This window comes from Sardina pilchardus, chromosome 20 (assembly GCF_963854185.1).
Source record: "Sardina pilchardus chromosome 20, fSarPil1.1, whole genome shotgun sequence".
In the NCBI taxonomy this organism is placed as follows: domain Eukaryota; kingdom Metazoa; phylum Chordata; class Actinopteri; order Clupeiformes; family Clupeidae; genus Sardina; species Sardina pilchardus.
The window spans coordinates 12443103-12587281 of NC_085013.1; the positions used below are offsets into that span (position 1 = coordinate 12443103).

General features: G+C 46.0%; 1 protein-coding gene and 2 long non-coding RNA genes across 7 annotated transcripts in view; all 3 read right to left on the bottom strand.

The window, feature by feature from the left end:
• Positions 1-30690: 30690 nt before the first annotated feature.
• On the bottom strand, positions 30691-98103 carry LOC134067816 (uncharacterized). Of its 2 annotated transcripts, none has more exons than XR_009936566.1 (3): positions 97923-98103; positions 60866-60970; positions 30691-31478 (listed from the first exon to the last, which is right to left on the bottom strand). It is a non-coding gene; the product is annotated as an uncharacterized LOC134067816 (long non-coding RNA). The 2 variants fall into 2 exon arrangements; XR_009936567.1 differs by lacking the exon at positions 30691-31478 and adding an exon at positions 59861-60205.
• On the bottom strand, positions 42722-49518 carry LOC134067817 (uncharacterized). The gene is made up of 3 exons (XR_009936568.1): positions 49382-49518; positions 43315-43384; positions 42722-42806 (listed from the first exon to the last, which is right to left on the bottom strand). It is a non-coding gene; the product is annotated as an uncharacterized LOC134067817 (long non-coding RNA).
• Positions 98104-126460: 28357 nt separating the features above from the next.
• The window catches only part of rnf144aa (ring finger protein 144aa), a 33728-nt gene continuing 16009 nt past the window's right edge, over positions 126461-144179 (bottom strand). For all 4 annotated transcript variants that reach the window (XM_062522385.1, XM_062522386.1, XM_062522383.1 and 1 more), the window contains 5 exons: positions 138941-139001; positions 135959-136169; positions 133055-133202; positions 132485-132574; positions 126461-129997 (listed from right to left, as the gene is read on the bottom strand). In XM_062522385.1, coding sequence (XP_062378369.1) covers positions 129866-129997; positions 132485-132574; positions 133055-133202; positions 135959-136169; positions 138941-139001 — 642 coding nt within the window. In that variant the 3' untranslated portion in view covers positions 126461-129865. The remainder of the gene's footprint in view (positions 129998-132484; positions 132575-133054; positions 133203-135958; positions 136170-138940; positions 139002-144179) is intronic.

Consider the following 144179-nt stretch of genomic DNA (forward strand, 5'->3'; position numbering starts at 1 on the left):
GAGAGAGAGAGAGAGAGAGAGGGAGTGAGTGAGCGAGTGAGTGAGCGAGCGGGTGGGCGTGAGTGAATCTGTCAGCTGTGCTTGGCTCCTTCCCCCCCCCCCTGCTCGCCGCTCTGGCCCGGCGCAGGTTTCCAAACAAACTTGCTGAAACATGTTGCCTGCTCGGCCCCCCCGTGCCGCCAAACCCCCCCTCCACCCACCCCCACCCCCCTCCCTCCCTCTCCTCCATCCCCTCCTGCTGAGCACCAAAGCTGCGGGCCACAATGAAAGCAGGTGGCAGAGACGGCGGGGCCCAAAAAGAATGGGCAGGGAGAGTGGGCGTCAGGCGACAAACAATCCCAAAAATCCCCACTGACCCCCCAGCCTTGGCTCCGCTCACTGCAGAGAGAGAGAGAGACAGAGAGGGAGAGAGAGAGAGAGAGAGAGATGGACAGAGAGAGAAACAGACAGAGGGAGAGAGATGGGCAGACAGAGAGGGGGAGATAAAGAAATCGTTACCACCACACAGCTTTGTTAGCTTTTGGTTGTCGTTTCGCTAGTTGCTAAGAGAGGGAAAAGAATAGACAGCAAGTGTGTAGGGGGGAGGGGTGTGAGTGTGTTTGTGCCTATGTGTATATAATGTGTGTGAGTGTGTGTGTGTGTATCTATCAAAGAGAGCAAGTAATAGTAATCTGTGGAACAGGTCTAGTTGAGCGGTGGAAAGCTGGGTAGTTTTTCCTTCGCTGGTAGAGGGACACCTGTAGCCTCAGGGGCCACTGGCCTCCATCAGATGTTAACGAGTGGAACAGCAACAGCAGAGAGAGAGAGAGAGAGAGAGAGAGAGAGAGAGAAAGAGAGAGTCTCTGATGAGGCTCACAGCTCTGTTAACTGATTTTCACCTCGCCGCTGCAGCAGCAGGTGCAGCACTGCTCTGAGTTAAGGAGACGCAGGGCGAGATGGAGAGAGAGAGAGAGAGAGAGAGAGAGAGAGAGAGAGAGAGAGAGAGAGTAAAGCAGAGAGTGAACGAGGCAGAGCCTGAGCGCCTGGCAGTTGGTCTATCAGAGCAGGTGAATTCCACTCTTTGAACAACACTCAGTCTAATCTTGATATTCTTCTGATGATATATGCTATGACGACAGTTTCGTTCTCAGTCAGCCGGTATGAGAAGTGCAGCTAATACCATGATTGATCAATCTCGCCTCGTACGCACACACAGACGTGTGGAAACGCCTTGCCACAGACCCGCCTGAGAACACCTGCTCCTCTCGCCCCAACCGTTTACCGTTTCGCTGACGGACAGACAGGCAACCCCTCATGCCAACAACAAACAAACAAAACTAGCAAACAAAAAAAAAAAAAAACGTCAAAGGCCGGCAGGTGCCAGCGTTCAGTTTTAACCGCGCTGGCCACTTGAGGATCACTGAGCTACTTGGCAACCGTGAGCAGGGAACAATTTCAGCCACCTTAACCCCCATTTCCACCAGTACGCTCACAAAGCCAAGTGTCCCACCATTTTTGGACATTGTTCTCTAATGTATATGGAGGAGAGGAAATAGCAGGAGAGATATGGAGAGAGGGAGGCCCAAAGAGAGATGTGATTTTCCACAGAGAAGGATGGATAGAGAGAGAGAAAAAGAGAGAGGGAGAGAGAGAGAGAATTTCGACGGCCGCTGGTCGGGTCCAAAAATAACAAAGAACAAAGAGGAATAAATGAGTGCGTTTTGAACACAGGCTACTGGTTTGGCAGCGGCAGGCGGGAGCGGGAGCGGGCGGCGGAGCTGGGAGCCGAGCGGCCGTCCACACATCTGTCCGCGCAGCACGGGGTTCCAGAGACACCCACGGAAGCGGGCTTAACCTTCTCTCTCCCCCCAGCACCTGTTCATTAGCATGGCCCCCCCTGCTGAGACGCAGCCATTCGTACTCCCTCTCTCTCTCTTTTCCCACCTCCTCTCTCTCTTTCTCTCTCTCATCCATCTCTCATCTTGCTTAGTTTATATCTTCCTCTCTCTCACTCTCTCTCTCTGACTGTTTAACTGTCATGTTTCATATATTTTTCGCTCCATCCATCTCCTCCTGTCTTTTGTACTGTTACTTTTACTTTCTTTCCCTCTATTTCCCTTTCTCTTTCTCTCTCTCTCTGTCCCCCGCAGTACACACACACACACACACACACACAGGCAGCAAGCCTTTGGGAGCGTCCTCTTCAGTGGAATCTAATCTAGCATCTGATTCAGGCCACGTTGACTGGGACGCTAGCGCCACTGAGACACGCGGCCAACTCAGTTGGAGGGGGAAGAAACGGGATTGATGAATTGTATCTATAATAGTGCACTGCTTCCCCTAGTGATTCTTGATTTCCGAGCGGCGGCGGCGGCACTTTTTTTATTTATTTCTTTCTTTTTTTGGTCTTCCACCGCATGTCGTTTGAAACTTGAAATTTGCCATCAGAGCTGTCTATATCAATCAGAGCTGGCCTCCTTTCCAATGGCACACTCGTTTATTAGACAACAAGAACAAAAAAAAGGGAAAGTGAAAAAGATGTGTATTAATCTTACTGCGCTGTGCCAGGCGGTGTCCTTGAAAACTGGCATAAAGCAGTAACTCATAAAGGCGCTCTCGCCGGCTCATTTCTGTTCTTCTCCACAAAGGGCTCTGGTGAATGTTATCCATACTTTTGTGGCATCTCTTTTGAAGGTTGTTTCTCATATTATGCTTAAATGGGCCTACAAGTCATTTATATATTCTTAGTGATGAAGCGAACCGTCCTCCATCATTCACAGGGGCGTTTAATTAAGAGCAATTTCAACGAGCGCCAAAACATGTGGAGGGCTAATTTCCCTCAGTCTCTCGTTCTGGGGGGCCTCGGCTTTCCCCGAGTCTCTCATAATCCCAGTGCCCTTGTTGACTTGCATTCTGCACTCTTGGATCCAGCAGAAAAGCTTTGCCATCCTCCCCTCCACTCCTTTAATTGCTTTTCCTCCGCGCCCAGATGATGGCGGGGACGACTCCGAGACAACATCTCAATTCCTGCCCGCGCGCACTGAGGGCTTTCTATTTCAATTACACACATCGCTTTCCCCCCTCCTCTTTGCTATTTTTTCTCTCTCTCACTCCCTCTCTGCATGTCTGTCTTTCTTTTCTCTCTCTCTCTTTCTCTCCCTGCCTCTCTCCCATTTCATACAGTCTATGGTTATTGATATCAAATTCATTTCCTGTACGACTGCCAAGTGCTGTATCTGATGCCGTCTCGCATGAATTTCCATGTGTGGCATCACAGCAGTGCAAGTGTTTCTTGGGAAGAGCATTTGCTTCTGTAAACATAATGTGCATGACAATACATCACATTCACAGGGATGTTTGCTTCTCTTTGGAGACCTTTTGTCTTCCACTCCAGACCTTATGTTGTTTGACCCCAGGAACTCCAAGTACAAAGTGTTCAGTGTCAGTGTCATGTCATAACTGAAGAAGTTATTCACTTCCTGGGAACCATTGCAATGTGGGTGGTACGGATGTTTTCTATTCTCGACATTGCGGCCACTTCCGGATTAGGACAACTCGGTGAGAGAAAACACGTGGACAGCTGAAGTGAATATACATTTTTTTAGTCATTTTTCTGTGAGCCAACTGGTTGTTTGTAGGCACTCATCCAATCCAGCTGCAGTCAACGTCAGACAGTAAGGCCACAAGCTTTTGCCATTCCATCTATAGTTCTATATATTTTCAATGAACAAATACAGCCACATGACTTTGTTATCACTGAGTGCAACCCATAGACTTTACTTTATGTGAAGAGGAAATAACAGCCATGATGTCAGGAAAATGTGTGTTGTTTTTCTACTGCCATTAAGCATTATATGATACCAACTGCTTAGATTCAGATGTTTTTGATCTTCTTCCTGGACATTAGCTTGACCTCAGTGCTGGTGATTTGATTTGTTCTGTGTTGTGAGGGCTGAGGTGACACAATGGTTAGGGTTCATGTAGTCCAAGAGAGGGAAAAAAAGCAACAAACTCTATAACCCTGAGCCTCCAGAAACCCTCACTCCTAGCAGACAAAGCCCAACACACATTCACACAATCACTCCGGCCTGTCTTACATCAGCCCCGCTTTTAGAGGGAGGCTAGCATGCGCCGGGAGTTCTCCATACCATGATATCATTTGAAATGTTTATACCGCCCCGCTTTAATTTGTGGGGGGAAAAACAGTCGGGACCGGGAGGGAATTTCTCTTGTCTGAGGGCACTGGCAGTCTCGGAGCTCAGAGCAGGGGCCAAAGAGTTTCTCACGTGAACCTGAGTACGGTCGCGCGCGCTACGCTGTGAGAAAAGTTAGCCTGGGCAAACAGTGGTGTGACGTTTGAGGCGCAATCTTTAAGTAAAAGTAACAGCGGGGGTGTCTGCGCCTTTTAATCCTCGCTCGGCGTAAACACACAAACCCACGCCAAATTTACAGCCCCCCTGGACACACAACAATGATCACATAAACCTTTGAAATACATGGCAGGCCAGATAAGATAGGCCCGTTTATTGGATGTTATTCTAGATGGTTCCCACAGCCACCAGCGTTCAAAGGTCCTCATCACAAACATGCAGGTTCATAAAAGGCGCTCGACTGCCGAGTATGTGGACACAGATATGTGTACAGAGGTGCTACCGGGACTGTCGCCATGCCCACTGCGGCCACCTTCTGCCTTTGGTCTTCATATGTTTCCCATCATCCTCTCTCTGAGGCTACTATGTGGTTGCAAGCGTATACAGGCCGTTGGGGAGGGTGGCAACGTGCTCTGACAACGCCGTCATTTCCCTCTGGCTCCATTTGTCAATAGGCCGCTTCACAGCACACGTGTCCCTTCAAATCATGGGTCAGGGAAATTCTGTCTGAAATTCAGGGAAATTCTGTCTGAAATTCAGGGAAATTCTGCCTGAATTGAAATCCTCTCTTAGACTGAAGTGTTCACATCTTCCAACTGAAAAAAACACAAAAGCTAAACTTTTGTGGGTCTGTTGTGAAAATTCTTTAAGTATCCTTTTAGAGAGTCCCAGTCCCAGTTTAGAGCTCAGAAAAAAACACTTACAGAGTGAGTCTTGTTTCACCCCTACGCACAATTCAAGCTGTGGATATATATAAAAAAGAGAACATAACAGAGGGCTAGAGTTCTCATCAGCTCTGAGTGAGTGAGTGAGTTAGAGCCTCATCTCCCCAGTATCAGAGTGGGTTTGATCCCTGTGACACAGCATGCCTCCGCTGCCCTCACGCCTTCCTCTGTAGGCATGCAGATAACGGTCCAGGGCCCGGGCTGTAAACAGGCGGGGTGAGCCCTTTCATGTGGAGACTTTATGCCACCACGGCCATATCTTAGTGTTTGCCTGCGCCTCCGCCAACCAGCTATCGGCCTCCGAGGAGGGCAATCAATACAGGCCACAGATAAAGATGAAAGCAGTGCAGGACGGACATTTTCTCCAACGCGAGTGACTCACCACATCAAGCTGACTGATAGAGTTCTGTGTCATCCTAGTTATTATCGGTTTCTAAATTGTGCTCGGCGCAGTACGATAAATGGGCGCGTTTTTTTTTCAGCTATTCGTCACACGAATAGCTGTTATAAAGTCATTGACAATGAACTCTAATCTAGTGTTGGGGGATGGAACGTGTTGTTTGAGAAATTCTTTCTGTGGGTGTCATGTGGTTATAAATGTGGTTTAGATATGTATTGCAAGGTGTGTCTTATGTGTATGGGTGTGTTGTGTATTGTTTAATGTTTAGTAGACTTTGTAATGGGTCATCCGATTGGACTGTGTGTGTGTGTGTGTGTGTGTGCGTGTGCGTATGTCGTTTACCATTACTCTACTATACTCTCATCCCACCTCATATTCCACAGTGCTCATGAGAAGGGGTGTCTGTGTATTGTTCATGTGTGTTTGTGTGTTTGTTTGTTTGTTTGTGCGCTGGCTGTTTACTCCAGTCCTCCCGCTCGCTCCTGCTCTGCGTAATTTAATTTCACCCTGCCTGACTCACACCAATTTCTTTATTATGGCGCCCGTCGAAACACAACAATTTATTAATTACCAGTTCAGTTGTCTTTTAATTACACACGGATCTCATTAGTCTCCTCAGCCGTCATCCAAAGCCATCCCCAGTCCCCCTTTTTTCCCACGCAAAAAAAAAGAGCTTTCATAAGGGCTCTCCCCGAGAGAGACCTTTACACCCCCACCTGCACATTAGAACTCTGATAAACCTGTTATCAGCCCAGCAAAAGTGATGGCAAACAGGTGACTGCGGTTCCTGATAAGTCAGCAGCCAAGATGGGGGTGATTCCTCCCCGAGTTCAGTGGCACACTGCGAGTCTCTGCTCTGTGGAGAGAGGGAGAGAGGGAGAGAGAGAGAGAGGAAGCGTCAGCCGGCATTTTTTTTTTACTGCACTCCAAAATCATTATTGGCAATTAGCATTCGTCAGGGAAGACAGCAGCTGGATGTAATTACAGGTAGCCCCTCATTATGCTGCGGTGAAGGGAGAGAGAGAGGGAGAGAGAGAGAGAAAGAGGCAAAGGGAGAGAGAGAAAGATAGAGAGAGAGAGAGAGAGAGAGAGAGAAGCTGCTGTTGTTTATTCTTATTTATTTATTTTCCCATGCTTGAATGTTGTGCCACACACATCCATCATGAGCAGGATTATCCCAGGTGCGACATGCACAGCAATAATAACTATCTAACTAAATAAATAGACTCAGGTTGGTGAAAAGAAATTCTATAATTGGTTGCTATGTTTAGAGCTGTGTGCAGGTCTGGCGTTTAAGCTCTGCCCTTGTATCAGATCTGAGGTGAAGACCGTGAACACTGACCCTACCGACCTTGGACTGAGAGCTCAGGTTGTTTTGACCCTCGTTCTGTTCCCAAAACATCGGCCCGTGCCAGGGCAGCAGAGCTAGGAATGGTTCAGCGCAGGGCGTTTTATGGGGTGTACTGTATATCTCACCAAAACAGTGCACTTAAACCAGTCCCGGGCGCTGGGCATTCCTGTGTAATCGGCGCGTTAGAGTGGTTTTGGCGCGCGCGTGTCGGCAGTGCCGGCGCCACGGTGGAGCCGTGTGTTGTGATCTCAAGGTGATCCAGCTCATTAAGCCGACCCAGAGAGAACGGCCGCGCCGCGCCGCACTCGCACCACTTCAGCTCCAAAATCCCCATCAAAGCCATCCGCTTTTTACTCTCTCTCCCATGCTATCATAGGTTTTTTTTCCCCCACAATTTTCCAGTTCCCTTTTATAGGTTCTGGGGAAATATCATTCTTCTATGAAATATCAAAGCCTGACACTGGCATGCGTCAGGTGTTGGACGTTCGTTTCTAACAAGTCCCGTAGAACTTATAATAAATTCTTTTCATGTGACTGCTTTTATGGGGAGGTGATGTTTCTATTCTGTCAGACACCTCACTTGCTTGATGCCAATGTAATGGTTTTTCATCAGGTTTTCATCTGCGCGCCTCGTTATGTCAAATAGTTCCTCAATGACATCAAAGGTAAGGCGAATGCTGATTGTGAGAGGCCATCTTATCACAGAGCCCTCCCTTCCTCCCTGGTGGTGGTGGACACTGACATAATAACTGGCCTCCTCATGGCTAATTAATAACATCTGAGCAATGCATGGGCCGAGCAACCGGGGGCGGGGAGGGCTGGGGGAGGGTTACTGACATTGCCCTCGGCCGCAACATAATGAATTGACCCGCAGAGTTAAAGCAAAAGCAGCAATTTAGCCAGCTCGTAATGTGGACCATGCTTACCCCCCAACACTTTTACTTTCAAGGGGATGGTGGGGGGGTTGAAATGTGTGCGGGGAAGGCTGGGAGGTGATGAGGTCAGGGTGTCATATTCTCAACACCAAGGTCGGACGTTTAGCTAACAAGGCCCCCACCCAGTCTGCCCTGTGTTAGTGTGCCGGGGCATATGCTAATGCTAACCTTGGGATTAGCCTCTTAGCCCCTCAGCCCTGACTTCATCAAACAGGCCATGGCTGGCGGCTCTCCCTGGGAAAGCAGGGGTGGTCATAGCCTACTGGCTAGCTTGGCTCTCACTGGTCTGCAGAATGCTGACACAATATAGCTTTTATATTTATTTAATAAAAAAAATATATTTTAATACATGAATTGCTATTGATACGCTATTTTTAATTTTTTAAATTTTTCTCTGAAAACCAGGCAGCGGCCAATTTCTCTGGTTGTGTCCACACACTAGAACACACTATCAGGAGCATTGGCTTCCTGCTAAAGTAAAATCTTACTAATCTAATCTATCTAAAAAAAAAAAACAGCATTTGGCATTTTTTAAATGTAAGCTCATTACACACATCACTTAATTTTTTTTTTTTTTTTTTAAACCATGTATCCCACCAATTATTATTGTTTTGTAATCCAGTGACCACACTGAGTGCTATTTAGCCAACCCGCCGTGATGAGCTAACAAAGTATCTTCTGGGTTGAACAGATTAATTTAGAGTTTGGGAAGTGTCCTGTAGACATTATATCTCTCTCCTTCCCTGGTGAATTGACAGTCTCTGGCCATTCCAAAGCCCCTGATGTTTCCTCACCAAAAAAAAAAACCCAGTCCTCTATAAGCATTCTGAAAAAATGCGACAGCCTGGCTGCGAAATAGTTTTTGTTGCATTTCCATCGCATTTCTCCGTTTCCACTGTACTCCATCCAATGTAAACACAAAGGACAACTGTCATGTTAAAATGAAAAAAAAAAAAAAAAATAGACTGGAGGACTTTCTGATTCAACTCGTCTGCCCTGCTTTCCTTTTTATACCCTGCCATGAAATCCTGGAACTGAATAAGAAAGGGAGCTTTAGTGAAAAGATCAAGTGTGTAACGATTTAACAGATGGAATGCTGACTAAATGAGCAGCCAATGGATGGATATTATTAATACATTACCAGCAGCAAGTTGAAGATGGGAATATTTTGCGAAAGGAAAATAAAATAAAATCATTCTTAAAAATTATGATACTTAAATGTGTACATTCCTTCATACTGTAACATATGACGTATCAGTTCTTATATGCTGATAATCTCATTTTAGTTGAAATGTTGAAGAAAAAAGCAATAATGCCTAGTACAAAAACACACATGCACACAAAACACACACACAAAACTACTTCTCAGACGAACATAGCTCAGGTGAGATTTACAGTAGCTTGCGGCTATTCCTCACGACTGCTTTTGCACAGCAGAAGTCTGCAGTGTGGCAGTATATAGTAGCAGGAAGTCTGGAGGTTATATATGGTCGAAATGCTCTGTTACATGATTGATACTTGCAGTTTATGTTCCAGAAACTCAGAGCGCTGGCTTGAGTTATGTCAGTGTTTCATCTTATCAGGCATGCCTGTCAGAGGAGGGCCATAAATAATGGTGAAAAATGGTGGCGTAGGTTGAACCCTGCTCTTGAATACAACCTACCAGTGCTGCCACTGCAGAGGGACAGAATCAGGTGAGCTTTCATGTACAGAACAGGGAACACTACATGTGTGCACATGCATGTAAACTTCTGACTGGGAACTCAGAAAAGAAACAGTCATGATATGTGTGAGCGGGTATGTCATGATTTTGTGAGGGCATTTGCATGAGTGTCTGTATGCATCTAGGAAACTGAGCCTCTTGCATCCAAGTGTGTGTGTGTGTGTGTGCCCGTGTGATAAAAAGCTCTTTTTGTGTGCTTGTGTGTTTGTGTGTGTGTGTGTGTGTGTGTGTGTTTTTGTGCTCCTGTCATGATTTATTCTCCGAGCTCTCCCATTCAGCGAGCGTTCCATGGAGTCAGCAGGCATAATATTAGCCACCGCCGCCGCCGCCGCTTTTCGCTAAAGACCTCACCTTTATCTGAGCGAGCACCTGTGCAGCTGCGCCCGTCTGGTGCCGGCCCCGGCGACGGCGCCGAGCGCGACACACAGGTGCGCCGGAGAGATGCGGCCCGCCGCCACCGACTCTCCCACTCTCCAGGCCAGCAGGAGGGGGGAGAGAGGGGAGAGGAGGGAGGAGAGAGGAGGCGCAGAGGAGGAGGTGCTGCAGGGGGCTGGATGGGCTCATCCCCCCAAATGTTTTCGGACGCCCCTGGAGGTGGAGGGGCTTAAGCCGCTTTAGGGGGGAGGGCGTGAGAAGAAGGCGTATGAGGGCTGGAGAGGAGAGAGAGAAAGAGAGAGAGAGAGGAAAAAAGGAGGGCAGAGGAAGTACAACAACAACAAGAAAAATGAAATGCAGTGAAAGAAACGTAGAGGAGAGAGACACCAGGGGGGTGACAAGAGAGCTACGGAGAGGGAGTGCGAGAGGAGGAGCGAGATGGAGAGACACTTTGAGAGGAAAGCAAAACAGAGGAGGCGCAGGGAGAGAGATAGAACGAGACAGGGAGGAGAGTCAGAGAGGGAGAGAAGGAGAAGAGGAAGAAGAAGAACAGAGGAAGGGATGGAGAGAGAGGGAGAGAGCGCCGTGGCTGGATCTCAATGGGAGGTAAAGCCCAATCATTTATAAAAGGTAAATGCTGTCAGGATGCGGGGAGTTTAAATGCGCCGCGCCGCAGGTGTGATTTATGGACGGGCTGCGGGGTGATAAATCACACGCCTTTGTTTCCAGGGCCTGGCAGTCGCGTCAAGCCCAGCCTAGCTCTCTCTCCCTCCGTCTCTCTCTCTCTCCCTCCATCCCTCCCTCCCTCTCTCTCTCTCCCTCTCTCTCTCCCTCCCTCTCTCTCCTCTCTCTGCCCCGTGCTCACAGGCCTTGGGCGCTGCAGCACCATACCGACAGTCAGTGCGTTACAATAGAGAAGTGTACTGATCCAGGACTGGAGCATCCCTGATGGATGGCAGCGCGGAGAGAGAGAAAGACCTTGTTGAGGGTTATGGTGCAGTGCACTGACCTGCTCTCAAGTCAGCAGGTTCCGCCATCCGTGGTCAGACACAGACCCCTCGGTCACTTGACACGTGTGCAGTGCACCAAACTCAAACAGCGTCTCGGCCCAGCCCTCTTCAGGCACACGTAACGGTAGCAGATCCATTGTCTCTCCTAAAATGTAAAAATCCAATAAAAACAAATAACCATTTCTATTTAAAAGGGCAGAACAGGAATATGAATATGAATGTGAATAAGAATTAGGGTTACATACTCGTTGTGGATTGCAGGACAGCATAATGGCTATGATCATTGTGAAGAAGGGGCCGCATTTTTCCTCAGCAGTTTGTAATTTTATATCAAAGCCCATTGTGTGTGTGTGTGAATGCTGGCTGGCCAAATCCTTCTGCAGGACTCGCCTACTTGATTCACAATGTGGATGACGCAAAAGCTCCAGTGTCGCTCGAAACGCTCGACCACAGAATCATTGACTCACTTAAGTGACATAATCAGCTCCCCTCTGGCAGGACCTTCTGTCTCCGCGTCGTTCCTCCTCGGCCGCTGCCCGCCCGCCCGCCCGGCCACGTCACTCTCCCGCGGTGCCTAACGAGCCTCGGCGAGACACTGGCCCGCGTTTGAGGGGCGGCCGGAGCAATGCGCGCGTGTGTGGGTGGACGTGCGTCAGCGCTGGGTCACGCATCCCTTGTCATGCATATGACGGACACATCGCTGGCATTCTCCGCGTGGCGCCGGAAAAGAAGGGGGCCCTTCTCTTCTCCTCGCCGCTCTTCTTATTCTATTCTTCCTCCCTTTTGTGTGTGTGTGTGTGTGTGTGTGTGTGTGTGTGTGTTTTTTTCGCTCTCCGGGCTCCGCAATTCCGCTCCGTCCAGCGTCTCGAGCTGATGCAGGACGCTGCCTGTGTTCCAGGACCCCCCGACTACGCGCCGGCCATTCATGGGCGCCCGCTCCGCTGTGAGTGAGGGTGTGAGAGGTCCTTCAGGGTGAGAGCGGCCGCGCGGGCCGGACACACTCGGCCCTTTGTTCGGCCCCTGCTAATGGAACACAGAGCTCCTGGCCTGCGCTGGACCGGACTGGGCTCGGCTCTCGGCCGCTCGCGGAGCTCAACCTGATGGCCGTGGCCCTCAGTTCACCCCTCGTCAGGCAAAGCACTCATCTTTTCACTCGTGCTTTTCTAAAGGCAGCCATTCATGACACATCCCCCCCAGTCCACTGAATGGGATGACCCTGTGAAATCCTTCAATCACACACACACACATGGGATCCACATTGTGCAGCATAGAAAGTATGGGTAAATACAGTATACGTACAGATACCTGAATAACAGCGGTCGCATGTATGGGGCTGTGCATCTGCCCTCAGCCTTTCTCTCCTAACAGTTGAGGAATACATTCATCAAACAGACTATAAAAGGGGACAACGAGGACCATGTGAATTCCTCCAACAAACATATGGAATACACATTCTGTGTACCATGTGCTGTATACTGTACATATTGTATGCATACAGCACAGTTGTGAATGTATGCATCTTGAATACCTACAGTATGAATATATACTTGCATGGGGCTTTATGCGTGCATTTAAAGCAACAACAAAATAGATGTCCAATATGATATACTGTATACAGTAGTGATACATACTGTATCTGTACTTGTAAATCCAGATCTGCTCAGTGACATCTGTGGCCATCAGTGTGGTATGAGCTGCCTGTGAGAGGTGATGGAAGCCAGACGGAGAGAGCTGTGGTGAAGAGGGCTCACTCACGAAACCACAGACACCGCTCTCCTCTCAGCGCCGCCCGCCATCCAGACGGCGTCCATGTTGTAATCGCGTCTTATCTCTGATAGTGGTTTTAACACTCACCTCCCTCCCCGAACATCTCAGACATACTCATGACCAGGGGCACAGAGGGAGGACGTGTGTGTGTGTGTGTGTGTGTGTGTCTGGGGTGAGGGCACAGGCGGAGGAGGATGTGTGTGTGTGTGTGTGTTTTTGTGTGTCTGGGGTGAGGGAGAGAGGCGAGACCTCGATAAGCCAGCAGCCGCCCTCTCCTGTCTTCCCCTCTTGTCTGTAGTGTGTGTCGTCTCTCACATGCCTGCCTTAATGAGGCTGCCTCTCTCTCTCTCCCCCTCATCCCTCCCTCTCTCTCTCTCTCTCTCCATCTTGTTCTCTGTCTCCCCCCCCTCTCTCTCTCTCTCTCCGTCTAGTTCTCTCTCTCCCCCTCTCCATCTCTCCAGCCGTGGCGCCTCCTCTGATGTCCCTAATCCCATCAGTGCTCCGCTCCTCTAGATGAGATGCGCCTTTCAAGTGCCGCTCAAGGTCGCCCGGCGCCCGGGGTCCAGGGGTCATGCGGCCCCGGTGACCTGGATGCACGCGGCCCGGGGGGGGCCACTGGAAAAGGTCCGGACCTCTGCTGAGGGGTGTCACATGCTCATTTGTCCCCGCTGACGGCCACCGACGGGGGGTGGACTGACCCCGGCCCTGCTGCCCCGTCCGTCCACCCCTCTACTGTTGGTGCAGTGCGCCGTGCTAAATGTGTACACGGCAACAAAAAGCACAGTGCATCTTTTTTTTTCGGAACGGCGAATTGCGAAATGTAACGCTTTGTAAAAATTACATCAGCGCTCGATTTCCTTTCTTTTTTTTTTTTTTTGTCACCATAGGTGTCACACGAGGTTTTTTTTGGTGATGCAAGAATGCGAGGCTTGTGAAGTGCGGCCCCAGACATGTTGGGGGATTTATGCTCTTGTGTAAACACAATCTACCACACAGGCCCCCCCCCCCCCACCTCCCGGACTCCGGCATTTTTATTCATGGTAAACAGCGGGAGAGCAGCCGGCCGGAGCTCGCACGTGGGCCCGGTGAAAATGGAGCTGTAACAGCGCCGGCGACTCGATTGGCTGACGACGGTCTGATTTCCCAGCGGGCCTCAACTCTGCCCCCCGCAACAGTGTTTGAAATTCCGCCGAGGGGCCATTAATGCATGGGTTGGCGCACTGATCCATATGTATGGTCAATGTTCCCTCCTGGGTGGAAATTACAACCCCCTTCCCCCCCTTTTTTCTCCTTTTTCTCTCTTTTCCTCTTCTTATTCCTCCGTTTCTGTCAACAAAGATGGCCGGGGCGGAGGAATAATAAGAAACTACATCTTCGGACACGAACCTGCTGGGAGAGAAGTGCCGACGCAGCGCGGGCACAATTACCCGCACGTGGCATCTCTTCCCCCGCGGTCGTCGCAGGGCGAGTTTTGCTATTGGACGTGTCGCCGCACCTTCAGAACGAGAGCCGAGCTCGGCTCACTCACATCACACGGCCCCGCTGTGGGATCCTCTTCCTCCTCGCCCCCCTCCACACACACACACACACACACACACACACACACACACACACACACACACCTCCTGTGCTCCTCTCACCGCTGTGTCGTGTCTTGAGTCGTGTCTCCCTCTCTGCCGCTGTCAAGGCTTCCTGTCACAGAGGCGGGAAATGAGCGTTTGACGTGACAAGCCTGTGGATGTCTCCCTACCCCCCGCACACACACACCTCTCTCTCCCTTCCTGTCTTCCTGCCTATCCCTACCGCCTATCTTCCTGCCTGCCTGTCTGCTCGTCTGTCTGTCTGTTCGTCCGTCCGTCTGTCTGTCAGGTAGCGGCGCGGCGGAGAACAGACTCGCCGCTGTGGCGGCTGCAGGCTCTCGCTGCGGCATAATGACGGCTTCGTGTTCGAGCCGCGCGGTCTCTAATTGGCGCCTCGTATTAGCGGGCTGAACGGTGTCTAGACAGTGTAATTAAGGAACAATCTCCGAAATGGGCATAAATACTATTAACCCCAGATACTGAAGCGGGACACTGCTGCCGGGGTCGGGAGAGAGAGAGGGAGAGAGGGATCCGCGCGCTGTCATCTCCCCCGTCCCGGGGTCTAGACTAAGACTAGCCCTCAGCATTCATTTGCTAAAGATGACCTCAGGTTTTTTTTTTCTTTTTTTTTCCGGCAGCCATTTTATCTCTTGACTAGAGTGTGCATGTGTGTACGTGTGCCGTGTGTATGTGTGTGTGTGTGTGTGTTTTTGTCCTTCTGGTGAAATCCCGGCATTCATGGCTCCACACACTCCCCTCCCCTTTGCCTCCACGCGTGTGAAGCCACGGCACTTGTTTTATGTGCTGTGGCGCCCGACTCATGTGCCGAGCCAGCAGGGCATCTTTCATCAGCACCACTTATTTAGAGCAATTTTTGGGGGCCCCGGCTAATATTAAAAATTCATGCGTTCGTGGGAGATAAAGTGGAACAGGAGACACACAGAGAGGGAAAAAGAGCAAAAAAAGAGAGAGAGAGACAAAAACAGAGAGAGAGAGTGAGCGTTCCTGTCTGTGCGAGATAGCAGCCCTTTTTCTTTTGCTGGAGTCTAGGCCCCCTCATTGTTTCGATTTAGCCCCGCGCATGACGCTAAGTCATTTTCTGGAACAAATTATGTATCTAACTCATGTCACAATATATCAGTCACATTACGGCACATGATGAGGCCGGGCCACTCCGGGAGGAGGAGACCGACGGGAGTCAGGTCAGCGCCTCTCATCCTGAAACCAAGCAGAAAATTTAATTATTGCCTTAGCTTAGGGAAGGTGGCTTGGGGGGGGGGCTGTGTAGGACTGAGAAGGGAGGGAGGGAGCGAGGGAGTGAGGGATGGAGGGAGGAAGGGTGTAAGGGGGTTGACGGAACGCACCCTCTCATTTTAAAAAGACGTCCCTGCCTCCAGTCATGCCATCCTGACTGCATTGCGACAGAGAGGAAGCTTCTTCGTCTTCTCTCTCTCTGTCTCTGTCTCTGTCTCTCTCTCTCTCCTCAGAGCCTCGGGGAAAGTGCAGAGATATATTTCCCCACCGTGACCACTGAAATGCCCGATAGCGCGTTTTTGATCGACGCGGAGAAATCTTGCTCGGTCTCGTTCAAAAAAAAAAAAAGGATTGCGCATTTTGTTTGATTTCACACCAAAAACAACCTCACACGGCGTCTATTCTGTGCGAACAAAAACAAGCCTAATCAAACGATGACGCTGACTTGTATCCACACTTTGTTATTTCTGACAAGTATTTGTTTTTATTTTCCTTTCAATTCTATGGGGGGGGAAAAACTACCTCGCTTTGAACTCACAAGTGGGTATGTGTGTGCTTTGAAGAGTCTAAGCAGGGAAGGGAATCAATAGAGACACCGTGGGCTGAACAGAAATTAATGACTTCAAAAAGTCTTTTGAGACAAAGTGAGTAGATAAAATCAATTTCAGATTTGAATCCGCACTTTTGAAAGACACGTGCAGTGTCACATCAGTATGCAGGCTCCTGTGAAGAGACACTTTGTGTGGCGCCACAAGCCGAACGCCATCACTCTAGGTGCCTTCCGCAGAGAGAATGACAATGGGGGAAATGTTGGAGATGTTCGAGATGAGGTCAGCTGATTGCGGAATAGCCATTTAAAAAGCACTGGAGAAAAGCTCCTCTTATCACTTATGGCAATCAGGTGACAACTAGCTCCCTGTGCAAAAATATTACATCTCTAGAAAGCCTTGATAGTATCTACTCAAATCAAATCTAATCAATGCATGTTTATATTATGCTGACTGTGAATCTGACAACCCATACACGTATGGACATATATGGACTGATAATACATATATGGGATGAGCATGGATGAAGCACTTTGATCAAGAAAAGCATCTCTACATACTAGAAATGAGATCAGCAAACCATGTTGTTGCACAGCGTTGCAGCTGAAAATACATTCATTAAAATGTGTTTTCTTCCAGATATAGTGTCTCTGGGCTCACAGCTTCCATGGAGAGCAGATGTTTTACCTGTTTATTTCTGAAGGACAAATCTGAGGAGAAGACAAGAACAAAACAATGGATATTATGCATCACCTATAGTTAACGCATCAAAAATGACATGGCGACTACTGTGGAACTTTTATTGCAAATAATATAGCAGACTGCTCTCTCTCCCCTGAACACAAACGACCCGTCAATACAAATAATAAAAAAAATCTCCTAATCTACCAAATACCCCTAAGCCATTTTAGCTCTTCAATGCTCATTCATCCGAGCCTGAACACATTTTGGTTGAGAGTGGGGCTTATTGTGTCGGTGAGTCCTGAGCATGCATGGTGTCCGTGTCCCGGTGAATCAGACCTTTTGTCTGGTGCTGCCCGGTGGCTGTGTGGAATGTGGGGGGCTCAGACGTTGACATTCATCTCCCCCAGACGCCGGCGCGGCGGGCCTAATCAAGTCTGATTAGTCTGGAACGCTCGCGATATCACGGCCCGACTCCTTCAGATGCCTTCAAAAGCCGTCATTAGCTTGGTGAGCACATCTAATGTTGCTTCATTTAATTAGAATTTAAATGACTGAATGCCACATTGGAGATATTGCTTTTGTCTCCTTTCACCTCCTCTTAATCTCAGCCATTTCTCTCCTAATAGCTATACAAGGATATTCATATATTGAGGCCATATATAACACAAACAGCTATATAGTCCAGCTAATCTGTGGACATACAGGGTATTAAAGGCATGTTTATGTATAACAATTACTGCATACAATTGATACTGAGTAATCTGTTTCTGTAAAAGAAAATGTAAATATGTTTGCCTTATATTTTTAACCCTGCATTTTGTGAAAGTTAAAAGTGAATTTGAGAAAGTGAAAAAGATAACTTCAAACTTCGGCAAAAAATAATTGGCTTTTTTTCTGTGTCAGCCGGAGTGAAGTCAGCTGTTCCTGCAGCGTGTCAGTGGGAAACCCTGATAGCATCTCAGCGAGATGGGGAATGGTGCACTGAGATCTCCCCTCGTCCTCCCGCTTGAAGTCTCCAGTGGTGGACGGCTCTGACGGGTTCGGTATTAATAATATCCATCAGGCTCGGAGAGGGCGGACGGACGGCCGCTCTGGCCGGTCACTCGCGTCTGTCTCCCTCTCGCCCCCCCCTCTCGACCGCCTCCCTAAACTGCCCCTTAAAGCGCACCGGCGGCACACAGGGAGCCATCACCTCCACTTAAAACAAAGGATATTCATCAGGGCTGTCTGCCGGAGCGCCACTGAAGGATTCTGGGAGAGCAAATTACGCCCTGAGTGCATGGCTGGAGGTGAGCAAAATAAATGGGTCTGGATGTAATGGTGAGTGCCCCCTGGGTGCCGCTCCTGTGGGACGAGGAGAGGAAGATGGGAGCGAGAGAAAAAGGTTACGGTGAATATGTCTGCGCTCGTGGAGCGATTTCACCTCCCTCTAATGGATCCTTTTTTCCTTTATTTTTTATATCTCTACTGCCGCTCCTATTTTGGACATCTATCATTCTGCCTCGTCTTCCTCTCTCTCTCTTTTTTTCTGTCTCTCTCTTTATCTCACTTTCGCTCTCTCCCTCTGTCCCTCGCTCTCTCTTTCCTCACGTCTCAACCTTACACCTACACGGTGCAGATGGTTTCATTTTATAAGAGATAAAACCACATTTGGTTGGAACTGATTAAACAGCGAACAACATCCCCATCTGCCATTTACTCCCATATAAAATTGCTTGGGCAGATGCTGACATCTTTGGAGATGATTGATTCACCTCTGACTGGCTGCAGGGATCCAGCTGCCCACTGCTGCCGAGAAAAGCCGGCCCGCTTTTTTTACAAGGGCCGACCGCAATCAGCGCCGGCCTTGATTGGACTCCGGCAGGTGAGCGCCGAACACTTTAATCATGATCACAAGGCTGGGCCTTGATAATACGCTTTTGTGTGTGTCTGTGCGTGTGCGTGCATGTGTGTGTGTCAGAGCGTGTCTCTCTGTGTGTGTGTGTGTGTGTGTGACTGCTGTCACTGCTCCAGACAGGGTCAACAGATAACGATGACCCTGAGGTCCACAGCCCCTGGAGACATCAGATAGATCTGTGTTTGTCCATCAGCATTAGAATTGCCCCCTTCTCTGACTTTCAAGCAGCTCGTGTCGGAGAACAGAAAAGAAGGAGGGAGGGAGGGAGGGAGGAGGAGGGGGGAGGGGTGTCTGGGTGCTGTGGGTAAACAACATGTTTATGATCTGCTCTCCCACTTTATGCGCAAGAAATAATTTGGTCTCTTCACTTCTTATTGTTGTGCGTGATAAGCTACCTCAAGGATTTGGTCAACGAGCACCCGAATTGTCTTCCCTAAATTCCAATGACGCCCTCAAGATTTTATTGTCATTCTGACACTCATTTACCCAGAGTTTTATAGCGCTCTGTCGGAGGAAGGACTGTCTCCTCCAGTAAACGTACTCTGAATCATGACTTGTAAACACTCAAGCGTTTTAAAGATCCTCTCCTTAAACGCATGAATACCAATCAAAGGCGGAGGACGGGCAAGAGTAGAGGAGGCAGAGTGTTTGAGCACAAATATCGTAAAACTGCTGAGTTGGTCTCTTCTAAGCAATCAGTAATCGGTCTCAGCTCATATACCCGTTCTGATGAAAGCAGGAGCCTGAAGTGGTGAAAGACTGACAAAGAGCGAGAGGGAGAGGAAGAGAGCGAGGGAAAGAGAGAAGGGAGAGGAAGAGAGATGCTGAGGGGAAGGGGAGGGGGAGGAGAAGAGGAGGGGACACTGTGAGATGTAGTGAGAGTGTAGTTGTGTATGAGAGAGAGAGCGAATAAAACGAGAGAGAATGAAAGAGATGGATTTCACCTTGAAACCTGTGTGTGTGTGTGTGTGTGTGTGTAAGAGAGACTGGAGGAGGCGGAGAGGCAGAGATCGGGCCGTGGAGGTTTGCTCTCACGAGTGGCGTCTCCGGCAGCCTTGCGTGGGACTCAACATGATCCTCCTGCCAGGCTTCACTTTTAATGGCAGTGGAGGAAGAGGAAGAAAAATCCCCCCGCCAGCCTCCCAGACAACCTCAACCTAGATTCCATATTCTGACGAGCGGAACAGGCCAGAAAAACCCCATCTGAGCTCGAGAACACGAGACTTGTCCCCAGCGTTTTTTTTTTTTTTTTTTGTCGACGCCAACCTTCAAGTCGAGCTCGGGGTGTGTGAGGTGTGTTCCCACTCACTGGCACGGTTGTGACCGATGAAGCTAACAATGCCTCTCAAGTGCTTGTCAGTCAAGGCTTCGCCCTCACCGAGCTCACGTTAACTAAAACAACCAAAACAACCTTATCTTCTGCCGAGGTTATTTGTTAAGGCACCCTATCAAGTCAACTTAAATTTGCATATTAATTGGATTTGCATCCGCTCCTCTAAGGTGTCGCTTTGTGCCTGTGCGTTAGTGTGTCGAGTGTGTACATCTTTTGTAAGTGTGTATATACTGTATGTGTGTGTGTGTGTGTTTAAAAAAAAGCTAAATGTCCGCAGGGAGCTCACCTGCACTGAGAGAACAGAGATCTGATTTTGGCAGGGAAATTGCTTTAAGTTGAGGAATAATCGCATGAGAAGCCCACGCGTATCGGCCCACACATCTCCCTGCCTGAGGTGCCGCGGGGCACCGCCGAGCGCCACACAAACCCACCGTGCCTCTGCCGCCGCATACGTGGAGGCTTACACATTCACACACACACACACACACACACGTATGCGAGGGGAGCACATACACACTCACGCACGCACACTGAGTTGAAACTCCCACTATCAATATATACTAGATTGTTTCCTTGTCCTCTTCCTCTTTCCGCCTTGACTATAGTAGCCTGCGTCACTTTGGTCCATTACACAAACACTGACATTATGTCCCTTATATGTGGCTCAGTAGAGTCTGTGATTGTCTTGATGTCGCTGATAAAAACCACTATCCCATTTCTGTGTGAAATGTCATCTTATACCATCTCAGGTAAAAAAAAAAAAAGTAATTTCGTGGTGGAAATTACTAGTGATGGTGAATCGACTGAGGGGACCTGATTTTTTTTTTTTTTTTTTTGCTATGGCGTTCTTTTCTATGGGTTTTGAGCTTTTATGTGTAAACAGGGAGAAATCGATTTCATACCTCACCCTTGCTGTACGGTCGCTCGTTTTCACAGAGTGTTATCTCATCGAGATGCCGTTCTTGATATAAGCCCTGTGTTTACCCGATCCCTAATAGAATGCTATCTTATCGCTGCTTGATTTATGGGACTGTGACGCTCATTGTGTCAGCATGTAATTCCTGAATATTAGTTGGAGCAGATATGACATGCGGTCTGTAAAGAGAGGGGAGAAGAAGAAGAAGAAGACAAGGAGCACAGAGACGGAAAAAAAATGGAGAAAAAAAAAAATCTAGGACGCGTTTGAAGGCGTTTCTTTTTTTCTTCTTCTCCAGTGCCGCCCTGGCACCCGTCACGGCGAGAAGATCCCCAGTGTCCTCGGCGTCTCAGACAGCAGTGCATTTTTAGACTCCCTCCGCCGGCAGGTACTTTTAATTGGTCCAGGCACCTCCAACACGTCTCCCTCTCTCCCCCCACCACTCCCCGCCCCCGCCACACCCTCCTCCGCCACGGGCTGCTTCGGCAGGCAGATGAGGTGGGTGCGATGGCTGCTTTTTCTTGGGTGGCAGGGCCTCATCCGGCCTTGCGTTGATTGACCAGCGATGTCTCACCCTCTCCACACACACACACACACACACACACACACACACACACACTTACACACACACCCTCAATGCCATAATAACCCCCTTCTCCATTATGCTTGGATAATAAGTGAGAAGAGGCCAGGAATAGCTCGGAATGGTTTCTCATTACTGCTCTGTGAGATGCAGAGGACTGAGGCTAACCGCACCCCCCTCATCTCCCCTCACCCCAGCACCAGCACCACCACCCACCTTCACACACATCCTCTCCACAAAGCCACCCCAGGGACTATGGCCCCATCCTATCAGAATAACCCTCGCACTCATTCTCTTTCTCTGCCTCCGCGACCCGTCATTCTTTCACACGTCTTAAGAGCCTAGCACCAGGAGACTGCTCTGGAGGTGATGAGGGAGGTGGTGGATGTGTGTGGGGGGGAGGAGGAGGAGGAGGAGGAAGTCCTAGCTGGAGCTCAGGGAGGAGAGTGGAGGAGGGGGAGGAGGAATTGCCACGTGACCAAACGCAGGGAGAACGCTCTCCTGCAGATGCAATTAAGTTAAATGGGATTAAGCCTATCACATTTCAGCCAGCACGGGCCCCACTGCCACCTGGGAGCGGGGGGGTGGGGCCTGTGTTGCCGTGGAGCTATAGGCAGAGGCGGGGTGAGACACCACCAGCATGGCCTGCCATAAATCGCCTCCAACTCCCCACCCACCTACCCCCCCAAGTCCCTTAATACAGCCGCACTCCATAGAATGGGTCAATGCAACAAAAATACATTTCTTAAGCTTCGCTACTGGAGAATGGTACTACCAACAAGGTCAGGGGGGCAGTCTTCAGTGCAGTACCACGGCTAACAATTGCATGCCTCCACTGTCAGGCTCTGGTGCTGGATAAAAGCGTTTGCTAAATTTATACATCACTGTAAAATTGGGTCCACTGCTTAGGTGTCGTCACTGTTGATTTAGGTCCAGTAAGAGATTAATATCAGCAGGGCTCCGCCACTGATAAGTGCTGACATTTCCTGATGTTGTCTTGGGACGCCGCTGATTGGAAGGTATGCGGCGGCTGCTTCCTGCCGTAAATGTCAACATAAACAAAAGCAGAGGCGGCTGACATTTTCACACCATGTGATTTCCAGTGTGCGGCGGAGGTGCGCGCGTCGCTCCTCTCTCCCCTCTCTCCCCCGTGGCCACGGATGGAGCGAGAGGAGAGAGGGAAAAGAGCCGAGGAGGAGAGCGATGCAGTGGCGTCGAGTCTGATGGAACAGAACTAATGGTGTTCTGGAATGGCCTTTTCTGAAATGAGGGAGCGCCCAGCTGAGATAATCCATCAGCGCGACGCATTCTTCCATACATCTGCGTCAGCGTCGGTGTCTCATTGCCTTTGCAATTTTCTCGTGGCCGCGATGGGAGACCCCCAGGCCACAATGAAGTCGTATAAATAATTCAAATGCCAACAATGGCAGATAATGAAGAGTTCTGTATCCTAAATTTTGCATTGAATGTTAAAGCAGCGCTCGTGTGTATATTGAGATTATTGCTTTGACGGACGTGCGAAAAAAAGCACAGGGAGGCGCACTGTGCATATCAAGCACAGAACACAGGAATAAGGAATATGTTTAAAAGCATCACAGCATAAGTGAGTCCATAAACATTCAAAGCACCGGAGGTCAGAGCTCTTATCAGGAACACCCAGAGTATTTTGTATGTACATAATTTACCCCTCAGTGTTCCTTTCAGTCATTCGATTGCATTGTCCTTTTTCATTACTCAAGGCTAGGCTGAGATGCTACGTTCGCTAAAAGCTTTGGAGTGGTGTTTATGTAGCAACAGCAGCTTAGCAGGCGTGCCTTATTAGCATTAACATCTGAATTGCTAACTAGCCAGTTTGCTAATCTGACATTTTAATGGTGAAATTTGTGGGCCCTTTTCTTATTAATCTAATTGGATTTACCTATTCCCCGCTTCTGTCGAATGTTATGAAATTTGAGATAGATGCCATATATCAGCAGCGGGCTGTGGAGAAGCAAACATTACCGTAACTCATCTTAATTGCATTAAGGAAATGCGCATTGCTGACAAACCGGACCACAGTAATGCAATTAGAGCAGCCTTTTGCAAAAAAAAAAAAAAAATTAAGAAGAGAAATGCGGCAGTGTGCATTTAGCCTCACGCCAGTGTGTTTTGAGGACATGAAAAGTACGGATTCCTTCTCCCAGTGTCCAGTGCGTGTGGACGGCGTCCGGATGCTCCCACGCTCATGCGTCCATTCATCACATGGAGAACTCTCCTCTCTCTCTCTCTCTCTCTCTCTCTCTTTCTTTCTCTTTCCCTGGCTCACCTCTGTCGTTTCTGGTGCCAGCTGTGTTGGGACAGGACGGTCTGGTTCCCACACTGGGGCCACTGTCATTGTTTCCGTCCCGGAGTAAACACAGCCGCCCCTCTCTCTTCTCCTCTCCTCTCCTTGTCTACAGCTGTTCAAATGCTGCAGCGTTTCCCCTCAACACATCTCCTCATGACTCCCATTCACCTCCTGCTTCACTCGCGCGACTCTTAATAAGGCACTGGCCATGGGAACAGGAGCACCATCTTTGATGTAGCATGTGTGTGTGTTTGTGTGTGTTTATGTGAGTATAGTAATACAAAGATTCTATATGTTTATATTTACGGTGCTTCATGAACTAGAGTTTTTTTTTTTAATGTGTGTGTGTTTATGTGAGTATAGTAATACAAAGATTCTATATGTTTATATTTACGGTGCTTCATGAACTAGAGTTTTTTTTTTTAATGTGTGTGTGTTTGTGTGTGTTTATGTGAGTATAGTAGTACAGAGATTCGATATGTTTATATTTTCGGTGCATGATGAACTAGAGTTTTTTTAATGTGTGTGTGTGTGTGTGTGTGTCCATATGCAGTATTCAATGTTAGACTCTGTGTGTGGTGGTGCATGCATATGCTGTGTAGGGACACATGCAGGCCTGCTGTTAAGTGCATCTGGGCATTCCCCATGCGCTGGGCCCCCTGAAACCCAGAAAATGCAACTTTTACTGAATAATTATCTGTACTGTGGCACTGAGGATGACAAAATTGTTATGGTATGTTGGTCTCAAGGGCCAGCATCAACTTAATTTGTGATGAGTGCATAAATACAGTATAATAAATAGTTATTAATGAAGTATTCTACCTTCCTGTTTGAGACAAAGTCGAGTAAGCTACTTCTTGCATATTGTACCTACCCTTTCCGTCCGATTCTGCTGTTTGTTAATGTGTATCAAACTTGTAAAAGTGTTAGCGCGTGGTAAAAGTGTTCATAGGGTTGTACATTTGTTTAAGATTGTAATTCTCTTTTATGACAAGTTAAGTAATTGTGTGCTTGTACTTTGTAAATGCGCACCCGCGCAATTGTTTTCCATTATTGTGATCTTCCTAATCACAATAATATCAGCTGCACAAACGCACAGGCACGCACACACACACACACACACACACACACAAATGCACACACAGACACACACACACACACACACATATAAACACACCCACACACACATACATGCAGGCAAAGTAGGCACATGCACACACACACACACACACACACACACACACCATTACCCATGCACACTCACAAGCAAACACACACACACACAGAAGCACACGTATACACAAAAACAAACACACACTATGCACACACTCATTTACATACACAAAAGTTGCAAGAGTAGGGAGATGGAGACCAATTGACAAGCATGATCTATTTTTGGAATGTGCAGGACTGAACAGGGATCATATTTTGTACGACTTTATGGTACATCTATTTGATTGATATATTTATGAATTTATATACTGTATGTCTGTGTGTGTATTCAATTATTTTGAGTGTGTGTGTGTGTGTGTGTAAGAGAGATGTGGAGACACATAGGGTATGCATTAGCTTATTTGTGTGCATGTCATTGTGTGTGTATGGACACTGCAGTAAGTTAGGACTGTGTGTGTGTGTGTGTGTGTGTGTGTGTGTGTGTGTGTGTGTGTGCGTGCATGTGTGAGTCAGTGCTGCATGAACAAAGATTATTTCCTTTTCTTTGCAGGCACATCTCATTAAATAATGTGGAAAGAACAAAGGCCCCGGTTCCCTCATGCATTATTTATTTATCTATGTATTTGTGTGGATCCATATACAGTATAGTGCTGTGCTTTTAGTGTGTGCCTGTGTGAATGTGCATGTATGTATTGGTGTAGTCTATGTGTTCGTACGTGTGTGTGTGTGTGTGTGTGTGTGTGTGTGCATTAGAGCACAGATAGCATTGTCAGTGCTGCATGAGCAAAGATTATTTTCTTTCCTGAGCAGGCACATCTCATTAAGGAGTGTGGAGAACAAAGGCTCTGCATTTGTTACTGCTATTCACTCACAGTGTGAATCCTGATATGCTGCTCTTAAGGCTGTCTCTCTGTGTGTCTGTGTGTGTGTGTTTGTACCATTATATCTGTGTGGGAGTCTGTTCGTTTAATATTTTTTTAATTATCTTTTTTCAAACTGTACACGCAGGTAATTGTTTTGTTTTTTTCTTTTACAAATTTTAAAAAAGAGCTGCCACTCTTGGGGACAGACCATTTAAAATAGCCCAGGGATGTGAAAATGTGTACGTGTGTGTGCATGCGTGCTTGTGTGTGTGTGTGCTCAGAGGCGGAGGTGGTAGTAGCGATGGTTGCGGTGTGTGTGTGTGTGTGTGTGTGGTAGGGGGCGGTGATGGAGGAGGGTGATAGTTTGTCATTGCAGGCAAATGAACGTCTTAGTGCGACTGGATGTCTCTTAATGATGAGGAATTAAAAACCTGGTGAGGGCCGCAGCGAGGGGACAATATGCCTCCGACGGCGAGGCCACAGGCCCGGGAGCGCACAGAGCTGCGATACGATACGGGCCATTAATTATTGAATCTGCTGACGCCCAGACAAATGGCATTGTCCTAGGCCCTCATCTCACCCAGTGACTTCCACACACATGGGCAGTCCAGACACTCAGCACATCAGAGCCAGAGAGAGAGAGAAAAAAAACTGCATCAGCCAGGCTTCAAATATGCTGTTCTGTACAACATATGGATATGGAGCTGCCCCTTTACGGTTTCAGTCAGGTATATTGGATGGGAATAAATGGCACTGGTTTTGAATGTTAAATATATTTGGTCTTTATACTGTTTCACAAAATGCATTTTCAGTCTGTAAAGAGTCGTGTTAATAATGCTCAAGTTAAGCCTTTGCTGTAGACGTAGTTTGGTATTACGAGGATAAGTTTTTCTCTTTCATGAATTAATTGTGTGTATACAGAAAATATCCCCTGATATTATTTTTCCTGGAGTAACCCCCCCCCCCCCCTCCCTTTAATCCAGAGGTGTCCATCATAGGAAGGTGGAGCAGCTCATGGAGGGGTGTGGTAATGTGGTAACATCAGCTACTCCTCAGTGTTCACACATTTCTGTTTTTTTTTGTCTTCTCTGTTTTGCTCAGGAGCAGCTGGCGGGTTTGCAGACGGGTGGCATGAGAAGAAAGACGGAGAGAGCACTTTTTTTCGTGCGGCTGGACAGCGCACAATCTGGGATGTTTTTTTCCCCTTCCTCGTGATGGTCAGGCGGGCGCGGTGCGGTGCAGTGCGCCTGCTCCGTGCCCCCCGGAACACCTGCACATTCTCATCGGCGCCGTCAAGAGCGGAGCCAGGATGCACGCCGGGCCCCGGCGCTCCGAAATTGTTTCATGCCTCCCACCAGCTAAATCATCAAAATATTTACGACAGGTTTCTTAAAATACTCTCCGGTTAGGCCTACCACCCCCCCCTATCCCCCCTTCCGCTAGCCCCTAGGTGTTCCTAAAGAAGGGTGCAGTTTGACTGTATGGGGTTAGGCTTAGAACTACTCCCCAACACACACTCTCACATGTACACACATACTGTACACACACACACAAAAAGAATGGTAATTCTATTTAATGAAATGCAGTCATATTTTATTTATTGCTATCCACCATCATTTATTTAGCCAATATGTGTTTTAAGGATGGCCTGGTTATGCTTTTGCTTCGTTTAACACTGCGTCAAATCTTTAACACGTTATTCCACAGGGCGAGAGGACATTCTAAATTCAGGAGATGCATAAAAAAAAGAAGCGATCTCCATCTATGGCAATGTTTTCCTTTCGAGAGGGAGAGCAGCCTGCATACATGGTTTTGGTTTAGTCCATATAAATGTTCATGCTTAATAGGGATTTGGATGTGAAACAGTTGAGGGAGCTGACTTAATTATGGTGAGTGTACATAAACAGACCTCGGAGCCCTCTCCAGCGCTAAATACTTCAGGACATCTTAAAAGCCTTATTCTGTACTCCTGCTTATTCTGGCCATTCCCCTGGAATGCAGAGCCAGTAGGTAGAGAGGTGAGGCTGGATCTGCCTGGCTTATATTAAATCGGGACTGTCCAAGTCTGCGGGGACTAAGTCCAATGACTTAATGACCGGTGGAGTGGCCTTTTCATTTTTCACCTTTACGGCATGTGTCGGGTCAGCAGGTTCATCTCCTAATGGTAATGATCGTAAGTCAAAGTGCACGGCTCCTTGCACAAGTGGTCAATACAGAGTTATTAGGCTTCTCCTATTTGTGTCTTATAGCCCTTTTGCTTTAATTGCTTTGCTTCCAATAAGATTCCATGCATGGTCTTTCATAACTCACCGCAGTAAACGATGGGGGTGGTAAAAAACAATGGCACGTCTGCGTGCGGACGGCTTTGCTAATTAAAATGAGGAATATTATTTGTTTTCGCCCGACAAATGAGTCGTCTCCCAAGGCCCGTGGAAGGTGAAGAGTGCACAGCGAGAGGGTGCTTTTTTTCTCTCTCTTTCACTTCCATTTCTCAAACTCATTCCACCTCCATTCACGGACCCCCACACTGAATAAATGTCCCCTTTTTAAAAGTCAAACGGAAGGTTGCGAGTCAATGGAGTAGTTTCTTAATGGATCTCACCTCCTGCTCCCTCCCCCCCTCCTCCTCCCCTCGACTTGTGCGAGGCGGCCTGTAGCCGGTGACTGTGAAGGAGTAGGGGCAATGCTTCATTTTGAGGTAATGACAGTCCCTGCAGATCTATGCAAATGCCAGCTGCTGCATTGGCTGCCGCTGTAAAAGATGGTAGCAATTAGACCTTGCACTTAAAACAAGGTGAGTCAGGACCTTTTAATGGCGCGCTGTTCCTCAGCCCCGCGCGGGCGCACGTGGCGGCTCATATTTTAGCTGGAGAACCGCCCGGCGTGCGGCGCGCATGGAAAACCTCCTCGGGCTCCGCGCGCTGACATTCGGTGCCTTTGTCTAATGAAGCGAAAGCTTTTTTTTTATTATTTTATTATTATTCGTTTGTTTTTCTTATGGGTATTATACTAACACTAAAAGAAAAATGATTACAGCAAATTAGTAATGGCTAGTCAAATGGAAGGTCTGCAGAGATTTTGGATGTTTTTATGCTGAAAAACATTAATGCTTTTGAACTGAAACCCCTACAGTCAATCTACAAAGCTTTCATTCAATTTAACAACCCCAGTTATATGAAAATAATATTCGTATACAGCAACTGCTTGAATGTGCACAAAATAATTGTGCATTCAAGTATATGCACAAATGCTCATTGGAAAAAATAAAATGACAAAGGGCAGATCAAACAGACTTCATTAAAAGTGAACCTTACAGCAATCGATTGGCGCGCCGGGTCTCCACACAGCTGAGTGCACCATCCATCATGACGGAGTAGACCTCCTCTCCTCCACCTAAACAAACCAACCCCCACCAGCCTGCTCGCAGCCTCTCCCATTCCCCCGCTATAGCACACCGCACAAAGGCCTGCAGATGCCAAGGTTATCGGTCTTCTGATGTGTGTGTGTGTGTGTGTGTGTGTGTGTGTGTGTGTGTGTGTGTGTGTTTGTTTGTCTGTCATCTCAGGCCTTGGTGGTCACTGGGACAAACAGACAATGTTTGGACTGCAGCACTAGTGCTCTGGGACCTTGCACTGACAGCCTTGAGGATAGGGCTGGCCCTGTCCCCCCCTCCCCATCCTCCTAGCCCTGGCCTATCACCACCACCAACCCCCCCACCACCACCACCCAGAGGTCGGGGTGCAGTAAGAGTTGACCCTGACTAAAGGTCACGGAGGTTCAGAGGCCATGGCGGAGCTCGCAGACACGTGGAAAGCAATTAGAAAAGCGCTCCTGAAAATAGCCGGGGCCCTGGTGATGTGCCCAAGGAGGGGCTGCTTCCTCTCTTACGCCGGCGCTGTATTTATACGGCCAGAGAGCTGTTATTCAAAGTAAAGGTAACACAGACCAGTGCACACACACACACACACTCTCGCTCTAATAATTCCCTCAGTCATACTCCGTTTTGAATATGTGGCTGTCCCCTGTCTGTGGGCAGAACGTTGGCATCTATTTCGGTCAGGATTTTCATACACACCTGCTCGAGCTGCCGGACAGTCAAACCAAAGCTGATATTGTCTGTCTCATTTCTTTTTTTTTTTCTTTTTCAAAAAACCTTAGCCAACCATTTCCCTTCTGACACAAAGAAGGGTTTATATTTTTCACTTTCCCCTCTCGTTCCCTCTCTCTCTCTCTCTCTCCCATGCACAGAGGATTCACTCAGGCGCTCCGGTGGCAGATGTGGAGGTCGCTGGTTTTGGGCCTGCTTGTCGTTGGGTCCGGCGTTGCAGCTGCGGCGCGGTGATATTTTCATGATAAATGACATCCTTTCACCTGGCCAAGGCAAATAGATTATCTTGGCGCTTTTGCGTGCGTAATGTACGGGCCGCTCGCCCTCTTAATGAGCTGGAGTAAGTGAGCAGTCACCTGCAATATTCTGCCCATTCTGCTGGTAATTCTAGTGAAGTGGACATGTTTACACAATGTCCAACAACACGCTAAATAAACGTCTGCGTCAGCTCTTTTGCTGCTTTTCTGCAGAAGTAGTTCATCGTCTCTCTCTCTCTCTCTCTCTCTCTCTCTCTCTCTTCTCTCTCTCTCTCTCTCTCGTCATTTCCACACTGCTAACATTAGTGCTTTACAGTACATGACCACCCACAGCTCTCACACATAACCCTCCCATTGTGGCGGTGAAGTAACACTGAAAAATATATACGTTTATACTTCTATAGTAAAAAAACGTTCATATCCATTCCCATCCTTACAGTACCGGTATGTACTGAAGCCACAGAACAACATGGCAGTAGGTAGAAATGATTGATTAAACCGCGTTTATTTTCTCTGTGTTGCTGGTGGGAAGGAATAAATCAGCGAGAACAGCCATTGAATTGTGAGAAGACAAGCCATCTTCTATTATAAAAAATAAAAAAAATCCCCACCTTCCCCTGAAAGTCTGTCTTCTCTTGAACCTGAGCACTTCATAGACAGCAAAACACGGTTGCCACATCCTCTTGACTTTTATGAAAACACCATAAAAGGTAGCAGCCCTCCTTCATGGCATCAGTTTCTGTTTAGCTCTGTTCAGTAAATATTGTTGGTCTCTGTGTGGCCTTCGCTCCTCGAGCAGCTTGTCCGTCAGGGGAGGTGAGCGCGTGCCCCATACTTTGAGATCTCTCCGCCTGGCGATCATGGATCCGTGCCTGCGCGGTTATCGGCACTTGCCATGTAACTCAGTCGGTGGGCATTCGCCCAGGGCTAGTGCCAGCTTCTGGTGGTGTTCTCCTCATGCCCTTGTGCCCAGGTCAGCTGAGATGGCACTGGCATTGTGCGCTAATCAAGCCCTGGGTCGTCTGTTAGCGAGGATTTGGGAGCACGGTGGAAGGTGTGGGCTGGGCAGCACACATGACTGAACATTGGGGTGTGAGCAGCAGAGAAGAAGAGATGAGGGGAGGAGGGGAGAGGAGGGGGGGCAGGGCAGTCCTGGGCCTTCATGCTGACTGACATGCCTCCACTGGCAGCCTGGCAGATCGCTGCGGTGAGCGCCGTCTATCAGGTGAGAGGAGGAGGGTAGGAGTCCCCCAGAACAAACACGGCCCCTCTTTACTGCCCACGGAGACGCGGGGCCCCGAGCCCGAGACCGAGCCGCGCGCTGAAATAAATACAGAAAAAAGAAAAAAATAAGATGTGCATTTATTTGTTCTGCTCGGCTGAATTAAAGGGAGCCGTCATGCGTCAAACGCAAAAGGTCATCATGTGGCCGTATCGGCGGGGGGAAATCTCCTGGAGACGATCCAGATCCCTTATTTGAATAAGCAACGGCGCAGGATTACAGGCTCCAGCCTTCGGGGGCTGGTGCGCCTGCGGTGAGCTGCTTTGGCAACTCTCGATCTCTCAGCTGGGGAAATCCGAGCGCGTCGCGAGTGCATCTGAACATGAATGCATTATATCTCCCCTCCCATTAGGATGCGTGCGCGTATGGATAATGCATATGAAACACGCACGCGTGCACGCAAACCCCCCGTTTCATTTCCCTCCTCCTATGCATCCTTCAGATTCAATGCATCCTCTTATTTTAGATTGCTCCCTCTCTCTTTTTTTTCTCCGCCTCTAGAATTTTGTTTGCCAGTGAATTTCGAACGCGAGTGCCTGTGGTATGTGAAGTGTGATGCTGCGATAAGAAACAATAGGCAGACGGTCGGGGGGAGGTGTGTGCTGGTGCAGTGGGGGGATAAACCTGGAGCCTGACACATACGTGAGAGGCAGCAGCAGTGGCAGTGGAGGAGGAGGAGGAGGAGGAGGAGGAAGCAGCGCGGCTCTCACAGCAGTGGTGCGACAGCAGGGCCATGTGGCAGCACAGGGGTCCTTCAGGGCAGGGTGACCTTGCCGAACGCCTGCTCGGCCGGCCAGCCAGCCAACCGCCCGCCCGCCATCACCGCACGCGACAACAGGCTGTCGCGGGCAAAAAACGGTACGCCCGTCGGCTAGATGCGTCGGCCAAAAAAAAAAACACTCCGGATTCGCCATCCCCGGCTCCTCGCTCCCCTCCGTTCTGCGGACACGCTGATAGGTGTGAGCCAGGTCGAGTGGCCTCGCATTGGCCTTGCCACTTTGTTTGCCCTCCCAGACTGAGCGTTAGCACGTGCGGCGTATAGATTAAGCCGGGAGCTGTCAGAACTAATTGAAAGTAATAGGGGTAGGCGTTATTGGATTAGTGCACAAGACATTGATACTGTAAGGGAGGAACAGTTGGCCAGCGACTGAGGAATATTAAAATTGGCAGTGCCTGCTTCCAAAAATGGACCGTGAAAGTCTTAGGGTGTATTAGCGAATGGGGAAGACAATTCGTTGCAGATTGTTTAGGCCTACTTTGATCATCACTGCCTGCTCAAGCACGATACAAATGCTTGAAAATTATGATATAATGGTGAATTATGATAAAATTCACCTCCAGCACAAACACGTCAAATATCTTGGATTTTCAGAATCTGGTATTCTACTGCAGTTTCACAAAATAACTTTTTAGAAATGCAATATAAAAGTATTACTTTTCAAATCTGTAATGGATGTTTCATTATTTTCATCCCAAAATGTAAAAATAAAATCTGACACACATAATTTGGTTTAAAAATTGTGTGTGGCTCGGACTGTGGTAACCTAAACCTAAAACACAGTGCAGTATGCATTTGAGAAACGTTGATTTAAACCTACATGCTACATGCTACGAGCTATTTCCCCCTCCCTCCACTGTCACCGGTTGGCCAGCAGTCCACTGCATCACTGCACAGTGACAGGTGGAGGCCAACCTAAGAACCTCTAAGAGATGTCAAGGGTGGACAGAGGTTGGGAGAGATCCTCCTTCAGCACAGTCGCACACAACTATCACTGGTCCTCCCACTGGTGAATCAAGCGCCGAGACGAAGGATAGAAAAAAAATATGGTCACATTTGAAAAGATCATAAAACAAGCGTCATAAACATGGTCCCAGCCATTCTAATCAGCTGCATCAGTGATTTATGCCAGAGGAAAAAGGAACTCATCCAAATAGTCAGAGTTACAGAAATCTCTTCTCTTCACAGAGAAGGCAAATGGGATTCATTTCTATCACCATGGCTACCAACATATTTAAACTCACCTTGGGGACACAGGAGTTGAGAGCGTAATGTGGTTAGGCCCCCAACAGGTTGAGGGTGATATAAGTCCTCTAATGTCTCTTATTGAAAACAGGTGAGATACAATATATTTCCCCCTTTCCAAGACAGCACATTAAAGGTAAATTGTTAGTAGATAATAGTCTGTGTTCAATCTTGTTGTTCTCTGTATTAGAAAAATGACCCTTCTGCCTTTGAAAGAAAAAAATGCGACTGGAGGGCAGATTGTGCACAATAACAAAATCTAAAGTCTGTGTGTGTGTGTATGGGGGCTGGGGGTGCAATTTGGATGGAGTACAGTAATAACATGATAAATTATGGCACATTTTCTTCAGGGGACATTGCTTGAGGAAATGTACTAAAACGCCCAGGGGAACTGGAAGTCATCAATCATGGCGCCGCGCCGCTGCTATTGTGGTGGCCCTGAGGAACTGGCTTTGCACAGCAGCCAGCGTCTAATAGTGACATAGAATGCAGGCCCCCCCTCGGGGAGAGACCAGCCACTCGCCTGCTAAGAAAACAGAGCAGGAGAGGGGATCAAGGTTTGTTTTCCCTCTCCGCTTCGCCTTTCTGGGTCATTATGTATCGCGGCCCGGACGGGTGAAATATCAACGTCCTTGGCTACGGGATCTCCGTCCCCCTCCCCGAAAATGACAGATCTCATTATAAGATAAAAGTGACAAAGATAGCTCATAATGCTTCAGAGAAATGTAAAACCATTAGCAGGTCATTGTCATAGTTCTAATGTGTCCCTTTAAGCGGCTTAGTGAACTGGTGGTGAAGAGTGATATAAGGATTAACCTATAAGGGAGTTTACTGAGCAGTTGAGCTGGCATTGATGAAATTTCGATGTGTAGCGGTATCTTTCAAGGCACCAAAGAGGCGCAACATAGCACTAGAGGCCTTGGCAAAAAAAAAAGAGGGGTGCGGGTGGGGGTGGGGACAGGGGGGGTCAGGGAGTTGGCCGTAAATCTGCCACCATGCATGTGAAGGATGACACAAAGTGAAATTGGGTGCTTCGGGAATTTCCGAAAGCGGTTTGATGTCCTTTAAAGCTACTTTTTTTTGTTGTTGAGGGGCACACAAACTTAATGGGGGAAGCAACTCCAGTAGAGACTCATTGCTCATGGCTGGCGACAACACTAGGGAATTGTCTGCCATTAGTCTGAACATTACATTTACATTACGTGGAATTTATGGTAGTCGACATCGCGTTAATTTTGTACCATTTGTGCACGTAATTAAGTTCTGACCTACGAAGCAAACAGTTTGCCTTTGCGTAGATGATAGTGCCCAGTCAATTACGAGTTGGCAGCGGCTCTGGTTCGAATGGTAGAGAACGACTGCAGCGTCCCACTGACAGCACATGAAGCCTGTAACGTGGTTATTTATGGACTCTTTGTTTTATCAGAGCAGAGAGGGAGAAGCTCGGCAGTCATTAATATAGATTTGCCTTTGCTCTCTGCTTTTCGGGTGCCTGCGTTTTAAACACTGCTGATGATTAATTACCCAACCATATCAATCATTATATTAACTCTGACTGTGTCTTTAACACATTAGAAAACGCTGCTCATTAGCAAGGGGGAAATTAGCTGTTGTGAAGACCCATTCATGCGTGCGTGCGTGCGTGCGTGCGTGCGCGTGTGTGTGTTTTTCTCTGCACAAAGTTGTCAGGTTTGGGGTTGCTTGAAGAGGACTGGCATCTTCAGAAGTGTGCTCATCACTATTTTTCATCTCTTGAGGAAACATTGGCTTGAGATTTAATCATGCGATTTTCGCACCTTCCGCGCGCATCAACTGCCTCCAAAATAACCGACGCTGGCCAAATGGCAACGCCATGGCAAGCTGCGAGCAAACCAAAGCATACTGCTAAGTTTGTGAACGCAAGTGTAAACTCATCTAGAGCCATCTTGGTGTAGAACTGTTTCAATAACATACACACAAAATACAGTGCTGGTGTCATAATGATAAAACCCCTTTTAGTACATCCGCCATGATTAGCTTGGCAGTAATGACACATCTCAGAGTCTATAGACGGTTGCTGTCGCGATAGCAATCAACCACGTTAGACCTAAATATTCCCAAGGTGGCAGGCATATTAGTGTGTCTCTGTTGCGTTTATGTTGTCATGCCTCAGCAGGTATTATCAAAGCCCCTTTGATTACATTTTCATATGACCTTGACCTTACAGGGTGTTGCAATCAATACAATGGCTATTAGCATCCAAGTAATTGCCACAGAAATAATTATTTCACAGCCTTTGCATCTTTTCACCCATTTATTTCTCTGGCAGATGGAGGAACTAAAGAGCTTGTAGAGAAGATGGATTTGATGAATTAAAACCCAAGATGCAAATGTAGATTTCTGTAATTACATTTTCTGATCATAATGGTTTTTCCACCCAATAAAGCTGCCACCTTTCCTTTAGCGGCATTTTGATGATGGATATGTGACAAAATAAATGGAGAAAGACATTTTTTCCTTTAAAGATCACCTTGATACTGAAATACAGAGAGCAAGAAAACTGGGGATAAAGTACTTTGAATAACAAACCATTATAAAAGTCCTCATAACATAACAGCGAGATGGCAAAAACAGTTTGATGATGAAGAATGCTCATTATATTGTGGGGACACATGAAACATTCCTTCATTCCAAAACCTGGCTCAAGACCATTTTAATAGGTCCTTGTATTTGCCTCGCAGACTGCAGCTTGACTTTGTATTGTTCTAGTTAAGATTGTGAGATGTGAATTGCTATTGTGCCATATCATTTATAGCATTAAAATTCTTCCGTTTATCTTCTCCTATTAACTCTGTAAAAAAAAAAAAATACAGATTTGATTATGCTAATAAACCATCTTTCCAGGCATGGTAATAGGAACAGTTCAAAGTCATTAGTGGTATGAAAAATATCCATTTGCACCCGCGCACACATGCAAACGCAGGCAAAGTGCACATTGTTTAATGGTATTGATCAAGGTCTGGTGAGCTCCAGGGTTCGTTCTCATTATGGGCGTCTTATTCATGGTTTCTTGGGTAATGATGCCCACAAAGCAATTACCCACAGTCCCATTTGTGTGATCCAAAGGAAGGCAAAACACAATGAGAAGATGTTGTAGACCAGAGAGAAATGTGATGTTGTGTTCCTTTCCTGGGCACTTCTGCAGAGGTACATGTCCAAAGTGCATCATCATCAATGATACAAAATGATACTGGTTTCGAGAAGAAATGAGCGTCATTAAAATCGGTCGCTTTGATAAGATCATTTAATAATATATAGAGAGGGTTGCTTTGGTTGCATAGATTTAACACGGTATTATGATACATTCTAACAGTGCATCTCTAGCATTTGTTCAGCTTTTTCTTCTTTTTTTGATTCCCTACCTCGGCAGCCACTCAGACACACATCCCTGGCCTGTGTGAGAATGGCCTACGTGCTTCATCGAGCGCCTCAAGATTTGTTCCCCGCTACAAATGTGCAACAGCTGGAGTGCCGCAGAATGCATGTAAACTTTGTATATATAATTTGGTGACAAGTCAGGCTTAATCATGCTCCACTCTGCCTGAACAGAGGAGGAGGAGGAGGAGGATGGGGGGAGTAGATAGAGACAGAGAGAGAGAGAGAAGCAGAGGAAGGTGGCATATGGGGGCTGAACGGGGGAACAGGCAGCGGGCAGACTTCGCTCGCTCGCTACTGTTGACGAGGATTAACATGCAGGCAGCAGACAGCGGCACAGCCCCTCGCGCACCCCAGCAAACAAGCCGAGCAGAGGCAGCGGGGCTGCCAGCCTGACGGCAGTGCCAGTCATCCTCTGAGCCACACTCATCCTGTTAGCACGACGCCACGTCCAGCTTCCCTAGCGACCGCCGGTGGATCCCATGTGCTATTTGTTTAGGTCTTTTTTTTGTGTTGGTTCATACTGGAAGAGCTTAGGCATGAGCGATAAGGACTAAGCTACTCAGCTACAAGTGTCCTGACTATTTGCCAGGCGTCCCCATTAGGCCAGAACGGGAGTATGTGTGTGTTCCATTAGAGGGACACAGTTAAACATACACAGTTATTGTCACTGAATGATTTTGGCATCCATCTTCCGAGCAGCATTGATACCTCACTCTTGTGTTACAAACAGGATGCCGCCTGGTTGTCCAAACACACCCGGATGCACGGCAGAGTGGAGAAGTAATTGGAGATGTGTTTGCGAGCAGGGTGGTGGCAGTGGCAGCGGCAGCGGCGGAGGCAGCGCGTGTTCTGGCCGTGCTTCTGGCACCGGGAGAACCGGGGGGGTGGCGTTGGGGGGTGGATGGGCGCTGCCGAGAGTGCTGCGCGCGCTGGCAAGACCGGCCTGCGTCTGCCTGCATGCCACATGAGCCGCTGGCTCCAGCTGGTGCTCTCCAGGCGTCCAGCTGCAGGGGGAAGGCGGCCCGGGGAGCGGAGAGAGAGACTGCGCCCCTTGTTCTCGTGGCGAGGCCAGCGAGCGAGTGTGTGTGTGTGTGTGTGTGGCGGCGAGCAGCAGCTGATGCGGCTGTGTCAAGGAGAGGCGGCGCGACGCGGTGAGACCCCGCTCCACCACGCCGGCCCGCTCGCCGACCACTGTGTGCCTGGCTCGGCACCGCCGCCGCTGCCCCGCCGGGCACACAACACCGCATGGTCCCAGACAAAGAGCATCGCCTCAGTTGGGACAGAGCGCTCGTTTCAGAGCAGAATAGACTGCAGAATGTCTTCATTTGTGGGGGGCCTGGGGGGACACATCAGAAGTGTCATCTCTCACAAAAGCGTTTTATTTACGGACTTCCAACCAACACCTGATTCCTACCTCCATCTCCACCTGATCTCCTTATCTACATTTGACGATAGCTTGATCAGTCTGTCTCAGAATGTGGCAAGGCCTAGGGACAAGATGGATGTGAAGTTCCCGAAAATAGGAAAAACTTCCCGGAGATTCAGTTCAAACATATGGAGACCAAACTTTTCGCCTCGTCTTTGTTTGGATTCCAACTTAAATATGCTGTGCGTGCTTTTGTGTAAAAATAAACGTGTAAAGCAGAGGGAGAGGGGTAGAGAGACAGCAGGGCGAATGGTGATAAGAGTATGCGTGTTTGCGTGAGTTTGTGTGAGAGTGTGTAAGTGTGTGTGTGTGTGTGTGTGTGTGTGTGTGTGTGTGTGTGTGTGTGTGTGTGTGTGTGTGTGTGTGTGTGTGTGTGTGTGTGTGTGTGTGTGTGTCTTTCTCTTGTCGTGATGCATTATACTTTCTCCTTGGGAACACATGGCAAGGTATTTACCAAGCCATCTGCTAAAACTGCCTGGCTAAATCTATCTATCTGCTGTTTGGTTGCTAAGGAAATGGATACTTTGGCGAATGGGGTGGTCGGCATTGTGCGGCGCCTCACCTGTCAGCGTTGGAGGCCCCGTATGTTCAATTGTCATCCATTTAGACGGGGAAGCGGCGCGCTGACCCCTGAGACGCTGGTGGGAGATGAGATGCGCCGGTCCCTCTGGACCGTGGGAGGTGTACAGTACAGGCTGTTCCGCTCTCTCCAGCTCTCTCTATCTCTCTCTCTCTCGCCGTGCAGTTGTTTCATTAGCATCGCCAAACAGAACGAGCTACAGTGCGTACAGTACACACACTTCAGAGCAACGCGGAGATCGTGGAGGAAATGAAAAAATGACAAATCCGTACTAGAGCTGGCTACAGGGATGGTTCTCGGGGTCAGCGGGGAGGTTGGGGGGGGGGGGGGGGGGGGTCATTGTTCCCGTGTGCTTGTAAAGCAACCGTTATACTGTAGTACAGAGCACCTGCTAAATTACCCACAAATGCCAAGCGAATGTCTTTGATGCTTATGAGGAAGCATTCATATGTTGTGTGAACCGCTACCATAACATTTATCCAACATTTATCTGTGCTCTTCCTCCCCCACCCCCCCATTGGAGCTGACGTACTGTACAACACGAACTGAACGCCATTCATTAAACATCTGCAGCCCGTATGTATGCAAATGCAAATGATTTGTGTGGGTGAGATTCTTCCTCCTGCACCGTGGTAGCCAGGTAACTGTCACTTTACCTGCAGGTTATCCACCGTCTTTACATTTACGGGGAATTTGAATTGGGCAATGTAGCGGGTGCAGGGAGTGCCCGGCAAACACCAGGTGCTTTGCATCAGGGCCGATAGCATGTGACAGAGATGCAAAACCAGAAGGCTGGTGTCATGGGCGCGTTCGTGGCATGCCATCCCAGAGGCTATGTCACCAGGCAGGTGCGCCTGCCAAGATAAATGGCCACGCTCTTTTGCCTACAACTGTCCTGCCATTCACGCCGGCCGTGAGTCATACCTGGGAAAATACTACGATTGTTCCAGGTACACGGCACGCAGGCGAACGGGAGCGCGACCCCGCAGCGAGAACTCCGGGTCGTCCTTGCGTGTCTCGGCTAATTGCTGAATTAATTTCTGGAGGCTTTCCACATTTATGTCACAGCATGATCAGGAAAGCGTTTCCTTTTTACACAGCGTTCGAGTTGATAGTCCAGATAACATGGCTGCACCGGAGCGATCGGTAGCCTCACTCTGGCGTTGTGCTGTGACACGGGCGAGAGCTGGAGATGGTGCTGCCGACGAGCGCGGGGCCCTTTGAGAGGGGTCGCGACCTCGCGCGCGCTGCTTTGTCATATTCATCCGGTGCCGGTGACAAGTATGAGAGGTCTCGCGGAGGGCACGGCGGCGGTCGTAAATCAGGGAGGGGGGTGGGGAGGGATCGCGGGACGAGGTGTCCTCTCTCTCGCTCCCGCCGCCCAAGGCCCTGCCCTAGATTCAGGGCGACTGGGAAATCATATTAACAAAAGGCTCCGCGCCTGGCGCGTGCCGCTGAGGCGCTGATGAAAGATTAGACGAGGGGGACGAGGGGGACGAGGGCTTTTCTGTCTTCCGCACGCGCTCACACTTCTCAAAGTTCCTCTCAAACTTGGCCGACTTGTCATTCACAGGTTTTGCAGCAAGAACGTGACCTCATTTCTACCGACCTCTTCCGTCGCCATCTTAACACGGCCCAGTGATAACTGGATTGTTACTGAGACAAAAGCTTCATCATTTCAGAACATATTGTCAAACAATGAAGATGGGTCGTAGGTGTCCCCTCTCGCCCTTAAACAAGCGGATCATACAGAATTCCCCTGTAGGAACACAACCCCATCTGAACCAAACTTAAATCATAACCCGGCGCAACCAAGCAGAACAAAGGAACTTCTTAATTTCCTAACACGGAATACATTACCGCTGAGTGGCGGGGGCTATTGCAAGGGGCCGAGGCTGCGGCTGGACACCTGGGATTCTCCGCACTGTTTGATCTGGCCCTTTTCAAGCACTCCGATCATCCAGCTAAATTGCATCTAATGGACAGGGCCCTGCCACTCGGAAACGGAGACGCGGGGGGAACAATTTGCCCGTGCGTGCACACCTGTCCTTTGTAGTTCAGAGGCGCATTGTGCCGTCCCTCGCCGGCCGCATTACTCTCGATTCACAAACAGCACTCAGCGCGCCGGCCAGAGTGCACCGGGGCCATTTAGGGGCTGAATGAGCCGGGGACGCTATTAGTCCCCGGTGTCTGGGTCCTCTCCTCCGCCAGAACAATGCCAAGGGACGGAGGAGGAAGGGGGGAGGGGGGGGGGATGAGGGGAGGGGTGGGTTTTCGAGGGAGGGATGCATTGCTGCACCTGTCCTTTCAATGGAATCCCCCCACATACAGCCGTGCATGATGTATGGGACACACTTTATCCATGTGCAGCAAGGCTCCGTGAATGGCTCAAACAAGCAAATGGAGACCTATCCATTGTACAGTGTGTCAGGATGATTTATCAAAGTGATTCCCTGGGCCTGGGCCTATGCATAATGATGAAAACAGTTAGTATACACATGTTTGTGGGCAGAGCATAACCGGCGCTGGATTCAGGCTGCCCCATTACAGCCGTGCGGTAAGCAGTTGGACACAACATGATCAGATGTATTTCCCAGTTGCGACTTATACAGCCTAATGACGGTACCACCTGTACCAAGTTAGCCGCAAACAATGTTATTCTAGAGCTGCTTGTAAACTTCCCTCTCTTTTCAGTTTACTTTTTAGACTTGACATTTATACACTATTTTTGTCTGGCTTGGCATTTACTTAATTAAGAACACTAATAAGTGAGCGGCGCACGCTCAGCTATGATTACATGATCAGTGGGCAATTTAACGTTCATTTACTAGCTGTGCCTGACCTTCAGCTGGAGTCACCACTGTCCTTATTTTCGCGTTGGAGGGAAATGTCACAGCGTTTTCACCACGTTATTACAGATTTAGCAGAAAAAAAAAGCTTATCTCTCGCATCGGCTAAGACAGATAGGCTCTGCTGTACAGGCTTCCATGGCCATACCACAGAAAAACATTTCAAAGTTATCCGTCTAGAAATTGCTCCCATACTTGTAGGCGGTATTTAGGATGACATTTTTATTTTTATCCGCTTTTTCATTACTTTTTTTTGTGTTTCCTTTGGAGAGGACAATTACTGCGGCCGTGCTGCCTGTGTGTTAGCGAGCAGGTGGCTCGAGTGGGATAGAGCGCACATTCCACTCTCTGATTCCAGCTTCATCCTCGGTGTCCTTCACAAGTCCTCGCCGGCACATATTGTCGGCGGCTGAGAGACGTGGCGGAGTTTCGCCGCCTGTGCGTCTCGCGTTACTTTTTTCGAAACGCGGCCCGTTGTCACTGCGAACAGATTGTTCCGAACAGCCTCTCTGCATCCACAAGAATTTAATGGCACGGCACTCATTTGAGAAGAGACTTTCAAAGCGTACGAACAGAGCTTCAGTGATGATTTTCCGGAAATTTATGGGGGAGCTATGGGCTGGGGAATGAAAACATCCTTATCATTCACATCCGACAGTCGTATAAATGACTTTGCATTAAGTCTTAACGCAGCACATCTGTGCTGGTGGCTCTATCAGTGACAAGCAGGGCTGAGCAGGAGGCTTCCTGACCTGCTTTACAGCCTGCTCATTACACAGAATGGAGCTTTAATTTTTAATGGAGACGACCAGGGAGGCTGACAGAGAGCTGTCGAGATGTCATTCACCGGGAAAGGTGATGGATGCCCCCGAGCGCATGCAGGCAACAGACAGGCCGACTGATACACACACACACACACACACACTTAGATGTGCACACAAATACAGTCAGACACACACACACACACACACACACACACATACCTTGGAGGACAGTAGAGGCCAAGTGCCTGAATAATATATAACAGGAACTCTCGTCTCAGGTGTCTGGCCCACGGGTCTGTGACATGGCTCTGATAGACAGAAATTCCATCACATCTTTACATTGCCTTATAATGAGCAATGTGCTACATTCATACACAGACGCACAGCCATAGTGGTGTGTAAATAACCATGTCTCAAGTGTACCACTTATACTATTCTGTCATTTCTATTCTGTTCTATTAACCTCAAAAACATACCCATTCCCTCCTCATATTACATATCTCAAATCAGTTGTTCATTGTGTGCTCTCCTAATACACCTGTCAATTAAAACGAGGCAATGCTAACCCCACTGGCGTGTACATTACAGTTCCTTGGTGATGCTAAAGAAGCTATAGGCTGCGTGTAGGTGGTGTAATGAGCTGCCGACGCGTTTGATGTCGGGCTCTTGTGCACATGCACCGTACGCATGGCTAATCTGCTTAAACAAGGTAAGGGATCCCCTCGCATGGAGGGCGTCCTCTAATGAGAAGCTAGCAGAGTATCCGGTTCTCATTCTGCTCGCTAGGAACATTGAGAACGCAGCCAGCTGACTCACCAGTGTCGATGTCGGATGGAGCATGTGGTACACTAGGATTGTACGGTGCTCAACGGGTTACAGGCAGGAGCTGTGTGGATGAAGCGTGCAGAGCGTTTAGAAAATAATGAAGATAAAAGCCACAGAACACTGCCACAGAATGTACTTGCATGCTGCAGGGTCTGTTCACGAAAGTGTTTATTTGGCTAAATGGTGTGTCGCCACAATTTTAATAAATTCATTCAGAGGCATCTACATAAACATATTACATTTACCTCGATTTTCTACCACAGCTTTGGATGTCATGAATTGATTATTTAACAGCAGTACGGTCATTGATGTAGTCATTGATGGTTGATTATTATAGGTAAATCATTGATAATTTATTATTATTGGTAAATATTAATAAATGCCCATTGTTCAATGCGCTGCAATACAGTAGATCTATTCCCTTTAAAGAAGCATTAACTCAACCAGGAAGACGACTTCTTCTACTACCTCTATATTATGTGTAGCTGCTGTAATTTCCGCCGATATCAATAAATAAATACAGCATTAAATTACAAGTAAGTCTATATATTACTATTGGCATTGATGTTTACCACTGAGTGACCATGACCCTCCCATATGGGTATCACATATCAACTGTACTTCGATCCGCTCGCCAGTGGAAATTCATACTCCACATTTGACCCTGGCATATATCCCCAGTAAGTTGTAGCAACACACATGAATTAACAATAGGCCACAGCAGAGCCATGGAGATGGCTCTGGGCCACACGGAGCCTAATTCGGTTCGGGTTCACGGAAGGCCATTGACACGCTCGCTGTGTAAGATCAAGGAGGTTAGGGTTGCTGCCAGAGAGGCGTCTTGTAAACGGATATGGCGTTTCACGCTGCGCTGCCTTCCACCGCCGCCGCATTATTACCGGGTACGACCTGCCTACCAGCGAGTTCCGCCACGTGTCAGTGTGTGGCAGGCAAGTGCTCTCGTTTTAAAGAGCGTCTTGGAGTAACGATGCTGGCACTAAAGAAATATCGCTGGTGTTGAAAGCTTGCCGGTTTCCCTTTTATGAGCGAGACTTTAGGTGTCCTCTGCAGCCTTGGCTGCGTGAAGAGAGCTTTATTGTCATCTAACGAGTTGCAGAGTTTAATATGGTGGCCTGCCAACTCTTAGGGATGGCACAAGCGCTGGAATATTCTTTTCAAACAACAGATATGAGATACAAGATGATTCACACAGACTATAACATTTTCTTGGGAGGGCAAATAAGTGAGGACGATGAACTTCATGAACCTCTTATCATTTCACTGAATGACATTTCAGGCTTGATCAAAAATGCATTAAGTGGCTTTGAATAGCATTAGAAGTCTTAAAGCTCTGGAAATATGATGGAATCAATTTGTAGTTGAAGTGTGTGCTGACCACTAACGCTAATCCCATTGAAATTCATGAAGGGAGCCGTTCTAATTCTTGTGCAAGTGACCTTATCACTCTTGTTATGTTGTTAGACTTGTATACAAAGTCACATGGACGGAGATTTGGCATGTTATTGCAAAATTATGCATGAAGTGTGTGTGGCTCTCACTGTGTGTGTGTGTGTGTATGTGTGTGTGTGTGTGTGTGTGTGTGTGTAACGGGCTGACACGGCATATAGAGGAATAGGGGATATCCTGTTTCCTCTTCTGTCACACTGAGGATTCCCTGAATTCTACCAATAATAAAATTTGGAAATTCCTGTGTGCATTCTGCATGTTCCTCAAATGCCAAGAGTTCCAGTGAAGGACATCGACTGGAGCAGATAACAGATGTAACTAGTTCCACATGATGTTATGCTGAAAAGGGATGTGAAATGTGCAATGTCCTCTTTCTGTATGTGTGCGCGTGTGTGTGTGTGTGTGTGTGTGTGTGTGTGTGTGTGTGTGTGTGTGTGTGTGTGTGTGTGTGTGTGTGTGTGACTTCAGGGACAACCAGAGGTTAAGGGACTTAGTCAGGACTGTGTGCATTCTAATGAGGACCATGTGTGGTCCAGGGCCTTTGGCATTGCGAGTGAGTGTGTATGCGTGTGTGCATGTGTTTATATCATTAGGGCAAGCATTTACATACAGTACATCAGCAAAGTGTGCATGTATATACGAGTGTGTGTGTGTGTGTGTGCGTGTGTATGTGCGTGTGTGCATGGCTGTAATGTATAGGGGAGCAAGAGTACCTATTAAGTATGTAGTCCAACAAGAGACTTGAATCTATTTGGAAGCAGGCATACAGTATATATCGCATCTGAAAAAGCTGAGTGTATATGTGCAAGGGAGAATACAATGTGTGAGTGTGTATTTGTGAGAAAGAGAGAGAGGAGAGTCTGTGGGTGCATATATGTGTGTGCCTGCGCGTGATTGTGTGAGTGTGTGTGTGTGTGTGTGGTACATGGCGATAACTGTGCCGATTGAGCTGTAAGCGGAGCTGCCCATTGACCGAGGGGACGGAGCCGTGGCTCTCCCCTCCCTGGCAGGTGCGGCGGGCGGGCGGGCGGGCGGGCGGGGAGAGCAAGCGTGGCGTGGCATGGCGCGGCGCGGACAGGACACAGCTGTCAGAACAGGGCCTCCATTATCTGGCGCTGCCTATTGATTCACCCTGTGGGATGTTTCCTATCTGACTGGGCTCATTTGCGGAGCGCATTTGCATGGCTAGGAGCGGAGATCGATAGCCAGAGGTGTTCCGGGCTCCTTTTAATGGTCTCTTCTTCGATCAGCCGGGGACCGCCCCGACAGAGGGGATGCGTTTCCTCTAATTATAGTGTATGCTAATGGGGAAGGGACCCAGAAAGGAGATCACGGCGGCGGCTAATGCAAGTGGGTTGGCTACGGAACAGGAACGAATCAGAGCCTGTCAGCGAGACTAACAAATGGGGTCATCTTTTAATATTTGGACTATGAGTTGAGCTTGTTTTTATACTGTCAAGCCAAAACTCCACTACATGATATACAGTACGGTGGGCGGTTGTGTGTGAGATAATTACCTCGTCATATTCATCTGACATGTTTGGAATATCTTTTGCTATGGATGGCCATTGCAAGAGCAAAATTTAAAGTGGAGCACATGGATTGTTTTATGATGTTTGTTTAGACATTTTTCAGTTACACAAAAGAGATGGCTGGCTTTGTTTAAAAGGTCCTGTAAGGCGCTGCGAGATCCAAATCTCTTGTGGTGCAATCGAATAAAAAAATCAAAATCAAAACAAAAGGTAAATCATTTATAAATCTTGCACGGCTAAACATGTCATATTCACAACCCATCCTCGTGGAGCTCATGAACAAGTCCCTCTTGTGAATAAGACAGCTCATGTTAATAAGGGCTAATGTATTCCCTAGTGTAGCTTCAGACAGTGAGGATGCTGTTTATTGGAGGGTGCTATTTATTGGGGCTGCGTGCTCAGTTGTTGTTGTTTTCTTGCTGACTCTGTGTGCTCATTAGGTTAGGATGGAGAGGACAGACACACAGACAGACAGAGAGACAAACAAACAGACAAACAGACAGACAGACAGACAGACATGTTTGGTTCAGGCCACACGGCTGTCTCCTCTCTCCAGCTCTTCGCTAATCAGCTCTGGGAAAGGAGGCAGAGCCGAGGTGGGGAACGTTTGTGGTGCTGGGGCTTGGGGGGGGTGGTGAGGGTGCAAAACATAATGAATAAATAACATTCCCTAATCCCGCGCAGGAAACATCTTTTCATATGAAAATCTCCAGGTTTTATCTCACGATCCGAACATTGTCAATCCAAAAGCAGGGAAAGCTCTGAGTAAATGTCCCAGTAATCTTGGCTTAATCTGCCTCCGCCTACTCTGTAAATACCCCTGAATGTGCATCTGCTTGCAGCCTTCTTGTTATATGTGTATTTTAATCAGAATAGATTGTCTTTAAATACCATTGTAATATTCCTCGTGTTTTTCTTGAGCGCGGTGAGCGACTTCGGGCCCCGTTCAGGAATATTCTTGAGGGGAATGCGTGCTTGGCTTGGCTGTATCTAATTTGGAAATTACAGTGTTTATGGCTAAGAATAAAAGCCTGGGTTTTATAGCTGCGAGCCGCAGTCTGTGCCTGCCGCCTTCAGTCCTACTGTATTGTTGTTTGTCGGGGGTGGGGAGGTGGCACCAAGGGGTGTGGTGGTGAGAGAGAGAAGAGAGAGAGAAACAGAGAGAGAGCAAGAGGGAGAGAGAGGGAGAGAGAGAGAGAGAGAGAGAGAGAGAGAGAGTGAGCATTCAGAGGCCTTTTTCTGCTGGAATGGCCCTGATGTGATAAGTACTGTTTTAGGCTGGCGAATGCATGTTCGCCTCCCATGCCTCTGTTGTTTATGTTTCTCCCCCTCTCTCCGTCCTTTCCTCTCACATACTCTCTCTCTATCACTTCATCTCTCTCTCTCCTCTCTCTTACAGTCTCTGCATCCATTGTTCAGCAGTCGTCGGAGCTCATTGGGAGGCTGGCCGTTCGGAGCAGGCAGAATGAGTTGCACTGTAGTGTAGTGCAGCGCGGCTCACCTCGGGCTCTTGGTCCACTCGCTCCTCTACATGGAGCCGTGCACATGATAGCAAGCAGATGTTGCTCAGATTACGCATCGCATGGACCGGCCTGTCCCTCTCCCTCTCCCTCTCGCTGCCCAGCCCAGCCCAGCCCGACGGCCTACCCAACCGAGCCGCCAATGCAAGCACAAAACCCACCCGCCCATCCAACCCGCCCATCCAACCCGCCTCCCACTCCCCTCCTCCGGCAGCCTCCTTAGCACCAGCACTCCGGCGCTTTTCCTGGCAGCGGCAGTGGAATCAGTGGGCCCAGCGGAGCCGACCCCAGCGCGCTTGTGGGGGCACTACCCGAGGACTCGGGGCCTGGACGAGGCGTGGGGGGTTGGGGGGGGGGGTAGACCATGATGTCAGTGGGGGGAAATGAATAGGTCACATGTGGCCGTGGTGAATATGTGTGTAAGTGTGTGTGTGTGTGTGTGTGTGTGTGTGTGTGTGCGCACGCATGTTGATTAATAGGTCACATGTGGCTGCTGTGAATGCGTGTGCTGGAGTGTGAGGAAATCAATTGATGGTTTTCAGGCTGGAGCAAACAGTGGAGACACAGAAAGGGGGGGGGGGGGGGGTGGACAGACAGTCAGGGGGGTGACTGCGCCACACCCACGCACACAAAAAAACACCCCAGGATGAAGCGCCGTCTCTGAATCGTGGGGTTCCTGGAAGAGATGGCGAGATATCCTTGTACTTTCCTTGTCCACATTATCTGGGATGGGAATACTGTATATTAGCTGGTGCCTGGAAACCGTACGCCGCATTCCGCTTTGCACCACACGAGGCTATTACAGCAGCAAATGAAACACGTTGAGACAGCGGAGGCAGACAATGTGACGCTCTTTAGAAGTGACACAGACTCTAATCCCTGCCTGAGGGTGAAGCAAGAGGGAGAAAAAAAAAATGTGTGGCAGCCATTGTGCCTGCTTTTTTTCAAGTGCATATCTCTGCAGGGAGATGGTAGACTGTGTGTGTGTATATGTATGTATGTATGTGCGTGTGTGTGCCTGTGTGTGTGTATGTGTGTGTGTGTGGAGAGAGAGGAAGGCAGTCGGCGATAAGAACCGAACGGCGAGCCGGAGCGTCGGACAAGGACGAGGTGCACACAGACTGCCGAGTGGCGTGGCTGTCACCAGCCTCCCCCACCCACCCCCCGATTTGGGATCCAGAGCACCAGATCCAGCAGCCCTGTCGGGGAGATAGCGCTGCCAGGCACCAGTGATCCGGAGGCGACGGCGGCGGCGACAACAGAGGCGGCGATGGCGATGGCGGCGGCGGCAGTGGCGGGCGGCGGAGGCCGTGGCGACAGCGTCCCGGCGTTATCGGCTCGTGCCAGCGGCGTCCTTAGGAGCTCAGATCCCTAATCTGGGCACCCGCGTCCCCGCCGAGGCTCTCAGGAGTAAATGAGCCGGCGCGGAGCCCCGCCAAGCCCAGCGAGGAGAAGAACAGAGGCGAGGAGGAGGAGGAGGAAGAGGAGGAGGAGGAGGAGGAGGAGGAAAAAGAGGCCAGCACAAAAGAGTCCCCCTACCTGTGTAAACCGTCTCCGCTGTCGGGCCGCTGAGAGGATTTCACAACGCAGGCCTCGCCTCGGCTGTTTTATAACCTTCTAAGCACAGGCATTCTGGGCGCTAAGAATACCTCCTCAGGATCCGGAAGGTATTCAGATATTTCTGTGTAGGAGACTTGGATGCTCCTCGTCTGAATGGGAATTGTAACGAGAAAGAATTGCGAAAAAACGGATTTGGTAAATCACGATTATCTTTATAGCTGTGGCACAGAGCTAAACATCCTTCCCTTTAATAGATGCTACAAATAAAATCAAGATCTTGATTGCACAAAAAAGGATCCCCAATGCAAGTCTCCAATGACCCTTTTCTATGTCAAGGTGCCACACCTAAAACACAATAGCCAAGACTTCAAGTGAAAAAGAGCAAATGACTCATCCTAAACTGGATCCACAAGGATCCCCCCTCCCTCCCTCCCCCTGTAGGTCCCTGTAGTAGGAAAAAGTCTGTTTGCACTGATCGTCACAATCACTCGTGGACCCTTTGCGTCATGCAAGCACTTGGTAATTAGAAACAGTTGTAGTGAGGCCACCGATGTTTACAATGTCGTGTTTCAATGTTTTTCGAAGCTGAATGACCTTCCAGGATGATTACTTTATGAATCCTTTCAAAGTAAGAAATACATTATTGAAAAAAAAGTAATAGGAGTCTTGAATCTAATACAAATAACAGCTATTGCTCTACAAGGCCAAACTGACATTGTTCACCTGATCTATTGTCCATCTATGCCATATTGTAATGGGGGAGTTGTTGAAAACCTCCAACTCTGCCTCGCCAATCAATTACATTTCAACCAAACCGAAGGAGCGGAATATTTTATTACGATTTTTAGTGCATTTCATTGTGCTTCAAGGGCCATTATATAGAAGAATATGTTTAATGCAGCGGAGAGCATTCAAATGGATGCTGTAGTTTGGCAGCGCGTCTGAATGGCTGTGGCCATTGTGTTGTTTACCACACTTGATTGTGCTGCTTTTCATCAACACTCCAGACTTTAATTTGGCCTGAATATCCCACTACATTGAACAGGCGCACTTGAACCGCCTTTCCACATTAAGGTGAAGAGGGACCGCTCGTGATCTCTGCTTTGTTTACAATCAGTCCAGATTATTAGATTATATTTGCGCGCATATGATTTACTGGACAGATTTAAGCACTTACAAAATCTGGCTCGATCCGTCTTCTCTCCGACGCAACATCGGTTGGATTTATGAAAGTGTGTCGCTCTAGAAAAGAAACAACAGTCCACTGATTGTTCACAGCCATCGCTATTGTCCACATTCCAAAAAATAAAAAACAACAAGACTGATATCACGCTCTCAGACAAAAGCACATGCGTGTAGCGAGCATTTATCTGCCACTCCTGCAGGAATGCGACAATGGCTGCTAAAGAGGGGGTTGGGGGGGGGGGGGGAGAAGCTGTCAAACGATGCCATGGAGTCTCGCGGAGCCTCCGTGATGGCGCTCCGGCCGGGATGTCTGCTGTCAAGCCAAACAACACAGCGTGTCCCTCAAGTGGCTGAGGCCTGTCTATCTGGGGCTGCGGCGGCCATTGTGAGGGGGGGGGGGGCCCATTCAGGCCAACCCCCGCGCGCCTGAATGCTTCAGTGACACGGCTCAGCGGCAGCAGTGGCCGCAAAACAACACACAGCTGGACAGTGTCACTGACCAGTCACGAGGAGGGAGGGAGCGAGGGAGGGAGGGAAGGAACAAAAGAAAGAGCGAAGGAAATGACATGTTTTCATCCATGGTGGATGGCAGTTTTTCCTCAAATATCAAACAATCATATTCATCCAGAGACATTTCGATTGTGAATACTGTCAATAACCTACCAGTATGTGTACAAACCAAGACAAACACAAGCCTTTGAGACAAAGCAGGTCCTCCCACACTCTCACATATAGACATACACACACACACACACACACAATCAAAGAGAACACAACTAATCAAACAAATACACAGACACACACACATACACACACACACACAAAGAGAAAGACACAACTAATCAGACAGACTCACACCACACACACACACACACACACACACCTCTACTGTGGGTAAGTGTGCACCTTGTGGGCACAGGCCTGTGTAATGCGGTGGCACAGCTAATGTAGCAGGGGGCCGAGGGCTCACGTCCCTGTGCTGCTCCACGCCTGTGTGCGGAGAGAGAGGGTCACTCGGTAGAGAGATGGCCACGGAGCACTCTGGCAAGGGGAGGGCACCTTCATTAGTCTGGGGAGCGCGCACACACACACACATACACGCACACACACTTTCTGCCGCCCATACTCCGCTCTTGTGTTTGTAAACAGTCCATTAGTTGGGTGCTTGAAGGTAAACATGTTTACTTGCCAGTGATGGCTTGCCAGTGCGGCTCCTCGGGCCTCTCTGCAAAAGGGGATGTCATTAGAGGAGGAGGTGGAGGAAATTAATGTGCCATTCAGGATGACTTCTTTGTTTCCCATTGACATGATCATAGAAAAGGCTGGAGGGGAAAAGTGATTTACGCGCACACAGACAGACACATACACACACACACACACACACACACACACACACACACACACACACACACACACACACACACACACACACACACACACACACACGCACGCGCACGCACACACATATATATAACACATCTTGTGACAATATTACCACAGCATCTCTTGTGATTCAGTGGCTGGGATGGAGTACAAAATGTGCTGCCATTTTTGTGCTGGCAGAAAATGACTTTTCCGCGCCCAATATGAGCCTTTTGTCGTCGGCTGATTACTGATTGTATCTAGTCATTTGCAGGCATTGTACCACCGCAGCGTAGTTGGTCGATAACTTTTTTTCCAGCTCTTTTGTTTCCAGATGGAACCGTCGGCAGTGAGGCAAAGTAAAACTGCTTTGGCGGGCATGCGTTTTAATGCTCATCCCCATTCAAAAGGCGTGGGTGGAGGCTTGGGTGGAGGGGTGTGGGGGGTGGACGTTGCTGGTTGTGACGACTGCTCCTTGGCCAACACTGACCTCACCGACTGACTGACTGCTGTGGGTGGGGGGAGGGCGTGAGGAGGATGTACCTGTAGTCTCCTGTCTGGCCAGAGTGTGATGGATGGCGGCGCCTCGGGCTGAGGTGGAGCAGGACACCTTCTCCGAGTTCACGGCCTCTCTCTTATTAAAGTGCAGCCACTCGGCCGGTCCCTCACGGCTCGCCGACACCCAACACACTCCGCCATGCTGCAAGGCTGCGCTCGTGTCTTTCAACATTCTCGTTTTTGAACATTCCTGTCTGATGCAAAAAAACCAAAAAAACCCGAACAAACACAACAAAGCACCGACACTACTTTTCGAGCTACTTTTAGAATGGACAATGACTTTTGACAACAGGTGCAAATGAAATGGGTGGTGGGATATAAAAATAACCATTTGTTTATGCTGTTGGCGACCTCAACCTGAGCAGCAGGTGCTGTGCTCTGATAACATCATAAGCGAGCGTGCAGGTGTGAGCAAACAGGAGGGAGCTAGGCAGTGCATCACGCACTCAGGTCTTGGGTGTCAGGCTGGATACCAGAGCTCCTTTTGTGTGGCATCCCTGGGAAAAGTCTGTCAGCACAGAGGGTGGGTGGAGGGATGGGGGGGGGGGGATTTGAAAGGCAGAGGCATGAAAAAAGACAAGACCGGATAACCTTGTTTCTTTTTTTTCCTCCCTTCTTCTGCAGGTCCTTTTTCTAGTCACGTTGCATTGCGAGCCAAATAAAAAACAACACAAAGGGGTATCAGCTCGCCAATTCTCATATTGCACTGTTTCAGATATGATCAGATGTTTCTTCCTCACCTGTGATGTTGTAAACTCATAGCTATTACTGTGTTTGGTCTTTGGGGGGGCTCTAAGACTAGACTCTTGCTTAAAGCACAATATGTGTGTGTGTATGTGTGTGTGTGTGTGTTTATTTATTTATCTATTTTATTTTCTAAGAGGCTGCAACTCAGGTCAGAAACGAAGCAGCCCACTGGTTGATCGAATTCCATTTGCATTCAGCAGTGCTTGCCATTTCAGCGGCTAATTGATTTGTAACCTTGCAGGAGCTCCGGTGCAGCAGCGCTGCGTAGGGCGGAAGCAGGAGGCGCGAGCGAGCGCGCGGCGGTTCTGGGCCGAATTAGCGCGGCGAGGAGGAGAGAGTCGGGTCACGGGCGCCCAGCTGTGCGACAGGAACCCCACCAGGGCAGCGGCAGGGTTGAACTCCGAGCCGCGGCAACACAGCTGCTGCTCCCGGACTCGCATGTTCTCGCGGCGCGAACAAACAAACACGCGCACGGGATCGCTGCTAATTCTCCGCTTTCGGATCTCCCACAAGCAAGTTGATTAAGACAAATATTATACGGGCAAATATTTACCTCGAGTGTTAGTCGACTCTTTTGCATGCTTGCTTTACTTATGGGGTGGTGTCATGCATTATATGCTACATTTGCATTTGATGTGGCATATTTCAATGTGAAGCAGCATGCTCATATGTAAGGTATGGAATATTTCAAGAGATAAAGGCCATTAATTTGAATTAGAACAGCACTGCAAATATAAATTTCACACATTCTCAAAGTAAGCTGGTATGCAAATTTGCATCTGTCTGCGTGAGACTTAAGTACATCTAATTATAAATTGTTATTTGTTAAGCTTACTTATTGTCTCAAACATACATATCATTTACATAGTCCATATTTGCATTTCCATCCTCTAATGCCCTAAGAGCTGCACGATTATGTATTTGCGGGAGCCGTGGCGAAGACGGAGGCACTGAGGGAGAAAGAAAATCAACAAATCTATACTTTTCTCTCTCGTGATTGAAGTAGTGTCCTTGACATAAATAGGACTTCTGGTGAGAGATAATGAGGAGGAGTCTGTGAGAATCCCATCACACCAGGAGAAGAAAACACTCAAAATGAGCAGAATCCCCATAACACAACACAACAGTGAGCCAGAGCCCCCCCCTCCCCCTCCCCATCACACCTCCTCGCTGCATTACAGGCCTGGGCCAATGCCGTTCCACATCCGACTGGCTTCAGGGCAGGAATTAAGAAACAGATGATTGTGTATTGCAGAGACATTACAAGAGGACAATCCTGTCACAATGATGGCCCTAGTTAGGGAGCTTTAGGGACTCTCTCTCTCTCTCTCTCTCTCTCTCTCTCTCTCTCTCTCTCTGTGTGTGTGTGTGTGTGTGTGTGTGTGCGTGTATTTGTGTGTGTGTGTCTGTCTATCTGCCCTGGTTTCCTTAGCTGGCTGCAGCTGCTCACCCGCTGCACCATCAAGTGGAGGGAAGGGGAACAGCACTGGCCTCTCCTCCGGCCCCTGAGACTCCATGAAATCTATTAAGCCGGCATCAGCATTAGCACACACAACAGCACACACACACAATCTCATCAAAATGGAGAAGCCCAAACAACAATATTCTCAATGCTCCCACGTTTGACATGGTCTGTGAAACATCGCAAGAGCTACACGTGTGTATAATTGTGTGTGTGAAATAGAAAAGAGAAAGAGAGAAAGCGTGACTGTGTGACTGTGTGTGTGACTGTGTGTGTGTGTGTGTGAGAGAGAGTGTGTGTGTGCTAGTATTGTCTGCCATTACTAAAAACGGGTGTGGGCAATTCCAGCAGGACCAATCAGCCTGATGAATGGAGCGCTAATTGGCGGCGTTTGTGTACCAGCGAAGAGGACTATATGCGCCAGTCACCACTACCATTACCTGCAGCTAAGTACTGGTGCTCTGCTCACGCAATTATTACAATCATATACCATCAGCCTGTCCTCAAGGTAGTGGTTCACACTATATGGCATATTTATTGCCCCTGATAAGTAGGCAATTAATCCATGTGTCTAATAGCACAGAAGATTCAGTGGAAAGGCTTAAAGCTATAAGGGGTTCTCCTGAAGCAACAATCTATTGATGCATGTGGCTAAGAGTAGGAATTATTAGTCTTGAGATATCTTTAAATGTGCCTTCAGGTTTTTGTAATGCTTTAGCTTTCAGACCATAACATATTATGCTATATACATTATAGCAATCGGTAATTGTAATCGTGAAGGGCTGTTAAATGCCTGTGAAGATGAAGGTAAATCAACCACTATGCATCCATGCAACTATGGAGAGAGCTATGAAATGGCCGAAATGTGGAAATATATCTGAGCTATTGTGTTCTTTTATGAGGTCTTTGGCGTTTTTATTTTTCTGCCGTGCCAAGGATTGGGTGCCCGGGTCAGAGACCTCAGGGTTGGACACCATGCCTGCATGCTAAGTGTGAAACTACACAGAGATAAAAAAAGAAAACATCTCACTGTCTATGGATGCTTCTGACATTTCCTCCTTCACTTCCTCCCACCCGACAAAGAAGTAAAAGCACGTATGTGGGCCCTCTCTGTGGACATAATACCAGGGTCATGAAAAGAATTTTAATGAAAGGCTTCCCATGGCAGAGTGGCATTGGGCTCCCCAGACAACAGCGCAGTATTTTACCGTGTGAAAGCCAACGCTGGCGACAACATGACGAACAAAAAACAGTGGACGTTTTTTTTTGCCACTGAAATATGCACACCTCGGAAACTCATTCAAAGTCAGTGACAGATAGTTCATCATGGCTCCTACGACTTGGAATGTGGCTTTGGGGAGAGGCACAGGGAGAGAGGGAAAGAGAGAGGGAGAGAGAAAGGAGAGAGAGAGCCATGTGAACTTCAAAACCATGTCTCGTTGAGAATTTTAATGGGGGAAACAAAGAGGTGAAGCACGTGGGTGGGAAGGAGGAGAGCCCTGGGTAGCGCCCAGCTCTGTTTGAGTATCTTATCAAAGCTGTCGCCGGCTCGACCTGGCTCGCTTCGCCCCTTTTGACGTGAATTAAAAAGGGCCCACGACGCGCGATTATTTGGGTGAGTGAGCAGCTCCGTGTAAACAAACATGGGCCAAGCCGGGCCTCTCGGCAGTCACAACACGACCCGGCCCTGAGCGACGCTCCATCACCGCCGAGGAGAGCTCCTCTCCCACCACACCCCACCACCCCCCACCCCCCACCCCCACGCCCCCTTTCGCCCCCTCATCCACCCCAGCCATCCGAACTGGCTGCAGCACAAACACTGCGAAAGGGTTAAGAAAATAGATTTAGACAGCTGCTGTCTATCAGCAAACGCTTCGCCGAACTCCAAAGTGTGAAAAAAGGGGCTGGAGATAACAGCTCGGGTTTCAGGTATGCACGAATCCTGGCATCCAGACGCTCTCAGGCACCGCGAGTCAAGCCGAGACACATTAGAAGGGGAAGAGGGGTGAAGCCATAAAACTAAATAAAGACGTTACCTGCTTTGTCTCACCACGCAAAGCTACCTAGAACATCCTGGACAGCAGATGGAGTTTGTCTTTTCTTTCGCTTTTTTTTTTTTTTTTTTTTTTTTTTTTTAAAGCTCAGAAGCGGAGGGATCCTCGGTGTCTGTTTTACTTTTCAGTTGCGAAACTGCAAAGGTGCGGAGAAGCGCCAGCTCGTGCGAGCCGAGGCCGCGTCTCCTGATATCCATTCCAGATGCTGGCTAGACTTTGTGGAGCCGCGAGCCGTGGCACTGGGGCTGGATTTAGTTGTCTTTTCCTCCAGGTGTGATGCCTCACGCTGATTCCTCCACATGTTCCGCTGGCCTTATCCAAACACGGTGAGTCCCTGTGACAGCCCCGGCCCTCCCCTCCTGCCCTCCCCGTGGCCCACCCACCGCAGCAGCGGCGGCAGCAGCAGGAGCAGCTCCAGGATGGAGGCGGAGGAGGAGGAGGTGGAGGATGAAGGAGGAAGGAGGACTGGGGCTTCGACGGCAGCACTCCTCCTCGACTTGTCCCCAGCCCAGGCCCTGGAGGCTGGCACCTGGGCGCTCCAGGGCATCGCTGACCCCGAGGGAGCGAGAACCCACCAGAGCTGCTGTTCCGTTTAGCTGTTCCGTTTAGCCGAGACCTCCATCCCCCCCCCACCACCCCCTCTCCCCTCTCCCCTCTCCTTCAACCCTCCTCTGGGCCGCTCACATCTGCAGCGGTGTGGACTGCCTTCACACAGCTCACGCAGCCGTGACCTCTGCCTCAACCACGGGCCTGACAAGCCCACTGTTGCTCTAGTAACGTGATCTCGGTCCACGCCGCTGTAAAGCGAACTCGACTTGTCATATTTCACGTCCAGTCACCTTTTTTCAAGGGAAAGGACAGGCCGTTAGGTAATGGTTGGGGAGAGGTTTGGGAAGGGAGAGTGAAAAATGAAAACAGAAGCCAAATTTGCTTAGTGTCCTCTCCTGCTGGTTCCCTACATCTGGTTCTATTAACAGTGTGGCCACACACTAAAAAATGAGGACATTCTTCATGCCGAGAGATTAAGTAACCAAGCGAGAGAGGCACACTTTCTTGAACTGTTAAAAGTTTTGAGCGTAGCCCGCTGACTCTTTAAAGATTTCCTCTCTATATGATTCAGTCTGCGATTACGTAGTTATACCAACTTAGAAACTCCGGCACAAAGAGCTTTTTTTTTAAGCGTGTGCTTTCAAGAATAAAAAGTTCCTAACTTTTTTTCATTTTGTGCTTTCATTCAAGCTTGCTGGTTGCCAGTTGAATAGAGCGATGATTGTAATCACTGTGATTTTGCACGTTATGACCAAATCCATTTTCCTCTCTGGCACTCTTTGATTCCAAAGCCACCCTTACTGACTTATTGAAAAGTCTATTGTGAGAAAGCAGCTTTGTCATCTTAACCCAGACAGAGTATTTCTGATGGAGGAGACTGTTTCTTGCTTTGTCTGTGCATCTTTTTGTTCTATCATACAATACATCTTGTGTCAAACAATACATCCGCCATTAAATCTTAGCCTGAAACGTCACCTTTCTGTGAACTTCTACAAGCTCCTTTTGTATTCTCCTGTATTTATACATATGTGTCACAAACAGCCACATGGCTGCATTGTAATACCCACCCTTCTTCCCAACGCTGAGGAGAATAGACATCACAAACATGGAAGTCTCTAGTTAGCCCACTGCTGGTACATTATGGCTGATCTGAGGACACAGTGTGTTTTAAAACACACCAAGGAGGCCGTGCCAGAAACCAACAGAAGGTCTGGGTTTCTCTGTGGGAGCTGACGTTTGTTTTGGTATGGGGTTTGTTATTGATGACTCTATTGATAACCTCTATCCAATTTCCATACACCACAGAGGCCTCATCCTGAAAAATCCTCTTGAGGAAGAAAAAAACTGGCTGACGTGACAGAAAGATTCTACCCCTCACGCAAAACATAATTTCCTGAATGATTGAGGGGCAGAGAGTGATTTGAGAGACTGCGTGCGCAGGGATAATTACATGTGCCGAATGAAACGCAGCTCCTTTTGTAAGTAAATGTTATTGTTCGGCGCTCCTTCCAAATGGAATTCCGAGACATCTTCCGAAGCGAAAAGACGCTCTCAGATGTTTGAGCGGCCGAGGCCGGGGCAGGACCGGGATGTTCCCGCCAGGGAGTGATGGCACCAGAGACACATTGCTGTTTGGGCTCTCCACCCCGAGCCCCCGTGCCACTCGTGTCCGAGCCCAGTCCAGTCACAGTCTGCACACGGAGACAAACACCTTCATGCTGACATCATTTCCAGTCAACGCAACAGAGCTCTGCATGGATTCTCCGGCCGGCGCTCCAGAGCCAATCGGTTGGGGCCCTTGTGTAGCCCCATTGCTGGTATTAATTTCTGGCGCCTGTTGGCTTGTGTTCCCTGGCATCCTCTGAGCAGTTTTTTTTTTTTTTTCTGAAGCAGTGTTACTGGAAAGCTGGCTTGTGGGATCTGGAGTTGATAATCATTTCTGTCCAGATCTGCCAGCATCTGTACCAGAACTTACAGGAGATTTGGACTAGGGCTGTCCTGAGTGCTGCGCCTAACAGCTTAAAAAAACAACTGGATGTATTTATCATCGCAGTAGAAACTGGAGTAACACAAACAAGGTCTTTTTTGGGGGGTTTGCTTTTGGTTTCAAATCGACCTCTAACCTAATATTGAAACAGGGAATACCACTGTCGATTCTAACCTTGTTCAAAGTTTTGTCTACTTTATCTGTGTCCAGCAGGCCTGTTTTTGATAGTAAAACGGAGTAGACTGTGGGCTAGCGGAGTCGTTTATATAGGGAATAACAAACACAATTTAACGAGACCTATTGTGTAAAAACGTAAACATCATGAAACACAACAGTCATGGTCTTAGGGAGTAATGGTCCAATGGAGTTCATGAGGAGGTTCAGTTTATATTGGGCACACTTAACAGTGGTTCCTATGAGGTACAGTCAGAGGTTGGTTTGCAAGCAGCGCTGCCGAGGTCTTATTAACACAAACCATCACACTGTATCAGGTTGCGCGCAAAACAATTCCAAAACGTACGCTCTTCGTAAACATCTGTTGGCATATAAGGGCATGTCGGGTCATGTTCCCCCGGCCCAGCAGCGCACTCCAACCCAAAGATAATGGCCTCTTCGCTTGTATACTTCTCCCCCTTCTCCTTTTCCATGACGAGGCATGGCTCGAGCGAGCAGCTCGGTTTAATGTGTTTCTATTTAAGCAGAAGGGGGAGAGCATAATGACTCGCACCACATATACATCATAATTCAGGGCCGCCAGGACACTCGAGCACTTCCAGCGGCAATCACAACACCACGGCTCGCAGTGTCGGCAGCGGGGGAATGTGCGCTGCCGTTACACGGACGTCAGCGAAGTATGCGGCTGTGGGATTCCGGCGGTTTGGGAAGCCACAGTTCCTTGCCTATTAGGAAATGTTTAACAATAAATCAATACGAGGAAATACTTTCCCTCTTTTACAATCTAGATCCCATAAAGAGGATTTTTTTTTTTACATTAAGTCTCTGATATTCAGAATAAAAGTTTACAGATTTTGCGGAGCAGACTGAGGGTGCCCGATAAAATTGTTTGCTGGCGCACTTGAGCGTGGAGCCATGGTGGCGTTTGTCGTGACATCAGCTCCGACTATTGTGACCAAAGAGAACAATAACATTCAGCAATGTCTTTCCATTGGCAATAAGCTGTAACAGCAGTTCTCTGAAGTTGTCACCAGAGCTTTAAACCAATGATTAATAATGACAATAAAATAGCTAAACCCTAAAGAGGGAAAAAAAAGCTGTTGTCCAGTGATCAGTTGAAACCATGTGGGGAATATCAGTGATGCATCCATCAATCATACTTTTAAAAGAAACCGTGTGTGCTAATAGGAGAAGTTGGACGCATGACTTTTTGGATATTCCACAACACACAAAATCTGCCTTGCCACCTCACGGGGGATATCCCACACAAAAACGCCCTCCTCTCCCCCCTTGCCACTGAATTCCCCCACCCTTCCCCATCAGCATAAAAGTGCGAGAGAGAGAGAGTGTTGTCTTATTTCTCTCGAGTGGAAACGGCTCATTACCTCTCGCCTGTTCCCCTTGCTCCCGTGACGGCCGGAGCGTCTCGCTTGCATACTGAAGGTGACCCCGTGTGCACCAGGACTAAGTTACTCCTCCCGCGTCGGCATCTGCAAAAAAAAAAAAAAAAGGTAAATATATAAATAAATAAGCGAAAAGTCTGTGCCGGTATGTTCTCGAGAGCGCCACATCTCATTTGTCACCGTCGCTGAGCCGGGCTTGATGCGACGCGCAGGTGAAGGTGACCCTGCCTGCCGGCGAGACCAAGCGACTGGGGGCGCTGATGCGCGACCGACGCTTTTCCGTGTCACGCAATATGTCGCGCCTGTCGCTGCTCCTTTCGCCTCTCCCTCAAGTCCGTTTGAAGGAAAAAAGTCATTTAAATGCGCGGTGATGAATGCCCTGCTCTCATCCGCGCTCACAAACACCTTTGATACGTTTCCTATGCATTATGCTAACATCTCCTTTATCTCTGTGGAAAGAAGCGCTAGCTTGCCGTTGAGTGGGAGGGCTGGGGTGCGAAGCGATTCTTAACCGCGAGACAACGGTTCGCAAAACGTGCCGCGTTTTTTTTTCCCGCGGTCGTGCCCCGGTGATGAACGAAGGTTAGCAAAAACATGTCAATAAACAGGTGCTGCGTGGCGGCGGCTCGCGGAGGACGTGCGGAGCGGGCGAGTGTGTTTTAGATGATGGGTGGTGCGGTGGAGGTCAGTGCTGCTGGAGCACGTGGCGGGCCTCCGCACATGGCTCGGGGACTGAGGGACCGAGACAGATGGCACCTGGTGGGTGACAAACAATTAACAAACCTACCAGAATAGCTGGTTATGACACAGTCACGTAAGCAGAAGACGCGCCGGAGAGCGTTTCGTCAAGATGGCTATTCCATGCGAGTCAACATCCACTCTCTCTGTTGCTGCGTTGAGCAAACATATTTCATCTTTAAGAGGCATTCGAGAAGGCTCAACTTTTCAACCCTTCGTCTGGGTTTTTTGCGCTGGCGTCTCCAGGTTGAAACTCTTAGTCCGCACAGTATCCTGTGGGTGTCCTTAATCCCAACAGAAAAGCTTTGCCATTTCACAAAATTACCACCATCTGACTTTTGCAGTGAAACACTGAAAATAGAACTACCAGAAATGAACTTCATCTAGACTTTTTTTCCCCCTCATTTAGAAATCAACAATAGGTCTGGCCCAATTTTCATTAAAATATTTTCAGACGTCTGAGGAATGCGTCGCCGCAAATAACACGTTTCTGTTTTTCGGCGCTCAGCTTCAACATATAGTGGCGCTCGACTCTCCCTACTCATCATGGTTAAGCCTGAGTAACAAATTCCTCTGCCCTGGCGCGGTCCCTATTTTAGCAGGCCCTGTCCTGTTAGCACATAGCTGTCATCTGGTTGAAATATTCCGCTGGACTGAAGCTGGCCCTGGTATGGCATTGCTCAAGCACATCTGGAGTCTAGACTCACTGGCTCTGTGGGCAGGGTTGTATCACTGCTGCATCAGGCCCACAGCCGAGTGCTGTTTACATAGGTGGCATACACACACACACACACACACACACACACACACAAACACACACTATCATCATCTGTTTCAACAGTCACACGCATGGCACCCACCCTTACCTCCAGCACCACTCCAGCCCCCCGCATCTTTGCCTCCGTCCACTGGTGAGAGACAAGGGGATTATGGCAGAGTGTGTGTGTACACACGGGTGTGTGCTTGTGTGTGTTGAGGTGGGGGGTTCAGGGGGTGGGCTTCCTGCTGCCATCCCAAACTCAGGTTGTTCCCACCCACAGGGGTCCCCAGTAACCACAAGCAAATGCTGGTTCAGAGAATCTGGCTCGTAAATCCTGACATCCAGGTTTTATAGCCAAGTCAAGATATTAAGACCTGGGACTGTGGTGTGTGTGTGCTTATGTATGTCTGTTGTGTGTCTCAGAGTAACATGAGAGAGAGTGTACAGAGACTAATTTATTTTCTTGAGAAAAATGATGGTTAATCTTCCAAATGGCCCCTCGGTAGAGTAGGGCTTGTCAGTGCTGCTGGGGTTTGTGTAGAGAACTCGGACTCAAAGAGCCCACAGCAACTGCAGACCCTGATGCTTTTATAGGTTTGTACAAAAGTGCTGCCACTTTTAATTTACATCTCAGCACAAAGCACCCTTAGCAAAATTACAGGCACAAAATCCTACTGAAGATTTATATCAGAGGTTGGACACATTATCAAATAAAATATAAAACACATGGTTTGAAATACCACATAAATAATAATACTAATACTAATACTATTACTACTACTAATAATAATACATTTTCCTCAGTGAAACACTTCATTGGGGATTATATTATACTATATTCAATATTCCAGGTTGAAGTAGTAGTTCTAAGAAGGGCATTGATTATGGTGTCCCATGATGTACAGTCAATTTAGGTCATCCTTACTAATGGCACTCATACAAGGTCTCTCTTCACTGCTGTCCATAGAACTTCCTCAGCCACACAAATAGATTCATCAATAAAAGATCACAGTGATATGCGAGGGGGTCAATACAATTGCAGGGGGTAGGGAAATCAAGCCTTTAATCTCATGTAACAATGAGAAATGCCCTTACGCCGTATGGATTTCTAGGTGGCCGCTAAATCGACTCTATATGCAGTAGGCTACATTAGATATACTTGGATATTCGGTTTTCGCCTCGCAGCAGAATGAATCTTTATGTGTGTGAGAAATGAGGTCTGACGTTGTTAAAAAATAAGTGCCATTACTTCAGTTGCTGTCTCAAGGGCTCTTTTGCCAATTTCTGTTTTTCCAGAGTATTATTTACGGTTGGCTGCTTAGAAGTTGTGATTACTTGATATAGTGATTTAAAGAAAGCCACTACACAGCACTTGTGTGTACCTTCCCCACATCTGAATGGTTATAACTTGTCATTAAGTAAAATTGAAGCTGTTGAACGTTGACAAACACTTTTTATGATCATTCTAATCATTTGTTAGCTGTTATGAAACTCAAAATAGCATGTTTGGAGGCTATGCTGATGACAAGAATGAGAGGAAGCTTTGAGTCACTCCAGATCGTGTTGACCTTTACGCTGTGAAAGGACTCAGTCAAACTTGATCTTGTGAAAGTGCTCTCATTTTCCTCTCTTCCCCCGGTGAATCCCGTGCTTTCTCTTTTATTCTGTGATCAAGGGGGAGGACCAACTAATTAAAGATTATGATTTCACCCCTCACTGTCTCATGCATTAACCACCCCCCCCCCTTTTTTTTTTTGATTGCTGGCGTACAAACAATTTGCAGCCAACTCTTGTTTGTTATTTAAAACCAGCGAGGTGGGGATCGGGCGCTTGACTTGGTTCCAGCTCCTAGATAATTCCCATTCACCTGGACCCTGCCTCGGTTTTGGATGCCCTTCCTTTGCGGCTTGAATCCCCCCTCTTTGTACCATTTAGCTAACAATAACAAGAGTCATTTAGCACAGATAATTACAGGGACGGGAGCCAGCATGTTCTCTGTGCGGCACGCTCCCTGCGCTCCAGCATACCCCAGTGCCGTGCGGAGTCATGCCCCTACACACAGATCCTCCTTGTAATGGCCTCGGATAAAGATGACCCCCCCCCCCCACCCCCCTTTACCAACACACACAAACACATACAATCAAATGCTCAGCAGGCTCTGCTGAAGGCGCCAGTGCTATCTCCCCTATCTCTTCCCGGGAGCGCCAGCATTCCCCAACACACCGGCGCAAAGAACGACCCGCACACTAGAAAAATGTGGAGATTTGTGTCAGCGGAACACAATATCTCCCCAACCCTCCCCCCCCCCAGCTGTTCTCACTGGAAATGTGCATTCTAAGTGTAGCTGGGTAGGAACTGTTATGAATTCAAACCTTTGAGAGAGAGAGAGAGAGAGACAGACAGAAAGAGGAGCCACATATACAGTATGCTCCGATAGTCCTTTTCATCTCCTCCATCACGCTCAGATGTGGCAGCTCCACTGGCGTCTCTGTTGTGAGTAAACATGGAGGGAAGGGGGAGAGGATGGACATGCTTGGCAGTAAGCAGGAACGTTCGCTCCAGCACAGCTCATGAGAAGCCACCACATGTCTTACACTACTCACTTTGGACTGGAGTAGTAGCCGTAAATCTCTCAAAGGATCATTTCAGTTCTTGGTATTTCACAGGAGTCGGTTTCTCCATGTCCCACTTCATAATACATGTATCGCACTGACACATGTGGCAATTTGTGTCTTATCTTGTGACAGTAGAAAGTGGAAATGCATTTAGAAGACACAATAAATGGTGTGCTAAGCGAATCCATTATATAAAAATGTTATGTCTCTTGAAAGTCAATGGCCACAACGAATGTAGCAGTGGAGGGGAGGCTTGATGCAAGTTTTGAGTTCATTGGTCTGATTTCAACAGAGGGCAAGGCCTCTGACTCAAACAAGATGTGCAGGACATCAGCAACTACAGCGTGAGGAAGTCACACACTGCCATTAATTTAAACTCTGACACCACATTTAACACTCCATAACTTATGCACTAGGAAAGGCTGCGGTGGCTTATCGTATTATAACAAGTCAAGAGTTTGCCAGATTCTGTGTTTTGGAAGTAATAGCTGACAGAGTTTCGTGTACAGTGAAATATACTGAAAGCGATTTTAATTAAGCGAGCATTTTTGGATTTCCAACATGGCTTCCATCTTGCCTGTGCTCCCCTTCCTTGACTTGAGAACTGATGATGGTGAGACTACTCTGCCTCTCTCTAACACAATGTTTCTGGGCTCTGTCTAGGCTATCCTGAACGTAGACCATATTATACTATGCAACGTACAGTTATTTGATCAAGTTAAATAACAGCTTACCGGATGGTACTAAGAAGCATTAGTAATGAGTTCTCATCAAAAACTGGCCATCTAACTTGCTTAAGGCAATAGACTTACACACACATCAGCCAGGTGGCACTGAAGAAAAAAATAGCTCAACTTACTAACTGAATTTATTTTGCCAATAAGTTTCACTAGAGTGGCCAGGATGATTTGCCGTGATGGCAGGTGTGCTTTTCTGTATCTTACGTGATCATATGTGACCAATTAATCTGTGAATGTTCTACAAAGTAGTCTACAAAACGTCTTTCAAAAATATGTTTAAAAACCTGAATTGTGTTCTTTAAATATTTGTAAGCATGTGCATTACAATAAATGAACATTTCATCTCACATATGCTTCTGCCAACTAAAATGGACAATTATAAAGCGGTTTATAACCAAAAATAAACAGAACCTTGATTTTGTTGAGTTGAGTCTCCAAACATATGCAACAGCTGTTCATATTGAAAGGCAACACAATTGACATCATTTCAAACACTTCGCATACACGGCCCCTCCAGCTAGCTCACTGTTACACCTTTCTCTGCACTGTTGCAACAGTACCACTCCACTTCTTTTGGCACAGCTACAGAACTCACATCAGAAGTCTCCTTGAGGGACACCAGGAGCGGTTCACCCACCATCTCCACGGTCTCTCCCTCACCCACACGCTCATGTTCTCACAGCATCTTCTGAACACATGTGGACCCCTAAGGTGGATGCACCCCCCCCCCCCCTTCCCCCTCACCTCCTCCACCCTCCCTCCCTGCTGCCTCCATCACCTCCTCTGATCAAACAAGGTGCCTTCACGGGCCTCGTCGTCAGGCTCTGTTTGTCAGGCTCCATGTGGTGGTTCACACCCTGGGAGGTGGGAGGGCGGTGGGGGGAGGAAGGAGCACAGCGGGGCCCGGGCCCTTTTTTAAACACGTCGCCCGCAGTGGCATCTGGCCACCCCGGGGCCCCGAGCTTGCGAGCAGGAGAGGTGGCTGAGGAGCGAGGAGCCGCTAATGAAGATAAAAGCTGCGCCTCCGATCTGCCGCTGAGGAGGGAGCGCTCTCGCCGGCAGACTTGAACACCACCACCACCACCATCCCACACACCTGCCGTTCCCCCCCAGCCGCTATGCACCACCACATCTATGCTGTTTCACTGGATCTTCATATACTTTTATTGATTTTTGTGTATATTTTCACTTGAAGCTTGCTTGTGAGAAAGTATCTTATTTTATCAACTCGCAAACTTGAAAGAGGTCATTCTGTCAGCTTTTTTATAAAAAAAAAACAACAAAAAAAGCTGAAGGTTCCAAATACACCATCAGAACACTTTGATAACCAAGTGGGGTTCTAAATTCTCGGAGGGACTGCTATATGAAAGCAGAAAGCCTTCATTGGAAGGCTCATAATCAAAGAGGTGGAGGGAGACCCTTTAATGAATGAGATAACCCCGTGACCTTGAGTTTGTTGGCACCATGATATTCCAGCTTAAACCAAATGATGTTTGCGTGATTGCACAAAACAGACGACACGGATGACAACAAGATAATTTGAACAGCGTCTCACTAAACAGTCACCAGTTCATTGTTGGCAGAGACCATGTAAAGATTCCCCAAAGAGTTCCTGCAACCCAATTTGTAACATGGACAATAAATTTGGCTGGGTGCAAAGATTACATGATGTGAATTGGATTAAATTGTGTGTGTCAGTTCACGGTGGGTAGCCAATTAAAGCCAAATTTGTTGGGAAGTCGGTCACGGCGCTACTAGTGATTGAGTGACATTAGAGACACAGGACCACTGTTCTTGTGTCACACCAATTAACATGCACTGATGGGGTGATGGTAGGCATATAAGTCAAAGAGAGCACAGCACGCACACACACACACACACACACACAAAATAGCTGGTTCCAGATGAGTAAATATGGCCCAGACACTATTGTAGAGAAAATGTTAAATGTTAAAATACTGAGAGGCAAAAATGATTGTAGTTACTTATGACTGATTTCAATATGCATTCCATCAATATTTGGTCCCAATAGCAAATGAATGCAGTTTCATCATAGAACACTGTTTACCAGAGAAATGGAAAACTGGAGCAAACATAAGATGCATGAATAGTATGGTGATAAAAAGTACAATATTTTCTTTCATTCCGGTATGAGTCTTCTGTTGTGCAAAGCATCACATTAGGTCTCCTTCCAACATGTTCACTTTTGTTTTCACAACCCCGCCCCCCCCCCCCCCACCTCCCCTCCATTTTACCAGCACGCACACGAACACTCATTCAGCTTGTTCTCAAATGTTTGTTTGTTTTATATGCATCCCAGCTTGTTTATACATATTTGATCAAACTCCAAGCGCCAGCGTAATAATCCCGTGCGGTGCCAGTTATGGGCGGCTGGTGAAATTGCTGCAGAAGGCCTGTGTGTGTGTGTGTGTGTGTGTGTGTGTGTGTGTGTGTGTGTGTATGTGTGTGTGTGTGTGTGTGTGTGTGTGACTTTCACTGCTGTCAGCCTCTGATGAAACACATAGCGGGGGGGTTGGGGTGGAGGGATGGAAGGATAGAGGGGTTTGTGGGGGGGGGACACAAAGAGGGGCCCAGAGTGCAGATGTTGCTGCTGGAAGCCGGGGGACTGCGGGCCACACTGGCTCTGGCCCGTGGCTATCGGGAGCCCAGCTGGGAGAGAAAGACTGAGTGCATTCATCTGGGCTCTCTGGGGCCCTGCCGCTCGGCACAGGTATCCAGCTATTCTGAGGCAGGGGGATGAAAGGCTGCTACACAGATGTCACCTGCTGGGGTTCAGTGGCCTAGCCAGCAAATGTCATGTTTGGCAGCTGGTGCGCTGCACTCGCTCCCACCAGTTGTTGGCAGAGAGGCTCCTAAAGGATGCAAAAGATGCTTGCACCGGGGGCATCCTAATGGGACGACATTAAAGAGAGTTGCTGGCTTCTGTCTGTCATAGTACATTAACCTTGTCCTGCCTCCTGCTCCTTCAGGGCAGCTGCTTCTGCTGGCTCCCCCCAGCACTGGAGTGGGGCGAGCGAGCGCGTGCTCTCCAGCAATTTGGCCCCCCCACCCCACGCTTCATATGGTTGTGCTTAAGGTCCGCCGCACACATCTGCGGGTCCGGCCGTACGGTACGCGTGCAAACAACAGTTCCCCTCTCTCCTCCATTTCAGCCAACAAACCACTTCCTCTTCATCCATCAGGAGGGTCTCGCTTTTCTCTGCAGCATATTTATGCACACTGCACTGCGGACACGGACCAAATCTTCTGAATGTGCAAGGCATGACTGACTCTCTACACTCCCTCCATATTATCCAGAAATGTTACTCATAGCAAATTAGGATTTCATATTAGCAAGCTGTCGCAGACTCTTCCTTAAAAGTGGCTAAATTACATTTCCTTGCAAAATCAGTGGCCAATGAACAATCAACAACCAAGCATATTTAACATACACAACAACATAATGTAAGATACAACCATAATGCACAGTTGGCTGGTGGCAGTCGCAAATGCACGGCAGGTTGTACCCAAGACACATAATGACACTTCTTCACCATACCACGTTTGCTGCCAGTATCCGGAAGGCCCGACCAAAGCAAATCGATGCAAAACAACAACATGACCAAGAAAAGCAACCTTTGTGCACAAAAAACAGCATCACCGAGAGGGCAGCCTTCGTGAGCATTTCACATTTCATAATTCAGATTTCATATCAAGCATACAAAAGCAACACAAAGCAATACAAAAGATACTTAACATATCTTCCTCATCGATAGTGTTGTTGGGAACATTGATGCGTTGTTATTTTTCTAAAGGCGTTATCTATGACTGATTTACATACAATTCTCCATCTGGATATACTAAATCCCACTGCCTAAGGGTCATCAGTCAGGTCGTGAAATAACACAGGAAATGAAGATTAAAGAGGCAGTTATTCAAATGTTTAAGTGAGGAAAATCTTCCAAGAAAACATCCATGTGTTTTGATGTCCAACTGAGCACTATTGGATCAATAAGAAAAAAGTGGATACAGCATCACACCACCCACATGCTTTGTAGAAAAGAGAGCTAGGGCTTAAAGATGGATTTATTTACCAGTAGGACAATAGCCCAAGGCTACAGCAACACTGGAGTGACTTAAAACAGTTAAATTAATATTCTAGATGGCCAGTCAGTCAAACCCTCAAAACTCTGCTGAGAAGCTGCTGTACCACAGTGGTAAACAAGTAGACTAAATAACTTAAGGCTCTACAAATAGACTATGGCATAGATGTTGTTCATCATGGAACAGATTAGGAAAATATAAAGTGCTAGTACTGTATCTTCTGAAAATCAGAAAAATATGCCATTTTCCTAAGAACTCTCTAAGGAAGCTGAATGCTTTAGCAAGCCCCGTCTTCTAATAGAAGCTTGACCTTAACAATGGTAATATCTATGAGCAATTGCTAAAATAATTCTTCAATAGACCAATCCAATCTAAATGGGGTAAACCCAAAAGACCAAAAGTTCTTGGAATTAGCAATTATAATGTACATTATAAGGTAATTTGTAATCATTATACTGTAATGAGAGGTCAAACCTCATCATATCAGTCAACATAAAAAAATCCTATTCTGGGATCAGGCTATCATAGCGCTCTCATACGTTAGTGGCAGGGTCCTCTCGACACATGGGGCATGGCTAATCTCAAGCCGCCATCTGGTTCCAAAGACAGGGCCGCATAGTCACACAGTTCCTATGGCCCCACAGCCTTCCCCTCGCCTGCTGAGACGGGGTCCAGCGGGGCCAGAGGTGAGTCCCTCGGCCTGCAGTGCGGCGGTGGCCCCTGCTGCTCAGAGGTCAACTGGCCCCGCTCCCTCGGACTACACACACATTATTGCATGTCAAAACACTCGCAGGAACATACGATGGGGGGGCTGGCACAGGGGGGACATGGCGAGCTCTTCCAATGCTGTGCCTGTGTGTGTGTGTGTGTGTGTGTGTGTGTGTGTGTGTGTGTGTGTGTGTGTGTGTGTGTGTGTGTGTGTGTGTGTGTGTGTGTGTGTGTGTGTGTGTGTGTGTGTGTGTGTGTGTGTGTGTGGTGTGTGTGTGTGTGTTTGTTCAGTGGTCATGTTTCTCCAGATCTAATTCCTTTTAGCTGTCTGGTTTGTGTATCTTCAGGGTTGTCAAGGGTGTGCCAAAAGGAGGTGTCTATGTGCTTCTTGTAGCTGACAAAGAACTGATTTCGCTATATTCGTAAGAGCTTCCTTGAAAAGAGAGAGAGAGAGAGAGAGAGAGAGAGAGAACATCCATACTGTATACATACTTCACACAAGCAGAGGCAATTCAGAGGTTTTAACTTAGCTCTAGTTACAGGGTGAACAGACCAGGCTTTCGGCTCACCATATTACATGCCTCATGGACGACACATAAACCATGTAACAGGGTGAAAGATTTGAGCCTGAGGCTGATGTAGCAGTTTTCAGCATTACCCAGCAACTTATCGGAGGTACAGTGTACAGTAAGCCCTCTGGACTTCAGCATGAACTCTAAGCTCTAGACACAGAAAAGCTTCAGAGGCTGTTGAAAATAGCGGTCTTATTTCTGTACAAAATATAAACCAAAAAAGTAGTAAACATCCTGCTATGAAAGAGTGTTTGATTTTACTGAAAAAACGCACTGCGCAGATGGGCAATATGACATGCGTGACTGTCATTTTGAGTTTTTTGCGGTCCGATAATTTAAGCTTTGTTCTGCTACTCCGAGAGGCTAGCTGCTCTAGTAACTTATTCCATTGGCACCTACCATGGTGCTCTTATTGCTGGCCTTTGTGAAAACCCACTAAGGGTTCATAACTGAAATGCCAGGGTGTGTACTGCATGCCTGCTGCTGTGAAAGGCTGCGGTAATTTGCCAAGAACTCATTAAAAATCTTTAAAAATCATTAATCCTTTTTTAATAAAGACAAGCACGAGGCAACAGAACAGGGTTTGGAAAATGTGATGCTCCATCCTACAAAGTGCATCTAATCATTCTGAAATATGTCTTACCTGTTAATTTTACTTTACAGCAGATGCATGTGTTTTTGCTGAGGTAAACAAACAGTCAGTTACATTATGCGGCTTCACACACCTTGTTTCCAACCTCCCAACGAAAGCATACAGTGAAGTACTTTAATGTATCCATCTGTATTTCATAAAGCTCCGCACTGGGTCAATATCCATCCACAGTTTAAACAAATTAATGGACACGGGGAAAGTGCCGGGGAGACGAATCACACCCCAGAGAATTTGTTTGCAATTAAGATTATCAATGTCATGTCAATAATTTTGCCCTGGCCTGTCAGTGAGAGGCAATTACAGCCTGCTCCAGCTGGTGAGAGCTGCCCTGACCCAATAAAGAGGTTTCCCTGACCGGGCCACTCCAGTTGCACTCACCATCAACGGAGATGTGCTGATGAAGACGAAGGTTACAGGCAGAGATTCTAGAGCACTAACGCCTGAGCTCTACGTGAAAATCTTTGGGTAGAGGCAGGTTCGTAGATGACGATGAGGGGTAGAGGGGGTTGTGAATGAACATAATCCAAATGAAGGTCCACTAAACCTCAATCTGACATCTGTGTTCTTCTTTTAGATAAGAATCGAGTGATATAACACAGATACCCTCTTAGAATGACAAAACCCCAACTGCAAAGGAAAGATTTAGCAACTAAAACAGATGGACTTCTCTGAAATCTAGACTCTATATCTATGACATAAAAGGATATACATAATTAAATGCCAATCCTTGCCTGATTTAATATGAATAGCAGAGATTTAAAAAGGCACTGCATGACATAACAAGCCATTACATTCTATAGAGTACCTATGAGCATTAGTTCTTCATCATCATAGCTCAGTGTCAGTGATGACTCCCTTATCAACTCGGCCTCCCTAAAACTGTTAAATCATCTGCTGTACTCCACAGGGTCACCACAGGGTCAAGGGTTCAGCTGTAAAGGCCTCAGACACAACAGTAGCTGTCTTGTAGACATTCATTTATAAACATTCTTTGTTGTCTGTATTGTTTCTTTGAGCCATCTCTCTAAGTCATACATTGAAGGAGTGGGTACTTTCCTCAGCTCAGGATCAAGGCTTCATTCCAACATAATGTCAGGGCAGCCCTCTTAACAGACTGTACATTTGGAAAGAATGTACTTTACTTCAGAAAAGTAAAAGTAATCCATCAGCCCATCGAGCATTATATATAGTCTATCTGGAAATTTCAAATACATATTGATGTTGCCAGTTTAGAACAAGGGCAATATTTATGTTAGCCGGAGTGAACTCAAATGAATCTGCTTTAAATTTGCTCAGCACGTCCGTCTGGCGACCATCTCATTCAACCCCATCTCTGAATCACCAGAAACCCAGGAACCAGAACAGCTTATCCAGCATGGGGCAGGCTTCACATGATGACAAACAGAGAATAACGGTTTAACATTACCAATGGCTGTGCTGAGGGCGTCAATGTTAAACGACATAAACGTATATGGCGTATTTTGGAAAAGCTTTGGCAAGAGTACAATTTGTATTTGATTTCACTGCTGGTTATACCCCTTGAAAATCAGGAAGAACGAAGCATTTCCAGACCCATTTTCAATTACATTTGAAATTTGAGCATGAGTCTGGTGTCAGCCAGGCTATTCACGTAGCTCTTATTTTGATTAAGAAGAATGAGGTGCAAAACAGACAGCCCTGACAGCTATCCAACCTGTCAGTGGTGTACCACCATTTAAATGTCAAAAATGCATAAAGTTGTGAGGTAAGGCTAAATTAAGGTTCCATTAAGTAACATTAATTTGCATTAATTGCAGTGGTTAACAGTCATATGGCATTTCCTATGGCACTTAACATTAATGCTTTGCTAATGTTGACTAATGAACTGAATAAGTTAATAATCCCATGGGATAATGGATGACTAGATAATATAAACAAGCCATACATATTCAACCTTAGCATCCACATTCTGTGTCCCTGTGTTCACCGACAGGTTTATCAGACCATGACATATTCTGTATTCAAAAGGATTTGATATTTATCCTTCCAAATGGTGTCCAGATTTGGGCATAATCTGTTTTTTTTTTTTTTTGCAAAACTAGCAAAATCTTTGATCTGAATTGAGTACTGTATATACTGAATTATGCATTTATGTATGTTTGCACAATATAAATGACTATCATTAAATATAACAAATTCTTTGCATACCACATCAATTCAAATCATAGCTTCAATGACAATTTAATACAGTGCACATATTGTGCTTCCAATATTGCAGGTAAGGGGCAATCAATGCAAATGATGCAAGGATGGCAAAATGAATGCAACTGATTATCTAAGCAATGTGCTATGCGGCAATATATCAACAGCCCTGTCGAGAGCATTAATAGATCAAGTCCATTAAATACCATCTAAGCATAGGTGATATTGGATAAGCGAGCGTGCACTGCACGCACAAACAGGTACACACTAACATCAAGATGCACAGCATGACCGCAGTTTCTTGTTTCCATGGATTTCCTGAACAGGAAACAAAGAGTCTTTTTACATTTTTAAAATTCTCAGGTAGCCCTGTTGCCGGGCTACAGATGGTTGGTGAATGGTTGGAAGTGTTCTCTATGGTGATGGGATGCTCTCCCTCAGAAGCCCCCCAGCACCGAGCCCTCCATTAGCCATAATGGTCTGGAGGCACTGTGCTCTCCTGCGCTATCTTCAAGCAAAATAAAGGAGGCAGGTGTGAGAAGGAAATTAATGTAAATCCATCAGTGTTCAATTAGGCCTCACACACACATGCGCGCACACACACACACACACACACACACACACACACACACAAATGGGGGAGGAAAAAAAGCTTCTACCTCACAAACTATCAAGACCTCCCTTTTGTGTGGAGGCGACCATCCTTTTCAGTCCATCCATCCCTTTTATACCACAGACAAAAATCACGCAAACTTTAATTATGACCCAAAAATTGTTCTATGAAATTTCCAGGTGCAAGCTTTTCTCCCTCTCCCTCTCTCAATTCGGATGATTTCCTTAAGCGGCCGTCAACATGCTTTTTCTCCATTATGGTGCCAGCGTGTCGCCAGTGCAGTTTGGAGCGCCTCGAGGCACAGGGAGCACTGGCCCTCTGTGGTCTGTCGAAAAAAGCACTTTAACCTAATTTGTTTCTAATTACAAAACAGGAAGTACACCTGCCATGTATCAGGCGGTTCTCTACCCCTCCAAGGCTGCTGCTGCTGCTGCTGCCTAGCAGTAAAGCTCTGTAAGGCTGGGCTCCCAGTTACCAGACATCTGCGACATTATTCCTATTATATTGCATTTCATGCCTGACCTCTCCCTGTTCTGCAGTACGTCATTTCTCATATCGGAGGTTATGTTGCTGGTGTAAAAAAGGGTTGTGAGATACTGGGAAGTAACTGCAGCGCAGATTTTAACACCCCAGTACTAGCTTTGCAGTGATCCAACAATATTGTTTTCAAAGAGTTGTGGAAATGTGGATGATTAAAAACACTTGAGAAAATAATTGTGGTACAATGCCAGCGAGAGTGATGCCAAAAAAACCTTAAAGCTGTCAAATAAACCATGTTTTCCTGTCACACACAAACCACACTCTAAACAGAAACACAAATGCTTTATGCCTGATTCTGGCTGTTTAACGGCCAAAATAGTTGAGGATGCTAAGCTTGCAATTCAGCACTTTCTATCACCTGACAGTAGTTTAATCAAGAGGTATTTGCCAAGTCTGATGTAACTCTGACTAAAGCCCAGAATAAAGTCATCGCGAGTGTTTTGTTTAGTGATGTAAAACTTTAATTACTAATTTGCACACGACTTCTGCCAAGCTCCTTGATCTTCGCCGAGGCAAACGAGATGGTGAATGAAAACAAGCGTGTTGCATTTCAATCAATCACCATGTTATCATCATTCAAAATGATATCAATGAAAACAAACCCAGTGGGGCTGGCTGGGCTCCCCAGCTGTGAGCTCATTGTTATTGCATTAGTGCAGCAAGACGATGTCAACTGATGTTCTACGATTACATGCATTTTCTCCTGTCTGCCATTACGCAAACTATGGATGACTTCAAGAGCAGCACGAACCTGCACTGCGGTACATCTCAGCCTCTATTCTCTTTTCAGGGGGAAAAAAACCCAACCAGTTTTACTTGTTACCTTTCATCAAGATAATCTCTTAATCACTTTTCTTTCATTTCACAAAGTAGTGTGATAGTGGGTGACAAATGAATTTAATAACGTGCCGCGCACCTGAAACATCTCTGATTATCATCGGCAAAGTTTAATTTCAGGGAAAATAAATGATAACGGCAGGTTTTTAATAAAACCTTGGCATTTGTGTGTGAAGAGCAGCCCTCGTCCACCACAGCCGCTGGGCCTTGGGATGTGGTATTGATGCGGTTATATCTGGCTCCAGCATGGAGCCGGTGCTCTGATGTGCTAATGGATTCACCAAGGGCATGTCTGAGAGCGAGCGAGCGAGCGAGCGTGGGGTGAGGTGGGGAATGGGGGGGGGGGGGGCGAGGCGGAGTGGGAGGCCAGAGAAGTGCACCATTAACTCCCCTGTCTCCATCCACGGGAAAGGTCAGCAGTCCACCTCATCTGTCAGGCCTTATCAACGGACAAAAAGACCACTGGTGTTAATGGCCTCCATCCCTCTATCTGGTCCAACACATATACGACACTAACAAGGGGAAGAGGGAAAGGGATGGGGGTCTGATTGTTTCTTCTAATGTGTTACTTCCCTTCCGACGGGCTGCAATAGGGCTTGAAAGGCCGGAGCCGGAAGAATTACCCCAGGATCAGAGGAATCATTAGCCTCCATCTCAGCTGAGCTCAGCCGCGGAGTTGGATTTCAACTGTGCCGGTGTCCTGGGAAACTCTATGCTGTTCTGTGGAATCCACTCTCCCTAAAAAGCCTGGGCAAGAGGCTTTTTTTTGTGAGGAGGGGGGCTCACTGCTGACAGAGGCAGCCTGTATTACTAAGGCATACTTAAGAGGCCACCTTCATTTTCTCCCGAGAATAATTACGCATATTTAGAAATGTGTGTGTGTGTGTGCGAGCAAGAGACACTTTTTGGAGAGTGGCTTGCTGCAGCTGATTCTTCCACTCGGTGATTTGCACTTTCTGCAGAACTTTGATCTCGCCGTATTAAAGTCAACCGAATCCTAATAGGATGGGAAATATAACCGGAGATTACAGGTTTTATTTTCGCCGGCGCTACATGTGAGAGGCTATCTGAGCTTAGACAGAAGCCTTGAGAAAAGGCGGAGGAACAAAAAAGAGAGAGAAGCCCATTTGGCAGACTGACTGCTTGTCGAAGGAGCAGGTCAAGTTCTTGGCGCAGAAAGTGCTGTGTTGCCATGGTGATGTGAGGTTTTTTTTTTCTCCTCCTCCCCCCCCTTTCCTTCCTCCCTTTCTCTCGCTCCAGTGTCCTGGGGTTAGGGCGCCATCAGCGGTGTGAGTGTTGCTTAAGAGCCACTGCATCTCTGGCCCGTGAGCAGACCCATTTATTTTTGGGGCCCTGACGTGTCGACGCGCCAGAGGCCACGCAGAACAACAGATCGGCAAACGACGCCAGCGAGGCCCAACAGACAGCTCCGGAAACACCCATAATGCATGAGTAAATACGGGGAAAACGGCGTCATTAATACGTGACAGGAGCCGACAGCCTCTCCATAAATCTCGCCGTGTCTTGGGGCCTCCTCGTCGACTCTCGTGCCTCTGACTTGCCGGAGATGATTAAAGTTTACGGACGCGCTTGAATCGCTCATCATCACCGTGAACACTGGCACAAACGTACAGAGACGCTGATCCAAGAGTTGCTTCAGTCAAATTTTCATACAGTTGCTCTGTTGTGTCAAAAAAAATAAATGAAAAAAGAAAAACAGGAAAATACAGAATGTGACTCTGAACCTGGATTCAAAGGATCCTTCAGCAGCTGCACTGACACCTCGTGGGCCTGTCAGCTACTCGTGTGTGTGTGTGTGTGTGTGTGTGTGTGTGAAGAAGCCTGGAACACTACAGTACCGCTCCCAAAAATACCTACTTTAAAAACATATAGCAAGATGCATGGAATCAATTCCCCGGTGGCGTCGCGATATGCTTTACATTTTATAAAATAATTCCTGTTTTTAACTACACGAGAGGAAGTGAGGAGGGAAAAAAACTTGGCACGCACAATCGGCGCTTGTGGACAGGACTCGGGATGCCAAAGAGACTTTATTTATGTTTGGATGGAAGCGTTCAGTTCAGGCTGGCACAGTCTGTCAGCTGTAGTCTTTGGCTCCCTTTGCCCATAGCTGTAGTGAGCTCTCGCCTCCTGCTCTGCTTCTGTGGACTGTCCGACAGAAAGAGGGGGGCAGGGGGCGGGGGGTGCTGTCGCGTTCCCACTAGCCCCAACCCAAAAAACCAAAGTCAGTGAGTCCACCCACATGCTGCCCAGTCTCACGTGTGCACTCCTCTCCACCATCTGATAAACTCAAGAGTGTGTTTTGCTTTCTGGCCTTCTGTGCGCTGCGCTTACAACTCGCTCAAGACGTCATGCGCGGAATATGTGTGAGTCATGCCCAAACTCACATGTAGTGGCTATTCTGATCCGGCGGTGTTACTTAAGCGAGCCATTTGCCAGGCTCTAAAACCGTACACCGTTCATCACGCAATGCTGGGAGGTCAGGCCGCACATCTGCTATCATTTGGAAAACGAGGCGGACGAATACCGGCGAGTCTCCTCGCCCGAGAACCATTACTTTCCTCCACTGCCACCCTCTGTTTTTATTTCACTTTAGATGAAAATCGAGATCCATATTTCACTTCCCACCGCCTTCCACTCTGGTTTCTCTCTCGACGTATGCACACACCGTTTTCTGCTGGTATATATTTATACGCCGGTGCCAAGAGCTCGCGGCCTTAAAAGGAAGCCGGGGCCGTTTTCCCAGCGCTGGGCTGGCTGGGGCCGGTGCCTGCGGAGGCTCAGGAGAGGACACGCTCCGTGGCCTGGGATCCTTCAGAGAGGTGCAGCAGGACGCGCAGGACTGATTCCAGCCTGCCAGAGTGGCCGCAGTCAGATAACGACCCGTGTGTGTGTGTGTGTATGTACGCGTGTGTATGTATGCTTGTGTGTGTGTTTACGCATGTGTGCGTCCGAGTTTGAATGTGTAGCTGTGGGCATATTGTATCTTAATCTCACTGTGTTCGGAGTTATGAGTTGTGTGTATGCATTGATGTATGAGGGTTTTGTACATCTAAGTGTGTCTGAATGTGTGTGTGTGTGTGTGTGTGTGTGTGTCGGGGGTCTAATTTGGTCATGAGTTGTGTGCTGGTGGCTGACGGGTGGCAGGGCTCTGCTGGCATGGTGAGGTGTGTCTGATAAAAGAGCTGCAGCCAGACGGCTTCTCGCTGGCGGCCGGCGCTCTCTCAAGTACTGGTTTCTGTCTTGGGGACCGGACGGTGACGTACGTGATCCTATTTCCATTTTTTTCTCTCTTTCAATTGTCATCTCCTCTCTATCTCCTCTGTCCTTTACTCTGTAATCAGTCTCTATACAGCAGCCTCCACTATTATTGCCACCCCACGTAAAGTTGAGCAAAAAAAGAGTTATACAAAATCATATATTGGAAATGTATTTTAATCTCACAATGGGGAATCTGTTCTAATAGAAAAACAAAGCATCGTAAAAATATATATTTTTTTTAACAAAAACATGTGCCACAAATATTGACACCCCTCTATTTGATGCACTGCATCCCCCCCACCCCACACCGTCAATAAACCAATCTTTTACTCTTCTCCTTTGACGTGCCATAAAGTTGGAGAATCTAAAAAAGGGACCATTCCTCTTTCTAATCTCTCCAGATTGTGCATATTCTTAGGTCTGTTTTTGGCCATTCCCCTCTTTAGCTCACCCAACAGTCTGCGATAGTCATGGCAGAAGCTTGATTTTGTGGTCAGTAAGCCATTTATATGTTGATCTGGACATGTGTTTTGGTTCACTGACCAGCTGGATGATCCAATCGTGACCCACTTTTAGTATCTTGGCAGAGACGGGCAGATTTGGATTTGAAATGGCCAGGTATCTCATGGAGGTCATGATAGCATGCACCCTAATAATGTTCCCAGGGCTTTTGGGATAAAAACAGCCCCAGAACATCACAGACCCATACTTATCAGTAGGCATAGGGTTCTTAGTATTCTTAGTATCTTAGTATAGTTTGTATAGTTAGATGTATGCCAAACCCACCAGGAGTGTTTTTGACTAAAAGCTCATTTTCATTTCATCTGACCATAGAACTTGATTCCAGCCAAAGTCCAAATAGCAGTGAGCAACTGCAGCCTGTTGTATTTGTAATTAAGTGACAAGAAAGGCTTAACATGGCCGTCACTTCTGAACATTTTTGGAGACTTGGTGATCCAAAGAGGCTACCTTTTTTCTCTGCAATAAGTGTTTTTTTTTTTTAATGGAATTTTAGCCTCTCTTGCCATCTTCCTCATTGTGCATGGGAGCAAGATTAACATGTGTCTATGGGACATTTTCTCAGCACACTTTCTCAAATATATCTGAATGATGTACTCTTGTCTTTCCCATATTAAAACATGGCAAAGGCATTTGGCGTCTACCACTTTATTTTTATACTTGGAACAGATCACAAAATATTGTTTGAAAGTTTTTAATATTAATGGGGGAAAAGATCCAGTTACATATTGTTTATAATATTTTCTAGTGGTGCCAATAGTTGTGGTATGCGTGTTTCTGTTATAACATATTCAATTATATGAAATATTGTTTTTTTCTCAGAATAAATTAGCTTCCCTTCAAGGTTGTATTTTTCCTCATTGCTTTCATCCTGAGAAAGAAAAGATAAATCATCAAAAGATCATTTTATTCCTCTTTAAACCCAACTTTACCAGGAGTGCCATAAAAGTGCCGGGCGCTGTATTTCTCGCTCCTCTTCGCCCTGCTTCTGATTATCGCAGCCTGCCTACTGCTCTGTCAGCCTCTCTCTCTCTCCGCAGCCCTCATCTTAGCAACAGATAAACATGACAGAGATGCTGGACCTTACCCCCCACCCCACCCCCCACCCCACCCACCATAACCACCGCCACAACCCCCAATCCCACCCCCAGGCTGTTACCGTGTCAACACTCTGATGTGGCAGCAGACTCTGGCTCCAGAGTCTTGTGCCTCTCTTGCTTGTGGAGTGTTCCTCTTAGGGATGAGTGTCACTGTGTGATTCTGCCTGTTGACAAACAGCAGCTGTACCAACAACAACAACGACAACAACGACGACAATAATAACCACGACAGCAAATTCTGTGGCCTAAGAGGGAGTTTGGAGAAAAGGTCATATGATCATTGATCTCAGCCTGGGAGGGGAAAAAGGGGGGGTGGATTATTACTTTTTGTTCTCTCCTCCATATGCTTGTGTGTTGAACTGTTTAATCTACACAAGGGAGAGCCAGAACGCCTGAACGCCGACTGTCACAAATAACAGATTGACAGCGCAGAATGACAATACACACAATGAAAGGCCTCCATTTGGATCGTATGGCGAGGAGCTGGCTTTGAGCGCCATGCAACAAAAAAAAAAAAAACCCACGCCTGTCGCCGGTCGCCTCTCGGAGCTCAGAGCTCAGAGCCGAGCATCGGCGGTCAGAATGACTGCTAAATGTCTGTGTCACAGGCACTCTCCGAGAGGACGGATACACAGACCAGCAGTTACACCACATTCTTGGCCAGCGCCGACCTCCAAACATTGGCCCTGTTGTACTTTGTCGCGATGCTGCAAGACTGGTGTGCGATCCCTGAGCATGTTTGGAATACGGAGAATACTAAAACTTGTTTATGGATCCCATGTGCTCTAAATTACAGCTTATTGTGAAATAGCTTATGAATTTTCAAGTGCCTGCACGATTTATCTTAAGATCGCAGAGGATTAACGGTTGAAATATTTCTATTAGATTGTATTTCATGTAATTTATCTGCAATTGCAGCAACAGTATATAATTCACATAAACACTTTCTTTTATTGCATCATAGTATAAAATAGGTGGCTCATTATATTTTATAGATTGTTTAAATGTATACTTTGCCTGATACATCCATAGCTAGGTTCTTCATTTTCAGTGCTGCACATTGGATGGCAGGGCTCCTTCAGCAAAATGCTCTCATGCAATGGGCTTTTCACAAGTAGTAGGGAAGTACTCAGAGAAGCTAACTAGCACCCCCTTTTGAAATCACTGATCCAAGACCTCAACAGCACAGTTCCTGTTCAAAGTTTTTGTTTTGAATCAATTTCACCCTCACCATAAAACTCAATCTGGTTTAATTTATATGGCTAAAAATGCATCAACTTGATGCACAATTAATAATTCACTAGATAATCATTATAACTGTATAAGTATTATTGATCTGTGGGTTCAGCATATGGTATATTTTATTAGTGTCGGTGCTAATAGTAATAGACTTTGTTGATGTATGTCAAAAAGCGCTCAGCCACACTCTTGAGGTCCATGGAATACTTAATCTATAATGAATCAGCACTATTGCACTCCACAGCCTGCGAGCATAACCAAAAGCACAGTGTGTGCCGTGTAAGTGTCAACAGTATGTGTCAAAAGGAGGAAATCTTTCGCAGGCTTCACACGCCGAGGTCAAGTGAGAGCATTCGCGAAACGAAAAAAAGGGCCCGTGTTGCCTTGTTTCAGGAGCGTAACCCGGCGATGACTGGCGTGTAATTAATCCTACTGTACGGCTGAGGAAACACAGACCCCGGCACTCGCGCAAAGGGGGGTGGGGGGAAGGATCAGAGCCCTGAACACATCCGAAAAGAAAGTCCCCTCGCTTCCTTTTTTCCCCTCAGCGCAGGTTAGCGCGCTAGTGGCGGGGCGGCGCGGGGCGGCGTGGTGCGGCGGGCGTCGTGTCGTGGCACGGCGGCGTGTCGCGGCGTCACCGGCGGTCCCTGGCTGTTTAAGGAACCACCCTGCTGGGGACGGGAGCCGGCGCCAGGGCACCACAGAGCGGTGTGGGAGCAGGCAGATAAGCAGCTCAGACAGGATCAGGGGGACGAGAGGGGAAACACAAACACACACACACACACACACACACACACACACACACACACACACACACGCGCTCGCTCTTGCCTCTCTCCCCTCGCCCTAAAAGCAGGGGGAAAGGGAAGGGAGGAGTAGGGCTATTTTTTTTTAGTTATTTTTTTTTGCGCCTGCTACCACTGCTGCTACAACTGCTGTCACTTTTTGAAGAGTGCTTGTTTTTGAGCTGGAGTTTTGGAGCCCGTGTAGGTCAAAGAGGAGACTGGCGGCCGGGGTGCGAGCGAGCGTTAAGCCGGTCAGGTGCAGCGCCACCAGTGATCATTAGGGTTACAGCTGCTCAGGCCAGATTGTCTGCTGCCTGCACCAGGCGAGATGTCTCACCCTGGGAAAAGAGCGAGCATCTGTCTGTCCTTCCCCGTAGACACGAACCTCCTACCAGCCTGTCCAATTCAACCCAACTGGTAACAAGGTCACCTAGCTCTCCCTCACTCTCCCTCCAACACACTCTCTCTCTCTCTGCAGAGCCCGATTAAGTACTAGCTTTCCGCGTCTGTGCACTTCTAGGCCTCACTAAAGTAGCAACATTCAGAGGAGGACAGTTTATATTTTCTTACCATTTTTCTGTAGTGACATTTTTTTGACAAAACTGTTTTGGCCTTGACTTTTTGGCCACTGTATACCATGTTCATGTAAACATTTTTGATTACAAAAAAGTAGAACTACAGGTCAGTGTTTGCTGAAAAGTTGACTGCCCATTTAGCTACCATTTGTACAAAAAAAATGGATATGGAAAAGGATAGGGAACTTTTTACAAATACAATGAATGCTGCATTTTGGCTCCTATTTGATAAGAAAAACATGAGGAGTGGTGAAGGACCAGATACTTATCACTAACTGGTTAAAAATGAACACGACAGGCAGAGACAGCAGATGCCTTCAGCCGTTTCAGATGATTGTTATTGCACTCCCACTCAGCAGAAGCAGATGGATCACAAACTAATTTAAAAAATAAAAAAAATAAAAAAAACATCACGTTTCTTGTTTCTACACTTACACTGTAGGAGTTTCACTTCAATCCATAAAACAATGTGGTCAGATTAATGTCAACTTCAGCCACCTCACATGCAACATGGTACTCTAAAGTACCGTACTCATAAAAATGATTAAACATGAAGTAGAAGATTATTTTAGGCTTTCTCATGAATAAAATCTCTGATTAAAGCGGTAAAAGGATGGGCTTCAATACATTTGAGTGAACTGTCAATCCCCCCTTGTGCAATTATGAAAGTGTTACAATGTGATCTTGAAAAACAGCATATGGGCAGCCAGTAAACTAACAGATTCATCAAGTAATGTGATTACTCAAAATCATGCGAGCATGAAGTCGATCACTGATCAAATTAAACTCTTCTGAAGGTCAGTGGAATTTGCCCTGGACGGGAGGCCATAGCACAGGTACAGCAATAGTTGATACCGTCACTCCCGAGGACATCACGGAATCACGGAACAACATGATCGATATTTACAGCAATGAGTTGACGGCTGTCACATAATGGAAATCTACTCATCTCATGAATTTTCACGTCAGACAAGTGTGAGGGAGGAGATCTGTGTTGGCCCCGGACAAAACGTAGCTTGAGATGAGAGGATAGTCGTCAAAGATGTAATTAATGGCGACAGCGTCAGCTGTACATAATTGTTGCGGGGCTACACTAGCTTGGCCGGGTGCACACCGCAATAAATAAATATATAAATAAATAAATAAAACAAAACAAGATGAAACAGGTGTGACAGCAACTTTCTGCTTCACAGGGAAAAATAAAGCACTCTGTCAAGGGCATCACACCTGTTCCTTTGTCTTTGGCGAAGAGCTTTTAAGTGCAAATTTGCGTTTGGCTGTAAGCAGAGCTGTGGCCTTTGCACTCATGTTACTCATCTGAACTAACGCAATTTCCATAATGGTCAGAACTGAAATGAGGTCAACACATTTCAATATGAGATATAGGATGGACATCCTCTTTTCATCAGCCGACAGAAATCTGTAGCATCAGTCATTTTAGCACAATTGTGTAGTGATGAACACTATAATCACATAAATGCATACTTAAGAGTTAGTTTATTTTCTTATAGCATTACACAGTTGTCAATACATAGCACCACAGTTTGATAGCTATATTCACACTAATTTAGTTTTGCAAAACTTAAGTGTCATAATCAGGGCATGAAATTGGCACCCGCCAACTAGCCAAATGCGGGTAACTTTTGTGATTGGCAGGTGAAACTTTCAACCTACCTGCCACATTGGCGGGTAGCCAATAAAACAACGAAACACTGAAAAACACCGTTAAAACGAGACTCGCAACAATGTTTACAGAGATACTCTGTAACACCATGTAAGATCGGGTGATTGTCTTGACTGATATGTCTGTCTACACTGATGCCATTCAAAAGAGGTTTTGCACGTTACTCCAGTAATGAGCTGTGCTTAGGCTATGTATATTTTGTTCATTTTTATTTTGGACACAAAAAAATTTGGCTGGTAAAAGAACACAGTGGCTGGTGGATTTCAAAATCCACCCGCCACAATGGCTGGTGGCCAAAAAAGTTAACTTCATGCCCTGGTCATAATAATTATAGAAAGATGTGGAAAGGAAATATTCATAGTTCACAATTTGCATATTGGTACTCGACTCTTGAAATGATGAAATGTCACCCAATGAATCAGTATATTAACTAAAAGCCCCCTTTTGAAATCTGGATATGATGTGGATATGAATCATGGAATTATTTATTTTTGTATTTATGCAAGCCACTGAAATATTGCTGCTTCTTACTGAATATAAAAGCATCAATGATTCATAAAGGTAGACTTTTTCCTTGAGTCACTCAGGGTGGTACAAGATTTGTGCTGAAATGTGAAATCCTTTACCTGTGAAATACTAGCTCTTTGTTTTTGGCAGCGTGAAGTAAATTAGAATTTGCAGCTTTAGTATTCCTCACTTGTAAAAGTATTTGAGAAACAGGGTCACAACTCTACCTGAACAAAACAGCGCAGGTGTCTGTGCGCAAACATACAGTGCCTATAGAAAGTCATCATACCCTTTTGAAATAGTTACTTTTTTTGTCTTACAGCCTGAAATCAAAACCCATTTAAAAAAAAATCTTTTCCAGTTTTATTAACAAATTTAGCTGTACAACATCAAAATAATGAAAAAAAAGTAAACAGTTCTGAAAATTAATAAAAAAAATGAAAAACTAGAATAACAAGGTTGGAAAAGTCATCATACCACTGACTTAATACTTTGTAAAGCTTCCTTTTGCTTTCATTACAGCCATCAATCTGTTTGGATATGTCTGTATTATAGCTTTGCACACCTAGATAGGGGAATATTTGCCCAATTTTCCGTACAGAAATGTTAAAATTTAGTCAAATTCTGTAGGGAATGGCGATAGACTGCTCTCTTCAAGTCAATCCACAGATTTTCTATAGGATTTAAGTCAGGGCTCTGACTTTGCCACTCAAGGATATTCACCATCCTATCCTTAAGCCACTGCTTTGTTCTTTTGGCAGTATGTTTAAGATTATTGTCGTGTTGGAAGGCGAATGACCTCCCCATCCTCAGCTGTCTAGGAGAGGGACGCAGGTTTTCCTTAAGAATGTGGGTGTACTTGGCAGCATCCATTTTCCCTTCTATCCTGACCAATTGCCCAGTTCCTGCTGAAAAGAAACATCCCCACAACATAATGTTGCCCCCACCATGCTTCACACTAGGTATGGTGTGTTTTGGGAGGTGTACTGTGTTGGTTTTCGCCAAACATTGCGCTTGGAGTTCAGTGCAAAAACACATCTGGAATATTCTGCTACCATGTGGAAAAAGCTTATATGGTCAGATGAGACTAAGATCGAACTTTTTGGAGACTAAGATTGAAGTTTTTGGACTGAGCTCCAGGCGCTAACCAAACACAGTATACACACCCAAACACACCCAAAACACACCATACCTACTTTGAAGCATGGTGGGGGCAACATTATGTTTTGGGGATGTTTCTCTTCAGCGGGGACTGGGCAATTGGTCAGGATAGAAGGGAAAATGGATGCTGCCAAGTACACCAAAATTCTTGAGGAAAACCTGCGTCCCTCTCCTAAACAGCTGAGGATGGGGAGGTCATTCGCCTTCCAACACGACAATAATCTTAAACATACTGCCAAAAGAACAAAGCAGTGGCTTAAGGATAGGATGGTGAATATCCTTGAGTGGCAAAGTCAGAGCCCTGACTTAAATCCTATAGAAAATATGTGGATTGACTTGAAGAGAGCAGTCTATGGCCATTCCCTACAGAATTTGACTAAATTGTAACATATCTGTACGGAAAATTGGGCAAATATTCCCCTATCTAGGTGTGCAAAGCTATAATACAGACATATCCAAACAGATTGATGGCTGTAATGAAAGCAAAAGGAAGCTTTACAAAGTATTAAGTCAGGGGTATGATGACTTTTCCAACCCTATTATTCTAGTTTTTCATTTTTTATTAATTTTCAGAATTGTTGAGTTTTTTTCCATTATTTTGATGTTGTACAGCTACATTTGTAAATAAAACTGGAAAAGATTTTTTTTTTAAATGGGTTTTGATTTCAGGCTGTAAGACAAAAAAGGTAACTATTTCAAAAGGGTATGATAACTTTCTATAGGCACTGTATCTTATGCTCTTTGAAAACAAGCGTGTATAAATCTACAGCTGAAATGATTTATCTCAACACGAGGGTTGTCATGTCCTTTTTGAGGACTGTTCTTTTCTTAATGTGCATTGCTCGAGCATTGCATCATGTGTTGTTTCCCCAAGTTTGCTTTCCAACTAGTCCATGTAAATAGCTACAACCATAAAGCTCTACACAACAGCAGGGTAATCTAGCAAACTAAAACGACATGAAAGAAAAACATTCATCAAATGATGTGTATGAGTTTCCAACTCACAAATAGAAGTCATTTCTCATTCTGAGACACACAGATTTAACTTACAACCAGGCACTCCAACTTGTGTGACATAGATTGCTGATAAATATGATGCGCTAGAAAAATTGTGTGGGAGGACTTTGTTAATACAGTCAGTCAATGCAATGCTGGTTTTCTGAGGTTACTGCTGTGTGCGAGTTGCACTACAGTTGTTGCACTACAGACTCCTGTAAGCAGCCAGTGCCGGTGCACTGCAGAGAGCAGAGCTTGCAGTCATTTCAACTTTTCCTGTATGACTCAACTCCTGTGTATTGGATTGTGCCGCCGCTTGTGGAAATACAAAGTCTGACTAGTACTCGCATTTGTTGTGTCGCATGCAAATGCACATTGCCTTTCAGTGTCCAGCCAGACCTGGGAAAAAGATTCAAGCCATTCATGTTTTTAAGGACATAAATGTCAATTCAAGTGTTAGAGGAATCACACACTAAAGTCAAATGGCTTGATGTGAAAGTCTGATATCACGCTGATTACTTTAAACTTAGACAAAATAATTGTGCTTGCCAAGCGAAACAACAAGCTAAGAGAAAAAGTGTTGTGGTCCTAGAATGCAGATTATCTATGTGATGAAGGGAGTTCCAGTGACATATCAAGTCATAACGCAATTAAAGTCATGTTTCCACAGAATTCCCTACAATATAATCTTCAGTGTGAGACACACACACACACACACACACACACACACACACACACACACACACACACAAGGGGAAGCCCCAGCGAGGTCAGTATCACTTGTAGTTTTATGAATCAGAGAGCAATCAATAACTAGAGAATGTAATTCCAGGGAAATTACGAGTGCATGAAAATGCAAAAATGTATAGATACAGTAGATAATGTAGATATAGTTACTAAGGTGTAGCTAGGGTAAACATGGTGGTTGCATAGTTTAAAGAAAGCTGATAGTGTGAAGGTAGACAGTTTAAAGCTTAAACATTACAGTTCTAACTGAACTAATGATTTCTAGCAGTTATGCTAAAAATGCTAACTATGCTAGCAATGCTAACCAGGTTGATTAGCTAACTTAGCTAATCATTTCTAACAGTTATGCTAAAAATGCTAACTATGCTAACAATGCTAATTATGCCAACCAGGTTGATTAGCTAACTTAGCTAATCATTTCTAACAGTTATGCTAAAAATGCTAACTATGCTAACAATGCTAATTATGCTAACCAGGTTGATTAGCTAACTTAACTAATCATTTCTAGCAGTTATGCTAAAAATGCTAACAGTGCTAACCATGCTAACTAGCTAACTTGCTAGTGAGGACTTTTATTTTGAAACATTTGTTGATAGGGTATCTATGGTGGCCACTATCAGAAATAAAGAAGTTACTGTAGTAAAATCATGTTGGTTGCTATGGAAACTGTCATAAACGCTTCATTTTAATGGTTGCTATGTTGGTTGCTAGGTACATGGAGGTTTCATGTAGTTGACTGGAGGCATAGTTGATGATAACTGACAGTTGGAATGGTTGAACAGTTAAATAGTTGAGTAGTTTCAATGGTTAAACGATTTAATAGTGCATTATTGCAGTGAGGACTTTTATTTTGAAACAGTTGTGGACAGAGGAAGTAGGTCTAGTGAAACAGGATCTGTAGTCTTAATGAGATTGTATGCTTAAAGCCTGAGACAGAGAGAGCAGCAGGTGGCCGGCCACCTGGCATAAGATTCTAATTGCCCTATTATGATGTCATAATCACAATGTTAAGTCTATGGGGGAAATTTTAATAGTTTTTATTTAATAGTTCAAAAAGTATAAAAGTTACAAAGTTGAAAAATACAAAGCTGAAGTCACCTAAGTAAGACCTACGCAGCGCAGTTTGAACGAAGTTTCTACGTTAAACGGTTGAAGCTGAATTGCGCGCACAAAAACGTTAGAAGAAAAATAAAAATAACTAGAAATGCAATTCCAAGGAATTACCAGTGCATGAAAATGCAAAAATAGATAGATAATGTAGATATGGTTACTGAGGTGTAGCTAGGGTAAACATGGTGGTTGCATAGTTTACAGAGAGTTGATAGTGTGAAGGTAGACAGTTTAAAGATGAAACATTCCAGTTCTAACTTAACTAATGATTTCTATTCATGTTAAAATGTTGATTAGCTAACTTAGCTAATGATTTCTAGCAGTTACGCTAAAAATGCTAATTATGCTAGCAATGCTAACTCTACTAACAATGCTAACCAGGTTGATTAGCTAACTTATCGATGATTTCTAGCAGTAATGTTAAAAATGCTAACTATGCTAACAATGCTAAATTTGCTGACAATGCTAACCAGGTTGATTAGCTAACTTAGCTGATGATTTTTTGCAGTTATGCTAAAAATGCTAACTATGCCAACCATGCTAACTAGCTAACTTGTTAGTGAGGACTTTTATTTTGAAACATTTGTTGCTAGGGTATCCATGGTGGCCACTATCAGGAAACAAGAAGTTACTGCAGTATAATCATGTTGGTTGCTATGGAAACGGTTATAAACACTTAATTTTAATGGTTGCTATGTTGGTTGCTAGGTACATGGAGGTTTCATGTAGTTGACTGGAGGCATAGTGGATGATAACTGACAGTTGGAATGGTTGAACAGTTCAATAGTTGAGTAGTTTCAATGGTTAAATGATTTAATAGTGTATTATTGCAGTGAGGACCTTTATTTTGAAACAGTTGTAGACAGAGGAAGTAGTGAAACAGGATCTGTAGTCTTAATGAGATTGTATGCTTAAAGCCTGAGACAGAAGGTGCCTCTCATAGCGTTTACGCGTCCTCTCTCGCTCCTCACTGATCTACATAAAGAATGATGGAGCGGCAACAATGGGATAGTCTAGCCCTTCTTCTATCTTTCTTTATGTAGATCATTGAGGATCGAGGAGCGAGGGAGGACATATAAACGCTGCTTGAGAGGGACCCACAGTAAATACTTTAAAAGTTGTATGTAGATAGTCTAATTAATGTTGATAGATAGAATGTTTAATGGATGTTGATAGGCAGATTGTTTTATATTGATTGACAGTTTAATGGGTGGATGAGTGAATGGTCTGAAGAAGATGAATGGATAGAAGGTTGGATGGAATGTGCCTTATATTCTTGTTAAGAGAGACACTGATACAGCTCTCTGAGAGTAGTTGACACAGGTGTAATCAATTTAACTGGCTAGTCTTAAGAGAGCCAGAGTACTCTTAAAGCCTGAGACAGAGTAAATAATTTAAAAGTTGAATGTAGATAGTCTAATTAATGTTGATAGACAGAGAGTTTAATGGATGTTGATAGACAGATTGTTTAATAGATGTTGATAGACAGTTTAATGGGTGGATGAGTGAATGGTCTGAAGAAGATGAATGGATAGAATGTTGGATGGAATGTGCCTTATATTCTTGTAGAATGGAGAGACACAGCTCTCTACTGAGAGTAGTGGATACAGATACAGGTGTAATCAATTTAACTGGCTAGTCTTACGAGAGCCAGCCTGAGACAGAGTAGATTGTTTAAAAGTTCAATGTAGAGCGTCTAATTGATGTTGTTGATAGGCAGACTGTTTAGAATGGGTGGATGAGTGAATGGTTTGAAGAAGATGAATGGATATAAAGTTGGATGGAATTAGGAGGACTTATTTTGATACTGTTGTGCACAGAGGATACAGGGGAACAGAATATGTAGTCTTCAGAGAGGAGCCTGAGAGAAACTGACAGTTGGTGCCCAGGTGGCTGACCAGCTGGGGTAACATTCTAATTGCTGCCGTGATGTCATAATGAGCAATGTTAAGTCTATGGGGGAATTGGTGATAGTTTTTAACTAATAGTTTAAAAAGTATAAAAGTTACAAAGTTGAAAAATACAAAGCACATATGGCATAAGCAAGACCTACGCAACAAAGTTTGAATGAAGTTTCTACGTTAAACGGTTGAAGCTGAATTGCGAGCGTTAGAAGAAGAAGTTTAACTAGAAATGCAATTCCAAGGAATTACCAGTGCATGAAAATGCAAAAATAGATAGATAATGTAGATATGGTTACTAAGGTGTGGCTATGGTAAACATGGTGGTTGCATAGTTTACAGAGAGTTGATAGTGTGAAGGTAGACAGTTTAAAGATGAAACATTCCAGTTCTAACTTAACTAATGATTTCTATTCATGTTAAAATGTTGATTAGCTAACTTAGCTAATGATTTCTAGCAGTTACGCTAAAAATGCTTATTATGCTAGCAATGCTAACTTTACTAACAATGCTAACCAGGTTGATTAGCTAACTTAACCGATGATTTCTAGCAGTAATGTTAAAAATGCTAACTATGCTAACAATGCTAACCAGGTTGATTAGCTAACTTAGTTGATGATTTTTTGCAGATATGCTAAAAATGCTAACTATGCTAACAATGCTAACCATGCTAACTAGCTAACTTGCTAGTGAGGACTTTTATTTTGAAACATTTGTTGCTAGGGTATCCATGGTGGCCACTATCAGGAAACAAGAAGTTACTGCAGTATAATCATGTTGGTTGCTATGGAAACGGTCATAAACACTTAATTTTAATGGTTGCTATGTTGGTTGCTAGGTACATGGAGGTTTCATGTAGTTGACTGGAGGCATAGTGGATGATAACTGACAGTTGGAATGGTTGAACAGTTCAATAGTTGAGTAGTTTCAGTGGTTAAATGATTTAATAATGTATTATTGCAGTGAGGACCTTTATTTTGAAACAGTTGTGGACAGAGGAAGTAGTGAAACAGGATCTGTAGTCTTAATGAGATTGTATGCTTAAAGCCTGAGACAGAAGGTGCCCCTCATATAGCGTTTATGCGTCCTCTCTCGCTCCTCACTGATCTACATAAAGAATGATGGAGCGGCAACAATGGGATAGTCTAGCCCTTCTTCTATCTTTCTTTATGTAGATCATTGAGGATCGAGGAGCGAGGGAGGACATATAAACGCTGCTTGAGAGGGACCCACAGTAAATACTTTAAAAGTTGTATGTAGATAGTCTAATTAATGTTGATAGACAGAATGTTTAATGGATGTTGATAGGCAGATTGTTTAATAGATATTGATTGACAGTTTAATGGGTGGATGAGTGAATGGTCTGAAGAAGATGAATGGATAGAAGGTTGGATGGAATGTGCCTTATATTCTTGTTAAGAGAGACACTGATACAGCTCTCTGAGAGTAGTTGATACAGGTGTAATCAATTTAACTGGCTAGTCTTCAGAGAGACAGAGTGTACTCTTAAAGCCTGAGACAGAGTAAATAATTTAAAAGTTGAATGTAGATAGTCTAATTAATGTTGATAGACAGAGAGTTTAATGGATGTTGATAGACAGATTGTTTAATAGATGTTGATAGACAGTTTAATGGGTGGATGAGTGAATGGTCTGAAGAAGATGAATGGATAGAATGTTGGATGGAATGTGCCTTATATTCTTGTAGAATGGAGAGACACAGCTCTCTACTGAGAGTAGTGGATACAGATACAGGTGTAATCAATTTAACTGGCTAGTCTTAAGAGAGCCAGCCTGAGACAGAGTAGATTGTTTAAAAGTTGAATGAAGATCGTCTAATTGATGTTGATAGGCAGACTGTTTAGAATGGGTGGATGAGTGAATGGTTTGAAGAAGATGAATGGATAGAAAGTTGGATGGAATTAGGAAGACTTATGTTGATACAGTTCATACAGGGAACAGAAAATGTAGTCTCAAGAGAGCCAGTGTGCCTGAGAGAGAGAGAGAGAGCTGCTGCACCTGGACTGGCCACCTGGCGTAACATTCTAATTGCTGCCGTGATGTCATAATGAGCAATGTTAAGTCTATGGGGAAATTGTAAAAGTTTTTAACTAATAGTTTAAAAAGTATAAAAGTTACAAAGTTGAAAAATACAAAGCACACCTGGCATAAGCGAGACCTACGCAACAACGTTTGAATGAAGTTTCTACGTTAAATGGTTCAAGCTGAATTGCGTGCGTTAGAAGTAGTGGAATAATAACTAGAAATGCAATTCCAAGGAATTACCAGTGCATGAAAATGCAAAAATAGATAGATAATGTACATATGGTTACTAAGGTGTAGCTAGGGTAAACATGGTGGTTGCATAGTTTACAGAGAGTTGATAGTGTGAAGGTAGACGTTTTAAAGATGAAACGTTCCAGTTCTAACTTAACTAATGATTTCTATTCATGTTAAAATGTTGATTAGCTAACTTAGCTAATGATTTCTAGCAGTTACGCTAAAAATGCTTATTATGCTAGCAATGCTAACTTTACTAACAATGCTAACCAGGTTGATTAGCTAACTTAACCGATGATTTCTAGCAGTAATGTTAAAAATGCCAACTATGCTAACAATGCTAAATTTGCTAACAATGCTAACCAGGTTGATTAGCTAACTTAGTTGATGATTTTTTGCAGTTATACTAAAAATGCTAACTATGCTAACAATGCTAACTATGCTAACCATGCTAACTAGCTAACTTGCTAGTGAGGACTTTTATTTTGAAACATTTTTTTGCTAGGGTATCCATGGTGGCCACTATCAGGAAACAAGAAGTTACTGCAGAATAATCATGTTGGTTGCTATGGAAACGGTCACAAACACTTAATTTTAATGGTTGCTATGTTGGTTGCTAGGTACATGGAGGTTTCATGTAGTTGACTGGAGGCATTGTGGATGATAACTGACAGTTGGAATGGTTGAACAGTTCAATAGTTGAGTAGTTTCAATGGTTAAATGATTTAATAGTGTATTATTGCAGTGAGGACCTTTATTTTGAAACAGTTGTGGACAGAGGACGTAGTGAAAAAGGATCTGTAGTCTTAATGAGATTGTATGCTTAAAGCCTGAGACAGAAGGTGCCTCTCATATAGCGTTTACGTGTCCTCTCTCGCTCCTCACTGATCTACATAAAGAATGATGGAGCGGCAACAATGGGATAGTCTAGCCCTTCTTCTATCTTTCTTTATGTAGATCATTGAGGATCGAGGAGCGAGGGAGGACATATAAACGCTGCTTGAGAGGGACCCACAGTAAATACTTTGTAAGTAAATACCCACAGTAAGTTGTATGTAGATAGTCTAATTAATGTTGATAGACAGAATGTTTAATGGATGTTGATAGGCAGATTGTTTAATAGATATTGATTGACAGTTTAATGGGTGGATGAGTGAATGGTCTGAAGAAGATGAATGGATAGAAGGTTGGATGGAATGTGCCTTATATTCTTGTTAAGAGAGACACTGATACAGCTTTCTGAGAGTAGTTGACACAGGTGTAATCAATTTAACTGGCTAGTCTTAAGAGAGCCAGAGTACTCTTAAAGCCTGAGACAGAGTAAATAATTTAAAAGTTGAATGTAGATAGTCTAATTAATGTTGATAGACAGAGAGTTTAATGGATGTTGATAGACAGATTGTTTAATAGATGTTGATAGACAGTTTAATGGGTGGATGAGTGAATGGTCTGAAGAAGATGAATGGATAGAATGTTGGATGGAATGTGCCTTATATTCTTGTAGAATGGAGAGACAGCTCTCTACTGAGAGTAGTGGATACAGATACAGGTGTAATCAATTTAACTGGCTAGTCTTAAGAGAGCCAGCCTGAGACAGAGTAGATTGTTTAAAAGTTGAATGTAGAGCGTCTAATTGATGTTGATAGGCAGACTGTTTAGAATGGGTGGATGAGTGAATGGTTTGAAGAAGATGAATGGATATAAAGTTGAATGGAATTAGGAGGACTTATTTTGATACTGTTGTGCGCAGAGGATACAGGGGAACAGAATATGTAGTCTTCAGAGAGATTGTAAAGCCTGAGAGAAACTGACAGTTGGTGCCCAGGTGGCTGACCAGCTGGGGTAACATTCTAATTGCTGCCGTGATGTCATAATGAGCCATGTTAAGTCTATGGGGGAAATTGTAATAGTTTTTAACTAATAGTTTAAAAAGTATAAAAGTTACAAAGTTGAAAAATACAAAGCCCACATCGCGTAAGTAAGACCTACGCGTCAAAATTTGAATGGAGTTTCTACGTTAAGCGGTTGAAGCTGAATTGCGTGCGTTAGAAGAAGAATAATAAGAAGAAGACCGAGGAAGAACAGTACAGTGCATTTTCATGCACTGTAATAATAAGAATACTTTGGAAGAACAGTATAGTGCATTTTCATGCACTATAATAATAAGAAGCCTAGGAAGAACAGTACAGTGCATTTTCATGCACTGTAATAAGAAGATATCGGATAACAGTAGAGTGCATTTTCATGCACTCTAACAATGGAAAGTCAGTGTGCAATTCTGACATGGTAACAATATCTTGAATACTCAACATTCTTTCTAATGATCACAAAGCTGAGTATCATACTTTGAACATGCACACTGGAATCCTTTGGTGCTGGTACTGCTCTGCTGTAGACAGATCAACTTTTGACTGCTGGAGGCTATTACTTTGCTATGTGATAGAATGCACAACCTGTTTGTGTTGTGACGCCAACATACTTTTCTTAAGTGTGGCAAGTATTCATAAAATGATTATTTTATGATAGTCCAGCCTTTCTCGCTTCTTTAGGTCACTTAAAAATGTGTGGTGATACAAAATATTTACCCTGGTCTGGAACTGACAGAACTGACAGTTGGAGTATTTGTGCTGCTTAATCTGCTTGAGCTTTCACACTTACAAGACACTTCCATGTACACACAAACACAAACAAACAAATATCAAGGCAATTGCCTCTGTCTTGTTCTCAGCTAAGGTAGATTATCCATGAATGCTTTGCCGAGTATCTCCAGGGATAATTTGGACTACAGTAATAAAACTCATAGTGTGCCTTTGCCAAGCGGGGACATCTGGTCACCTTATCATAGATAAGTGGGGGTTAGTCCTGGCATCTGTTAGAATTAATCCATTTTGCAAACACAGTTATTCTAATCTACTAAATATGCCGTCACGCCCCTCTAATGTCAAAGTATTGCACACTTTCAACTTTCAGCACTTCAACAGAGCAGTCATTCTCAATGTACCCGATAGGACGTCTTTTTGTTGTTTGACGGTCCCCCCCCCCCCCCCTTTTCCACGATCCGAAATCCAAACGACTAAAAAGCAGAATGTCAAAACCTGACCAACTGTGTAGTGGATAGTCAGTCGCACCTAACATCCGCCCGCATGCATATTCATGAGAGAGATTTCTCTTTTGTTGCCTGCCTAGTCAGCAGTCACGAAACACATGGTGAGTGTTGGCAGCCCCGGCGCCTAGGTAGAAGGGGCCGTGGACGGAGGCAATGGCAGGAAGCGGGACCTGTGAGGCTGACTGACATTTCCATCTGTAGTGAAGGCTGGTAATTATCGGGAAGAGGAGCGCCCGCAGCAGAGAGCCATCTGCTAGGGAAATGGCTCAATGAGGTATGAGCGGGACCGCGGCGCCACGGTGCCACTGCCTGGTTCTGACATGAGGGCTCGCATCTGCTGCCGACGAGCCGGGCCTCGGAACACAGCCTGGGCAAGAGGCGTGTGACAGGAGGGCTGAGAGGAGCCAGGCGCCCCCTGTGACCCGCGCGCACACACACACAAACGGGCGCGCGCAACACACGCTCACGCACGCGTCCTCACGCACACACACACACACACACAAACGGGCGCGCCGCGCACAACACACGCTCACGCACGCGTCCTCACGCACACACACACACACACACAGTGAGACAAACTAGTGCACGTGCAAGGCGTGCACACACAGCCCTGAAGTACTGCGACACCCAGTGTGAGGCTTATTGTTTGTTGTTTGTTTGTTTGCATAAAGCTGCTGTGTAAGTTAGCTAGTTTGAGCGTCTCCTCAGTGTCATTGGAACAAATGCAGAGGGAGGAATCACAGGGGTGATGTCAGCGTTTGTCCATAAACATGAGATTGGCACCAAGTAATAGTGCATTTCAGGGCAGGGAGCAATGGCAGGAAACAACTGTAATAAACCACATTGGCCCAACTGAGAATTGGAATGGCACAGAAAACGATGGTGTGTCTCCGTTTTCAAGGGCAAGTGTTTGCAGACATCTCTGTGTGTGTGTGTGTGTGTGTGTGTGTGTGTGTGTGTGTGTGTATGAAGTTTGTTGCAGATGTACCGTCAATTCAGTGCATTGTTGCCGATCCTGACTCATCTGCGGCGTGCAGCTTTGCGGGGCCGGTCGATGCTGGGGACTCGAGGCGCCATTACGAGCCAGCCAGCCACACCTGACAGGTGTCTCAGCTCTGGTCCTCTCTCCTCCGCCCGCCTCGGATCCAAGCCCGAGAGCGCTCCCCACACCGCCTGCAGACGGAAAGCGAAACATCCCATTAACAATGAACACGCAGCATGGCCTTCCAGGGGAGCTGCAAACTCATGATGAGAAGCCACATTGCCCCACTGCTTTGAAGACAGCTGTGAGGTGTGTGTGCATGCATGTGTGTCTATTGAGGGTATTATTCCAGAGGCTAAAGCCACCAACAGTTAAAACTAGGGAAGGACAGCTCGTTGGGTTACTGCACAGGATAATAGAACATGTGCATCCTTTCTTCTGCAATGGAGCACCTGGAGCCATTGTTCTGAGGTGCAAAGAGTTCACCCTTGCTCATGTGGGGCCACTTGGAGGCTAAACATTTGTTATAAGGCAATATTATGAAGCTTAGCAACCTAAAGGTGAACTTATCTATCTAGACCACCTACACAAATCCTAACAGTTGTTTTTTGTTTTGTTTTTTAGTAGTCATTCCTTAACATCCCGAATACACGATTAGATACTTGGATTTCTTCTTCTTCTTCTTTTTTTTTTTTTTGATGCGTTTTCATTGGCTGTTAAATCATATTCCCAAACGAGGTTCGGTGAAAAAGCTAGCAAGAAAGGGAAAAAAAACTCCCCATCACAGGATTTTGTCAGACTGTTTCGACAGATTGGTAGAATACAAAATGCAGTGGGGGGCTCTGATGTGGCGATAAAGCACTTGCCTTTGATCGTACTTCACCATTTTTTCTCCCTTTGCACATGTGCACGTCAAATCCAATTACATCACCCCTAGAGAGGTTCATCTGCATCCAGGAAGCTAGTCTGCACCACGACAGTTTGTTTTAAAAGTGACTGCTCCTGCAGCTCAGGTCGTAATTCTTCTGAAATTAAAAGCCCGAAGTGCGCCGTGTGCTTTTTTATAAATGACAGCAAATGGAGCGCGAGAATGCGCCGTTTCATTTAATCTCGAGCAGCAAGGTCTCTGATAGCCTAAACGAGGCACTATATAGAAACGTGACTTTCGCCGCTTCTTGGAGTGGCTTACTACATGTTGTCAACACTTAAAGAGATTTTTTGAGATGGCGACAATGCTGACGGCTCCCCATTCAGAGGCATTAACTCCGTGCCATGTGTCGAACAAACGGAGGCCATTCTGCAGACCTTAATGACAAGGCTGCTGCGCTCCTCTTGTCTCCCCCTCGCTCTTTTCAAATTGCTCTCTAAATGAAGTACAGCTGTGTGGACCAGGTGCTGCCATCCTTTTTCAGACCCAACCAGGAAATTATGAACATTCCCAAATTCCTCAAACGTGGCGAACATCGCCTCCTCTGGTCTAACTGAAAGCGAATTCAGACCCTGGTTGGATATTCGAAATAGGGCCTGCAGTAGGAAGCTAGATATTAACAAAGACAACTTACCGGTAATATTAGGCTATTTGACATTGCAAAATATAAATATATAGATTTAAAACCGAGGTTGCCAAGTAATCAATGAAAATACAATTTTGAAAATTAAACATGTTCTTTCATTATGCCATTAAATATTGTTAGATAATGTGATTTTTTTTGTAGGCTACTTATTGTCTGTAGGTATTTAGAGCTAAATGTCTTGTGTAATTTTATTCTAATTTATTTTAAATATATCACCACAACCATTAGTGATGTTTTACTAAATGACTTGATGCACATTTTTAGTAGTGACCACCCCCATATAGTGATGATCACATGCTGTCTGAGGATTGGCCATAATGTGCAGTGAGCAGCTGGAAGGCTTGCATACGGTAATGATTGCAGCACGGCACCCTGGTGGCTATGGCATTAGCCTGCCATATCCCACGACTCCACTTTGACCAGAGCTCCAAACTGCTTATCAGGTACAAAATGGAAAAAAAAGGTGCTTTGGTCTCCCTCGACTCATCCCCTCGTTTGTGTGCTCAGCTGTTTTGACTGAGGAGAGGAGCAAAGCCTTTCTAACACGCGAGATGTGCAGCTGTCAACGTCTCCATTAACTTCTGTATCCGCAAAGCACAAAGCACTCCTCACCTCAGCTTCACAGTCCCAGCTGCACCATCACCACAGGCAAATCCCAACCAGCCCAGGACCAAGCTCCAACCAGATGCCAACAGGCCATGATGGTTTGTGGGTCTGCAGTCCTCACATGTAAAAGGTATGCACTACAGAATGTTATAATAAAGCGTAATTATCATGAACATCATGAGGGAGAGACATCACATTTTCTTTAATTGTTTGTGATAGGCTGCATCTTATTGGACAAGAATGAATAAATAATTATTCAATTATAAATGTGTCATTTTCCTATGACAGGTGGGCTTACTGGCAGGATGAAATGCTATTCAAAACTACATCCGACATCATGTGCAAATATGTTGCATTGCTTGCAAGCAAAGTAGGTTTGTAACTTCCTGGCATCATGCAGTTGCATACCATTTCTGCACTGAACACACTGTAAATGTATGCAGTAACCAAAGGGATGTTGGTGAGTACGCAGGGTTATGCAGAGGCGTCTTCAATTGCATGAACAAGTATTTCACCAAATGCAGATTTTCTGAAAAGGAAGAGCAATACCTACTTGGCAAAATAAAAAATGTCAGAAAAAAAGCTTGGCTGCAAAGAACAATGAAAAATCACTTCTGCACCCTGTGGCACAACTTCTGTCATTTTGTGAACAAAATTAGGTATCCAAAGTAGAGAACAAGTAGTTGTGCCATTCCTCTAAAATACCATGTCAAACAGACTGTTCTCAGTAGACCCCCTACGGCTTCCATCAACAGAACAACATCTTGCTTCTGGTTTACTTCTTATGAGTTCATATGAAGCGTTGGCATTTGGCTCTCCCTTTAAACATACCATGCCAACTTCAGAGGACCCAGGTGCACGGCAGAGTTATCAACTCTACTAACAGCCGTGCTTATTGGGATCACAGAGCACGTTGTTGGTAGCTTTTAAGTCCCGTGTGCAGCCGAGACTGACCTGAATTGGAGGCAAGCAACCCCCTGCTGATATCGGCTAACCTCTGATGGGCAGTCTTACTCGTCTTCTTGGCCGTCTCCCTGCCTCCGACACACACAAAAAAATCTCTTTGAAATGCAGAGTTCCATGAAGAATTGAGAAGCAGGACAAAAATCAAAGGATTCTGATATGAAATAAGAAGGGGGAAAAAACTTCAGTGCTCCACGGACGAGAAAAGGAATATATGGGAGATATCTGCCAGTGTGAAACAAGAAAAGCATCTTCTTTTCAACCCACTGTCCTACATGTCATGGCAGCTTCAGAGAAACACAGAAAAGCCTTTGTTTATCGCATATTGATTTCCATGCCCACAATACATTGTGTTGCTCTGTGAGCTACGCTCAAAGCTTTCATCTCATACATTCAGTGGTCATCTGCGTATGGCGAGAAAACGTGTACATTCATCCCTGAGCACCCACACAAGGCCTATGACTTCCAGATCAAAGCGGACACGACGGCGCCGAGACCTCAGTCAGTCTCTCGCCGTGTATGATGTTTGTCTTCCATGTCAGAAACTGATATCCTCTCCTCCACGCCAGAGAGGGACGGACAATGGCAACAGTCCTTGCGAGATGAATAAAAGAGGGGGGAATATTTTAATGTGGCCCTGACAAAGCGTGGTGGTGGCAGCTGATGACTATTATGTCCAGGTGGCCAGGGTGATGGTGGGGCGCGATGAGAGCCACACAGCTGCTGGGATTCTTCGCATGTCAATTAGAGGGGGAGAGAGAGAGAGAGAGAGAGAGAGAAGGAGAGTATTTGTATTTACAGCAGACAAGGGCGCATAGAGCACTGTGGCCATGATGAGTAATGAGAACAAAAAAGTCAAATGATTTTACAAATATATGAATGCCACATAGCCGACATGCCACAGATTTCACAGACACAAGGAACGCGCGCTATCCTTTTTAAACGCGTCGGCGCGGACTCAATAGGAGCCCGCACACACACGGCTCTGTGTGAGTCGGCTGCTGCACTAGGTTGAGGGAGAGACACAAATGACTGTGACAACCATAGTCCTCCCATGCTGTTCTCCCCTACACCAAAGCAATTTCCATGGTTTAATAACATGTCTGAAATGAGGGCTGGTGATAATGGGGCTTTAGGCTGAGCGCAAAGGAGGTGTGATCTAAACCGCTTGTAATTCATGACAGTGAATGTTAATTAGATAGCCATTCTCATCACTGACCATTATTGAAAGGGCTAACTTTCTTCTGCCGATGAATATTCAGTAGCAGAGGTCATAGTTGAAGTGTGGTGAGGGGCTAGCAGGTGCCTGCCTATGTTGACTTTCTTTTTTATTTTATTATTATTTTTTATGAACCATGCGTGGGGGGTGAGGGGTCAAAGGAGACTACCTTGGTTTTCATGTTCCATGTCTCACAACCCAAGCTGTGGATGTCTGCACGTGAGCTGCTTCTTGCAGTCGGCCATGACAGGTCGGTGTGTAATTGGCTCACCTAGGTGATTCGGTATCCCTGTGACTGGCATGTTCCTCTGTAAAGTTTGACACCAGAAGCAGAAGAGCTGGAGGGTAACCTTGTAACAGAACTGAATAGGAGCACAAAAAACTCCAACTGCTCCAGACCGAGTTCACCTCACAACAGCTGAGGCCATTTTTTTTTCCTTCTCTGTTTTCCTTCGACAGAATTATTTATCCCCCCTCCACCTGAATTGTTCGATGACCTTGCGCATTAATTACGCTCACATGCCGAAAGAAACGCCAGAGCGCTCGGAGTCAGACGTGGTGAGTTGCTGAGCTTAGATGTATATGTCCTGAGCCAGCCCCTGCTGGGGGCTTAAAGTTCCCATATGGCGGAGTTGGACTTGTCTTCCTCCTGGCTTGAGTCTTTGAGAGGAACCACGTTGTTCCTCAGAACCATCCTCGTTCAGCACACAGATGGTTATTATGGAGCTGCACATAAATTGATTATGTTGGAAATTAACTGTTGCTGTCAAAGGCAGCCGCCAACCTGTCCCTGTGTGTCCCTCTGCCCGCTGATGCATAGGATCCAGCTGATGAGCCAGATGTTGCGCCGAGCGTCTCGTTTTAAGGTCAGCACAAATGTGGGATGAGGCCCTCTCTGACTCACACTTTGTTTTTCCTCTAGCCTTTGCATTTTGGTGCATCGTTCAAAAAGGATGTGCGTTACATCGGAAATAGTGGCTAAAACGAGTTTGAAAACTAATAGTGTGGCATCCAAAACACCATTAGAAATATCTCTCTTTGGGGAAATGCATACACCAGTGTAGCATCAGATTATGCTGAATTTTCTTTATACGAGCTACACCGCAGCTTTTAATGGCGATCTCAGATGCAGTATTTATTTTAGTTTTGTGGTAATTGAAATATGTCTTTATAATATGCATGGCAACAATCAAAACTGGAGAACCTCGGTGCCAAAAGTCTTTGGGAACGCGTCCCTGGACGATCATCCGTTCCAACAGCACATTTCAGGCGTGCGTTCAAGAGTGTGTGGACATTCCATGTCCGTCCACTGGGACCCATTCACCTACCTGCAGAGTCAGCAGAAACTAGTTTGTGTGGATGTTTGTACATTTCATCTCCAAGAGCTGACCTTAATTACTGTCCCATTCCTAACTGTTTCTTTATGCATGGCATGGCACTAAGTGTTGCCAGTATGTTAGCCAAGCAGGGCAGACAGACCCCAGTGATTCCTAGACTAAATTCCCATTTGGAGTCTTGGCATCTGTGTAGAAGCTCGGAAAGGTTTTTGGGAGACCATCAACAGCATCCATAAATTTGATATTCCAACACTACAATGTATTACATTCCATTTTTACCTTATTTTACCTTAGTCGTGATACATTCGGCTTTTGTTTTTGATGCGTTTAATATGCTCTCTGTGCTGATGCCAAATATTTTGATTGCATTGGTGGCATTACTGTATGCCAAATAAGCAGAGCTCTTACAGTTTGATTTTAAGTTTGTAATTTCTGTAGACAGATGACAGAACAGCTTTTAGTGTCAGATTTGCACCTGGCTATACCAAATAGCAGCCTCCAAAGAATCAGTAATGGAATGAAATTCTGTCTATGGTGTTTCACAGCCAGGCCCAGGACTGATGAACTAATACCCAGAAAAAGGAAGGAAAGAACAGTGCAAGACCTAAAGATGACTGAAGATTTGATTTGTTCCTCAGTCTAGCACGTGTACGTCATTATTTTTTTTTTAAGTGTTATCAGAAATTAAACATTGTGTACTAAATACCACTCGCTTTAATTCTCTAAATGTCCCTCACAGATGATGTAATCGTTTACTTTTTTCCCATTGTTAGTCCAGAACGCTGCTTGTTCCGCGATGTCCTCCTCTACTCGCGCTCTCTCCTCAGCCTGCCTCAACAGCATGTGCCCCACCGTCTCCAAGTGGCGTCTTGGCCTGGAGCTGGCGCCTGAGCGCGGCGCGGCGAGCGAGCGCTCCTTCATTAATATGAATGATATCAGGTGCTAAAGAGTGGGCCTCGGTGAGCCGGTGCTGTCCATGACACATCCTCATGCTCATCTCTCAGGCCCTCTCACACCCCAGATGTATGCGGTGCTGGTGCCGCTGCCACTCAATCTGCGCGGGCTCCCGGGCGAGCAGCCGGGCAGCCAGGCTCCTCCACGGACGCCAGGGAGCTCTGATGGAGCTGGAGTGTGGGGATTTGTCGGGGGGGGGGGGATGATGTGTGGTGTGTGTCCACTCACTGTGCTGACTGTGCCACTGAGCACAGGTGGTCCGTTCTAACTTTGGAGCCTGTTTACGTTACAAAAACTTATTTTACATTTGGTTAATTGCAGATTGGCTGGGCAGCTTGTCAGGCTGCTAAGATGAAATTGCTAGGATGCCGTTGCTATAGCTAAACCGTAGAAGTATCATCATTTTGCAGTTGACGCAAAGGCAAAGGCATTGTCGTCATAACAAATGCTATAAAAACATGATTACTGAATGCAAATGCATATTGCAAGTCTCTGATTAGTCGTGAGTTTCCATGGGTAGATATGATTTGGTATGATGACAGCTACTACTCAGAAAGGTGACATGGCGTGGGTAGGAATGACTATTCCATAAACAACATGATCAGAAAGACAGTTTCTTTGCTTCTTTTTTTTTTTTTTTAAACCCACATCCGTTCAGTGTTGCCTCCAGAGAGGTGTCAAATAAAGAGACCTCATGGTTCTGTTTCCACTGTATGATGACAGAGCTCATTTTACATGATTGGTAAGTACATTTCCAGTGTGAGAATGGAGGAGGACAAGAAATAGCATATTTCTTTTGTTGCTTTAAAGCAGCATGTAAGGAGTTTTGGTCCAAAACTAGAAATCACACTGATAAAAGTGCACGCACAATTAATAACAACAGCAAAATCTAAAATCTACTAAAGCGCTGTTGGCAGTGATATAGCCAAAGTCTTAGTTGCAATAACTCTTTAATGAAATAGTTATAAATACCTTTTAAACCTTTTTGCCGGGTGGTCTGATTCTGTCCACAGAGCTGCATAGTGCTACCTCAGCGGCTAACATGGCTACATATAATTAAATGAAATCTGAAGATGATGCCAGCCTGTAAAAACACGTTTCAGAACCCAGTAAATAGTTGCATACTGTCTCTTTAAATATCAAAACCACCGCAGTAAATCATGTCAAGTCTCAGATCACTTGTGTCTGACTTTCAAAAAGTTTCTAGGTGTTTTTCCGACTGAACTTTCTTTTGCTGGCTTTATAAACTGTGTTTGAAGTAGTCTGCAAAGTTTCGTAAAATTGCGTAATTACAGTAATTTACACCATGTTCCCTTCTTAAGCCTCTCCAGACAACACAGGATTGTATTGCTACATTAAAGGGCTGCCGTCTTTTTAAAAATAACTTATGTAAATGGGGTAAAGCTTTAAACATTTCTGAGCGTAAGTACAGGATACTTTTCCTACCCTGTGCTCACACGGGACTATTCAGCCTCATAAAATTGCTTTTGAAATTAAACATATTAGAGAAAAATGTGCTTATCTTTTTTTTACAATACGCTCCTGTGGAATATCTCAGGCTATCCAGACGAATAAAAACACAAGCGAAAAAAAATAATGTTGAGATTTTGGAGCAATGTGCTCCCATTGTTTCCCCAGTCAGATTAGAAGTGAGAGGGGGGGCTTCTCATGATTTATACTCCCCAGTAAAAAGGCACAAGTCTCACTCCCAGTCTATCAGGACGGAACACCTTGGCTGATAGCAGCTCAGAGGTAGAGAAACAGCAAAATGAAATTTTCCGTGCTTAAATGGTTGAGGGGGGTGGAAAAAAAGAGGGATATTCTCCAATCACCGCTCTGCCGGTTTCCTCTTTGTTCTGGGGGACTGTTCGCCATTCTGCACGATTAACAATATTATCTGTACCTGCCCGAGTGAGCCGGCAGTCTTTGGCCCATTGTGTTCCCGTCAGGGGTGACTGCTCAGGGCCCGGCGTGACACTGATGTTCGCCCGTCAGGTGCCACGGGGGTGGCTTATTCCAGGTGGGGCGCCGTGGCATTTTGGCCACCTCATCAGCGGGGGGGTAGGGGTAGGGGTAGGGGTGGGGGGTGGGGGGGGACACCCGCAGCAGGCAGGAGCCAGAGAGCGGTTCCTCCACCGGCATCTGCCCAAATGAGGGGTGTGTGTGTGTGTGTGTGTGTGTGTGTGTGTGTGTGTGTGTTGGGGGGGGGGGGTGGGGGAGTAGGTAGGGAGAGGGGAGGGTGGGGTGGGCAGCCCTGAGGGAACACCTCGCGTGCCCCCGTGCACACGGCTCCATCTGGCTCCGTAGCTCGGAGAGCGCTGGCGCTGGCACCGACGAGCCGTCCCCGCGCGCGAGAAACTCGTTAGCTCCGCACAGACGCCGGCGCGTTGCTGCCCTCCCCGCTCCTCCGCGGCCCGTTTCGTTCCGCGCTCTCTTTTGTGTCTGCTTCAAGACAGCGCAAGTCACGACGAGGCTTTTATTTTTTTTCGTTGTTCTGCGCGTTAGCTTTGTCTGAAACATTCGAGGGCCTTTCTCCCCTCTAAATGTCACAGCGGGAAGCTATAGTGCGAGCTATGGCTAAATATCTCTTGCCTACTCTCACTACTTCTGTTGACCTGCAAGATCTCTGGACTTCACGAACGCTCTTTGATTTCATCAGGAAGTCATTGTCCAGGTGCTGGGGCTCTCGTTCTCTCTCCTCTCCCCCCCCCCCCACCCGACATGCTCTGCACCCTAAGCCCTCCCACTATTTGGAATAATTGACTCAGCTGCAGTCTTTGTGATATAATAACCAGTTTACTCTGCAGAATGACATTTCACAAGCTCCACTCTGGCATAAAGCTAATTGTTCTTGAGAGAGAGAGAGGGAGAGAGAGAGTGGTGTGAGTGTGTGTGTGTGTGTGTGTGTGTGCGTGCGTGCATTTCAGTGTGTCTGAGTGTGTGTGTGTGTGTGTGTGTGTGTGGCTAATGATAAGGGACGCAGGCTCGCTGCAGGGCTGTGTGCGTGCGGTGGAAAGTGACATTTATCTTCTCGCCACGCCGCACTCGCTCCCACCTCTCTCCGCACAAAGGGAATGGGGTTCTCAGCCACACTGTATTTTTATTACTTTTCAATAACGACAATGTTCCCTCTTGCTGCTCCCTCCGAGCACAGGCATCCACCCTGCAGAGCAAAGATAGGCTGTGTAATTTATGGCAAGGGCTTTCATTTGCCTCTGTTCTGAGTGTGTATGTGTGTGTGTGTGTGTGTGTGTGTTTGGGGGAGGGGAGGGGGGGGGGGGTGTCTTTTTTTCTTTTGCAAACTTTTCTTTTTTCTCCTCATTTTGTTTTGTTTGTCTGTTTGTGTGTTTTCTTGGCGCCAGTACTGTGACTGTGTGTATTTTTTATTTTTTTTTGCTAAATCGCTGTTTACTGCTCGGATTGAGCCAGGGGCAGAGCGTATATCAAAGAGCAAGAGAGTACAAGAGAGCGCCACATCAGGCCAGTGCAGTGAACACAATGGGGAACGGAGACAATGATAAACACGCTACTGAGGGCTTGAGCTCTTAATGTACACACCCATACAATGAGGAGCCGGATTCACATATGTAAGCTCTGAGCGACTTGTCACACATCTTTTGCAGGACATGCTCGCGCTAACAAAGCATATGAAGAGCGCCAACAGCCTTACAACTCACCATCTGATACTCAGAAACCATTCAGAAACAAAGAGCATAACAAAGCATTGGCATTGATATATTCATATTACTGTGAAAGGCATCAACCTAACATTAAAGCATAAACATTGTGCAATAGTAATCATACAGTATTCTAAAGTATGTATATATTTGTTTTTTAAAACATTATTCATGAAAACCTATTTGACTTAAAGAGAAACCATTTAAGAATGTTACTGTTGTTGGGGGCCATTAGATACACTTGAGTTCTATATAGATCCAAAAGACAATAAAGAATGCCTGCTTTCACACATTGCTTAAGGGCACACAAGGAAAATCATCCTTCAAGTCTTGTGATGCTGAAGCATATGATGTACATTATGTACAAAACATCAGTTGGACTGTTTTGAGTTATAATGCATGGGAGGCAATGGTAGATTGTGAATAAACCACAGTTACAGACATGGTTAGTTAATATATGCTGACGTGTCCCCTTGCATGCTGTGGTAGGGTGCCTGGGGTGTTTGCTTGCCATTAAGAAGTTTGCCAACATTTAGCAGAATTCATACAGAAACAAAAACAGTTTAACATGAAACTGCTGAGCAGATCCTGGAGACATTTGATCCATGTAAACCTGTGCTAGCGGGTCATTAGTTCTGCCTGCTGTTCAAATTGTAGTGCAAGATTTTATTTTTAAATCTAAACTAAAAAACTGGCAGATAATATAATGACTAAAAACAGTGCATATTCTTCTAAATCGACCATGGAAGAGTGGGTGGTGACCATTAAACTACAATCTGATGCAATACAGAGTTCCAATAGACCAGCTCAGATACAGTATCAGACAGCCAAATATGCCCTTTGGTATGATGTTACCACACCTATCTGCCTTATTCGTGAAACCCTACGTCTGTCCGCTTTTCATCTTCTGTCCATTCTGTTTATTATGACTTAGTGCAGTCTCCGCAGGCTAACAAGAATATTTTTAAACTTACATTTCTTTTTAAATGTTGACCATTCTCCACTCAGTATGGATATTCTATATAATATATGACTGACAAAAGCTTCAGCCGGAAATAGAAAAACAGATTTGTGAATACGGAAGTGTCATGGCAACGCCCATTGTTGGCTCACGAATATTGTGGATAAATACCCAGAAATTACTTGTTGGTGCTTCAGAAATAAAATTGGATACAACCTACTCAACAAATAATCAGAAACAGAAAGAGGCCAGTGTGCAAAGAGAACACAGACACACACACACACACACACACACACACACACACAACCATCACGCTTAATTACACCAATCATATCTACACAAACGTCAGATGCGGCACACACACAATGCATGATGGTCATCAGTTACTCAGCCCTTCCCCTGACACATCTCTCTCTCTCTCTCTCTCTCCCTCACCTGGTTTTTGTCCATCTCCCCATCTCTAAAGAGTGAGCCAGGACTGTTTTTTTAATCTGAAGAGGGGGAGTGCAACACCTGCACATGTGCAGGCCGACAGCTGTGTGCGGGGAGGTGGCACCCCTGAGCTGGCTCACGGATCGGGCCGAGTGGGAGGTGTGAACAGGAAGGCGCACACGCACACACACACACACACACACACACACACACACACACACACACACACACACACACACACACACACACACACACACACACACACACACACACACACACACACACACACACACACACACACACACGCCTCATCCATAGCTGTACCACAAAAAAGATAGTTGCTGTCCAGACCACCAGGGGTCTCACAGCCCTCCATCACGGTGCTGCCCCCCACTCCCCAGACACAAAGGCAGTGGCCACCTGTCATGATGCTTCTGCTGTTGATAACCAGCTGAATAATGATTTGTCTTTCATGGGCCAGCGACACCAGCCGGTTTCAATCTGGACCTGTACCAAGCTGCAGTTTTTGCTGTTGACAAGACTCAACATTTCACTATTCAAGAGGGCAACAATTATTTTGCTTGCTCACTAGGCCATTACTATTGATTTTCAACACAGGTGACTTGATATGAGCATCTGTGAAGTAGCACAGAGCATAAAAGATACAAATCAGCAACACAGTAGTTCTAGGGCACTCTATCTGTAACAGCAATATTCATTTCCTCCAATGTCAGCAATTGTATAAATAAATACAAAGAATAACAATTAAAAGCTTCCACTAAGAGCTATAGTCACATAACAATGGCATTATGGACGTAAGCAAGTCTTCATAGGGCTGTTGCACTGCTACAGCAACGCCACCACATTCTGTCCAGCCCCAGAGCAAGGTCTAAGATGTTAATGACCAGATCATTACATTTAGAATCTATAGCTCCCTCATGAAGTCTCGGCGCTGGCGGTACGGCGGTGCAAAGTCGTGCGACAGCTAGAGTTCTGAGCTCCGTCCTCCTCCATGCCTGGCTGCCAAAGCTTTCAGGGGCTGCGGAAATCTGCTCGGCAGATGGGTGCCTCGCTTTTACATCTCACTTGAGGGACGGGGAGGCAATGCAATCTGCGATCCACAATGCACCATCAGCGCGCGAGCGAGGCGGGCGAGCGAGCGAGGCGAGCGAGCGAGGCGAGCGAGCAGGCGTGCGCGAGAGCAGAGTGGAGCGGGGAATCGATGCGAGGGCAGGGCCCAGATTCTTAACAATCCCACTGTACTCCTGCCTCCCTCCCTGCCCAGCCCTTCAAAAAGCTTCAGCATGTTTTATTTATCCAGTGGGAGGGTGTGCGTGTGTGTGTGTGTGTGTGTGGGGGGGGGGGGGGGGGGGTTGGAATGGGGGGAGAACACAGGACCCCAACACACAGAGTAGTCCTTCTGTTTCCTGAAAGAAAAAAAAAAAACTCTGCAGTTATCAAGAGCGAGGGGAGGGACAGTTGGGACTTTGCACATGTCGTTTGAAAAGAACTACAAATCCCAGCAGGCCGGGTGGTGGAAATGAACCAGCTGTCCGTGGTTTGTAGATCGTCTCCCATCATCTTGATTACGAAATCAGAGTATAATGAGGACCAAAGAGCAGGCGTGAAGCTTTTCTCTTTCTCCTCATTCTTTCTTTTGTTTGGAGAGAGGTTATTTTTCTCCCGTTGCCTCTGAGCTGCGCTCCGCGGCTGCCAATGTTTGGGCGCTGCACTGTCCCTGTTCTCTCGTACAGAAAAATAAGGACTCTGCGTGCCCTGCCCTTCGAAAGTGCGGCTCCGGCTCCCGCCTTTTGTTTTATTTAATTTTCCACATAGCCAGCACGCCTCCCACACCAACTGTCTCATATCAAAAATGCAAAGATCAAGGCAATTACCACATTGTATGGAGGCTAGTTCAGTCCCTATAAGTTTTGTCTTCAAAAGTCTTTGACGCAACTTTCAACAAAGTTGAAAGCACAATTCTCTGCTGTCGATTCAAAAGTAATTTGCTCTGTACAAACAAGACTGACCTTAAAGGGATAATCCGGAGTGAAATGCACTTTAGATCAATTTTTCGGACTATTGGGAGTACATACGTTGAGTTGACACCAAAATCATGTCATTCGGATCAATAGCGGAGCGAGTGGGGGGGCAGGGGGGGCGGTCGCTCCGGGCCCACGGGTGCAGGCAGGGGGCCCACCTTTGGCCAAATCTATCTTGCTGAATTGTTGTATTTAACGATGCTTATATGTAGGCTACTGATTGCTAGATGCTACTAAAGATGCCGCTGGTCCGTAGAGTGCCCTCACAATGGGAGCCCGTCTGTCATGCCCTTAAACACTGCATAGCCCGCGACAGGCATTTCCCCTCTCACACTGGCGTGTTTTAAAAGCGAAACTGATGCACGACCTGTCTGGGTTTTATGAGGTAGCCTAGGCTACAGGTTGCATTTACCGTATTACAGAAAATCAAGTGAGTTTGCAAGATCTATATACCTATTTAGAGTCTGGAGCATACGCGTGGCAACAGCTGTCAGTTCGCATCGTAGTAGGCTGCGCCGATGAACATAAACGGTTAAAAAAAAAGTTCTGATAGCCTGGAAAGCCTCTCTATATCCGCACACGGAACATGTCAATGTCAATGTTGTTGTAAACACACGAAATAGGTAGGCTACAACTTCAATAGAGACAAGAAGATAGGCTGTTGGCAGGAGATTGCCTAGGCCTACCTGTAACTCCTCAAATTATGCCCATTTTATTTAGGCTAATTAGGCTCTGCATACGTGCGTTTAATTGTGAGACATGCGTTTCATTTGGAACGGAGCGGCATGCCATCAAAAGCAGAACATTTTTGGTTTGTTTTGGGGTCTAATTTACTCTTACACTGTTTGATTATATTGCTTAATGTTTGGACTGATGGCCAATGCAATAAGAGGGTATTTGATGGTTCACTAATTATGTTTCATGTAGTTGAAACACTGTCGGGATTTCCACCGCTGTTTACGCACAAGGCAGTCAATTCATTCAACGTGCGCTGTGTTGGTTAAGTTATTGCGCAGCCAATAAATACAAATCCCGGCCATAACTTGAGATACCGTACGGTATGGCTACCTCTGTCACCAACACTTAGTGTCAGTGGAGTTCCTGCCTCGGTGTATTGCCTAATCTTGTAAAAACAACAACAACAAAAAAACAATAAGCCTAAACGGGCAAGCGTAGTGAAATTCAACTGTGAGAGTTTTGACCGGTAGTTTAGCCTACACAAACAATCTTGAATCGACATGAAAGAAAACAACATGCCCCAGCCAATAAGCACAACATGGAATGGCTTAAATAAAAACATGATGTTGGATAAACACCGAGTAGCTGGCAGGCGTAGCCTACCTGCAGGTGTACGGCCGTACGCATTGCGCATTGCTCAACAACGAGAGAAAATGTCCCGTGTGCGCGTGTGTGTGTAGCCTATTCATAAAAAAATTGGCCTACCATAACTTCTCAATGCAGCACAGTATCCCATGAACTGCATGACATAGGCTACAATTTTCTGCAAAGTTAGTGAACACGTTAGGCTATCAAAGTCAGAAGTAGGCTAGCCTAGGTCTATATGCACATAATTTGTTTAAGCAGCAGAGACAATAGGTTACGCACGCACGCAGGCTCGCAAGACTAGGCCTATTTTTGTTGCTTTTTACGCGGCGATAGGCCTATTTGCTGTTTTATCGCCATAAACTGTTAAGCTAATTTACTAACTTAAGACTCATCATGGATGTAAACAACGAAAACAGAAAGGATGGAGGCAGCAAAGCTAGAGGCGTTATTTCAGATGGGCAAGAACAAGGTAGGGAATGGGTGTGCTTGTCAGAAAGCTACGTTAGTATAGTAGTACTCTAAGGCTACTTTTTAACGGACCATGCACGAACCTAACCGTGGAAAGGACAAATATTGTCAGCGCTTTGAAAGTCTTGTTGCGCGCGCGCGCGCGCGCACGCACGCACGCACGCAGGGGGAGGGGCCCACTATAGGTCTTCGCCCCGTCTAGAGTGAACCATTAGCTCCGCCCCTGATTCGGATGTATTTTGAGAAAGTTCGAGCTCACCGTTTTTAGCCAAAACTCGTTAGCCTGGAGGTGACTCGGGCATGTCATTTCGCCGCTACAAAACGCTATTTGTATACCTCTTCTACTGTTCCAAACAACACTACACTTACGTGGTAGTGAGTAGAGGGTCCCTAAAGCCAAACCGAAGTATCCCCACGTCTTTATGTGGTCGGATAGAGAGTCCAGAATGAATTTAATCGAGTCAGTACCTTTCCGGAAATGTCGCTGTTGCAGCTAGCAACGTTTTCACAACACTTTACTAACATTTCCGGAAAGGTACGGACTCGATTAAATTCATTCTGGACTCTCTATCCGACCACATAAAGACGTGCGGATACTTCGGTTTGGCTTTAGGGAACCTCTACTCACTACCACGTAAGTGTAGTGTTGTTTGGAACAGTAGAAGAGGTATAAAAATAGCGTTTTGTAGCAGCGAAAGGACACGCCCCGGTCACTTCCAGGCTAACGAGTTTTGGCTAAAAACGGTGAGCGCGAACTTTCTCAAAATACATCCGAATGACATGATTTTGGTGTCAACTCAACGTATGTACTCCCAATAGTCCGAAAAATTGATCTAAAGTGCATTTCACTCCGGATTATCCCTTTAATTTCGTTACAAACTCTGTGGTATTCTTATGATATGATTAGGATAGATTCTGTGCAATTCCAAAGTACATGACATAAACATCAATCTAGACAATTGATCATCATGTTGAAAATGGGCCTTTTGTGCCTTTTTCTACTTGAGGGAATGAATAACATGTCCAAACAGTAAATGTCAATGATTATAGTAAAATGGTTTAATTGCTGTAAATATAAAGCTATGAATAACACCAACGGACTAGCTCATTTTTCTCTCTCATTTTAAGTGTTTTGTTGCCCTTCAATTTAACATGAGTACATTAAAGGCAAAGATGCCATTAAGAAAAGAAAGCATACAATCTTAACAGTCTTAAAATGTGAGTAAGATTGCGGTCGCAATAACAGAGTGAGGGGGTGGTGTGGTGTAATACTACACGCATGGGTGCAGTTTGCCAACACTGCTCTTGGGTTTGGCATCTTCTTCATAAAGAAGACTCCCATTCCAAATAATATTATCTGGCAGAGAACATCAAAAGCTCCAGAGCCACTCGAGGGTACAGGTGGGGATTTGAGTCCAAGTCAAAGAGGAGAGAAATAGTGTACGTTCTGAGCCTCGATGCAGTATGATACACTCTTCTGGCTATCTATCTTTTCACTAAAACAAACAAATTGTGCACAAAGCAAAAAAGTATTTTTGTAAAATTTACCTTGAAAATGGTAACAGAGGTAAGACTTAACTATTAGTGGAACACTGTAACACTGGAGTCACAAGCTGGGTTCCTGTCCAACTCATTCATATTTTTCAGCACATTTACGACCATTTGGATTAAAGACAGATCAATCTGCGTGAATAAGGTGCATTTCTGTCCAATGTTTTGCAAATTGAAAATGTACAAACTAAGTTAGACATAGATAGCTGATGTTTTAAGGACTACCACATACAGTAATGCAAATATGAAATCTCAACAGCGATTTGATGTGAATAAACTCATTTCCATCAACCTTGGTTGCATTATCTCCTATGCAAAGCCAGAGTTAATCCACCTTTCTTGAATATATTATAATATCATATCATTTGAAGACTTTATGGAAATTTAGACATTTGAATGGTGAATAAAAGGACACTGGTCCAGAAAACAATATGTAGAAAGACAGCACCAGTGTTTTTTCAGTGCGACTCATTTGATCGGTATGTCAAACTTTACTTTAAAAGGAATCAATTATTCATAATGTCATAGCTCCCCCTTCAGATAGCATGAAGACCTCCCCTTGTCTCAGAATGGAGTCTCTGGCCACGTGAATATTTACATGAGGCGCAAGACTCTCAAAATGAGTTCAAAGCCGAGAATTCTCACGAAACATAGTTTTCCTGTCTGGAACAGACAAGAAATGTAAATAGCTGACAATGTTAATGTGGAACCAGAAGAGAGGAGTGCATGTAACCTGGCATTCACTCAAATCCTGCACCTGCACCTTTATAAAACGAGCTCTCCCGTGTGCTTTTCCCCCGGCTTCCTCTGACTCCTCTCTCTCTCTCTCTCTCTCTCTCTCTCTCTCTCTCTCTTTCTCACACACTCTTTCTCTCACTCTCTCCCTTTCCCTCACTCTATCTATTCAGCAGAATCGCTCTCTGGCTCTGGGCAACTTTTTCTAGGTGTGTGTGTGTGTGTGTGTGTGTTTGCGTGAGAGAGTGTGTGTATGTGTGTGTATACGTGTGTGTGTGTGTGTGCGTGTGTATATATGTCTGTATGTGTGTGTATAAGTGTGTGTGTGTGTGTGTGTGCATGTGTGTGTGTATATGCATGTGTGTGTGTGTGTGTGTGTGTGTGTGTGTGTGTGTGCGCATGCTTTTTTTTCCTTCCCAGAGATGAGCCGAGCATGTGTGTTAATTGTACCCACCCCTGGGGAAGGAGAACAATGTGGTGGACCTGTTAGGGAACGCCTTGCCAAGTTCAGCGGATGACACAGCGAGGAGCTGCAGACACCTGGCCTGCCTGAAGGGCAAGCGGAAGACGTCCTCCTCTGCTCTCGCTTGCGCTCTCTCTCTTTCTCTCTCTCTCCCGTGCTCGCTTGGAGAAAACAGCTGCTGCTCAAGCTTCGCACAGCCTTCCTACCATAACGGCTCAACCTAGGCCATCAATCACCACGCCACTCCAGAGAGAGAGAGAGAGAGAGAGAAGGAGAGAAAAAGTGAAAGAGAAGTGAGAGGAAAGGAGAAGAAATATGGGGGGAGGGGGGGTTCCTTGTTAAAAAGTGAAAATGACTAGCCCTATAATATCTGTGAAGCCTAAAAAGTACCTGCAAATACAATAAAATAAAATAAAATAATAAACTAGCCAATGCAGAAACAGAAATGAGCAGATTTCATGTATTTCACATGACCATACTGTAGGAAAGGGTAGATCTGAGGAGCTCAATAGAGTTGAAAAGGAAACAGGTGTTGTGGGTCCTCTTTTATGGACTTTTAGCTGTGTATTGATCGAGCTTCACTGGTCGTCATGCGCCCTGGTATTGGTTGTCATGACACCCTACACACCTGATCTGCACCAGGTGTGACACTGGCTATGAGTCACTATGAAGACAACATTTGTACTGGGAGCACTCCTCCATCCAGCTAGTTTATTAGTTCCTGGCCTTCAATTCATTAGCACTATGAAGCATCTGTAGTAGTTACATTTAGCAGGTGCATAATCAAATGCACAAGGACAGTTTGCAGGGACAAACATTTTCTTTGAGTAGTACTGTCTTAAAGATGGTAGATTTACTAGTATGCTATTAAAACAACCACTTCACCACGCTATTACTGAAGAAACAGGGTGTTCATGGGTTTGGAAAATAGTCATGCATTCGACGATTGGCAAGCCGCTGATGAAAAACAGGTGAAAGTTCTCTCAAGCCGCGAAACTCTCGAGCTTGAGCCTGGAAAGTAAACTCGGCCCCCGTGCAGAGTGTGTAAGGGAGAAAGGGCAGGTGGTAAAAGTTGGGGGGCTTTCATATTCATGTGTGGCACGTTGAATAATGGAGAGGAGCTTGTGGAGTGCTTGTGGGCAGAACCGGTGACATACGGGCACAGGCACGTACGTACCCACACACACACACACACACACACACACTCACACACACACACACACTCACACACACACACACACAGAACTTGGTCAGCACAGATGAGTTGTGGGAAAACAAGCAGCTGCAGGAGGAAGAATGGACCATAAGGCCCGACCGCTTGCCAAATTTCATCATCTATTATGGATTGCCTGAGATGCGCACTCTGCAGCGACCGGGGGCATGTTTCTGAATCACATGCAATCACAAATCTGCGCACTGCCGCGGCTGCTAAGACATTAGCACACAGCCCCTTTCGAAGGAAAGCGAATGAGAGTGAATCATATTTTTAGCCCGCACATCTTATGTTAAAATAAGCACAGAGGATGTTTACATATAGTTGATTAAAGCTGAGTCTGAACTTTGCGGGTCTATCAATTCCCTCAATTAAATTGGAATGTTGGAATAAATACATTATTATGAGGCAGGGTACAGCTTAATTAACTCCAGTTCTAATAAAATGTGTGTTAGCAATAAGCTTCCCAATAGTGGTAATGAATATGCAAATAGAAAGCTTTAAATCCTTTATGTACTCATCATAGCCTCATTCAGTGCTGAATAAAACCAATAATTAAGACTATTTACAATTTATAATATATATAGGCGCGCCATGCTTGGATAATCAAGAACATGAGGATGGGATTTATGGTGGCTTTGCAAAATTGTTGATCAGTCAGTACATCATGATGCTCTGCAGGGCCAGAGAGAAACAACCCTCAATTCTTGCCCTTACATGCACTCAATTTTCTGTGTAAAAAATGTTTTTTTTCCCCTGAGCAACATATAAACAACTCCACGTCAAAAGGTGTTGCTGGGCCCTCTTGGCTTGCTGCAGCTGAGGAAGGTTCTCCTATCTCTCAGACGGAGCACTTTGGCTGGCACCATTACCACACAGCAGTCAATTGCCTTGTAAATTACAGGGCCGGCGTAATAAAAACTGATTTGTATATCACCAGGAGTGGAGAGTGTGTCTGTCTTGTAAATTTAATTAAACAGCAGGTGCAAAATCAGGTCATATGGCTTTGATGTGCCCCATGTGAGAATGACAAGCAGACAAAGATTCTAATACAGGGAGCATTTACATATTTTTGCATTCAGGGCTTGTACGAAGGAACAGCTATCACCTTGTAGCGTATTAAATTTCCCCAAAATCAAACAGGATTCAAATGAGCTTGTCACCTTCAATTTTAATAGATCTGTGCTAAAATAAACATTTAAGCTCTTCAATGGAAAAAAAGCTGCCTCTGCTAGTCTAATGTTGCATAAACACACCTATTACCAAACAGCTCATACAGACTCAGAGCTAATTACAACCTCGCAACACGCCTTGTCTGCGGCTCAGCACAGAGAAATCCATTCTTAGAATGCATTCTCTCGCACGGCAGTAATTACGCAGCCCCTGTTAGGCTGAGTTCAGTAACAGGCGCTCACTATTTTTTTTTTCTCCCTCCCGCTCCTATTTATACCGGCACTTAATGAAAAATTCCTCAGAGGCGTGTGGTTCAGTGAAGCTAAAAATCATCCTCTTATGGGACAATATGACCTGTGACTTCTCTCGCAGGGCGGAGCGCCATAGGGCCCCATTGATTTGATTTGACTCGCGAATGTGTCAGCGGCTGACCTGATGGCGACACCCCTCCCTTGTTTTGTTTTCTCCCCCCCCCCCCCCCGTCTTCTCGAGGAGGTGGTTGATAATTACCACCTAGGAGGTGCCATCTGTACCGCCCTTTCACGGCCTGTTAACTTGCCTCTCAAAAAGTTTGCCTGTGACAGGGGCCGCATGTGAGGATGCACACCTCCGTTTTTTTCTCTCTTTTTCATGGGAACACCTCTAAAAATCCTGCTTGTACTCTTCCCTCCCTATCTCTTTCTCTCTCTCTCTCTCTCTCTCTCTCTCTCTCTCTCTCTTTCTCTCTCTCTCTCTTGAAGTCACATACGCAATAATAATAAGTCATACATACATAATTCTATGAATGATCATGAATGACCGTAGTAACAAATGAGCCTTGCCAAATAATGGCTGCAGGTTAAAGGTAGGCGAATACTGACCCTGAACAAGGAAGACAAACACTTATAATGCCCTTGGCCAAGAACACCGAATGGTTCAAAGAGTGCCAGGCACACTGCAGAAGGGGCTCTGCAACACTGTCAGGCACAGATGGAGGGGATCAAGTCAGAGCTGGCCATCGGCACAGCGAGCTCCTGCAACGCATTGTCTGGGGCCTCCCAAGGCACCTGTGTGTGTGTGTGTGTGTGTGTTTTTTTCCCCTCCCCTGCTTTCCACCAAAAGGCCTTATCAACAAGCTGCCGGATATCTCCTGGCCTGACAGTTTCATTGTGAAAGCTTCACTGTCGAAACTCTCGTGTCAAGCGGGTGTGAGTTTTTAATGAGAAATGCCAACCAAAATACACAGACAACAACAACGCGGCTGAGAGGAAGGTGTGTTTGAGCGTGTGTGTGTGTGTATGTGTGTGTGTGTGTGTGTGTGCGTGCGCGCGTGTGCGTGTGTGTGTGTGCGCGCACACACACGGAGGGCGGGAACAGGTGCATAGCTGGGAGCAGTGGATGAGCTAATATCCAAGGGGAGAACATATCTGTGTTAAAGATCTCCTCTGATTGCTGCCACCTCCAATCACAGAAATAAAACAACACCAAACAGGAGAGAGAAGTGAAGAGATGAGTGACAGCAGTGGCTCGCCGGCTGTTGCGGTGGTGGCGATGTGGGAGTTATAGAAAATAAATCCCATGCGCGCTTGTCTGAGTCGCAAGAAAATAGATCATCTCCAAAGCGTTTTCTCATACTATACAGCTGTTCCAACGTGCTTATCATCGTGCACATCCACATTGCTTGGTAACAGCAAGCGTGAGGATATTAAGTTGTGAAGCTCCACTGCACTAAAAGACCGGGTGTGTATGTGGCAAAGGTTCATTCTAATGTGCGGCTAGAAGCAGAATCATTTTCGGAACAATAATAGAAGCATTAACACTGAGTGGCACATGAACAAAATGCAAAAAAGCATTTTGATGAGAGAATTCAGTGAATTTATGTGTAAGAAATGCATAGATTCATCTTTTAGAGTGCTTGTGTGTCTAAACTGCACGGTTATATTCAAAAAGTGGATTATTATTTTTTGTTGCACTATATGCATTCAAAAGGTTTTGATGTGTTTGAAATCTCACTTGAATACCTGAAAGGTGACAGAGAATGTGGAGAACAAGACGTTGACATCTGGTTGGCTGAACTTGTGTTGTAATTGTTATGGCAATTTTCCGTTTTGTATTTGTTAGAAATTCCATGTCAGGACGGCTGCGCTAGAAATGGGCTCTCTCCCCCCGAGGCAAGGACCCACTCCCCCCTGGCCACGGCCCTGCGTCCAGGTGAAAGTCTTCAGGCGTGCAAGCTGGAGTGTGGTCCCAGCTGAGTTGACTTGATTGACAGTCGCTTTATGACATAGCTTCGCCGCGGTGTGCTTCACGTCAAGTGTCAGCTGGAGCAGAGGCAGGCCTCCAGTGAAACGAGACAGGTGTTGCACGAGGGTTAGCAGGTTCGTTTGACGAGAACCTCGGTCTCGACACGCAAGCGATTCGTCTTAGCACGCAAACGTTTCGCTTGTGTTGCGTCAGTGACGCGCGGGGGCCGTGCCGAGGCCCATGTCTCCCGTCACATCGCCAAGGAGGGAGCGACAGAAGGTCTTCAAGGCATCATGAAAGGCAAGCTGATAAATGAGGCCAACATGGCTTGCAGGCCCATCTGCCCTGTTATCCCCTCTCTCTCTCTCTCTCTCTCTCACACACACACACACACACACACACACACACACACACACACAGGGCTATTTCTGTGAGGAACGGCAGAGGCGGAGTGGTCAGGGTGAGTCTCGCGGACCAACAGCGGGAGCGCCCTCAAGTCATTTGACACCACCGGGCCCTGAAGGTGTATGACCCTCGTAGGGCCCACAAGCAGAAGCCGACTCCCCCGGCCACCGGTCATTAACCTTCCACTCCTGCCGCGTGGGCCCAGATGAGGCCGTTGCATTCTGCTAGCATTGCATGGGAGTAACAAATAGCACCAACCGTCAGTGCTTCATCACAGCCACAGTTACTCCTCAGCTGACCTCACCACAGAGAATGGCTTTACATCCCAGCATGAAAACTAATGCTATCTGGAATTCATTTACATAATATCCACTAGACTAGAGCTGTGGCACCATTGCTTTTCAGCATTGTAATAAACCATGACAAGCTCCCTAATTGTTCAAGAATGTATGGACTCATAACTAGAGTAGAATGACTTGCTCGTTGTCACTTAATTTTCATGGTAGGCTACGTTCTATTTTCCGGTGAGCTGCGCCTGCTGCAAAGCACTCTAGCACCCTCTGCTGGCATATTGATGCAAAGGGCTGCATGTGTGAGGAGGACATGAGAATGGTTAGGGGGAGAAAGGAAAACAAAGAAATGGACCTCAGGGGGGGTTGGTCTAGAAGATCCTGTCAATATGCTTTAGGATATTATCAGACCCAATCACCAGCATCTGCACTATTTAACTGAATACATCAAATAATCTTCAACTACCATCATTGGATTCAAGTATATTATATTATTTATCTCCTAGATGGCATTAAAGATGATTGTATTAGTCTATTGACATACATGAAGCCAATGCTCATACATAATTACCAACATCTTTAATATTCAGCAATACTCCTACACACGTGTGTTGGGGGCCTAGCCACTAGACAAGAACAATGACTGGAATCATTGATTGGCATTGATTTCCTGTGCAGAGCTCATCTACTCTCTGGTACATAAAACAGAAGAGATGGAGAGAAAAGGTGACACAAAAATGAAGACATTAGGAGAATAATCAGCTGAAGGTGATGATAATAATATTAGTCCTCTTTCCTTGCACATAAGTAATCTGCTCTTAATTACCAATGCTCTCTCTCCCTCACACACACTCCATATTTCCCATCAGCGGTGATGACAAAAATAGACCCTCATTACTGCTTAATCGTGTTAACCCCACTCAGTACACATTAGGCTTGATTAAGACTAGCCTGTGAGCTCCAAACTGTGCCTCCGAATATGGAATGACAGTTTCACCCTTGATGGGAGCTACACATCATGCATCATGTTATTATGTTGTGAAATCCAGCCTATATTTCAGCCCACTATAGTGGCTATAATGTTTTAATGATTAATTAGGAGGCAGCGAGGCAATTAGTTGGGGTTTTTTTTCTTACTATTTTTACCGCTTATTACTAGCAAGCTTGGCTATTTGTATGTAATTACTTTGTTATTGTAATTATGGTAAGCATAGGCCCATCACTTTTGCATGTAAAATACCGGATTTAGTCTCAAACTCAGATTTGTGTTTTGTTTATTTCTGGTATGCTATACATTTTTAGGTAGAAAAAACCCCATTAAACTCTTCCCTCCCCAAAGAGAATGACATGCAGGACATGCAAACATAAAATAGATTCAAAGACCAGGCCTACCTGACTCCGACCTGAGTTCTGAGGCTCCAATGTTCAGTATCTCATTCTCAGCAGCATCACTGATAATGACACCACTTGGTAGGTGGCGAAAGTTCCTTTTGGAGGACCGCCGTGCCCTTGCTGTTGGGCCCTGTGATGGTCTGTGGATGAACAACTCTGACAGTAAAACAAGTTCCTTCACAAATACTGGAAAGTAAACAAATTCACTCCACTGAAGAAACTGCTAGAGTTATTTAGTTGTTGAGTCTAACCTTCTGAGTTGTGTAGCCTACAAAACACATAGACACTAGTGAGATGATGCAACATTGGATCAGCTGACACAATTCATTTCTATAAGAAATGCTAAATGAATGTGTAGGCTACACCAAGGAGCCAAAGCCCTAAATTACAGAGATAGAAAGTTCAAATGAATTGCCCTTAGGTAGGCAAACCTGGGCTAGCTTGGGTTGGTCTATCTGGTTCTAAGAAACAGGTCCAATGGGTAAGGAATGAGCTAAGGCCAGATGAGCAGCCCTCCACCTACCTGAAAAGCAACAGGGCCAAGGAAATCAACCCAGCATTAAACAATGGAATACCCATAATATTCATTTCCATCAGAGCGAGGTTGGCATGTTGCTCACGCAGTTCAGTAGCCTGCTGGCTGCTAATGCTAATGATCAATGTGTGAGTGAGTTAAGCATTCTAGCCAGGAGCAGTTTCTCATTTTGGCAGTATGGGCATAAATTGAAGAGATTTAACTCACACAATATTGAGTAATTATTAGCCCTCCAGTTTGACCTCCTGACCTTCTGTTCTTTTTGAGTCACGGGGGAACTGCAACTGTTTCCCACTTCCTAGTCTTGCGCTGCAGTTACACAAGCAACAGTTTGATTTTTAAAATAATTGTTTATTTATTTATTTTTGTTTAATATTGAAAAAATGGATAAGCTATGTTTTCCTCTGTTCACTGTAGGCCTTCTAAGTCAATGGGGATCTGCTGAATGTTGGTATGAAACATGGCGTCCGTGAAACACGTGACCATGTGGGAACCAATCACTAACGGAATATCTCAGAACATTCGATTCATAATTGTCCCAACTCTAGGCTAGGCCTGTTGTTGAGAAAGTCTCACACACAGAGGTGTAGTTGAGAAGGGAAAGGAAGAGGGGCGGCTGTTGGATTCACCTTTGAAGCACGTCTTACTGGAGCGGGATCGTAGCCTGGGTGGTCCCATCCTGCCTTGCGCGGTAGGCGCTAGCCAGGCTAGCGGGAGCGGGGAATATCATACAACTAACGCAATTGGTAGGAAAAGTCTGTAAGGCCTACCACAAATTGCCCTCAGAACAACTAATTTCATTCATAATATCCCAAATAACAAGAGGCTGACAGACCAATGTCGACCCATCAGACATGGGCAGTATTTTAATTATATATATTTAAGTACGTATTTGATTACTTTAAAAAATCAAATGTAGTTATGTAAATGCTTATCATAGTCCGGGAGCCAAGGCCAGAATCTTTGTGAACCTGGTTTTGTCAGTTAAAGTTGATATTCTTTGTTGTTTCTTGTTGCGTAAGAATGACTCAGTAAGAACAGGGAGGGTGTCCGGAGATATCCCATATAGTCAGCTCTAAATTTGACCTAAGTAGTGATTTGTCCATTAAAAAGCCCATTTCTTTACCCTTTTGGAAGGCCAGGATGACATGTAAAGTAACCCATTTTTCTTTTTTTCTTGCAGTAGTATGCCACATTGTGACCAACTTTGAAGTGTTTGATCCAACTTTAAAAAAAATAAAATAAAATAATGGAAAAGTCAACTGAAGGAGCCAAAATGGGTTGTAAACCCAATTTTTTTGGTGCCAATTTTATGTCACCCTGTAGACAGCTTACAAGCATCAGATTGGTCTTTTCTGTTTAACATCCCCCAAGATTTATGTCTGAAAGTTTTTTTTTTTTAAAAAAGTGTCCAGAGCAACAAGACTAAAATTTGAAAACGACACAGATAACATACTTAGGGAGAACATTAGGACATAGTCATGTACAGTGTATGTAGGCAATAGGCATGCATTTCTAATTTTCTAGCACAAAAAGAGAAATGCAGGGGAAGGGGCATCATACAAGGTAGGACCACGACTAATTCTATCATACAATATGTTTAGCCTTATTTATTATTAATTCATGCTTTTTACAGCGTCAAGAATAATTATGCTAGTCTATATGATAAAGAAAGGGCGTAAACTACCCTCTGCATAACGTCAACGTCTGTTGATCTGTTCATGGTTTAAAGGAGAAATTATTTAATATCTACGCAATCATAAGCCTGTAGATCTGTTATTAGAGGAAATACGGTCTTAGTTGCATCAAAGCAATATATACAATAAACCTACACAACTTGTATCACAGATTAATAATTTTAATCCTGTTGATTGAGAAAGACATCTGTTATGTCAAAACTTAATTTCTTCACCTTCAAAACACAGAAAACGCATAACATATATAAATTTTGCATGTCTATTGCAGTAGTGCTTTAATACCAATTTAGACAACATTTGGGTGACATCTTCAGTCATGCAGAACCTGTCAAGGTAGATAAATGCTATGGTCTGTAACAGTAAAAAGCCATTCAGTACTCCCATGGCGCTCCCCAGGGATAGGCTGTATCATACTGAGGGTCCTCAACTCAGATGCTCCACTATATCATTATTGTGAAATTCTTATTCAAAATTAATTAATAAGATGACCGAATGAGAAATTCTGAAAGTGAAAAATATCCGAAAGGACAAGGAAAAAATGGAAGTGGTGACACAAGGATAAAATATGGAAGACAACAAAAAAGGATGGAGAGTAAAATAAAGGTTAGGAAAGGGGAAGGCAGGGAAGAGAAGACAATGCTGAAGGAGTAATATTCAAGAGAGGAGAGAGATTGAAGGGCACACAAGACAAGAGCATGGGAAAGCAGCTCACATAATAGGTCACTGTGGCAGCTTGTGAACATCGCGCACGTTTCATGGCCTGCTCCCTGTAGTATGCAGAGAGGACAGCTGTGAGGGACTCACGCTGGCATTTACCTCTTGCTGCACTGCTCCGCTCACTGGAGATAACGCCTCTCGTCACCATGGTGCATGCATACGCTGCTTCTTGGAAGGCCTGGTTCCTGATTGGGTGGAACCTGATGAAAGTGGGAACAGCTGCCATGGGATGATAGATCACCCATTTGTTATTTGCCATTTTTGCTCTCTGCATTTGAGGCGCACAAGTTCAGCGCTGCAGCCCGACATCTGGCAGGAAATGAATGTAGGGAGATGGAAATGGCTCTTTGGAAGAGGCTTTTGTGACGGTCTGATGCACAAGTGTGTTTTTCACAGTGCATATGTTAGCAAGAGTGTATGTACGCATGACATTTCAATGGGACAGAAACACATTTATGCAAATCAAGAACACAAACAAATGGATACAGATCTTTGTCCAACTAATAATGCATACAGTGCCTTTCTACATAAAATGTGGGTGGATCTACAGTAACATGAACTAATGAAAAATAATGGAAAGAAGTGGCAAAGTTTTGATGGATCTTAACATTTAAACTGCTTTAATTTCACAGTGTTAGTGGCACAGTAGATACATACAAGTACTTTTTTTCTCCTCAGGTGGAAAAAAAACAATATTTTAGTCATTGAACAAGACCATCCACACATGCCAATGTACAAGGTTACAACTTATGAACAAGTCGGAATCTTTCCCATTTACAAGGAAAATACAAATAAAACAGGATATTTTTCCTTTAATTCTTTTGTATAAAAAAGAACAAATCCAAAAAAACAACATAAAGGCAATCTAGAGATGTATGAAAGGCAAACTTAGTTTTCAGGGCGAAAAGAGGACTGCACTGCCAAAAAACCCTTACATGGAGATATGTCTTCAAGCACTTGTCACAATGATTGGCTGGGACCTGTGATGGCAATCACGACCCTCAAGACCCTCAAAAGAGTGCTGGGAGGAAAGAGGAACAGAATGTGGACCGTAACACTTTCTAAAGCATGACTCCAAATACAAGAAGATAGCCCCAAAGACCCAACACAAAGCCATGGGCGAGGACTGAACTGAATAAAAAGCTTTCAAGCAGTACAATTTTTTTTTCTTTGTGCAAATTCATTTGCTTTTTCTGCAGATAACGGAAATATTTTTGGCCTCTTTTTGCTACATGTTTGTTATATCTTGGAGCACACTTAAGTCAAGCAGAAGCGTTGTTCTGGAGAAGTGTGCTGAGCACATATAAACACCACAAACCTTAGGGTGCAGCATGTCTAATAGCCTAAGAAGTCATATAACCAAACATCCCCAACCAACCCTGAAAAAGAAACAAAGACCATAACACGTTTAAACTTTTCTTTCCTAAAATGAATCCCAGAGATGTAGACATCATTACTAGTTTTCTCAAATTAACCCCCCACCCCCCACAGATGAAGAGTCAAGGAAAGAATATATTTACATACTCAAAAAAGAGACCTTTTAAAAACAAAACCTCGTAAGGAGAGAGTCAAAATCGTACATACTGTAATGCTGCCCTCTCAGTAAAGCTCTACACATTCTGCTTTTTTGTCGTCATCACCGTCAGCTCAGAAACCCACTTGGCACGATTGTCATACATTGATTGGGTTAAAAATAGCCACCTTAAAATGAACAAATGACAAATCTTTTGATCCAAGAAGAACAAAAAGACGACTCGAAGGGTCAAACAAAAGCATCTCACAAAAAAGATTGTGCTTGGAGCACAAACATAAAGAGTTTGGATCAAAGGCTACACAATGCGTAAAATGCTTAAATGCTTTAACATAAGGCTAATGCATTTGTGTAAATTGTGTGAAGACCGGTAGTGTGGAGAGGAGAGAGTAAACCTCTCCTTGCTACATGGAGAAAATAACCAAACTATATACCCAGTTATGAAAGTAAAAGGAAAACACCATTAAGAAAAGACTTTGGGGGGGGGGGGGGGTTGTGCAATGTGATTATTTTCTACGGTGTAGTCATCAACACAAAAGGATATTAAGGATGGCACGTTCCAGAGCTACAAGTGTCAAACACAATTCCCTGCGGACAAACCAGAGCTGCGAATAACTGCACATAACCAAACATGCATAAAACCGTTTGGACCGACTTTCTTTACAGACAAAGCCCTTGTGGCTACATGTGTTCTGGCTACAAGGCATGAGTCAAGTGATAGAGGACAGTGTGGCTCACCGCCCTGTCCAACCACTGCTGCAGCCTGGCCACGTTCTCATCCATCAAGTGGCATGACACAATGGCACAAGGTTGGTCGGTATCTTGGAGAACACATATACTGAACCACACATTATTGAATCACACATTCACTACCGTGTGTACTTGGTGTATAGTGTTGAGAGGTACAAACTTGCATAGATAGGGTGCAGGAGCAAAATGAAGCGTGTTCTGAAAAGTGAACAGTCTGGATTTTCTACATTTGGTGCCCCTGTCAGATTTAGATATAAGTGCCCTTTTGAAATGCTCACCTGCCCTTCCCGTTGCCATGTTTTGATTTGTTTTTTAAAATACCCTATGCAAGTTTGCAACCAGTGGTCAGTTCACAGGAGTAATATAGGATACAGGTATTTGGATATAGATACAGTTGGGACAATACCATGCCACAAACAGAACAATATGGTTATTTGTCTATACTGAAACAGGATCAAGTGAAAATCTGAATTTGAACATTGTCGTAAGGAGAAGCTAACATGTTGTTGGGAAAAGCTCTGCTTCGACAGAGATGACCGTCAGCAGCCTGAACTAAGGAATGGGCAAATCAACAAACAAACCAGACATTCAACATTTTTTTGTTGACTACAAAATTCAAAGCGGTTTCCAGACCTTGTTTTTTTTGTGTGGAGAGAATAGGGTGTTTTAAGCAAAGTTAGTAAAGCTTTCCTCGAGCCTCGTCTCAATTCTAAAGTGAGCTCATCCAGCAAAAAACAACTGCCTCACCCGACTGGGAAGAGGACGTATGAAATAAGCTTTTTGACATCACAATTTCAATTCACCATGTACATACAAAAAACAGCTTATAATTCATCTATAGGACAGAGTAAAGCGATCAAACTGAGGTGACGGCACTCCGTGTGCTGTACAGGTGAGCGCTCCCGAGTCTCTCGCTCACACTCGCTCCGCCCTTAAAGTGACGAAAGACGAAAAGTTTATGTGCAACAGAGTTTGTTTGAGTTTTTTTTTCTCTTTGAGACGCGGTCCGGCAATGCCCCAGCGCTGAGTGAGGAGCTACATTGAGGATGAGTGACCAGAGCAGAGTCTCCCACCGGCGGGAGAGAAAGACGGACCGAGCTCACGAGGAGTCCTGTGGAGCGGAGGCTCTCCATGGCCAACACCCATCACATGAAGAACACAAAGAAAGCACACAGATGAGAAAATGTGTGTGTGTGTGTGTGTGTGTGTGTGTGTGTGTGTGTGTGTGTGTGTGTGTGTGTGTGTGTGTGTGTGTGTGTGGTGAGGGGGGAGGACTCCAGAACATCCTCCCCCAGCTCGCATGACAAACCAACCAACTGAACAACTGAACAACGAAGGAACCAGCCAGCCAACCACATCGGCTACGGCAGGGCTCCAAAACAGACGCCCAACTGGGCCATTCCGAGTCTCTCCCACAGCCGGTCCAGCAAAGGGGCATGGGGCTCCGCGCTCCATCCTAGCAGAGGCCCGGACCATTGGACTGCAGCCCTCTCTTGCTCTCTTGCGATCCTCCTCTCTCACTGGGCTCTCAAAGGCAGCATCTCTTTATCTCTCTCTCGCTCTCTCTCTCCTTTTCTCCCTCCTCCACCTGCCTCTGGAGATGAAAACGCTCGAAAGCTGGAGCGCAAGGGAAACCAAAAGGAGGAAAAACGGAGGGGGGTAATAGCAACATGTGGGATGGGGTCGGGGTGACGCTGGGGGCGGAGGGCCGGCGGTTAGGTGGGCAGCGGGTCGTCGTCGCCTTTGCTGCACTTGCACTTGCAGCACAGCACGAAGGGCGTGGCCAGCAGGAGGAAAGGGGACGCCACCAGCAGGAGCAGCCCGAACCCAGCGAAGATGCCCACCACCTGAGAGGAGGAGACACAGAGATGGATGCACAGAGAGAGAGAGAGCAAGAGGGAGAAGTTAGTTATTGCCACCGATTGTTGACCCTCTTGACAACCCAACTCTTCCAAGATGACCTCCTTATCCACATCCAGCAAACCCAGCATAACCCGCACTTACCGTACACTTTCCTCTGGCACACTCTTCTATGACTACTCTACTGGATGGTACTTCAACTTTCGTCCTCATACTTAACTTCTGCACCTCATCCTTTGTTGTTCTGCAATCACGTCCTCTTATGGTGTTTGCTAAGGTGTCATTTTGTGATACATTATATCTGGAAACTTTGAATTAACTATGTCCTACTATGTTCCCGTGACATTTTCAAGTCATGTCATAATGTCGAACTAAACATAAGTCACACTTAAGTCACATAAGTCACTTAATTCTATCAATTGAAATACAATGCACAATTAAGATTAGATAATTGGTTGTGAGGCTATGGTTAGCTAGGAGTTAAATTAGTCCTCAACACTGGGGTCTTGGAACTGAAGTATGTTGGTATTGTACATAGTTTCAGCATGAGTCAGTTACATAAACATAAAAGTAAAAGGGTTGAATGTCCTGTGAATTAGTAACTAGATGTAAGGTGTGACTGCTAGCCATCTTTCCCCTTAGAATCAATGAGGAGTGTTCCCTGAAAAAGGGGCGTGGTGCAGAGAAAATTCTCTGTATGACAAAACACCAATCGTATGTATACCACAGGCTCCTTAGCAATATAGCATGACTGTATATCTCATGTGTATATCCCTTTAGATAAAGGTCAGCTAAATGAATAAGTGTAAATAAAATGTTGATGTCAGTTCACAAATACTTTCAACCACTGTCGATTTTGTCAGGCTGACACCATATGCTTGAGTATGTTCAAAGAGACAATAGTGAAAATATTTACCAACATGACCAACAATACAGAATGTATGAACACAGTTGCAAGGACAAAGAGGCAAGTGACAAGTGCAGGACAGGGGACACTTGGACAGATTATATGCAATGCATCCTTTTGCCACACGGGGGCAGCAGGCCCTCAGCATCAGCCCTGTTGGCGTGAGCAGAAGTGTTTCCTGGTGCAGCCTGGGCCAGGCCAGGAAACGCTCTGAATGTTTCATGGGCCTCCAGCCTCTATGTGCATTATAAACACCACGTCGCCTCAAGTAGCGGCCTGTCAAAGACGCAGAGGTCTGGGAAAGGCCTGAGGAGTAGGGGGAAAAAAGGCTTTCCAGAAAGAGAAAAGGAAAAAAAAAAAAAATCAACAGGAGGCAGAGTGGAGGGTTTAATGTACAAACACTCCCCTGGCACTTCCTGGCTCCAAAAAGCACTAGATAGTGAAGTGGGGTAAGGTGACCTTACCTCCTCCTTCCTCACTCTCTCTCTCTTTCTCGCCCTTCCTCTCCATATCGGCCCTCCCCTTCTCTTTCCTTCCCTCTCCCTCTCTGTCCTTACTCCACTCCCTGGCTCCTTTAGGCCTGTATGGAGGCCAAACACACTGAGGTGCTGTGGTGGAGGCTGGCGGCAGTGGGCCGGAGAGAGAGCCTGCTCCTCGGGCGCTAAGCCCCGGGGCTTTTGCTGACACTCGCGCCCTCCGGGGCCCCGGCCAAAACACGTCCTCAAGCATTCATGAAGAGGGCCCTTTCAGCCGCACTCCTTTAGGGTCCTGAGGAGAGGAGGAGCTGTGCCCCGTCGCCACAAGGAGAGGACGGAGAGATAGAAAGAGAGAGATAGAGAGAGAGAGAGGGAGAGAGAGAGGCGGACAGAGCCAGCGAGTGTGTGAGAGAGAACAAGTGGAGGGAGGAAGCGAAAGAGAAAGGCACTGTTCTGCCACTGCGCCACAGCTCCTGTGACTCACTCTGCCCCACTGAGCAACAGATGTCTTTGTGTGAGCGGAGAGCAGAGGAGGAGGGCGGGAAAAAAAAAAAGGAAAGCGCTCCTTCTGCTAAATAGGAAGCCTCCGCCAGAAAACTGCTCTCGGAAGCAGAAACGGGCGCCAGGCCTTTCTCAGCCCGCTGAAAGGGTGCCGCAGTGATTTTCTATTAAAGATGTAAAGCCTAAGGTTAAAACATTCCACCGATTTATTGAAAAGAAAAGGGAATGTGCTAAGAGAGACCAAGCAACGCCTCGCTCTCTCAGTGGATTGTTACTCTCTCACACACACACACACACACACACACACACACACACACACACACCTGTCTCATCCTCCCATCCTGTGAAAAGGACACCAAATATAGACTGAGGTTGTCTGAAGTCCTGTTCTATAGGGCCGCAGCTCTGGTCCACGTGTCCGTGTGTGTGCATCTCCACGGGTAACACGTGTGTCCGCGAGTGTGTGTGTGTGTGTGTGTGTGTGTGTGTCCGCGCGCACAGACACATGCTGGCGGTAATGAGAGCTCTGGCTGGCGGGGAGGAGGACAATGGGAGCGGAGAGAAAAGGGGAAAAAAACGTGGGCACCCACCTGCGTTCTGTGCCAGATGACCGAGGCCCTGGAGTGGCCTAGTTTGTTGCGGCAGGGCCCTTTGTCGTAGTGGATCAGCAGGAAGTCGTCCTGTCAAAAAGCACGGCCGAGACACGCGGCACCACATGAGGGGACGCGCCACATGTGCACGTTTTCACATGAGCACAAAACCCACCCAACTGTGTATAGTAGCACTAACCCAGAAATCTGTTTAACTATCGTACACTATACAGTAGCTTACATACAATGTCTTCATGATATCGTAATCTATACAGTAGCCTACGTACAATGTCTTTAGCCTACATACAATGTATTTATGATATCGTAATCTACAGTAGCCTACATACAATGTCTCTAGCCTACATACCATGTCTTTATGAAATCGTATACTATACAGTAGCCTACATACAATGTCTTTATGAAACTGCCGATGTTGATCTTAGATGGTTATCTAGGCTAGACTATATTTGCCCCAGTTGCAGGCAAACCACAATCACACTTAGTCACACATGTGAGAAAATGAATGCTGAAGAGTATGATACAGCATCTCAATGTTATGAACACACTTACATCGAGTGACTCAAGGCAGTACCAGCAGAAGGCATGCTTGCAGTTCTTGCACATCATCTGGGCACAACCCTCGTCTCGTTCGATGTAAACTTTACACTTAGGACAGCGCTTGATGGGAGCGTCGTCCTCATCACTCTTGTAGAAGGAGCTGTTGGAGAGAGAGAGAGAGAGAGAGAGAGAGAGAGAGAGAGAGAGAGAGAGAGAGAGAGAGAGAGAGAGAGAGAGAGAGAGAGAGAGAGAGAGAGAGAGAGAGAGTGTGTGAGTGAATGATAGGGTGAACAGAGACAGAGAGAAAAAAAGCCGGTCAGGACCTCATCAGTTTCACATTGACCAGCTGGCTGTGCCCTTGAACACTGACTGAAAGCCCTTACACGTGGCATTTAATGAAACAGTGCGGCGTGGTGTACTATTTTGGTCGGAACAACACCTTGCTCGTCCCAAGGCTATATGCCTGTGATGGAGGGATGAAAAAAAGGGGGGAAAAGGTAACAAATGGGTCTGTCTGCTAATGAATAGCAAGCATAAACCCAATTAGCATCGTGTCATACATCAATGTGTCATTCAGCATGGCATACAAAAGCACCTCGCTGGAAACTCTTGAGGACAGAGCACAGCAATTGGCAGTGTGTGTGTGTGTGTGTGTGTGTGTGTTGAAAGCCACGCAATTTGAGGACTTGCCAAACAGTAGTAGGCACGGGGGTGTTTTTGCTCATCTTTTGTCCCTGACAGCCCACATCAGTGTTCCTCGTCCTTCTTTTCTTGTCGTGAATGAGCGGCTCTGTTCTCCCTCCGAGACACGAGAGCAAGGACAGCTGTTTGTTCTACCCTGAATGAAGACGCAGTCAGCACCGGTTTGCTATAGAGGAGGGTACGGTTCATACACCTCCTCTTACGCACGCACGCACACACACGCACTCACGCACGCACGCGGCTGCTGCTGATTCAACTCCATGGCAACACTCGAGCGATCGACCGCCGAGTGGTGGTGTCAGAGAGCACTTCTGATTTGAAAAGCACACAAAAGCTCGCTTCTTTAATGACTCACGGTGTCTACTGATGTTAAGATGGCCAACAGGAAGAATTGGATTACTGGATTTCTCACACAGCGAGACTTAAAGATTTCTTTTAACACTTTAGCAAAGAGGTGCAATGCAGTGGATGTCGGTAAGGCCTTCTATCCCTCTGTCATTGAGGATCTTTGCATGCACACCATATTCTGATTAAGGTCCATATCCTGGTTAAAGCAATATTCAGAATAGAATGTTCACATCTGCAGCAGAGTGTTGAGCTACGGGAACAGTCCCATTTAAATGTTAATATTCCCATTTCAATGTCGGCATATTCTGAATAAAACAGCACACAGCATTAATAGTAGCAGAATCATCATGACATCTTAACGGTCTCTGTCAGATATTCCGTAGATGGCTGCAAAATAGGTGAAACTGGCCGTTAGTGTTTTGCTTTTTAGCCTTGTAAAAGGCAGCTTTGAGGGTTTTCCATTGATTCTTGATCTGGCAGCAGTGCATGCAAAACCTGTTTCTGTGAGTTTGTTGCACACCCTTATAAAGATGTCACTATTGTTAAGCTTCTGCCCATCGGCAAATTCCGTGACATTAAAACTTTCATGATTTGAATGCATGAATTGACCTTATCTTCGCTCCGGTGGTGCAAACTTTTAGTCACACTTTTCACCATACTGCCAAGTTATCAACCAAACTACCGAAGTTCCTTGCACAAATGTGCAGACATTCTGTTAAGGTCTATTTTCCAAATGTGACTCAATAAATCATATTACATGTCCCAATGATTTTACTAGGGTAATGAAAATAGGGTGTTTACATGCCTCACGCAATTGGAATACTGTCATTGTTCTAACTAAATTATGATGTGCCAGTAAACATAGTCAATGTCACATGCAGCAGAAAAAATAAGTGCTACCACAACCACAACACCTCACGTTCTACAAGATCAGCTTTGTGAAAACCAAGATAGAGTACCTATACATCCAATGTTATCTGAAACTCTGTATCTGTATACGGCAGGCCGCAGCACTACACAAGCATTTTGCTTCTTGGCAAAACTCAGTGGCCCTTTCCGCAGCTCGTAGCAGAGGACACAGAGAGGAGAGAAATTCTGCTGGGTGCAATATTCGCACTGACGGCTGCTTGGCTGAGCAGAGCAGAGCAGAGCAGAACAGAGCAGAGCAGAGCAGAGCAGAAGAGAACAGAGCAGGGCTGTTGCAGCGCGCTGTGGTTGGGAAAAGCCCCCACTGCTGCGTCTCCACTCCGCCCCTGATGTCCCCGCGTGACTCCAGACACCACTCTGTGGCTGTGCCAGTCTGTGTGAACCCATGTGCTCGGCCCACATCACACACGCATGGAGAGAGACCTGACTTCAGGGATGGGGGGGGGCGGCGGAGGGGGGGAGGGGGGGGCTGCTCGGGGGTCTGTGAGGACACGCTGCTTGCTTCGATGAACCGTGCAGATGGGAAGGGGGAGCGAGCGAGGTTTCAAAAGCTCAGCTCCTCAAAAGCACACACACACACACCAATACTTGTGCTACAAAGAGTGTATCCCCAGCAGATAGTAAAATGACACCCCCAAATCCACTACACCAAAATCCACTAGACTGCTTGAGCTGAGCTAGTGTTCTAGTGAATTTAGATGAGATAGCTGTGGTGAGGTCAGACCTGAAGCCCATACAGAACACAATGAGCTACCTTTGGTGTGTCAGTGTGGATGTGCTCTGGCTGAGCAATAGGAGCCTTGAGCCGAAATAGTGGTAACACGATGCAAGGTCTTTTCTAATTGCACTGAGAACAGAGAAAAGCTCCCCTGAGATGAGAAGCGTGCGGTGTAAGCTGGCTGGGAGATCAATGAGGGTCAGCGGGCCGGGCAGGGTTACCTGGTCTCCCCGGGCAGGAAGGAGGTGATGGGCAGGTTCTCCTGGCAGGCCTGGTCCGGGTGCCAGCTGGCCTTGCAGGCCGAGCAGAACTCCAGCATGCAGACGGAGCACTGGACCAGCTGGGGAAGCGGCACGTCCGACTCCTTCAGCTGGCACACTGCCTGGCACGTCGAGGACGGGCACCAGGTCCGGCAAGGGTCCAGCAGCACCTCTGCGGGCGGACAAAACGAGCAGGTAAGAGTGGGGCTGGGCAGGGCTGGAAGAGTGTTAAGGTCAGACGCCGGGTCAGGACAAGAGCTGCATTAGGCTTCTGCTAAAGGAAGGTACCAGGTCATCACCCGCAAGCCCGGTGAAGCCTTAATGACGCGCAGATTGGGACAGCGTTGTCCTCAGATGCCCTCCTCTGTCTTTAGACACATGACGGGACTGACAGCAACACAGACTTGCACTGACACTTCAGTATGGCCACGGAAAACAAACAAAGGCTTTCCCCCAACAGCTTTCCCCCTCCAACTGCTCCGGTTCTGCCAGTCTTGCGAACAGCCCCCCTCCCCCTCTATGGCCAGATGCTGTGCATGTTTAATCAAGATGGCACTTGGTGACTTTCTGGTCTGGCTGACCATGTGGTTGGAACAACAAGCCCAAAAGCCCAAAGCTGCAGCCTCGCCTTCAATCTGATGTGACAGGCCATGCAGAATCCCACATGCACTCTAGCCTCCGTGTCTGAGAATATGGGGAGGATTCTGCCTGGCTGGCCAGGGACATCGATGAGACGGATGGCTGCTTTTATTGAGCCTTTTTTGCCTTTTCTCAAGGATTTTTACTCATCTATGTGAACGCATGCGAGGTGGGAGGCTGTGTGTGTGTGTGCGTGTATGTACATGGAAGACGGCAGGCACACAAGCGGCAAACAAAACCACTGCTCTGGTTAAAGGAAAGCGAAAGATTTGATATTCAAAACCCATGCCATTCAAATTCCAGACTGCATGTAAATATTTGTTATGGAATTAAAGCCATGGCGATTACCATGCGTGGACTCAACAGACACTGCAGTCCTGGCTGCTGTAGGGACCGGAGAGAGGCCCCCGTGCACCATCAGCAGGGCTTCATACCGACACCATCCAATTAAAAAACAAAATCTAATTACGGCGACTACAGGCTTTCAACTCACTACGCCTCTTTGATGCTGCTTGGGTGGCGCTTTTCTATTTGCGGCGCTTTTGAGGGTGTGCTGGGTCAGCCGCTACTCACCGAGATCACCGCCTCGTGCTCACTCGAGCGACGGCAGATAAACCCTTTCCTTCACAAGAATTGATCTAATTCTACGGTCTCCAGGGGACACGATACATAGCATAGTGCAGAAGAGGTTTGGGAAAAGCTAAACGTCGTTTTTGCCATTTGATTTGAGTGTCGTATGAGATACAGTGTAATGTTTAAATGGGTGGCTCTAGGCTCACCCAACCACCCCCGATGTCATGATCTTGCGTCTCAATATCCACACTCACAAGACTTGGAGGCGCCTTCCTGTTAGGTTTGTTAGGGCTTAGGGCTGACCCACTGTCAAATCATGAAGTGGAGGAGGACTTGCTAGCAGACTTTTTGAGCCCTTTCCGTAAGTTGGTATTTGTGCAGATTTTACCTAAGGGAATTACCAACAACTCATAGCGTTGTGATGTGAAACATGGGTTTACCATTAGGGGAAGCCCGGACGCTTTAAAGAAGCTATGGGAATTCTGTAGCTTGTTGTAGTTGTTTGTCGAGAACAGTCCCACGGCTCTTTCGCATTCACTTGCATTGTACGCAATACAACGGCATTACATGGTAGAACATAGTATGACAAGAGAGCTGACATGACACTAGTTGGATTTCTGGATATTTTAACTATTTTAACCCTCTAACCGCCCAAGGCGCCGTACGGCGACAAGCAACATCACTGATTAAAACAGACGGTAGATCCGAGTAGGGTGACAAATCGCCTTTGTACTCTCCACCACTAGTTGGCAGACATCCAGAGCTTCGATTCAAGCCCAAATTCGAGTAAGAAAGTTTTCAGGAAGTGCCTGTATTACTCGCGAGAAACAAAAAAAAAAGACGCATTTCCTGTTTATAACGCGGAAGTGAAATGCGCGATCGCTATGCACAAATTGAAGCAGAAAAACGGCAAATGTTAAAAAACAAAGTCGTGTGTTATGAAGTCTTGGGTCTGCCATTCACCTACTCTGATTCTGAAGGAGAATATCTGCCTTTTGGAGATTATGATCGGTCGTTCATTGGCAGTGACAGTCAAGATGCGTCTGTGAATGGAGGTGGGTCTTTGCGTCAATGTTTACCTGCAGCAATGTTGACCAAAGGGTTCCAATAAGCATGGTGTGCTTGGTGCCAGTGATAATCATGATGATAGTGTCTGTAATTGACATGGTACAGACAGCAGGTCTAGTAAAAATAGGGCTCTGAAGAACTACAAAGTCATCCGCGATAGGAACTGATTTGACCAGGCTACTTTATTATATAGTAACATAGGGATTGTGGTAATACTAATAGTTTACTATTGTTGGTTTACATGTGGCTGTGGTCCTGTTTGTTTGTTATGTCGGAGAAATTACAAAAATCAAAGTAAAACTGCTCAAATGTGTTCAACAATCAGTATTTACTGAAATGTGCATAATTTGACGCTATTGCCAATCTGTGACGTCATAATATGCAAATTAGATGAGTAAATTTACTCCCTTTATAAACTTTAGTTCATACTCAATGATTTTCACATTTACAGTAGGACTTTATCTCTGACCACTTTTAAGCCATGGCCTTTTGCATTTTTTATGCAAAAATCCAAAAAAACCCGGGCGGTTAGAGGGTTAATGTGATAGCCACAGCTGTGGTCCTCTACTTGTTAATAGCATTTCAGCCATTAGAGCATATACACACATATAGACATAGACAAGCACATATCTCTAGCACATAATTGCCTCATACAGTACTTACCCCTCTCAAACTGCAGCTTCCTGTACCTCTGCATGATCTCCGTAGCAACCATACACTCAATCTAAGAGAGGAGGACAGACACAAAGAGGAGGTGAGGTGACTATAGAAATGCCTGAGGGATAACTTCATCCTTGACCCAGCAATACCTATTCACGCATATAGTACATATTCATGAATATGTATTGCATCACTACACAAGGTTGATTGCTCGTGGGGGAAAAAAAAAGAAGGACAGTTCTCTGAGAGGTAGCAGGGAAAAAGAAACTAATGGTGTGCACCATAATTTGTGACTACCGCGGTGACCCCACAGGTGTGCAGCAGTGAGCTCAAAGGGTGGTGCACCGAGATATCTCACACTGATCGTCCACGACCCCGGCTGGCACGGACCGGCGAGAGTAAGCCGCCGTGCCAGCCAAAGCCCCAAGGTTCTGAGTCACCTCGGCGACCTCATGCTAGCTCGGCCCTGCTGTCGCTGTGCGTGCATGCATGCAAGAGATCTCCAGCAGCATGTTCATCCATGCAGTATAAATATACAGCCACTTGTCTGGCCAGGCAGGAGAAGGCCAGATTGATGTGTGGCGTGAAGGAGGGCGACAGGCCGTCCTTAATCACACTGCCGTAATTCCTCCTTTACAGGATAGCCCTCCTTAAATACTCTCTTAATCCTTCACTTTCCCTTTGGCTTCCCTGAGCTGCATAGACGCTCTAAGCACTATTAAAAGCATCCCAGTGGTGCATAAATGCGATACTGTAATCGCAGTATAATTACAGTCAAATTTGTATCCATTTCTAGGCCATTTTGTCAGTCACATGTTGCTTTTGTTAAGACCCTGGGTCTTAGGACTGTTGGAGACTGACACTTGCTGGGGCTCCGCCCCTTTATTCTACGTGTTCCCTATTTCTATGTCCTGCAGGGTGCTGAGTGGAAGGGTGGCGCCTAGGAGTTAATGGGCTGGACTCAGTGGCGTAACTATAATATGTGCAGCCAGTGCGGTCGCACCAGGGCCCGTGACCTCCCGGGGCCCGTCGCTACCGCCCTGGCTTTTTTTTTTTTTTTTTTTTTAGAACTTCACCATTAACAATCAAACTATCAAATAAAAACGGCTAAATCAAATTACCATCTTTCCTTGTCGTCATACTGTTTCGCCAGAGTATCTTTCTTTCTGCTGAGATACAGCAAGGATTTCTGGGTAGGCTAAGTAATTTGTTGCGATTTTTTGAATGGATAGTGCGGCGGCACATTTCAGTCATCGTTCCGAGCAAAATGCCCTTCAAACACAAAAGCGGCTGCAAGAAGCGGCAGGAGCGTAAGGAGCAAGGGGAACTAACACTAACATCTATTTTTCAACTTGCCAAAATGCTGCTGGTGGTAGATTAGTCTATTTATGACAATGTAACATCCACATTCGGGGAAGTATGTAGCCTAGGCCTACTCTGTTGTTTCTTACATTGCCTGTGACTGTGACAACAGCTGAGCGATCTTTTTCCAAACTCAAACTTAAGACTTACCTAAGGAGCAGCATGGGGCAGGAGAGGCTCAGTGGGTTAGCTATCCTGTCCATTGAAAATACGAGAGCCAGCGCATTAAATATTGGGAACATCGTTGACGATTTTGCACAACGAAAGGCTCACGGCCTAATTTACGCATAGGCTATTGGGTATTGTATGCATATTAATGATTTTATTTGGTTTCTGCACGGTTGAATAAGTTAGGATAAATAAAGTTTCGTTTCCGCGCAGTGCGAGTTTATAAGCAAGCAATCTACGCCTGCAGTTTCAGCAGAGGGTTGAAGAAGTTTCAGCGCATTGAGTGTTCCCATAATTCCATGCGAGTTGATGTTAATGCAGTAATATTAGATTACACTGGCCTGCAGACTATTAATATATATATTTTGAATGTAATGGTCCTATGTAGCCGTGTGTTTTTCATTATATATATGTAACTACTAAACTACTTCGTTTCCAGAGGTCCTTTGAATAGAGAATTGAAGTCACCCTTAATGTGTATTGCATGTAGGCCTAACAGACCAAATACGTTATGAAAGATAATATTACAATGGGGCCCGAGTGGCCACTTCGCACCAGGGCCCGTACTTGCCTTGTTCCGCCACTGGCTGGACTATAAGGCCTGGGTTTCGATGGCTGCTCTCTCTCTGTCTGCTGCTCTCTGCTTGCTCGCTGCTCTGCTTGCTGCTGCTCTCTGCTCTGGTGCATTTGGTGGCGTGGTCCGTTGAGGAGAACATGGAGAGAGCCCTCTCCGACTGCGTAGCCTTTGCGGAGAACTCCCTTCGTCTTCGTTGCGTTTAGCTTTTGTTTAGTTATATTTATTGTTACCCCTAGACAACATATTGCATTACACTTTGCTTAAATAACATATACTGACTTTTCTTATGTAAATAAATATCATTTATACATTGAACACTACGGTGTGGTCTCCCCATTTATGTCGGGTCTGCTGTGAGCCAAGCGGTCCTTGACATGTGGGAGACTCGTCCGGCGATTTTTTGCCGCGGAGATTTATGTTTTTTGGATTAAAATTAGTTGTGCCTTGTGCCGGCGAACGCACAAAGGGTTGCTGCTATTTAGGGTGAGTTTCAGCAACGTAATAGGCCAGCTGATGTTTAATTGGGGAAACCCCCGTAGTGATTGGTTAGGTTAGTTATGATGCGCATGGGAGTCCCACCGCGATCATTTGTGTGTTTGTTAGTTGGAGCAAACTTTTTGAGCGCACGTCTTGTTTGGTCTAGTAAATCGGTGGTTTCTGCTGCAAGGAAGAGAAATATTAGCAAATTGGATTTCCTTGGAGCAACGAGAACACCCTGCCTTAGGTGAGACCGCCAAAAGTTTTTGTTTCTTTCCTGCTTATTTGTTGTTTTTGCGTGTTGAACGAGGGGGGGCTGAATTCAGCTCAATCACAAAGACACGTGAAGATTAGAGTTTGGAAATAGGCTTTTTGTTTTGCGGGGGGAACTAGATGTGGGGTGCTCCAGTCTAAATCTTTAGTCCTTCATTGTGTCGGGAACCACTTTAATCAAGACGTGTGTTTGTGAGTTAATGATAAACTTGAGCGAGAGTTTTATGGATTTGGTTTTGTATTGTTTGGCATAACATTAGTATTGGAGCTATTTAGCTAATTGTTTGGTTGTAATGTACTTGAATGGAAACAAGTGTGTTTTTGGCCGCCCCTACGGCAGATAGTTTAAAAACTTTAACTAAAGCGCAACTTGTTAAAGTAGCGGAGCATTTTGGATTTGAGTCGCGTATTCCTAAACGCGTTAAGAAGGACTCATTGGTGCGTTTAGTTATGGATGAGCTGGGCGAAAGAGAGGTGATATCGATTAATCCGGAGCCAGTGGTGCAGGCTTCAACGCCTCAACTCACGTCAGGGTTAACGTTTGACCAGCAGATGAAATTGTTGGAATTGCAATTTGAACGGGCAAATTATTGGCGAGCGAACGAGAAAAGGATAGGGAATTAGAGTATGACAAAATGCGGCAGGAAGAACGGCGTTTAAACCTGCTTGATGAGGGGAAAATACCTGGCTCTCCCTCTTCACGTCAAGACAGGGTATCTCGTATGGCTAAACTTCTGCCCAAGTTTGATGAACGCGAGCCCGACCTTTTCTTTTCTCTGTTTGATGTGCTTGCGGACGATCATGGCTGGGGAGATTCGGAGCGCATATTGCTTTTGCAGAGTGTCATTTCGTGCAGAGGCCAGGAGGCATACGTTGCGTTGGAGGACGATCAGCGGAAAGATTATGCTGTAGTAAAACGAGCTATCCTTAAAGCGTATGAATTAGTCCCTGAAGCATACAGACAACGATTTAGAACATGGCGTAAGAACGATAAACAAACGCATTTAGAAGTGGTTCGTGAGTTGGCTGCAATGTTTAATCGCTGGCGTACAGCTGAAGGAGTTGAGACTTTTGCAAGGCTTTGTGAAATGGTTTTATTAGAACAGTTTAAGAACATTTTACCTGAACATATTGTCACCTATATCAATGAGAACGATGTTAAAACAGCGGCTCAGGCAGCCGAGCTCGCTGATAAGTATGTTTTGGTCCACAAGCAAAGTTTCGGTGTCCATAATGAGGAAGCTTTTCGCCCCCGTCGTTTTAGTACATCCAAACATGATCCTGAGATGAGGGAAATTGAGTCTGAGGATATGTGCAATTATTGTTTGCAGAAGGGTCACTGGAAAAATGAATGCCCTGTTTTACGGGACAAGCGACGTGGTAAGTGGCCACCAAAGGGTGTTGGTTGTGCTACAAGGGTTGGGCGTTATGAGAAGCGGCTGTGTGGACGATCCAATGTCACTTCAGGTAGTGATGCCACTGTGTTGTGTTCAGTAAGTGAGAGTGCTGACACAGCCATGGAGGGGATGTTTTCAGAGCAACCACCTGCTTGTAGAGGTGTTGGTGAGGTCTACAACCCATTCATCACAAGAGGTTCTGTTTCACTGATTGGGAGTGATGAGAGAGTGCCGGTGCGTGTTTTGCGCGACACTGGAGCGTCAGAATCCTTCATATTGAAATCTATCTTGCCTTTTTCTGATAAGTCCGACACCGGGTCTTCTGTCCGTATCCGAGGTTTTGGGATGAATACAATCTCTGTTCCGCTGCATCAGGTAGCTTTGGAGTCCGAGCTTGTGAAGGCAGAGGTTGTTTTGGCTGTTAGTCCGTCATTGCCTGTCGAGGGAGTTGATGTCATTTTGGGGAATAATTTGGCAGGAGGGCGAGTGTGGCCAGAGATGCTGCCACCACCTGTGGTTAACATGGATGTTGGTGATGCCCCGCAAATGCGTCGGCGTTTTTGTCGTGTTTGCCTTGACAGACGTAAAATCGTGGAACGCGACATGGATGTTGGTTATGCCCCAACGCGTCGGCAGTTTTGTCGTGTGGGCCTTAGAACATGGTGAGGTGTATGTAGAGGGGTTGTACAGTCATTGGTGGTGTTTTTAGACCACAGCCCTCTAACATACCTGCACACATTACACAACCCCAATGTTTTACCAATGCAACCTTACTACGTGAATAATTCCTGTCTCATGACTTCTGTTCCTGTACCTTTTCTGCTGTTCATCTTAAAAGTGCTTTCCAAGGTACCAGGATTGCTGGTGGAACAGGAAGTGGAGGTTTGGGGGTATGGGGAAAATGAGATTGGGAAATGCACTTGGTGGTGGTTGGTGTGACATCTAGACCAAGGTTGTGTAGTGGGGTTTTGGGTTGTACATTATGGTG